Genomic DNA, 144,179 nt, shown 5'->3' with positions numbered 1-144,179 from the left:
TGTGTACTCTTTAAAAAGTAAGGCATTATTTAAAAAAAAATTGTTTTTAAATATGTCTTTATTGATTTCAGAGACAGGAAGGGAAAGGGAGAGAGAAACATAGAAAGGCCAGTGATGAGAGAGTCACTGATCTGCTGCCTCCTGCATGTCCCATTCTGGGAATTGAGCCGACAACCTTGGCATGTGCCCCGACAGGGAATTGAACCATGGTCTTCTAGATCATATGTTGATGCTCAACCCCTGGGCTATGCCACCTGGGCAAGGCAACATTTTATTTCCATCTAGATCCATTCTGATAGCACACTATTCAGTTTGTGCACAAAAGACTGCAGATGTTTTCATCCTAACATAGTTCTTCTTTTTTAAAAAAAAATTTCAGAGAGAGGAAGGGAGAGGGAGAGAGAGAGATAGAAAAAAAACATCAATGATGAGAGAGAGTCATTGGTCAGTCGTCTTCCTCCTGCATGCCCCTCACTGGGGATCGAGCCCACAACCCGAGCATGTGCCCTGACAGAGAATCAAACCACCATCTCCTGGGTTGAAGGTTGATGCTCAACTGCTGATCCATGCCGGCTGGGCCTAACATAATTCTTGATGATCAACTACCTTTTCTGTAGTCAAACATGAGAGTAAACAGTGACTTTAAAAACAGCACAACATGCTGAGCTTGTTTCCATGTGATGTTTTGATTGCATTATTTAAAATTTACTTTATCAATGTCACCATACATGCAGAATTATTAGTTTTTGATCAGTAGATTAGAAGTGAAAAGAATTCTTCATTTCTGTGCAGTTCAGTTCTTCCCAACATATCCAGGGCTTGCTCTAGGTGCTGGGACATAAGACTGAGGAAATCCTGTTTCTTTCATTCAAAGGTCTTGAATCTATCATAGCTCAATGTTCTCGCAACACAATCATTTTGTCAAAAAAAATGAGGAATGTGGAGGGTGAGGAAACTTTAACTTTTGCATAAAAATAAATGCTTATTAATTCAAGAGAAATACTCCAAAGAGTAATGTAGACATAAGCTATCAAAAACTATTTCAGTATCAGCATTCTATCATATATGCTTGAGTGCTTATGTAGTTCATGGAAATAAATGGGAGACCATACGACACCTGGGATTGTCCATCAGGGACGATAGCTCCCTAGAATGGACCATAGCGCTCTCCTATAGTATCACCAGGTTACAACAATGTGCTGAATTTGTTTTGGTTTTAAATGTCTTACACTCACTGTGAATTCTGATAACCAATGCTCTGCTTTACCTTAGAAAGGAAAAGAGTCAATGACACAATCTGGCAGGAATCCAGCCAGCCTGAGAATGATTCCCACATCAGAAGACTCTGTCAGCTAAAAGGTAATTGCTAAATTTAGTTCTGCTGACTTTGCATTTTCCCAAAGTAGTTTAAAGGACAGGTAAGAAAAATTTACATCTTTCTCCATTAAAATAAGCAGGACATTGTGGTCTACATAAAATGAAAGACAAAGAGACAGAATATATATATTTATATTATTTAATAGAATATGTACGTGTATGTATACATACACAGAGACATACAGAAAGTGGAATCTAATTAAGGTGCCTGTTGAAGAAAAAAATCAAATGCAAATAATATTTGAAAGACTTTAATGTCTAAAATATTTAAAATGTATTAAAAATCAGCACATAGAAAAAAACCCTCTAAAAATAACATCAATATATTAACAGTTGTTATATTAAATTTCCTTTGAAAGTTTAAGAGAAATTATATTGATTACCAAGGCAAAATTATGCCATTTTATGATTTAAAAATTCCCCAAATCAAATTAGCAGCCAGGTATTTCAAAAATTATCAGTAATAAGTGACTTCAAAATTAAAATTACTTAACTTTAAGAAGGTAATGAAGAAAAAAAAAAGTCTTAAGAGTTCACAATGATGAGCAACAGAATAAAAAGTTGATTTAATTGGCATTCTCTCTCCAATATTACTTGCATAAGAAATATTTGATTTATTAGTTATTGATTATGTAAGAGTTTTCGATTTTTACTAAAAAAGATTTTTAAGGGAATGATAGTGTTAATATTTATCTATTCATATTTTGCCTCTTGTGTTTTTTTAACAGACCCCTTAGCTTTACAGAGTAATTATTTATGAAGATAATAATTTTCCCTTGAAATATTTCTATTTTATCCAAGATTATATAGCATTTTGGTGAATAATTTTAACTGTATTTTAAAATAGTTTCTATATTCTCTGTTATAAATAAATGAGCAAAACCCTTGGGGATTGTTTTAAATATGTTCTTTTGGTTACAATATAGACAATGTTTTAATAATGTCATGTTTTGATTTTACTGTGTTCACCCCATGGATGCCAGCTATCTTCATGCACACTCTCAGTAGGTTAGTCCATCAGTCCATTCCTTTAATAAACATGTTATATTTACATTATTGTATATTGATCTATGGATAAAGAAGGCATACCTTATTATATATTATTTTTAGTTATAAGTTTGACTATAAATCTCTTTAAGTACCCTGATTTCTAAACTGCTTTTCTTTGAACTTTTTTTTACATTTACAAGTAATAGGCAGGTAATTCTCTTACAGCTACTTTGACAAAGTAGCACAAAATCTTGGAATTTAGGCAAGGGGTTTAGGATTACTGGTCTCTGTTTTGTCAGGGAAGGAAGCCAGCCTTTACAGAAACCTTCTCAGCTTTGCTATTTCTCAGATTCTCAGGTGACTGTGTGTTTGGGGTGTGTGTGTGTGTGTGTGTGTGTGTGTGTGTGTGTGTGTGTATAAGAAGTTTAGCTGACATTTCAGCAATAGCAGCTGAGTCACAGGACATTTCCTAGGGATTAATGCTCTGCTAGGAAGAGTTGATGGCCTGAAACCAAGGCTGTTGATGCCACTGTAAATTGAAAGGAGAAATTCAAAGGGTGGGGGCAGGGAAGGCCACAAGTAGTAGACTTGATATTATGGGTGTAGTGGCTTCATTGGGAAGGCTCAGAGTATTTCTAAGCAATTAGTGCCCTACATATCAACCCATAATATTTCTTTCTCATTTTAAACACTACCTTTTAACTGTTAATTGCATAATTACTTAAGAATGGTTTACTATGCCTGAGGATAGGCAGTCTGTGAAGTTCAGTGAGATGAAAATCTGAAGGTGTAATATTACTGTCATCCAGAGCCCATGATTTTATTGAACACTGATAATGAAATTTTAAAGACAACCTCGATAAAACAGAAGAAAATATATAGGGAAATAAGTGGTGGGAGTGACATTAACTCCTAACAAATCTGTTGCAAACTCCAAGGCAAAAAAAAGCCATTTCATTCTATTTCAATTTCAATTTCAAAATTGCATTTCTACATGACACGTGTTATATTAACATCATTGCTGTTTAAAGAATATTGGGGCCTGATGAAAGAACCCTCCACAGGCTATATTTAGCCAATAATTTGTGCTGGTGTTTTAATTTATGAATGAATTCACATAGTTTGGTATAATGACTATGTTCTATTAGTTAAGACAAAATTTATCAGAACAAGTCGAGTCACAGAAGCATAACATTTTTAGTTTATCTAGTCCATTTCCTTTTTCTAGAAAGGATCTTATCTAAAACTGTATCTGTGCTATTAAAGGAAACTACATCTGTACAATAAATGTAAGATAAATCGTGTGCTCAGGACTTTATAACTGAAAAATTGACATAGTTTAGGTATCAAGGGAAACTAATCTGTAATTCATATTAATTGTCCTATTTTCAGCATCATAAGCAGGAAAAATATTCACAATATTCATTTTAGTAAGTTAAAATCAATTTTAAAATCTTTACACTTATCTTAGCCTTAGTTTTATGGGGGGGGAAGGAAGCCTGAAAAAAAAAAAATCTTTGAAATCTATAAATTGGATTTATAAATTCACCTAAGATCAAGTTATGATTTAAGAAAAGATAGTTTAAAAACAGGGTTTTCATGTTTTATACCAGAAAGTACAAGGAATAGAAACAAAGCAAAATTTTAAAAATTTTTAAAAGAAAAACAGAACATGTTTGGAGATTTAGAGATTTTTCAAACAATGTGACTACAAGAAACCATTCCATAAAACAGAAAATATGTAAAAAAATGCCGTTAGTAAAGGAAGTAGGGTCTGATTAAAGTCAGGAAACATGTTAGTAATGGAAGGAGTATTAACTCCACTCATACTGCTGAAATTTATTTTAAAAATAAATCTTATTTACAGATGATTTTGATGAAATTCATTATAATATACTGGTAGAGGAGAGACGTTAGGACCTTCCAATAAAACATTTGAATTGACATTGGTTCAAAACCTTCTTTCTTGAATTCTAGTTAATATTGTTATTTGGCCAACTTCTTCAGAGTAGATATATAGCTATTTTTACTTAATTTTTGTAAACATTATTAATTCTTTTTTTTATTGGATTGATAACCTCCTTTTCAAGATGGCAAATGTATAAAGTCACAAATTCATTTATTATTTTGTTTAATTTTCAGGAACCACAGTTTAATTTAAAAATTGTTTCCCAAGAGCATGTGACTTGTCTGGTTAGATTGAACTACATGAGTAATGACAGCGAGAAGTCCTATTTCACACCTGAGGGTCTGCTTATGATGTGGGAATAAACTCTCTGAGCAAAGGCTGTCTGCTGAGCGGGCCTCTTTTTTTTTTCTAAGGAAGGCTTTCTGAGTTGAAAGAACACTCAGAGTTCTAGTGTTTCACACAAATGAATTTTGGGATTAATACATTGGGGCAGTCCTTACCAGGAATATAGTTACCTGAGTATGGTCAGAAGTATCTCTGTTAGAATAACCTAGAAGCCGAATAGAAATATTGTTTTTGTTTTGTTTTGCTTACTTAATCCCATTATCCCCACATCTGTTTTGAGGGGCAGTTGGAATTAGAATGTTTCTGTAAGATGGTGCATTTTTATGTACACTTTTATTTGTGATCCCCTTATGTAGTTTATGCATGTTCTGACAATCTGTTGCTGCAAGCAAACCACCCAAAATTTAATGACATCAAACAACATTTTATTAGTCTCATGGATATTAGGGCTCAGGAATTCAGGCAGGGCAGTGCTTCTTGGTGGCCGAGGCTTCCTCTGGGAAGACTTGAATAGCTAGGAGGATTTAAATGTGTGGTGGCTGAATATGTGGTATGGAACATCTTTGAAAAATATAGCTCCATGTTGTTTAAATCAACTATTTTAACTTTGTTGCCACTTAGGACCAAATTGCTTCTTTCTTTATAAATGTTCTCTTGCAAAGTCATATTTGGGAGACCACAAATAAATAAAAACATATAAAACCACAATACAATGGCTAATCTTTATAAAATGCCATTTTCATGGTTGCCCTTCCTTAGTCCAAAACCCTCAAAGTTTCTTCGTTTCCTGTAGAAAATGCTTCAAGCTGGTAGCTCTACAACTGAATTTATTCTGAGAAAAAGCTTATTTAGGCCATTCATATTTTAAATTCAGGAACTTTTACATTAAAAAAATATATTACACTCTTTTGAAAAACAGGAGGGACATGGACAATCCTGGCCTCAAAGTCTGAGGTGATTTCCACTGGGAGAGCTGAGAACTGTGGTTGTCCGTCAACAGCGATGGCCCTTCAGCTCACCACAGACCTCCCATCATCTCCCAGACAAAAGTCTCTTCATTTAAGTTACCAGTTTAACTTCTGTATTTGTAATGTTGGCTTAGTGGGTTATGTCCAAATTTCTCCACCTGGCATTCAAGGCCCATCAAAATTTGGCCTGCCTTACTCTTCTAGCCCTACCTCGTATGCTATGTTCTGATGGGCCTCTTGCAGGCCCATCTCAACCACTACAGTTGATTAAACATGTTCTTCTTATTCCACACCATAGGCCAGTGTTCAAAGCATTTGCACTATATATGTAACTTTTCTTTTTCTTGTACCGTTCCAAACTATATCCATCTTTCAAGCTTCCATTGACTGGGCCCTGCCTCTTCCCCGAGCCCTCTGGGTCATAGTGACCTCTCCCCATAAGATCTGAATCACCCATTTCACTGCCCAGCATTGCTATGTCCATGATGTAAATGCATTGTGCCTGTTCCTCAGCTGCTTCCAGGCTCTAGAGTACAGGTCCACTTTACTGTCCTTTCCCTGTACCCAGAAGACTTATTAGAGAGGAATCTCTTTATAACTCATGTTAAAGGGATCAAAAAAGGGAAGAGATGGAAAGGAATAAAGGGGTGGAGAAAAGAATATTTTTTCTAAATACAGAAAATAATAATAATAATAATAAAGCTGCAAAATTCTGCTTCTACCGTCCTGGGCCTGTGATGGAAGTTATTGCTTCAAAGAGCCAGGTCACACACAACCAGCTCATTTTAAAATCTAAGTATTTTCTAGAATCTTGTAATGTGGTTATTGTGGTTTCAATATTAGTGATTGGTGTAAATAACTCTGAGACTGAGCTGTGGATTTAACATATCTTTTAACCATCAGCTATGACGGGGTTATGGAGAAAAGCCTGCACTTATTTCTTTACAGAGCATGAAGGGTAGATCTTACCTACCCCTTCCTCCCCGACAGGGTGTGAGAATAGGAATAGTGGAAAATTGAAGTAATAAGTGCAAGTAAAAAGGTGTCAGGGTGAAAGGAAAAGTCAGTGGCCTGGTGGGCGGTGGTTTTGTGGGTCCAGTATCTTCGTTTGTAAGCTGTGCCTCTTGGATGAAGTGATCTATCAAGTCCCGTCCTCTGGTAGCACACTGCATATTCCCGATTTAAACAGATGGAGCCCCTTTTACAGGGCTTGAAAGGGAAAGCTTTTGAAAGTTTTCATTAACTACAAGTAAGAAGATGCCCCATTCCAGAGCTTTTACTAAATCATGCACAGAACAACCTCAACTTAAACAATTCATGTTGAGAAGACATAAGCTAACGAAGCTCAAAACGCCAGGGGCTGAACGCGTCATTTAACAGGAGCAGGTGAGGGGATAACTTGGTGGAATCACAGCATTCTGGAGCTGGAAAGGGTTTTAGCATCTGTGTGCTACTCTTTCATTACCGACAGGGAAACTGAGGCCCAGAGAGATTCCATGGCTTGTGCAGCTACACAGCTGGTCAGTGGCTTCATTTTTACTTTGTTAAATTTCTATTATATATTTATCTGCTTCTAGTAAAGATAACATTTTTAAGAAAATAAACACTTATGATCTAGCCAATATAGTACCTTAATAGACTAAAGAAAAATGTGTGTTAAATTACACTCGAACTTCTAAAATCCTATAATTTCTTATAACCTATATATAATATTAACCTATTTTCACAGACCTAAATGAAGATGATTTTCTTTCAAGTAATAACGTGCAGACACTTCAAGGAAAACAACCACAAGCCGTTTCCTATCAGGTAACGTGAATTATCAACATTGACGCGGTATTTTGTGAAGATCATCTTTTTGAGCTGTGTAATGTGCTAGCAGAGTGCATGGTACTTATGTTGCAGGCAGAGAGGCCTGCACCGGCTGTTAGACCAGTGGGGTCGGATCAGACTTGGGCTCAGCAACCTTGGTGCTTGAGTTCTGGCTAGGAAAGAATTCCTATAAGAGAACATTTATTTATAAAATTATAGAGGTAGAAGAAGTAATTCCTAGAAGAAATGGGCTTAGGAAAGAAGTTTTATAGAGACAAAGGAAGGGCTCTTGGAGCTTCGGAGTGAGGGAGGTAATGGTAAACCGCCTGGGGGAGGGGGAGGGAAAGCCATGGGAGTGTTCCCCGAGGGAAGGGGCAGGGTCCTCCCTCCTAAGGGTTTTAAGGGTGGAGATTTTAGGGGAGGTCCCAGGGGAAGATCTTAATAGAGTATGCAGCAGCTTTTCAGGTATGCCCTTTCAGGTTTGTGGTCTCCACTGATGGATTGGTCGGGGCCAGGGCAGGGGATCATTATTCAATGCAGCTGGTTCTGAGGTCAGTCGTGGGGTCACTAGTCCAGTTTTCTTGTTTTTTGTTACTTTTGGGGCCTGGAGCTGAAATACAACTGAGGTCTAAATGTTATCTCTAGGGAGGAAAGGTCAGGGGGTCCAAAGCGCAGGACCAGTGATACCTAGGGGAGGAAAGGTCACCCCGGGGGCAAGGTCCTACCCTACAATTGTCTTTTGCTAGGCACCCGAGGCTTTCTGCCCTGGTGACCTTCTGTACCTGGCCCATTGTCCTTGCTCTGCTCCTGTCTGTCTAACTGCCTACCACACTTACACAGCCTTGTAGCTCCTTTGTATTTAGTTATTGTAGGTTGTTTTGTAATTGATATGCTTGTATCCCTGTGAACAGGAATCTGAATGAAAAAAAATCAGATGATGACTTGAGTTAATAACCATTTTGTTTATGCAAAACATCATGCACTATAGCCTTTTGCTAAGTAGCTCTGAGCCTTTTAAATTAATATACTGGGATTTTCACTGACAAGACCTATGATAAGTGCTTTAGAACTATCTGGCAGCCTTCGGTACGGGGTACGTGCCTTTTTTTTTTTTTCTTTTACTTTTGACATAAAAAGATACAGTGTGATTCCCTTTAAAAATTGCATTGCCCGGCCGGGTGTGGCTCAGCGGTTGAGCATCGACCTAGGATCCAGGCGATCAGGGTTCGATTCCCAGTCAGGGCACATGCCCGTGTTGCGGGCTGCGGCCGATCAATGACTCTCTCATCATTGATGTTTCTATCTCTCTGAAATCAATAAAGATATATTTAAAAAAATAAAAAATAAAAAATAAAATAAAAATTGCATTAATTAGCCCAGAAGTTCAAACAATTAAGAATGCCTGAAACTTGGGACCCAATAATAATAATAATAATAATAATAATAATAATAATAATAAAACAGTGAAATAGTTGCTATTCACCCTGTAATAAAATATAGTATATGTGTCAGTAGGGCCAACCCAGGCATTATACTGATTTTTGATATTTTTCTGACACCTATGGGGTTCTCTTCAATCATTCCAATAGTTTTATTAGAAAATTTAGAACTGACCTTCCTTGGTAGAGTAGATTGATCAATAGGCAGAGGGTATATAGCACATGAATTGTGAGGGGCTGATGTGGTGAGGAAAGGGAGCTTTAATTCCTAAGTCCAGCCTGATTTCTGAGGCTGTCAAAGGCCCTCCAATGAATTAAATGGTGGACCATAACTTTTGATCAACCACAGTTTCTGCTGGCTGTTCTGAAGCATCAGAGTGATAGAAGTGTGCTCCTGAGGCCGGCTGCACATGGCTGCACACGCTGCATACCCTACACACCCTGATCACCCTGCACGCACTGCACATCCTGTTCACCCTGCGCACCCTGTTCACCCTGCACACCCTGCACACCCTGCACACCCTGCTCACCCTGCACACCCTGCACACCTGCACACCTTGCTCACCCTGCACACCCTGTTCACCCTGCGCACCCTGTTCACCCTGCACACCCTGCACACCCTGCACACCCTGCTCACCCTGCACACCCTGCACACCTGCACACCTTGCTCACCCTGCACACCCTGCACACCTGCACACCTTGCTCACCCTGCACACCCTGCACACCCTGCTCACCCTGCACACCCTGCACACCTTGCTCACCCTGCACACCCTGCTCACCCTGCACGCCCTGCACACCCTGCACACCTGCACACCCTGCACACACTGCACACCATGCACACCCTGCTCACCCTGCACACCCTGCACACCCTGCACACACTGCACACCCTGCACACACTGCACAACCTGCACACACTGCACATTGCCTAGTCACATGCCAGCCAGGGGTTCTCTTGCAGTGCATGGTTGAGAGCTCTGAAAACAGACAGCTCTGTTTCAGTCTTAGTTTGGCCCTTAGTAGCTACATGACTTTGGGCAGTTTCCTTAATTTCTCGCTGCCTCGGTTTTCCTCATCTGTAAAATTAGTCTAGAAAGAACCAGTATCTCTTGGCTGCCACGAGAATTAAGGGAGGTCCTTCATTAAAACACTGAGCTTCATGGTTGGTATTGAGCAGATGCTTTAAAAACTTCAGTTGTTCTCATTGAAGCTCCTCTCTTCTCTTTCCCTCCCCTTCCCCCTTCTCTTATTCTCTGTAAGGGCTTTGTGACACTTTCACAAGCCCAGGTGGCAGGTTATCTCTGAAATATAGTCTCATTCCCCTAAATTTAGATGAGGCCTCAGATAGCATATTGAAGTGAAACTCTGTCTGATAGTCAGGAAAAGCTAACCACTGTTTACAGTAACAGCTCCCCAGACATAGGCTGTCCCAGGAGAAACCCTTCTGTAGACTTTTGTTAGAAACATAGAGTCATCTCTTAGAAATAAGAAACAAATGTAGCAAGTTCTTAGAAGAAAGGGGTTAAAGATCAATCTTCACGCTAACATCCATCTTTCTGGACATTTTAATTGGCCAAGAAATGATCCTTCTAGAATGGTAACCACTCTATTATGCTGTGTAGTTTGTTGCTGAAAGATTAGCTGACGAAGGTCAGACTCCGACCGACGAGGAGGAGCTCTCTACTCCAGAAGGCTATTAGGAAGCCGGTGCTGGTCTTATCCATCTTTAATCTCTCTCTACTCACAGCAGGCATCCAACTGAATTTACCTACTTAAGAAGCTTTTTTTCTGCATGCCAAAATTACTTGGTTGTAACAGTATTATTAAGTATTAGGAAGTGTTACACAATTATTAATTTATCGCCTCCTTGTGACTGAGGAAAAGTAGAGGCGGTGAACGCTTTCAGAGACGGGGCACAGGGGGAGTCATGTCCCAGAGAAGCAGCTCCGATGTGAACGGGAAGGTGGCCCGTGGAGGGCAGAAGAGTGGACCTTGGCACAGAAGGGGCCTCTCATCAGGACGGCAAATGACTTCTCCCAGCGCCGTTTCCCCAGGGGCGGCCTGGGCCCTTCTGCATGAGAATCGCTTGGCGTGTTTGTTAACAATGCAGGCTTCTGAGCCACATTTCTGTCCAGCTCCACTGTCTGGAGCCCAGGAATGGCGATTCTTGTAAAAACTCCGGAACATGTTAGTATATGAACCATGAGAATCTCAGGATGAGACCATTGGTGGACACTTTGTATGGACTTGCTGCCCCCTGTGTCTTCCCCTACAGCCTGAAATGGCTCAGGCCTCGTCTGGAAAGACGACAGCCTCCTGGAAAAATGGAAGTGGATTTTTGTTCCCTATTATGAGAATGATGTTCATTCATTATTGAACTTTTAAAAGCAATGTGAAGGTGGAAAGGATTAACATAATGAATACTATCGAAACGGTAAATATTTTCATATGGCTGACCATTTTATTGAATATCATTAACATAAAGTTCATAAGATGTAAAACAAATTAATAATTATAAAATGACCATACCTACAAAATACATTTTGAACAATAAAAACATTCAGAAGTTGAAAAATGTAATTATTAACTCAATTCCCAATCAGAAAAGACTCAGCCGTAGAAGAAGGTCCAGGGAACCAGCGGCAGGGGCGGCAGAAAACGTTTATGGACGCTTTCTCAAATTCCAAATTTGCGCCATGAATATTTCTGACTACTTGGCCTGGGATAAACCTGCTGGAAAACCAGGCTTGCAGGGGAAGTGCCGATGGGGGGAGTTTGAAGCAGAGCAGACTGCTGGTCCTGCGATCATTATACCAACCGTAAGGAACATCTCGGGGCAACTGGACTCCCAGCATTTATTTTTGTATTCTTGTTCTGATCTGTTCTTTTCTGGCAGCACTCAGCTGATAGCTCAAACCTTTTGTAGCATATTGAAAAGGGTATAAAATATGCAGTAATACAGACTTTGGACTAATATATTTTCAAAAATGGTTCATGCCTCATTTCTCACGTAAATTCTTAGGTTGCATTCAGCCTTCAGAGCGTCATTCATATTCATGATAGAGCAGAGGGATAACATTTATTACTTTCAGTGCTGGGATGTTAAGCACTGTGAAACACACACACCCAGAGCCGCCCAAACATCTCCCTGAGCTGCTTCCTCTCAGTGGCAGAAGTGCCACTTTTTTTTAAAAAAAAAAGTGCCACTTTTTTTTTTTAAAAAAAGCGCACACACACACACACACACACATGCATACATATAACACATACACATACATACATACATACAAAATATTTGTTTATTGTTTCTGTTGCTTGGTGAAGTCTTCAGGGTTTTCTATATGCAGAATCATGCCATCAGCAAAAAGTGACACTTTCAAAAAAATATGTTTTCATTGATTTTTAGAAAGAGAGGAAGGGAGAGGGAGAGAGAGAAAAACATTGGTGTGGGAGAGAAAGATTGATTGACTGCCTCCTGCATGCCCCTTACCGGGAATCGAGCCCACAACCTGGGCATGTGCCCTGGCCGGTGTGGCTCAGTAGGTTGAGTGTCCTCTCATGCACCAGAAGTGACACTGTTACTTCTTCCTTTTATTTTACTTTTACTTCTGCCTTTTATTTCTTTCTCTTGCCTGATTGCTCTGGGTGGGATTTCCAGAACTATGCTGAATAAGAGTGGTGAGGGTGGGCATCCTTGTCTTGTTCCTGATTTTAGAGGAAAACCTTTCAGTTTTTCACCATTGAGGATGATATTGGCTGAGGTTTCTCATATATGGTCTTTCTTATGTTGGGGTACTTTCCTTCTCTACCCATTTCATTGAATGTTTTAATCATAAATGGATGTTGTAGCTTATCAAATGCTTTTTCTGAATTTATTGATAAGATCGTATAATTCCTATCCTTTGTTTAGTTAATGTGGTGTATTACATTGATCGATTTGCGTATGTTGAACCATCCTTGTGCCCCTGCAATGAGCCCCACTTGATTGTGATGTATTATTTTTTTTATGTACTGTTGTATCAGATTTGCTAGTATTTTGTTGAGGATTTTGCACCTGTATTAATCAGAGATACTGGTCTATGGTTTTCTCTTTTTGTGTTACCCTTTTGGTATTAGGGTTATGTTGGCCTCATAAAATGTGTTAGGAAGTATTACCTCTTCATTTTTTTTTTTTTTTTGGAAGAGTTTGAGAAGGACAGGTATAAAATCTTTTTTGAATGTTTGGTAGAGTTTACTAGTGAAGCCATCTGATCCTGGACTTTTATTTTTTGGAAGGCTTTTGACGGTTGTTTCAATTTCTTCACTGTTTACTGGTCCATTTAGATTTTCCATTTCTGCATGATTCAGTCTAGGAAGGTGATATATATTTTAGGAACTTATCCATTCCTTCTAGGTTATTGAATTTGTGCCATATAGTCTTTCATAATATTCTGGTATGATCTTTTGTATATCTGTGATGTGTGCGGTGACTTCTCTTTCATATCTGATTTTGTTTATATGGGTCTTTTCTTTTATCCTTAGTGAATTTAGCCAGGGGGTTGTCAATATTACTAATCTTTTCAAAGAACTAGCTCTTTACAGCTTGTTGTATTAATTTTTTGTATAATCTTTCTGTTCTCTATTTCCTTTAATTCTGCTTTAATTTTTATCATTTCCTTTCTTCTGCTGACTTTGGGTTGCTTTTGTTCTTCTTTTTCCAGTTCTTTAAGAAGTAATGTTAGATTCCTTACTTGGGATTTCTCTCGTTTCTTGAGATAGGCCTATAATGATATAAACTTCCCTCTTATTACTGCTTTCGCTGCATCCCAGAGGTTTTGAAATGTCCTGTTGTCATTCTCATTTTTCTCTATATATCTTTTGATCTCAACTTTTATTTCTTCTTTGACTCAGTCATTTTTTAGTAGTATGTTGTTTAATCTCCACGTATTTATGGGGTTCTTTACTTCCTTTTTGCAGTTGATTTCTAATTTCAAATTGGTATAATTTCAATCTTCTTGAATGCGTTGAGGCTAGTTCTGTGACCCAACATATGGTCTGTCCTTGAAAATGTTCCATGTGCCCTGGAGAGGAATGTATAATCTGATGTTCTGGGATGGAAGGCCCTGTAAATGACAATTATTCCATTTGTTCTATTGTGTCATTTAAGGCTGAGGTTTCTTTATTGATTTAATGTTTGGCTGATCTATCTAGAGCTGTCAAAGGAATATAAAGATCCCCAACTATGATTTTGCTTATTTCTATTTCTCCCTTTAGTTTTGTTAGTAGTTGCTTTATAAGTTTCGATGCTCCCTGAGGGGGTGCATATATATTAAGGAGTCTTATGTCTCCTGGATGCAGTATCCCCTTTATCGTTATAAATTGTCAATCTTTGTCTCTTATTACCTTTGTTATCTTGAAATCTGTTTTTTCAGATATAAGGCTATACCTGCTTTTCTGTGGATGTTATTTGCTTGGAGAATTATTTTTGCACTTTCACTTTGAGTCTAACTTAGTCTTTGCAGCTTAGATTTGTCTCCTGAAGGCAGCACACAGTTGGTTTTGTTTTTGTTTGTTTGTTTTTTGATGTCTCTTTATTGGTGAGTTCAGTCTGTTTACATTTAAGGTAAATATTTATGTGTGAGGATTTCCTACAGCTATTTTATCTTTTGTTTTCTGGTAGCTCTGTGCTTCCATTGGTCATCTTCCCTTGTGTTTCTGTCTTGTTTTTCTTTGGTGGTGTTTCAAACTTCTTTCCTCTGTGCCCTTTTTAAACTACGTGTCTCAGCTTGTGTGTGTGATTAGTATTAGATTTATGAAAAAGAAAGTTTCATATATACAGTATTGGATTTTTCTTTTGAATGCACCTGATCTCCATCCTCTTTTGCAAATTCAACTTTTATTCCCGCTCCTCTTATGATTTGCTTATAAAAAAATTATCCTGTTTATGCTGTAAGTTTGTTGGTGATCTGACTCATACTGTTGTGATCTTTTGTTCTTTTTTTAGGTAGAACAAATTCCCTCAGCTTCTGTGTTTCTGGAAAAGTCTTTAGATCTCCTTCATATTTAAAGAATAACTTTTCTGGATATTTATTTATTTATTTAAGTTTCTTTATCTTTGTTGTTGAAAATATTACAGATGTCCCCTTTTTATCCCCACTGATCCCCTCCACCCCACATCCATCCCACCCCCAGGCCTTCCCCAGCAGGGTCTGTGTCCATGGGTTATGCTTATAAACATATAAGTTCTTTGATTAATCTCTCCCCACCCATCCCCCTCCCACCTTCCCTCTGAGATCCCTCAGTCTGTTCCATGCTTCTGTGTCTCTGGATCCATTTTGTTTATAAGTTAATTTTGTTTATTATATTCCACATCTAAGTGAGATAATGTGGTATTCGTCTTTCTCTGACTGGCTTATTTCACTTAGCATAATACTTTCTAGTTTCCTCCATGCTGTGCCAAAGGGTAAAAGATCCTTCTTTTTGACAGCTGCATAGTATTCCGTGGTGTGAATGTCTTACAACTTTTTTATCCACTCATCTACTGATGGGCACTTGGGCTGTTTCCAGGTCCTAGCTATTGTAAATTGTGCTGCTATGAACATAGGGGTGCATAAGTTCCTTGTGATTGGTGTTTTGGGTTTCTTAGGATATATTCCTAGAAGTGAGATCACTGGGTCAAATGGCAGGTCAATTTTTAATCTTTTGAGGAAACTCCATACTGCTTTCCATAGTGGCTGCACCAGTCTGCATTCCCACCAGCAGCACACTATGGTTTCCTCTTCTCCACATTCTCGCCAGCACTTGTAGTTCATTGACTTGTTGATGGAGCCATTCTGACAGGTGTGAAGTGATACCACGTTGTGGTTTTAATTTGCATCTCTCTGATGATTAGCGACGTTGAGCATTTTTTCATATGTGTCTGGCCATCTGTATGTCCTCTTTGGAGAAGTGTCTATTTAGGTCCTTTGCCCACTTTTTAATTGGATTGTTTGTCTCCCTTTTGTTAAGTTGTATAAGTTCCTTATATATTTTGGATATTAACCCTTTATCAGGTGTGTCCTTGGCAAATATGTTCTCCCATACAGTGGGCTCTCTTTTTGTTTTGTTGATGGTTCCTTTTGCTGTGCAGAAGCTTTTTATTTTGATGCAGTCCCATTTGTTTATTTTCTCCTTAGTTCCTCTTGCCCTAGGAGATGGATCAGCAAACATATTGCTATGAGAGATGTCTGAGATCTTGCTGCCTATGTTTTCCTCTAGGGTTTTTATGGTTTCATGTCTTACATTTAAGTCTTTTATCCATTTTGAATTTACTTTTGTGTATGGTGTAAGTTGGCGGTCTAGTTTCATTTTTTTGCATGTACCTGTTCAATTTTCCCAGCACCATTTATTGAAGAGACTGTCTTTACTCCCTTGTACATTCTTGCCTCCTATGTCAAATATTAATTGACCATAATGGCATGGGTCAATTTCTGGGTTCTCTGTTCTGTTCCACTGATTGATATGTCTGTTCTTGTGCCGGTACCAGGCTGTTTTGATTACAGTAGCTTTGTAGTATAACTTGATATCTGGTATTGTGATCCCTCCAACTTTGTTCTTTCCAAGATTGCTGTGGCTATTCGGGGTGTTTTTTGGTTCCATATAAATTTTCGAAGTGTGTGTTCTAGGTCTGTGAAATATGCTGTTGGTATTTTAATAGGGATTGCATTGAATTTATATCTTGCTTTGGGTAGTATGGACATTTTAATGATGTTAATTCTTCCAATCCATGAACATGCTATAGTTTCCCATTGGTTTATATCTTTCTCTATTTCTTTTCTCAGTGTTCCAAGTAAAGGTCTTTGACATTTTTGGTTAAGTTTATTCCTAGGTATCTTATTTTTTTAGTTGCAATAGTAAATGGGATTGTTTTTCTAGATTCTGTTTCTGAGAGTTCATTACTGATGTATAAAAATGCCATTGATTTCTGGGTGTTAATTTTGTATCTTGCTACCTTGCTGAATTCATTTATTAAATCTAGTAGTTTTTTGGTAGAGTCTTTAGGATTCTCTATGTGCAATATCATGTCATGTGCAAATAATGACAGTTTTGTTTCTTTCTTTCTCATTTGGATGCCTTTTATGTTTTCTTCTTGTCTGATCGCTGTGGCTAGGACTTTCAGTACTATGTTGAATAAGAGGTGGAGAAAGCGGACACCCTTGACTTGTTCCTGTTCTTAGGAGAAATGGTTATACTTTTTGCCCATTGAGTATGATGTTGGCTGTAGGTTTTTCATCTATGGCCTTTATTATGTTCAGGTATGATCCATCTATTCCCACTTTGCTGAGAGTTTTTATCAAAAATGGGTGGTGGATTTTAATGAATGCTTTTTCTCCACCTATTGATATGATCATGTGATTTTTGTCTTTCAACTTGTTTATGTGGTGTATCACGTTTATTGATTTGTGAATATTGTACCAGCCTTGCATCCATGGGATAAATTCCACTTGGTCATGGTGTATGATCTTTTTAATATATTGCTGGATCCAATTTGCTAATATTTTATTGAGGATTTTAGCATCTATGTTCATCAGGGATATTGGCCTGTAATTCTCTTTCTTTGTAGTATCTTTATCTGGTTTTGGAATTAGGCTAATGCTCACCTCGTAAAAAGAGTTTGAAAGTGTTTCTTCCTCTTGGATTTTTTGAAAAAGTTTAAGGAGGATAGGTGCTAGTTCTTCTTTGAATGTTTGGTAAACCTCCTCTGTGAAGCCATCAGGGCCAGGGCTTTTGTGTGTTTGGAGCCCTTTGATTATTGCTCCAACTTCATCAGCAGTTATTGGCCTATTCAGGTTTTCTGACTCTTCCTGATTGAGTTTTGGAAAGTTATATTTTTCTAGAAATTTGTCCATTTCATCCAGGTTGTCCAGCTTGGTGGCATATAGTTGTTCATAGTATGTCTCACAATCCTTTATATTTCTGTTGGGTGAGCTGTTATTTCACCTCTTTTGTCTCTGATTTTGTTTATTTGGGTCCTCTCTCTTTGTTTCTTGATGAGTCTGGCTAAAGGTTCATCAATCTTGTTTATCTTTTCAAAGAACCAGCTCTTGGTTTCATTGATGTTTTGTATTGTATTTTTTAGTCTCTATGTCATTTATTTCTGCTCTGATGTTTATTATTTCTTTCCTTCTACTTACTCTGGGCTTTTCTTGTTCTCTTTCTAAGTTTTTAAGTTGTAGGCTTAAAGGGTCTATTAGAAGTTTTTCTTATTTTTTGAGAGAGGATTGTAGTGCTATGAACTTCCCTCTCAGTATTGCTTTCATTGTCTCCCATTGATTTGGAGTTGTGGTGTGCTCATTTTCATTTGTGACCAGGAAGTTTTTAATTTTTTTCTTGATCTCTTTGTTAACCCATTCATTGTTTAAAAACATGCTTTTTAGCCTCCATGTGTTTGAATGTTTTTTAGTGTTTTATTGTAGTTGATTTCTAATTTCATGTCACTGTGGTCCGGGAAGATGCTTGATATGATTGCAGTCTTCTTGAACTTGTAGAGACTTGTTTTGTGTCCTAACATGTGGTCTATTTTAGAGAATGTCCTGTGAGCACTTGAGAAGAATGTATATATTCTGCAGCTTTGGGGTAAAATGTTCTGTAAATGTCAATTTAATCCATCTGATTTAGTGTGTCATTTAGGGTCACTGTTTCCTTGTTGATTTTTTTGTCTGGAAGACCTATCTAGTGAAGTCAGTAAAGTGTTAAATCCCCTAGTATGATAGTATTGTTGTCGATCTCTCCCTTAAAGTCCTCTAGAAGTTTTTTAATAAATTTAGGTGCTCCTATATTGGCTGCATATATGTTTATTAGTGTTATATCCTCTTGTTAGATTGACCTTTTAGTATTATGTAATGACCCTTCTTGTTCTTATTATGGTCTTCATTTTGAAGTCTATTTAGTCAGATAAGAGTATTGCTACCCCAGCTTTTTTTTTTTCATTTCCATTTGCCTGGAAAATTTTTTCCATCCCTTTACTCTCATCCTGAATGAGTCTTTTGTTCTGAGGTGGGTCTCTTGTAGACAGCATATATTTGGGTCATGTTTTCTTATCCATTTAGCCACCTTATATCTTTTTATTGGGGCATTTAATCCATTTACATTTATGGGTATTATTCAAAGATACTTATCTACTGCCATTTTATTTCTTTATGCTTATGTTTCTCATTCTTTTTGTTTTTATTTCTAATTATAGCAGTCCCTTTAACATTTCCTGCAATGCTGGTTTTGTGGTGATAAACTCCTTTAGCCTTTTTTTGTCTGGGAAGCTCTTTATTTCACCATCTATCTTGATTGATAATCTTGCTGGATAGAGTAGTCTTGGTTTCAGATCCTTGTTTAGCATTATTTTGAATACTTCATGCCATTCCCTCCTGGCCTGTGGAGTTTCTGATGAAAAGTCAGCTGACAGCCTTATGGGGGTGTCTTTGTAGCTAACAGATTGCTTTTCTCTAGCTTCCTTTAAGATTCTCTCTTTGTCTTGGAATTTTGGCATTTTAATTATGATGTGTCTGGGCATGGGCCTCTTTGGATTCCTCTTGCTTGGAACTCTCTGTGCCTCCTGAACTTATATGACTTTTTCCTTGTACAGGTTAGGGCAGTTCTCTGCCATTATTTCATCAAATAGGCTCTCTAACCCCTGCTTACTTTCAGCCTTCTCTGGCACTCCTATAATACGAATATTGTTACATTTCATGCTGTCCCACAGCTCCCTTAGACTGTCCTCCTGTTTTTTAATTGTTCTTTTGTTTTTGGGTCTTTGACTGAGTGATTTTTTTCTACCCTGTCTTCTAATTCACTTATCCAATCCTCAGCTTCCTCTACTCTGCTATTTATTCCTTCCAATGTATTCTTTATTTCTGCTATGTCATTCTTCATTTCTGACTGGTCACTTTTCATACTTTCCTTATCTTTTTTCATGCTATTGAGCATCCTTACAATCAATATTCTGAACTCGTTATCTAAGAGATTGCTTATCTCCATTTCATTTAGCTTTTTCTGGAGACTTCTCTTGTTCTTTCATTTAGAGCTTGTGTTTTGGTCTCCCCATTTTGGCTACTTTTGGGGGTTTGGTGCTAAGTATTAGGGAGATCTGCCAGGATGCTCAGTCTTTTTGGAGGGTCTCTGGTACAGGCCAATGTCAGACACAGTTTGTGACTGGCCCTGAGTTCCCTGTTTGGAGCTATCAACAACCCTATGCTTGAGGTCGTCTTTACTGGGGCTGAGTGTGTTTGGGCAGGACCAAGATGCACACCGAAGTCTACTTGTCCAATGCCTGGGTCCTGAAGCAAATCAGGCAAAGACTCAAAACACCCTGAGGTCTGCCTCTGCCTGCGGACTGATTAATCTGTTTCTCTTAATGAGCCTCAGGCTGTAGAATCTCCACAGGGTAGAGCAGCCAGTTGTTATCAGTCACTTAACAAGCCTCAAGCTGTATAAACTCCTCTGGGCAGGGCAAGAGGATCTGCAGCAGGGTGGGGCAATTGCTTCCCCCCCTCAGGCAAAAACCAAAAATTAACCACCTGTGAAAGATGTCCTCCATAGTCTGGGGGGAATGACTTTGCACAGGAATCCAGTCGGGAGTCCCCTGATATCACTCTCCAGGACCCACAACCCCAGACTCTCACTGCACAGTTCCAGTTCACTCCACTCCCCCTCTGCCAGAGCCTAAGATGAGTGGCTGCACATGAAACTTTGTGTGTTGGCTCTTTGAGAGGGTGCCTGCAGTTCCAGTTGCCTTTTCCTGGCAGACAGAAACCCAGCTGCTTTTCACAGCCAGATGTTATGTGGGCACCTTTCTCAGTTCTGGTGCTCTGGGCTGAGGAGCCCAGCCTGGGGTTTAGGCCCCAGAGTCCTCAGTGGGTACCCCCCACAGCTGAGATATCCCTCGGGACCTTCAGCTGCTGCCTACGGGATCTCAGCCAGCCTCCTTGCTTCTGCACTTCCTACCAGTCTCTCTGCAGTCTCCACTTTTCCTCCTTGGTTATGAAGGTGCTCTCCAGTTAATTTTCAGTCGTTTTTCAGGATGTTTTTTCTATTTTTTAGTTATAAATCCAGATTGGTACCAGGAGAATGTCAGTGTAGCTTCCATTCAGTCCACTGCCATCTTGGATCCTCCTGGATATATTATTCTTGGCTGGTAATTTCTCTCTTTCAGTAGTTTGAATAGTTGGTTCCACTGCCTTCTGGCCTGTAGAGTTTCTGCTAGAAAGTTCATTGATATTCTATAGGTTACTTTCTTTTTTCCCCTGGATGCCTTGAGAATTCTTTCTTTGTCATTAATTAAAAAATATATTGACTTTTTTAGAGAGAGAGAGAAACATCAATTTTCTGTTGTTCTACTTATTTATGCATTCCTTGGATGATTCTAGTATATTCTCTGACCAGGGATAGAGCCTGCAATTTTGGTGTATCAGGATGATGCTCTAACCAGCTGAGGTACTTGACTGGGGATGTCATTAATTTTTAACAGTTTTAATACAACGTGCCTTGGAGAAGCCCTCTTTGGATTGAGGTAACTAGGTGTTCTATTGCTTCTTGGATTCCAGGATATAGCTGTTTTCATAGGTTTCGGAAGTTCTCATCAACTCTTTGTTTGAATTGACTCTCTGTTCCTGTTTCCCTCTCTTCTACTTCTGGTATGCCTATTATTCTTATAATGCTGTTTCTGATGGAGTCAGATAGTTCTCATAGGGTTCCTTTATTTTCTTTTTTATGCTCAAGTCTCTCTCTTCTTCCCACTGCATCATTTCTAGATTTCTATCTTCAATATTACTGATCTTTTTCTCTATCTTGTCTGCTCTATTTCTTATGCTCTCTAGTTCATTCTTGATCTCTCCCTCTCTCTCTCTCCCTCCCCCTCTCTCTCTATGTGTGTGTGTGTAAATATGTATATATGGATTAAATACATATATGAATAAATATATATATATGGATATAAATATATATATATATATGGATTTTAGAGACAGGGAGGAAAGAAGAGACAGAGAGAGACATAGAAACATCTATCTGTTGTTTCACTTATTTATTCATTCATTGGTTGATTCCTGTATGTACCCTGACTGGGGATTGAACACGCAACCTTGGTGTATCGGGATGATAGTCCTACCAACTAAGCTACCCTGCCAGGGCCCATTCTTGATATCTTTTATTGATGCTTCATCTCCAGGATTTCTGTTTGGTTCTTTTATAAAGTTTCAATTTCTTTGGTAAAGTACTCATTTTGTTCATTGATTTGTTTTCTGAGTGCATTAAATTGCCTGTCTGTATTTTCTTGCAACTTGTTGAGTATTTTCAAAACTGCAATACCAAATTCTATGTCATTTATATCACATATTTACATATCTTTAAGTTTGTTTTCTGAAGATTTTCATGTTCTTTCTGAGCTGCCTCGCTACCTTGGTTATTAGCAGTATTTCATGAATTCCTTCCCTGTCTAGGCATCTACATGTAAGTGGCATTTCTCTAGTGGATGAATATGAAAAGGTCTTTCTCTTATTTTCCAGTAGGTGGTGCTTAATCACAATTTTTTAGCTCTGTGAAATCCCAGTGCTGTCTTCTACAGCCAGACACTGCTGTTAATGTAGCTGTAATGCATGGGGTGGTCTGAGCTGGAGGGACGGCCCACCTTTTTTGTTGTTTTGCCCTCCCAGTAATGCCAACTTGAATCTCCACTGGGTCCCCCTTGCTCCCTGACCCTGGGACTGGCCACAGCGTACACCCTTTGATCAGGGAAAAAAACAATTTTGTGGTACTAGTTCTTGGGTTTGCAGATAATTTGCTCCACAACCCAACACTAAGGGTGAAGGAATGTGAGCGCTGGGAGACTACATGGCCAGGCTCCATGGCTATGTCTCTCTACTGGGAATGCTGACTGCCTAACAACCACAGCCACACCCCCATGCTGTGTCTTTGCCCAGGTCTCTGGGCTCAGCTGCATCTCTTACTGCTCCCTCCTTCAGGAATGCCAGTGAATCTTTGCTCCTCCCAGCTGAGGGGAGTGTCAGCCACAAGCAGATTCTTCGCCTCTCTGGACTGAGCCCCACTATGAGCTGCCAGCTGCAGGGCTGCATTTGTGTTGCATCTCAGTACTTCTTCCTTCTCACTACCCCTTTAACTCCCACTTGCCCATCTTTAGATTTTTCAGTACATGGATTTTTCAGGCATGCTTGTGCTTTGAGCAGGGAATCCTTTGTTGAGTTATAGCTGTTCAAATTATTGAAACTTTAAAGGAAGACCAAGGGGATCTCTCATACCACCATTCCTCTGATGTCACTTGTATTAGGGACTTGAAGAAACTGTAAGCCCTCTTTAGTGTTCTTTTTCCACACTGGCTTTTGGGAACAGTGCAAGCTAAATTATACAACTTTATTGTATTATTATTTTTCAAAACATATTATAAATTTGTAGATTTTGTGACAAATAACTACTTCCAAAATATTGTGTTTCTTTCTGTAGGCATGAATATAATGGTTTCGAGATCCTCCACTCATGGTTCTCTCCTCCCAAAGATAATTAACATATTAACATCTAAGTTTATATAATAGTCTTCTTGACAGTAGTTTTTTTGTTTGTTTTGCCTAAGAGATAATATCTATGCTAGGTAGGAATCGGAGATGGAAAAGTACTATTTATGTGTTACTTCCGTTCCCTGAAAAATTGCTGCACTCTGCCCTTGCTGTCTCCCATGCACTCTCAGGTTTTAATAACTAGTTAAATATAAAAGAGTTGTGGGGCAAACAACTGAATCTCAATGAATGTCAAAGGAACTTCCAGTTGAAAATAAAGCTATGCATTTGGGACTACTAGCAAATAACTTAATTAGAGGTAGAATTAAGAGAAATAAATTGAGAGACCTGGAGCTACCATTGACTGTGCTCTTACACTACTAAATTTACATTCCTGTGCTTTGACTTCCTCATTTTTAAAGTAAGGTATTGGACAAAATGATTATAAAGACTTCTTCAAACTCTATTAGTCTATGATTAATAGTAGCTCACTCCCACTTTTTTCTTGATACTTGTCTGAGGTCCAGGAGTTTATATAAAGTAACAAAAGAAAATACTTAGTTAAATGGCCTTAAACTTAGTTAAGAAATAATGAACTCCTGCGCTCTGACTCCTCATTTCATGGGCATGTAGAGAAGTGAAATGGCTTGCTCTAGTTCACATGATGAGTAGTAAAGCAGAGCATCTCAGCAGAGCAGTCACTTATCTGTAGACTAGAGCTAGTTTATTAAACTAGGTTTTTCTGACATTTTTTGTTTATTTCTTGTGTATATTAAATTATAACTCCTAGATACAAGGGTTGCATTTTTTTTCTATGTAATTTTCTATACCCACAGCTCCTTGTATTGCTGGGAATCCAATAGGTACTTTTACAGACCCTTAAAGTTCTTATTGTCTACATTTTTTTTTTTTTTTTTGTCAGCTGGAAGTGTACCCAAAAAGAGAAATGTTACAAATGGTTCTAGAAATGTCTTCAAAATTTCAGAACAGAGGATCTTACACAAGAAGTAAGGAAGATGTTGCTTCTGTGACCTTTCCCCTTAAACCAACACAGTGCCATTTGCATCTCTGACTTGTGTAATCCTGGCAGCTTCCAGCTGGCTTGACAGTGTATCTACCTTAAAAGACTGACCCCAATCTATCAGGATCAATGAACAAAGAACGTTCTTGGCTCTCTATACAGAAACGGAGAGAGATGTTTATGAAGTTGCAGCTTCTTTGCGCCATAGAGAATAGATCCTGTGTGGCACATTATTTCAAGATCAAAATTATGGACTCCAAAATCTGCTCAAGAAAATGAAGAAAGAGCTAGAAACTTTGTATTAAGACTTAAGTGGGTGATTTGTATTTGTAAAATGGGATAAGACTGTTCCATAAAGGGCTTTGTTAGGCATGCTAAATTACACTGCACAGCTGTTCAAAAGCCTGCTTATCCCCTAGGCAGGTGCATTTTCCTTCCTCACCTTACCTGATGCAACCTTTCTCTCCTGTGAATAACATTTTATTTGTACTTCTTATTTGACACACATTAACCATTTCCTCCAGATGTATTTTTGACCAACTGTCTAGCTCACTTATATTTATTGAGCATATTAGAGACCAGGTTTAAGGTGTGCAAAACACTTCTGGTGCTCCAAAGAGCTCGCTTGCCTTCTGGTGGAAGTGATAGGTACAGAAATAGATGACTATATTTTTTAATCATTCATATTAAACAATATCAGATGGCAGATAAAATGTCTTACTCTCCTTTGCATCTCCCACAAACTAGGTGTTCAATAAATGGGTGTTGGAGGCATAAATAAATAGAATATATTCTATTTCATTCATTAATTCATTAAAAGACTGTTTTTATTGTGTCCAGCCCTATTTTAAGTGAAAGTCCAGTCTTAGTTTACTTTCAATTTCTATCATTGGAAAAATAAAATAAAATTTGTAATCATATAAAAAATATCTAACATCAACTTGGCAATTTTCTACCAATTACTTCTATAATCAATTTTTTGTTTTCATAAATGAATTATTTTCAAATTGTCCTTTTAGTTAGTTGTAGATCCTAGGAAACAGTAAAAGAAAATTCTAAAATAAAACTATTTCATTTTCATGTTTTTGCATTGACTGATTCTGGTTCATGATCCTCTTAGTTTTATTACTGTCTCTTGAGTTACTAAATGTTAATTGATCATTGTGACCTCCTAAATTATCTTCTCAGAGTACATTTTAAGTCGTAAATAGAGAGTAGTCACTTTTACATAGAAGATAATGGAGATACAGCTTTGGGATTTTAATAATCTCACCATTTAAAGCTAATTCTTGCCCTGTCTGTGTTGCTAAGTGGTTAGAGCATCAGCCCATGCATCAAAGGGTCATGGATTCTATTCCAGTCAAGGGCACTTTCTCAGGTTGCAGGTTTGTTCCCCGGCTGGTTGGGTCCAGGCATGTGTGGGAGGCAACCAATTGATGTGTCTCTCTCACATCAATGTTTCTCTTTCTCTCTCCCCTCCTTCCCTTCCTCCCTTCCAACCTCTCTAAAAATCAATGGAAAAAATATCCTTGGGTAAAGATTAACAACAACAACAACAAAAACAAATTCTTTATTTTTGTTTTAACCATGAAAATAACTTTCTCCATTTTATCCAGTACCTAGGAAACTTTGCATTCAGGTGGCTAGGAATAAATTCACAGTAGAAATATTGAGTACTTCTGTCCTGCTGGCAGAAATAGATTTGATTACAACCTGTATTCTGAAAACATTTCTTTTTTCATTATAGATTTCTCCTAATTATAGGAGTTATATATCTTTGTTGTAAAAAACTTGGGAAATACAGAGAAAATGTAGAGAAATCTAAGAAAACTTAGAGTGGTGTTTACACATTTTACAAACTTATGTTTTGACTTACACTTAAAAGTGTATTTTGAACATAAGATATATTTATAAAGCCCCAAGAATTGGTAAATCTCCAGTAACTAAGTGAAGAATCATAAAACTAGGAAGCTCAGAGAGAACTGTCAATGCAAAATACATGAAACTATCTGAAGTTTCCCTTAATGGTGTTTATTACAGCTTTCTTTAAAAATAAACCAAGGTATTAATTTTTAAAAAGTCCCTATTTCCTCTGTTGAAGAAATGATGTGAAATAGACATCAGGTGATCAAGCCTTTTCTATTTGAACACTCATTAAAAGGTTCCTAGAAAGGAAACTTTTCTAAATCAGAAATTAAGAACAAAACAAAAAAAGGGGAAATTATTTTACTTACTCTGTCAAGTTGCTTTCCAACTTTCTTTTCATTAGTAGGATAAAGAGAATACAATTCAGACAGTTAGGTGATCTGAATTTAGTTAGTTCCCATAGCCTAAGTTTTTCCTGTATTAAAGGAAAAGATAAAATTTAAAGACATTTAAATTCCCATGTAGTGAAATATGTACAAAAGAAGATATATGTATGTATATTATAAACATATTAAATATTACATATAAAGAAGATATATATAAATATATTTAACAGAAGATTTATATATAAAGCTATATACACATAGAGTGTCCCAAAAATGTATACATACTTTGAATAATTATAAATTCCAATGAGTTAAATCTGAAAAGAAAGAAACATCAATTGAGCTATCAGCTGTTAAGTGTGTAAACATTTTGGGGGGACACTATATACATATATATGCCTATGAATTGGAGCATGTCTACCTGAGGCTTATCTTCTATATTAAGAACCATGTTTAACTTACAAATCGAAACCTTGAATTTGATTGGTCTTAATTTGGAAGCTGATACAAGATAACTAGTGATTATTCTGGCTTTTAAAAATCTTATGGGAAAGAATATTAGATTGGATTAAAAGTCAGAAGATTCTCATCCTATCTCTATTATTAATTAATTTTTTTCCTTAAATAAGCCACTTAGCTTTTCTGGATTTTTTTCATTTTTTAAATAGGCTAGTAGAGTAGATGTCCAATAAGTTTCATCCTAGCTCATAAAATATGATTGTAGGGCTAATCCAGTTCAATAATTCATTGATGCTATTTTCCAAAAATTATTCTATCATCCTAATAGTCAAGCAAACTGTCAGAGCATGAAGTGTGTTTAATACAACATTTCTAACAAAATGTTTACATTATTTAAGGAATGTGAGCAATGAACTAAAAGATATATATATATAATATATAATAAATGCATATACTATATACATATTAAATATTTAATTTACGTTCACATATAAATATCATTTGATGGAGAAAAATAATAAGGAAACTAAACACTATAACTTTATCTCCTTTCATTTTTCAATTCCTAATCTCATATTTTGCATCATTACATTTCAAAGATTAGATGGATTTTACTAAATCAATTCCTCATCCATTTATTCATATAATCATTTCATATCATCATTTCAAGTAATTCATATGGAATACTAATATCAACAATGTTGAAGGTACTAAAGATACTGTACCTATATGATTCCTACCTTCCTTCATTTTAGAGTCTCTTAGAGAATGACACTAACCAATGATGACAGAGAAATAAAAACCTGAAATTATGGTGAAGGTCAGGAAAGTAAAAGAATTGGGACCAAATTTGAATTTGGGAGTCCGAATAAGTCTTTCTTTAAAAAAAATGACATTTAGGCGAAAGCTCCAGGAGTGAGTGGGAATTAACCAGGTCAGGAAAATGACAATAAGCGTTCCAGGCAGAGGGAGAAGCACTCGCAGAAACACTGAGAAAGAAACGAGTTCTGGGTGTTGGGGATCTGAAGGTCTGCACCTTATGTGCTTGAGGGGAGCCTTATAGACCCAGTTAAGTATTTTGGATTTTATTTAAAGAACATTGAGAAATTTTGCAGTAACTTAAGCAAGATAGCAACATCACCAGATTTACATCTTTTAACAATAACTCTGACAATATATCATGAATCAACTGAAGGTGGGCGAAAGTGGAAAGAAAACCAGTTAGAGACTTGGCAATATTTTCAAGAGAAAATTAAGGTGGTAATGATGAAAATGGTGAAAAAGAAACAAATTTGAAATACATTTTGGAGAATAGGCCAAACTCAGTAATGGGTTAGACCAAACTCAGTAATAGAATAAACACAAGTAAACGAAGGAGAAGTATGTGGCAAAGGTGGTAATCTGATTTGTGGGATGGGTAGTAGGGTGGATGAAGGTGACATTTGCTGACTTGAAGACTAGATGACAATCATCTTTGAGGGCCTGTAGTTCAGTCTTGATTGTGATTCTAAATAGACAGTTGAGTGTGTGAGTTTGAGGCTTTGAAGAGAGCCCTGGTTAAAGAAATTAGCAATCATCATCATATAAGTGGTGTTGAAGCCCTGTGTGTGAGTGTGTGCATGTGTGTGTAGATGAGAAGGTACTTGTGATATTAGGTGAGTGCCCAGAGCTAATTCCATAGGAATTTGAACATTCAACTTTGAGAGAAAAAGAGGTGTCAGCTTATTGGAGTTAGAAAAAGAACAGTCAAAAAAGGTGAAAGAAAAACCAGGAAACATGGTGTCACAGAAGCCAAGAAAAGAAAATGTGTCCTGAAGGTCATCACGGCCAATATTGCTGAATATCAAGCAGTGATGGAGTTTGAAAATGGTGCCTTGGATCACAAAAGCAATTTGAACGGAAGAGTAGAGACCAAAGCTGATCGATGAGCCCGCGAGGGGGGTTGAGATGATGAGAATGAAGGAAGTGTACACAGGCAACTTTTCAGAGAAGCATGCCCGGGAAAGGGGCTGGAGGGAATGCTGAATAAAACAGTGAGCTGTTGTCTGAGTGATATTGGGAAGAAGATAAAAATTCAATAGAGAAAGAAGACGAATAATAGTATAAAGCAAGTTGTGTCACTCACGTGATTGAAATGAAATTCTTCCTCAGCCTGCTCTACAAAAGCCTTCTTGGAAAGGCCCTAATCAAGCCTGTGGCCTCATTGCGTGACACTCCCCCCCCCCCCCCCCCCCCCCGCCTGCCTCTCGCTGGGCCATATGCCAAGAATTCTTCCATGGGTTCCAGCTTCAGGACTCCTGCACAAGCCGCGTCCACCCTCTGCTATTAGCCTGGCTGGCTCCTGTCATGCATGTCTCAGTTGGAATGTCCTTCCTGACCATCCTAAATCCAAAACCATTAAAACCATTTCCAAATTTTCATATGTCTGGTTCCTTCTTATCATTCAGGCTTCAGTGTCAGTATCCTCAGTGCAACCCCCTGATCACCCAAAGAAATCACCCACATTTCCACCCAGTCATCCTGCTAATTCTTACCATAGCACTTATGTCCCATTTCCTTATTTATGTACTTGTTTATATGTTTATGCTATGTTAATCCTCTCTAGAAAGAAGACTTTCTGAAAACAAGGATCTCATCCTGTTTATCGATGCCATATCCCCAGAATGTGTATAGGGATTGGCATATAATACTTGCTCAATAAAAGTTTGTAGACTGACCCATAAATTAAAAAGGAATTTAATGTCTAACTTCTGGACATTAAAAAGCACATTATTATAAATTTTAACCAAATTCAGTACAAATATACAGGTAACAAATTAGGTAATAGTGAATAAAATAATTATTTTGAAATATTCTAGAGGGTTTCTTGTTAATAGGTAATGATTCTATATCTCTTATAACAATATTAAACTCTAACTTTCATCCCTCAGGTATATACTTCCTAATAGCAAGAGAAGGCTTTCCAGAAACACCTTGCTAGTAGAAAGCAGGCAAACTAGTATAAAAAGTTAACTGTGGATAACCTACTTGGTAAATACAATATATGTATGAAATCAAGAGTGTGTTTACATTCAGAAAGCATTTACTAAGCCATGCAGTACCCTAGGCCGGTGATATTCAACTGGTGAGCCACAGCAGGTACACTGCTGTGCTGCAAGAGGCACACTGGTATACCTCAAACATCTTTAAAACATGCAATACCTGACTATTTAGTCAGGGCCACCGACCTCTTTTCCATTAGATTTTCCAATAAAAAATGACAACAGCCAGCACAACAATAGCCCTTCCACATGAATGAATCAAAATTATACCTATTTTTTTTTATCAGATCAGCAAAAAGTACAATATATATTTTGGTGACCTGCAGAATTTTAGTAATTAGTTTATGTGTGTCGTGAGATGAAAAATGTTGAAAATCACTGCCCTAGGCATATAGGATTCAAAAACTAATAAAGTACAGTAGACTAATCTCTATTAACTCAAAGATGAGAGAGCAACTAAAGATACAAAAGCTAACTATACTGTGCTTTTAAAAATATTTTAGAGCTTGAAAAAATAATGAGGGGTCAGTTTGTTTTAACACCTCTGGGACATGGTATCTCACTCATCTGAATTTAGAGAGTATACAAATGCTCCATTTCCCCAAGGGGCAAATCATTAATGTGAAGTTCAGTTACCTGGAATATAACCCCTTTCCTCAAATTAAGTGAGAGTCTTTTTTACAAAAAGGGAGAAAGAGAAGGCTATATTTGGTGCCAACGTTTCAATGAAGCAATTAAGCTTTGGCTGTAACAGGAGGAGGTTGCCATAAGAAAAGAGGAAAATCAAAGGAAAATACCATGCTCAAAAATTGTGCGATGTCAGCTTATTATTTCTGGAAGGTGCTAAAGACGAGAAAATGGCTCTTCTGTAGTTGCAAGAGATGTATGAAACGAAGTAACTTGGAAAGCAATATTGGAGAAAATAACACAAAAATAAACAGCAACAGAAATTGTTTTGAACTGAGTATGACCTTTGGAAAGGGAAGGAAAATTATGCATATCTAAGAATATCTTATCACAGCGCTCTACAAAAGATTAAAATGATCTCAATATTTTCTCATTTATTTAATGCAAACAGGCATGGCTTGCTCTGACAAAACATCACATTTCTAGGCTATGATGGAAAGATAGACCATCAAGTTTATATTGGTTGCTCAAAGTCGTTAATTTTCCTTTTTGTTTTAAACCTAATTCTATTTTTTTAATTTTTATTGAATTTATTGGGGTGACATTGGTCATTAATTTATGTAAGTTTCCACTGTACAATTCTATAATACATTATCTATAATTGTATTGTGTGTTCACCACCCTAAGTGAAGTCTCCCTGAATCGTCATTTACCTCCCCTTCTCCCTTCTCCCTTCCCCACTGGTGATCACCATTCTGTTGTCTGTGTCTGTGAGGGTTGTTTTTTCTTTCTTTTTTCTTAATACCTTCACATTTTTCACTGAACCCCCAAACCCCATTCCCTCTGACAATTGTCAGTCTGTTCTCTGTATCTATAAGTCCATTTCTATTTTGTTTGGTTGGTTCATTAGATTCCACATATAAGTGAAATCATATGCCACTTGTCTTTCTCTGACTGGCTTATTTCACTTAAAATAATTCTCTCCAGGTCCATCTATGCTGTCACAAGGGGTAAGGTTTCCTTCCTTTTTACAGCTGAGTAGTATTCCACCATGTAAATGTACCAACACTTTTTGTATCCACTCATCTACTGATGGGCACTTGGGCTGCTCCAAGGTCTTGGCTGCTGAAAATAACGCTGCAATGAACATAGGGGTGCATATATTCTTTTGAACCAGTGTTTTGGGTTTCTTTGGGTATATTCCCAAGAAGTGAAATCACTGGATCAAAAGGCAGTTCCATTTCTAATTTTTTTAGGTAACTCTGCACTGTTTTCCACAGTGGCGCCAGCCTGCATTCCCACCAACAGTGTATGAGGTTCCCCTTTCTCCACTCCCTCACCAACACTCCTTGTTTGTTGATTTGTTGATGATAGTCATTCTGACAGCTGTGAGGTGCTATCTCACTGTGGTCTTTGATGATTAGTCACATTGAGCATCTTTTCATGCCCCTTGGCCATCTGTACATCCTCTTTGGGGAAGTGTCTATTTAGTTCCTTTGTCCATTTTGAATTGGATTGTTTGTCTTCCTGATGTTGAGTTGTGTGAGTTCTTTATAAAATTTTAATATTGACCCCTTATCAGATGTATCATTCATGAATATGTTTGCCCTTTCAGTGGGTTGTCTTTTCATTTTTTTAATGGTTTCCTTGGCTGTGCAAAAACATTTTGGTTTGATGTAGTTTCATTTGTTTATATTTTATTTTGTTTCCCTTGCCCAAGGAGACATATCAGTAAAAAACATTGCTAGGAGAAATGTCTGATATTTTACTGCCTATGTTTCCTTCTATGAGTTTTATGGTTTTGAGTCTAACATTTAAGTCTTTAATCCATTTTCAGTTTATTCTCATGTGTGGTGTAAGAAGGTGGTCTATTTTCATTTTTTCAATGTATCTGTCAAATTTTCCTAACACCACTTATTAAATAAAGTATGTCTACCTTATTGTATGTTCTTTCCTCTTTTGTCAAATATTAGTTAACCATAGAGGTGCAAGTTTATTTCTGAGTTCTCTATTCTGATCCATTTATCTGTATGTCTGTTTTTATGCCAGTACCATGCTGTTTTGATTACTACAGCCTTGCAATATAGTTTGACATCAAGTAGCATGATTTCTTCATTTTCGTTTTTCTTTCTCAAGATTGCTGTTGCTATTCAGGGTCTTTTGTGGTTTCATGTAAATTTTTGGAATATTTGTTCTAGTTCTGTGAAATAGCCATTAATATCTTGATAGGAATCGTGTTTAAACTTTAGATTGCTTTGGGTAGTATGGACATTTTAATAAGGTTTATTCTTTCTTTCCATGAATACAGTATATGTTTCTCTTATTTGTATCTTTTTCAATTTCTTTCTTCAGTGTCTCATAATTTCCCCAGTATAGGTTTTTTATATGTTGGTTAAATTTATTCCTAGGTATTTTTTTAAATACAATTTTAAATGGGATTGTTTTCTTAGTTTTCCTTTCTGAATTCATTATTCATGTATTAAAATTCAACTGATTTGTGGATATTTATTTTGTATCCAGCTACTTTACCAAATTTGTTTATCAGTTCTAGTAGTTGTTTTGGTGGAATCTTTAGGGTTCTCTGTATACAGTATCATGCCATCTACAAATAATAATAGTTTTACTTGTTCCTTTCCAATTTGGATGCCTTTTATTTCTTCTTGTCTGATCACTGTGGCTAGGACTTCCAGCACTACATTGAGTAAGAGTGGTGAAAGTGGACATCCTCGTCATGTGCCTGATCTTAAGGGAAACACTTGTAGTTTTGCCCATTGAGTATGATGTTGGTTGTGGGTTTGTCATCTATGGCCTTTATTACATTGAGGCATGGTCCCTCTATTCCCACTTTGCTGAGAGATTTTACCATAAAAAGGTACTGGATTTTATCAAATGCTTTTTATGCATCTATTGATATGATCGTGTGATTTTTTAAAATATATTTTTATTGATTTTAGAGAGAAGGAAAATTTAGAGAGAGATAGAAACATTTATAAGACAGAAACATCAACATCTATTGGCTACCTCCTGCATGTCCCCTCTTGGGGATGGAACCCACAACCCAAGCATGTGCCCTGACCAGGAATGGAACCTGCGACCTCTTGGTGAACGGGCCAATGCTCAACCAATGAGCCACACTGGCCAGGCAATATAATCATGTGATTTTTATCCTTCATTTTGTTGTGGTTTATCACATTTATTGGTTTGCGGATATTGTACCAACATTGCATCACTGGAATAAAGTCCACATGATTATGGCATATGACCTTTTTAATGTATTGCTGAATCCAGTTTGCGAATATTTTGTTGAGGATTTTGACATCTATGTTCATCGGGGATTTGGCCTATAATTTTCTTTCTTTGTAGTGTCTTTATTTGGTTTTGGAATTAGGATAATGCTGGCCTCATAAAATGAGCTTGGGAATCTTCTCTCCTCTTGATTTTTCTGGAATAGTTTGAGAAGGGTATGTGCTAGTTCTTGTTTGTATGTTTGATGAAATTTACCTGTTAACCCATCTGGCCCAGGGTTTTGTTTTGAGGGGAGTTATTATTATTATTATTATTATTATTATTACTGCTTCAATTTCATTAGTTGTAATCACTCTATTCAGATTTTTCTGATTCTTTCTGATTTAGTTTTGGAAGATTGTATGTTTCCAGGAATTTATCCATGTCTTCCAGATTTTCTAATTTGTTGGCATATAGTTGTTCATAATATTTTATTACAGTCTTTTGTATTTCTTTGGTGTCAGTTGTTCCTTCTCTTCTTTCTTTTCTGATTTTACTTATGTGGGTCCTTTCTCTTTTTTTCTTGCTGAGTCTATTTAAAGGTTTGTCAATTTTGTTTAACTTTTCAAAGAACCAGCTCTTGGTTATATTGATCTTTGTATTGTTTTTTAGACTCTATTTTGTCTATTTCAGCTCTGATCTTTATTATTTCCTTTTTTCTACTCACTTTGGGCTTTGCTTGTTGTTCTTTGACTAGTTCATTTAAATGTGAATTTAGACTGTTCATTCGAGATTTCTCTTGTTCCTTGAGGTATCCCTGTAATACTATCAGTTTCCCTCTGAAGACTGTTATTGCTGTGCCACATAGATTTGGCTTCTTGTGTTCTCATTTTTTTTTTCTTCAAGGTATCTTCCTTGATCTCATTGTTAATCCACTCATTGTATAGCAACATGTTACTTAGCTTTCAAGTCTTTGTGTGTTTTTCAGTTCTTTTCTTGTGATTGATTTCTAGTTTCATACCATTATAGTCAGAGAAGATGCTTGATATAATTTCAGTCTTCTTAAATTTACTGAGACTTGTTTTGTGTTCTAACGTGGTTTATCATAGAAAATGTTTTATAGGCACTTGAAAAGTATGTACATTCTTTTGTTTTAGAATGAAATTCTCCAAAGATATCAATTAAATTCATCTGATTTTCTGTGTCATTGTAGGCTGCTGTTTCCTTGTTGATTTTTTGTCTGGAAGATCTACCCATTGATGTTAATGGGAATTTAAAATCCCCTCCTATTACTGTATTACTTTCAATCTCTTCCTTTATGTCCACCAAGATTTACTTTATATATTTAGGTGCTCCTATGTTGGGTGTGGAAATGTTTGCAAGGGTTATAGTCTCTTGTTGGATTGCTCCCTTTATCATTATGTAGTGTTCTTCTTGTCTCTCACTATAGTCTTTCTTTTAAAGTCTATTTTATCGGACATAAGTTTTGCTAGCCCAGCTTTTTTTTTTTTTCATTTCCCTTTGCATGAAATATCTTTTTTCATCCCTTCACTTTTAGTCCAAGTATTTTTGTCCTAAGGTGGGTCTCTTGTAGACAGCATATATATAGGTCTTGTTTGCTTAACCATTCAGCTACCCCTTGTCTTTTAATTGGAGCCAGAGCCCAGGGAATGGGGTTATTGCATTTACCCAGGCTGATGCCATAAAGAGGAAAGTGTTCCATCCAAGAAAGATGGTGTCTGCTGTGTGGGAGAGGGACTTAGCACAGAAGTCTCAGTGGCTGTCTCCTCAGCTCTCTCCCCAGAGACACAAACCCCAGTCTCTCCTCATACATTCCAGTCTGCTCTTCCCTTCTTCCTCCAGAGCCCAGGTGAGTGGCTGTGAATGAAATCTTTTTGCCTTCGTCCTTTAGGAGGGTACCTGTGTCTCTAGCAGACTCTTTTCTCTGCCTGGAATATAGAATCCCTGCCTATTTTCATAGCCAGATGTTATGTGGACATGTCTTTCCAGCTGAGGTGCTTTGGGATGGGGAGCCTGGCGTAGGGTTGAGACTCCTCCCTCTTAAGGGGGAACCTTTGCAGTACAGATATCCCTCCAGAATCTCATCCCACGCTTGTGGGAGCAGGGCCAGACATTTTCAAATCTCTACCCTTTCTACTAGTCTTGGTGTGGCTTCTTCTGTAAATCCTTGGTTATAATATTTCTATTCAGCTCTTCAGTTAGTTATTCAGGTTGATTACTCTATATCTTAGTGGTAAATGTAGTTTGGTCCTAGGAAGAGGTGAGTGTGACACCCACCTATCCCACCACCATCCTGGATCTCCCTCAAAGTCTTTCTTAAAGATCAAGAATAAGAGCTGAAAATGATGATTGGAAATGTTTGCATACCAGAGATCCTTTTCTTCCAAACATTTCTTTGGGCATATAGTCTGTCTCAAAGGATTGGAACACACTCTTATAAATACATTTCATTCAAACATTAATGTGGAAACATATCATTTGCCTTTTGAAAATTGCCATATTCATTTATATGGCATTTATCAGAGGTTTAGCAGAAAGAATGAGATAGAAGCGGGGGAAGAAATACTTGTGAGTCCAGAGTTTTCTGGATGAAAAAGAAGTATTCCTTTATGTATTACTTCTCATAGAGTTAATACAACAGAATACAACTATTTTTACCAATTAGTATAAAACTTGGCACATAAAGTATCAATTTCCAAAATATTTTGAAATCTTTAAGAGTAAGATATCTTTAAAAAATAACTAAAAGCAGTATAAATACAAATTTGCCAACATTAAACTAGTGAGAACTGTTTCTAAATCTTCCAATAAAACTTTTAGTCATTAATGCAATGCTAATTCTTTTATTAATATTTTGCCATAATAAACCAGTGACATTTATATACTAAAACGTAGTAAGCTGCTTTGCTCACTGTTTATTTTCTAGAGAGCAAGGTGCTACTTAAAAACATATATTTGAAAACAAAAGACCTTGTTGTTTTTTATGATTTCACATTGAGCAGGAGCAAATCATTTATAGATGGCTCTGGATTCAACCCATTTTGCTGCATTTTGAAGTATTAAAAAAAAAAAAAAAGGTAAAAAATACCCTGCTTTAGTATGCCTAGCCAGTTATAATATATTTTACAAGTTTTAATCCAAAAAATGTGGTATGCTTTCAAGTTATTGTTTAAATTGTGTGAGGGTACAGGTTTTAAGGAGACATATTATTAAATTTTCATATTTATGATCTCTACACATTTTATATTTAATCTTTTGTAAAGAAGAATTTGCCTTTACCTTTAGCTGTGTTTGTACTAGGCCGTGAAATCAAGCAGTGATCCAGTGGAATCAATGGGGACCTTAAAGAGACTCCAAAAACTGGTTTGGACCAAAAAAGCCAGGGTCCCGAGTCTAGATGAGATGAAACCTCCATTAATAAATCTCCGTAAGTAAGAATTCAGTGAGCTGCTAACAATCTTTGTGGAAGAATTGGAGTAGCATATATTAATGAATGCCATTTATATACAGCCTTAATCATTAAACGCTGAGTTTATTTTTAATTACCAAGTTATACGTGAAAGATATCCTCACCCTATTCCTGAATTTTACCTTATACCTCTGCCCCGCCCCATTTCTCCTTCCCTTCAGGACCAGGCGCAGGGATAGAGTGAGAGGAAGCTGTGGGCGATGATCAGTCAGCAAGGCAGTAAGGGTCAGCAGTGACCACTGTACTCATTCTTTGGCCATAGAAAACAGTATTTTTCAGTTTTGATGTGAGTGCCACAAATTGAAATGTCATAACATGCAATTTTGATTTTCATTTGTTAATTATGCCCTATCAATCATGATCTTTTTTTACACCAGTTGAACATAAAAAGTGTCCACAGCATAGTGCGATTTACTATGGGTGATATCTATTTCTATTTTCTGTAACTGTTTTACATATTATTAGAATTTTCATCAGACCTCTCACCATATGTAGGTCTCACTAATCAACTTTATAGTATTAAAGACATACCTTTTTCTTTTTTGTTTTCTCATTCTTGTTCTTACTTTTCCAAAATATTTCAATCTGCATGCATAAATCTCTTTGCAGATTGATATTAAAATAGAAAATTACAGAATACCAATAGGATTGCAGCCCATATCCACTGAGATTTCATTCTTTTAAATAAGCCAAAGATTTCATTTGCTTTTTATGTTGCTCTCTTACACATATGACCTCCAAAAATTAAATATATTCAAGGATAGACGCACACCATATTATGCTGAGAAGATGTGGGGAATTTTAGAAATTGCAATGTTTCTCAAATATCATCAGTATACCATTTTCATGCAACTTTCAGTCATTCCAATGAAAATAACTTTAATCATTAAATAAGGTTTAAAATTTTTTTTAGGTAAATAAATCTGATTTTACTGCAAAAAAATAATGTAATATACAAAAAATTTACTCTTTAAAGAAATGCTATTGTAAATTATTTTGTTAAATTAAATGAATTTCCAGTTTATCCGCTGGTCATTCATTTTTATTCTATAAGAGGAAGCATAATATTCACAATTCCTACATGTACAAAATTATTACCGATTTACTTTTTAAACTTTCTTCTTTATCACTCAGAAGATGAAGATACAACATTGATTTCCTGTATGAAATTAGCCAAGTCTCAAGAAAAGAAAGTTAATAATATTGGCACAAGGAAGGAGGACATGGAGATTAGATTGGATTCTCTTTCTTCATCACTGGTTAGATCCAACACTTCAACTGGATGCAACTTGGTGCAAATGTCATCTCACAATGGAGGTGAAGCTCAGATGTACAACAGTTGGACGCCTTTTCCAGAAAATAGGCTCTGGACATGTGTTGATTTGGAAATGGCCCAAGTTGGACCCTGGAACAACTCTTTTCGCTGTAATCGCCACCCACGTCTCAAGTCCTCTTGTGCAGATATGGATCTCCCACATTCGTGGGTAAGTCTGTAAACGACGGAAATGTGTCGTCTTATCTGGATGTTTGTACTGGCAGGAAAGAAAGAGATAACAAAACTGCTAATCAGTCAGATGTATCAGTGTCAGGAAAGTTATCAGAAAGCGAGTTGCCTTTCCAAATAGCAATGCAGCTCTTGTGACGTTTGTTATCACGTTACTGTTGCGTAGATGCCTTTGTGTTCAAAGAAACTACTGCATGATATTTTCCAAAGATGTTTTTAATTGATGGAAGGCTTGGGATGTTGATTCAGATTAAAAAACGTGCACTGAACTGTCTAAATTTTTGCTGTTGTCATGATGTTTCACTAGTAAGTAATAGCTAATTTAAATGAGCATTCCCTTTGGGCTGCCACTCTCCTAAGTACTTTACATCTATGATTTCATTTAAATCTCACACCAACCCTGTGAGGTACGGAGTGTTAGTCTAATGTTAATCCCCCCTGTTCTACAATTAAGAAGACATGAGGCACAAAAAAGTTAATAACGGGTACAAGTTCACAGAGCTTACATGAAGTGAAGCCAAGATCTAGAACCTACACGCTCTATACTAGAGACCCTGCTTTTGGTGAACGCATTGTGATGTTTCCCATTTACTAAGCTAGGCCCTAAGGTCATAATGGTGCAAGACAGAGTATGAACTCTGCAATTAGACAAATTTGGGTTCATATTCAAGCTGTGTTATTTGTGTAGCTTGAGAAAATTTTGGAAACCATTAATCTTAATATTCTAAATTTTAAAATGGTAATATTAAGCTCATGAGGTAATTGAGAAACTAAAATAAAAACTATTTTGGACCTTGAGTGGCTAATTTTTTTAGCCACTGTCAGTTACTTAAGGCATGTATTGTACCTTTATTCCTCTACAGTTCATAGTTGTTTGTAGTTAATAAATGGAACAATTTTGTGTATCTAAGAACCCTACTCTACCATTTTGCTTTAAGAATCAGTATCTCATTAGACAAAGGCTGTATTTCATGGTGCATTAAAGATTTCTGAAGAGGTTATTTTCTCTTGGAGTCCTTCTCATCTTCTAAGATTTGTGTATTAAGTTAGGTCTTTGCAGACTAGCGCTAAAGTGATCTGTGTTCAAATTGCCACATGAAATATTCCAGGTATCTAGTAGCAGCCTTGGAATTGATGAAACCTTCCAACATTAATTATTTTCAGAAATAGCTCTCCCACTTCCTGAGTCTGTTCTGGGGCTGCTGGACTTTGCAGCTTCTTGCAGCAGTTTCATAGAGAGCAGCTGGTGATATAATTAGGAACTACTTCTGAAGACTCTTCCTGACAGCCTCAGAATCAGGATCACGAATAATGACTGCTTGGTAGGTAACAAAGCTGGTGTATAAGAGTCTAAACACAAATACTCTGAGCTTACTTTGAGACTAAAACCTGGACTTCTTAACTGAGCATTTCTAGATTTCAGCAATCTGGCCTCAATCTAACTTTTTAGCTTTATTTCTTTTTTTAAAGTTGTTCTTTTTAATTTTTAGAGAGGGAGAGAGAGAAACAACCATGTGAGAGGGAACATCAATGGGCTGCCTCTTGTACAGCCCCTCCTGGGGATTGAGCCCACAACCCTCGCATGAGCCCTGACTGGGACTCAAAAGGGGAACCTTTTGGTGCATGAGACAATGCCCAACCAACTGAGCCACACCAGCCAGGGTTTTACTTCTTGTTTATAGATTCCCTATGCTAGATTGCCAAACTGAGTTATTTGCTATTCCTAATGACAGTGTTGCACTTTCCTGCCTCTCTGGCTTTGTGTTCATGTATTGGCTTCTGCCTGGTATGTTCTTCTCTCCTTTAAAGCCAACACCCTGTTCCTGGAGACTCAGATCAAATACTTTATCTTCTAGAAAGTCTTTCTGGGTCATGCCAGATAGAGGTAATATCTTCTTCCTTTGAACTTCTAGGTTACTTAAGGGCATTGTTCTTTCATTATCCATTCATCAAACACACTTTGGCATCTATTGTGCCAGTCACAATGTTAGACACTGGAGACAGAGTTAAACAATACATGCACTGTCTCTATCTTCATGGAGCTTAGCATACTTCACCCTGCAGTGGAATTAGTTGGGCATTTGTTTGTTTGCTGTAAGTATTTTATCTTTGTACCCTCTATAGTCCATAGAATGTTATGGACTTTTAATAAATATTTGAGTAACATTTGCTGAAAAAATGAATGGAATTTTATTTATTTAAAAAAATTTTTTTTAAATATATCTTTATTGATTTCAGAGAGAGGAAAGGAGAGGGAGAGAGAGATAGAAACATCAATGATGAGAGAGTCATTGATCAAGCCCACAACCCAGGCATGTGCCCTGACAGGGAATCGAACCCCAATCGCCTGGATCCTAGGTCGACCCTCAACCACTGAGCCACTCCCGGCCTGGTGATGAATGGAATTTTAGAGATCAATGGATTTTGTTTCTATATGTCTAGATAAAACATTTCTTCTTACCCTTCTAACTGTTCTTATATTAATCCAATTATACATAAACTCAGTTATTATGTATATGTGAGTGTTTGTGGATGTGTGTGTAGATTTAGAAGTATATATAATGGTAATGCTTTTCTTTTTTATTTAGGAGTTTTGTCTATTTTAACACATAACTCAATAATTGTGTTTTATGTGCAGAAGGTCAAACACATCTGCAGAATGCTCAGAGTTTCAGATGATAATGTTCAGCATTTGTGACAGGAAAACCTCAGTGGATTTGAAGAGAGGCTTCAAGAGCATGTTTGAGTTAAATTGGTTTGGTAAACGTAATGAAACTACTTACACTCAGGGATTTGAGACATTGAGTGAAAAAAGTTGGCTGAGTGCAAATTATTATTTTTATATTCTACACATATATCCTATAATAATAACAAGTGAAAAATATCCAGTTTCATTTAAGCATAGCTAGCATTTTTTTTTTTCTGTAGTAATTGCAGGGTTATTATTTGAGTTACTTTTACTTTCTTTCCATAGAAGGTGCAGAAAGCAAATAGTGTTGAAGGAAAAGATGTGCTTCTAAATGAATGCTACTTACTATCAATGACAGGTAGTCAGAGGTGACATTTTTGCAATTTGAAAAGGTAAAACTGTAACCAGATTTTTTAAAAATGTACCAACATATGCAGATATGTTGGAGCTGGTCTAACTCCCACATTTCAGGGGAAATCAAACCAATCCACAAATATTTTCATTTCTCTTTGACTTCAGGAATTTCAGCAATAGTAGATTCCAGATTCTTTGTACCCATTATCAAATCAGAGTTCTGAAACTGACTCATCTTCCAGAAAGTCCCCATTCAAGGCTGGTTCTGATGGAGCTCCGTCAGATGCCAACTCTGACATTACCAGCAGAATCAGCTTGAGCAATCTCTTCACCCTCTTTAACCCACTACTTCCAATTCTGCACTTTGGTTTCAGACTCTACCCATCTTTTTTCCTCTGAATGACTCTTTGCATACTGAAAACATCTCATATGTAAAAAAAAGTTATCAATATCTACCATGCAGGGCTGTTGGGGAAATTAAATAAAATGATGTGAGGACTCACTCAGTGGCAGGTAATATTTATACCAAATCAAAGAATCCAAAGGCTTGTTGTAGGCTTGGGAAGAAGCAACATTTGATTCAGTTAAGATGCCATGAATAAACTGAATCCAGACAGGGAAATGTATTATTTGTGAAGAGCCCTTCACAGAAGTCAACAGGAGGAGAACAAGACACACACAGATGTTGAATGTAGTTTAGCTGTTTGTAAGGTCTATGGGACCTAAAGAGTGGGGAAAGATATGTGACTGTGGAAATGATACAAATTGAAAAGGTAAAAGGTCAGATTTATGAAAGCAGATACTCCATAAGAGAAGCGTAAAAGGAAAAGCTACTTAAGGATGTGAGTCTTTTTTAATATCCGAATGAGTGGTGTTGAGAGGGGATTGCAGATGCATCTTAAGAAAGGTAAGAGAGGAGGTTACCAAAAATAATATTTGAAGCCAAGTGTTTAGAATCCATTTACAAGATGAGTGACTGAAGGGTACTTATGAAGTTCTGCACGCTAAGAGCTTGAAACATCTTAACCCAAAGAGGAAAGTGAACCTTAGGCTTGGTTGGGAATAAGGGTAAGAATGAATAAAGTTTGTGTTGCTGGAGAGACAAGATGGTGGAGTAGAAAACTGGGATACCCTCCACCTCCCACAACAACATCAAAATTACAACTAAAATACAGAACAACAATCATTCAGAAGCTCCTGATATCTGGCTGAACAGAAGTCCTACAACTAGGGAATTAAAGAAGAAGCATTGAGACTGGTAGGAGAGGTGGAGATGCGGGGTGGAATCGGGTAGAATCACGAAGATGATGCCGTGGTCCCACACTCAGGTGCTGAGGTTTAAAACAAGGAGAGTTATCTCTGTAGCAGTTTCCTGGAGGAGTGAGGGGTCCCAGCCCCACAACAGGCCCCCTAGCCCAGGGTTCCAGGGCTGGGAAGAGACGTCCCTACAACTTCGGGCTGTAAAAACCAGCAGGGATTGAGGCTGAGGGATGTGGAGGCTGCGGGAGTCTCAGGCAGCTCCTCTTAAAGGGAAGGAGCATGGACTCACTTAGACGTGCTCCCTCTGAGCTCCAGCGCTGTGGAGCAGCTTGAAAGGAACCTGGGACATTGGGGAAGGAACTAACTTGCCTGGAATCAGGATAAGAGCTGGATGGGCAGCTTTCTCGCTGACAGTAGGCTGAAAGAGGCCATTGCTCCTTGGATGAGCCCTTACCCCTCAGATCTGGCAGACAGGCAGCTTCTCTGAATTTCCATCAACCTAACACCTTTGGCCCTGCCCTGGTGATTCCCTGAGACCTGACCCCTCCCTACTTGCAAGCTCATCTAAGACACTTCCAGTGACTTTTCTATGCAAATGGCCTCTCTAGCCTCATGCTTAGGACTTTCCTAAAATCTCTCAAACAAGCAGCAGCTGGCCTCAGTATGCCCCATATTGCTCGATAAGTGGCCCCAGACCTGGCACAAGTGGCAGCCTGCATTGGTTCATAGCTTGGCCTCTCCTAGAAACCTCCAAGCTGAGCACAAGTAGCAGCCATCTATGGATTGCTGTGTAGTTTATGCTGGGTGGCCCTTGGCAGGGCACAGGCAGAGGCTGACTTTGCACCTCCCAGGAGGCCCCAGAGACAGTGCACCCAGGGGGCAGCTTCAACCATGCTGAATCACAACCCTACCACATCCACGAGTGACACACTCAAGGGGCAGACTTGAACTAAATCCTGCTCCATAAAGATGTCTCCAGCACAGCAGCTCTTCAGCTGTAGTTGCAACTGGTGCTCACAGCCATTTGGCCTGGGGTCAGTTCCTCCCAGTGATTACAGTAGCAACCAAGGCTAAACTACAACAGGATAGTGCACCCAGCCCACACAGGGCAGCACCTAGAAGGCCCAGCTCAGGTGACTGGGGAGACTGAGCCACTGGGCCCTGCAGGACACCTACTACACAAAGCCACTCTACCAATTCCAGGAGACATAGCAGCTCTTCTTAATACATAGAAACACCAGGAAGCAGCCAAAATGTGGAGGCAAACAAACATGTCACAAATGAAAGAACAGAAGAAATCTCCAGAAAAAGACCTAAATGCAATGAAGCCAAGCAAGATAATATATACAGAGTTCAAAACAATGATTACAAGGATGCTCAAGGATCTTAGTAAGACTATTAAGGAAACTAGTGAGATCATCAATGACATAATAAAGCACCAACCAGAAATGAAGGCTACACTAACTGAAAGGCAGAAAAATTTACAGGGAATCAACAGTAGAGTAGAGGATGCTGAGAATCAAATCAGCAATTTGGAATGTGAGGAAGCAAAAAACACCCAATCAGAACAAAAAGAAAAAAGAATCCAGAAATATAAAGATAGTATAAGGAGCATCTGGGACAACTTGAGAGGCCCAACATTCATATTATTGGGGTGCCAGAAGGAGAAGAAAGAGAGCAAGAAATTGAAAACCTATTTGAAAAAAATAATGACAGAAAACTTCCCCGACCTGGGGAAAGAAATAGACTTCCAAGTCCGAGAAGCACAGAGGGTCCCAAACAAGAGGAACCCAAAGAGAGAATCTTAAAAGCAGCAAGAGAAAAGCAGTTAGTTACTTACAAGGGAGCATCCATACAACTGTCAGCTGATTTCTCAACACAAACTTTGCAGGCCAGAAGGGAGTGGCAAGAAATACTCAAAGTGATGAAAAGCAAGCACCTGCAACCCAGATTACTGTACCCAGCAAAGCTATCATTTAGAATTGAAGGTCAGATAAAGAGCTTCTCAGACAAGGAAAAGCTAAAGGAGTTCATCACCACCAGACCAGCACTACATGAAATGCTGAATGGTCTTCCTTAAGAAGAAACTAATGAGCAAAAGAAATTGACAAACAAAATAGACCCAGAGACATTGAAGCATGCAACAGACTGTCGTATCTCAAAGGGAAGAAGGAAGGGAGGTTGGAGGTGGAAAGAGATTAACCAAAGTAGTTATATGCATATATGCATAACCCGTGGACACAGACACTAATGGGGTGAAGGCCTGGGGAGGGGGTGGGAGTGAGGTGGAGGGGTTCAATGGGGGGAAAATTGGGACACCTGTAATACTTTCTACAATAAATATTTTTTAAAAAGTTTGTGTGTTGCAAAGAACATGAGGCCTTTCTTTCATATAATATCATGATATAATATTATGATAGACATATTTTTCAAAATCTGGAACAATTTTTCAGATTTATAAGAAGGATAAATAAATTATTTTCATAATGTTAAGAAATAGAAGTAATGTTAGCATGCAAAAGGGGAGCAACTATCCATTTCTCCCTTCAAGTATCTAAAATACTTTGAAATCTATTTTATTAAAATCATGTGATATGTTGGAAAGTCAAAGTCCTAAAAGAACAAAACAGAGACCCAAGCATAGAAGAGTTCAATTGCAGTAGAGATAGAAAAATGATGATGAGAAACCAAATCACATAAAAATCAAAGAAAAACAAGTGACTCTCAAGGTGAGAAAATAAACAAAGCTTCACTGAAAGCAATTTAAAGTGCATAAGAAGAGGTTGATAAAATTGGAGATTGAAGGTCTTGTTGGAGTATTACATGGACCCGTCAAAGTTGTACCAAAAGAGAAAGTGTAGATAATGGAAAATTTCTTTATGGAACTGTTTCAGTGAGAGGATGAAGATATGGACGAACATCAACCAAGAAATAAAGGGACAAAGATTTTACAATTAATCTTCTAATTCAAATGGGGAGTAGTGGGTACTCTAACTATTGACATAGGAAAATACTCTTGGGACACAGAGCCCAAGACGACTACTATCTATGGGAGAGAGGTAACAAAACCAGGTAAGCTGTCTGTGTCCACTTTGTGCCTCAACCTTGGCCATCTCTCCCAGACTCTGGCCCTAGTCTACTTCCTTCAATCAACATGACACGTCGTTACCAGATTAATCTACCAGATTAATTTACTTGACTAATCTACCTGATTAATGCTACCTCATTAATGATTCTGAAGCTCCAGCCTAATAATGTTACTGCTCCCCTCACAAACCTTTAAATTTCTCTCCCACACCTGCAGCATTAAATGCAACTCATTCACCTAACCTGCCCTCTTACTACAGAGATGCCCCAAGTCTCTTTTGCACACACTCTGCTATAGGCAAAGTGATACCATCATTTTGCCAAACTCGATGATTTTTCCCCCCATCTTCACAGTTTTGTTTCACTGTTTCATAATTTTAGCTTTTCTTTCTTCTCTACCTATATAACAAATGGGACTTTAAATGTGTAGACGGATGAGTAAGAGTTCACGCTGTATACTTTGAAGAAATATGTGAATAGAAATAAGGATTGAGGGAACCAGTATAGAGTAAAAAGACACATGGTTTAGAAATAAGGGCAAAATTAATTTCATAGATTCTAGTATCATTTTCTTTGCACATCAGTGATGTTTTACTCCTTCCAAGAAGTGGTCCCTTTGATGAAGGTATTTCTTTCTGGCCCAGTGAATTAAGACAAGAAATAACAAGAAGATTGCTACATATCCACCCAAAGGAAGAAATGCTATGAACCGTCAATGAATAATTCCCCGTAGTTTAATGCCCTCGTGTTAAACTCAGACAGCAAAATCCATTTGTTAGAACAGCTTAAACTTTTATCTGCTTACATTGGAATTGTGGTGGGATGGAAAAAGAACAAATTTCAATGAATAGATTTGGACAACTTGTGAAAAGGAAGGCAGAGTGAATGATAATCTGGACTGAGAAATTCATAAGGAAAATGAAAATGTGATACAAAAATAGCATAAGATACCTCTCCTTCCTACACTCTGTACTGAAATTTGTGAACTTGAGAATCAAGATTCTAAAAATAATTTTAAGAGCCTAAATGAACAAGAATAATTAGTTATGAATATTTTACATGACAAGTTTTTAATTATAGCCAGTATGTTTGATGGAAGAAGAATTAACATTGACTCAAGAGAGGAAATTGAAAAATGGGAGATGCTGCAATAAATAGCTTATTCATTCATCCATTCATTCATTCATCCATTCAACCATCCATCCATTCATCCACTTATTAGCAAATTCATATCAAATTCTGCATGTGCCACTCAGTCTATGAATGTGGGAGCTTAGAGGTATGTGTGTGGGAGGGGATGGGCCATGTACTTTTCACATTTATAATGAGACTGTATGTGGCCTTATTAAAAGGAAAAGGTAAAAAGGGAGAACTAATAATCATAATTCTTAGTATAAAATTTTATTAGGATGTCAAACACATTGCAGTACTTGTATATAAAATAATCCTGGAAAAGATCTGGCCAGATGCACAAAAGTATTTTATATATTTTTTAAAAGAATTTGTAACAGAAACACTTAGTTTTGAGAGTTAATGGTGTAAAGTACCGGGTTTATGGAAATTATTTAGGTTGAACATGAGGAAAGTAAATTGTAAATGGATATAAAATGTATAAATGTATTTTCTTTTTTTTTCTTTTTTAAATATATTTTTATTGATTTCAGAGAGAGGAAGGGATAGGGAGAGAGAAAGATAGAAACATGAATGATGGGAGAGTCATCATTGATCGGCTGCCTCCTGCACGTCCCCCACTGGGGATCGAGCCCGCAACCCGGGCATGTGCCCTGACCGGGAATCGAACTGCGATCTCCTGGATCCTAGGTCGATGCTCAACTGGTGAGCCCCACCTGGCCAGGCTAAATGTATTTTCTAATGAAATCTTGTATAATAAAAATAAAGATAAAATGAGAAGATGTAATTGCTCTGTGTGTGGTAGTATTCTGAAAGTTCAGGATTAAAGGACATCACTAAATTAGACTTTTGATGCACAGCAATGTAGAATACAAACCAGTCTAATTATTTGGGTGGATGTTTGACTTTGCCTAATTATACAAACCTCATGCATATCAGTGAGAATAACAGACTGTGAGCTGGTTCTAGAACTGTCCCAGAAACCAAGAATCCCTCTCCATGAATTGCCCTATGCATTTTGCCTCTCTTCTCTCTTTGTGTTCTTGTTTGTTTTAAATCTGTACTTGTTCACTCAAGTGCATCAAATTAAGGAGAAGGTTGAATTGGTACTCTCCACAATAAAATCCTTCTAAAGTCCTCATAAATATTTGTCATTTAGAATAGTTCTTGTGATAATGAAATGAGACTCAGGAGAATCAATTATAATTACATTTTGGCTTCCATGAGAAAGTTGAAATTTGTTTCATTGGATCCTCAAATTGGGCCCCTTTCAGATTGACATTTATTGTCAATCTGAAAGGGCCCAATTATGCTCATTGATCATGGGAGTACTGAAGCTCCTACTTACTTAAAGCCTAAATCTTTGCATAGTTCAACAAAGTAAAGCAAACCACTAAGCTTGACATGGACCTTGGGAAGGAGAGAGGCTTGAATGTTAGACCATTTTATGTAAAGAGGCTTGGAGAATACGCCAAGTGTTGGTAGATTCTTGCGTGTCTGTGTATGTGTGTGTGTGTGGCGGAGAAATGGCTCATAATTCAAATAATGCTATGCACCCTAAAGACAAAGATATATTCTGACTGTGTGTCAGAGGCTGTGTTATACAACAAAGGAGCATAGGGCAGAACCAGGAAAGTCAGGTGCGAGCTCAACTGTCACTTCCTAGGATCTCTTTGGGTCAGGTTGGTTAATCTCCATGGTCTGCTGACACCTCATCTTTAGAATGAGGGAGAGCTATCAGTGATATTTAAGGTTATTTTTATTATTAATACTTTGAGCTGTAAGGACACACTGAGGAAGATAAATTTCATAAGCAAATAGAGATTAATACATAAAGATTTTCTTTCAGCTTTTTCAAAGCAGCTCTTTGATCACTCTTCAGACGACCATTACTGACCTTGTTTCTCATTATTTTCTTTACGTACGCTATTTTAGGTTTAGGGTATGCTTTTTTCCTGACCAACTGTACTTCCTCTATCCTGGCTACTTTCTTTCTCCCTCCTGCTCTGAAACAGCAACAATATATATGAATGCAGTTTACTCTTGGGATGCAGCCAAGTTCTCCGGGCCATAAAAAATTTCTCCATAAATCAAAATGTTTACATTTCCATTCTCAGGAGCTGAGAAGGTTCCTGCCACTCACGAAGAGCTACTTTGAATATTATTTTGAATACCATTTCAGAGGACTAAATTCTGCTTTTAAAAATGAGTGGATAAAGTTTAAGATGGTGGTGGGGGGGGGGCAAAGAACAGGGGCTAGGGAGGCTAGAGAGCCATCCTTTTTTACCACTATCATCCACTATACACATGCACTAGCTGCCGCCTTGAATGGTTTAGGCCTCTGAGATCTTGCTCTGATCATGCAGACAAAATGATATAATCATAATCATGGCCTTCTTTGACTTAGCACTTGACTATATTTCAGTTGCTTTTACGTATGCTATCTTTGTGCCATGATTCAGAAAGGTAGTATTATTTTCTCCATTTTAATGTTAAAAACCTGAAGCTCAAACAGGTCAAATAATGTATGCAATGTGAGTGGTGAGCTAGATTTTAAGTTCAAATATATGAGTCCAAAGTTTTCTTGTAAAAATCAAGGTTTTGTAACTTTTGAGACTGGGCTGGTAACTTACCTGTAGTTTTCTTACTTGTAAAAATGAAGACACTTAGTTTCTAACTTGAAATGCAAATGAAATGATGCATGTGAAAATGCCAGTTCAAGGTATAGGCTTAAGAGCTCAATAAATGGAGTCTTTGACTTCCAGGCGCAAGGTAACTTGTCTCACTTTTTAACTTATGCTAGCTCTATGAATTAGGCAAAATATTATTGTGATTTTAAAGACCGAGAAATGGAGGCATATGAAAATTAGTGGTATACAATACTACTTACTACCTGAGGTATCACCGCAGATGATGGCAGAAATGGTACTGAACATAAACCTTCTAACTCTTAGTCCAAACTTTTTTTTATCACTAAGTTATCTTTAAATTTTTCACCAAAAAATTAAACAAGCATGGTGGTAAAGAGAAGCAGGACATGGTAGAAACTCCATGAGTGCTGGAGCCAAATGAGCCTGGCCTTCAATTGTAGCCTCACTGCTTACTGCCTGTGTGACTGTTCAGTTACTTGATTTCTCTGAGTTTCAGTTTCTTCTCTATTAAATGGACACAATGCAGATTTTGTTGTGAAGTTCTTATAAGAATTGGATATAAAGTGTTTAAGTGGCACCCAGTTGGAACTTAATGCAGAAGAAGTACTGTTTTTAGTAGCAATTATTACTGTTTAATTACAATTTATAATTATATGTGTTTCTAATTACTTATCCCTCATTGAATGAATAACAGCATAGTGTCTATAATACATCAGGTGTCCTGGGCTGTGCGGCCAAAAGGTGGTCAACGACACAGGCTTGGCTGGCCTTAAGGTCTTACTGTCAACGATCCTCAGCATTTCTGTATCATATGAGATATTGTCATATTAAATGTACATCACTAACTTTCACAAATTTTTAAGGCTTTTAAAATATAGTTTGCCCAATTTTCTCTCTGGAGATAAAAAATAACAGAACTGCATAGTTCAAATGGTCACAGTGAGGGTAGGGTAAGATTCTGCTTTAGTTTCCTGGATGTGTACTGGTGGCCCCACACCTGTGCATCTCTGAGGCTTGCAGACAAAAAGAAGGCGGGGCTGGGGGTTCACCAGCTGAGCTCACCATTGCCCCTTTTATAACCTTCCAAATTATTGTAATTATCACTTCCCAAATTGGCAGTGTCTTACATATATAAAATAATTTTATCTCTTTAAAAATCCTTTCATATATTTTATCTAGACATATCAAATACTCATTTCATGATATTTTATTTCAGAGTTAGAATATAACTCTCAGGCATGAGACACCTTTTTTAGAAGAGAACAAAAAAGAAACAAATTCATGTTCCCTCTTTTTCCTGGGAAGATGTAAAGCAACTGGTTGAATTCACTCTAAAAGCACTTATGAATATTCAGGATAAGATCTTGACGCATCTTGCAGTTCCCAGCTATAAACAAAACCATACGGATGAATAACGGGGTTGGAAATACAGACTTATTGCAGCTCACCTCAAGCCCAACCCAAACTGAAGTCCAGGTCTCACCTACAGAAGATATTCTTAGTTTTAGTCAAGGCACAAATTGGATTAAACTCACACACTCATTTGTCCATCCACGGGATGATTTGTTTTGGAGTAGTTGCAGTGTTCCAGACAAGGAGAATAAAACGTTGGGAGGAAACAGACACTGCAAAACGCACAATCCAGTGAGGGACAAAAATAGAAATAATCACACAAGTAAACATGAAATGATGCTTTAACAAGAGCTATGGGAGCTACATGGTTCTGTAGGGGCCTATCACAGGCAGGTTTGATTTAGTAAGGAGTTTGGAAACACCATCAGGAGTAGTGAGTGAAATCAAGTCTGATGAAAGAGCTGGAGGAACAACCAGAACTCGGGAGAGTGAGAAGATGGTCAGAATGGCTGGGAGAGGAAGCAAGGAGATGTGGCCCCAAGTAAGCCTGAGGAAGGGGTCAGGCCCTTTATGGCTTTATAGGTTATGCCAAGTTGTGTTGTGTGTCTCTTCAAAGCAATGGGAAGCTAGGTAAGAAGTGTTTTCAGCCAATGGCTTGGTTTTTTTGTTGGCTGGTTTGTTTTCGTTTGTTGAGGGTATGAGATACATGCTTACATTTATATTTTGAAAAGATCACTCTCCACACAGTGATGAGAATAGGTTGGAGGGATAAAGAGATGCAAGGTGACTTGAACTAAGGTGGCAGAAAGAAGAAGAAAGTAACTGAAAGTTCTCAGGCTCGTAGACTTCTGTCCCCAACATACACACTTCTCCAAATGAGAGAAAGGTCAGCTCTGAAAGTCATCTTTTGTGATGCAAACCAAAATGTCACACTCACTTTAGGATACGTGGTCAGAGATGACAGCAGAGAAGTGACACAGTGACCTCGCTGCACATTCCCAATCTGTCCTTTAATTTTTAAAGCTTAGAAGTTCATAGCCACCACAATGGCTTAATGGGATCATTACCAATGGGTAAGGAAATGTCATCCATTTGCCTCCCCCGACTCCACTTGGACATAGGCCACTGTTTCTACAGAGTGGCTTGGAGCCATGCAAGGTTTCAAAGGAAATTGGCCTTTCAGAGGGGCATGCGAGTAGATAATGCATAATGCCACCATAAAATCTCTAATGAATATTAAGGGTGGCTTTCATTTGTGATGATTGAAGTGAACTCATAAATTCTCTCTCTAGGATGCGGGAATTTTTCCTCCCTGTGGAGAGATTTAATGGATTTGCGGCATTCTGAATGATTTGGCAAGAAATCAGAGGTACCTGCGCAGTCACCCGCAAAGGGCACTTAGTTTCTCGCATGTGATTGTCACCACCACAAAATATTTTCTGTAAGAACCCGGAATGATTGATGCAACCCACTGTAAGTCATGACAAGGTGTCAACTGAAAAACTGGCAAAAGAAGTGGTTAAAGACACCGCAGCTTTAAAAACAAATTTGACTTTCAGAGTAGGGTTATTTACTTTTAGAAAAAAATAGACCTACCACCTGCAAGAAATTTAGATCAGTTGTTTGTGGCAAGGGCCATCATAGTTTGAGGCCACTGAGAGCTCCTATGGCTCTCTGTATGGAGTAGATTAAACTGTTCCCACACAGTGATAAATATATCGCAAAGAGCCATAACAGGAATACAGCATGTTGTAGCAGTTAATGGTACAACTTCCAGTTAAAACAATATTCTTAGAGTTTCTTTGGCCAGTTCCCATTTTATGTGCACTATTTTTGATAAGTTAATTTTTCCCACTTGCTGAATCAATATCTTTCAAAGCTTTATAGGATTGAAGAGGAAAATTAGAGGCAAGAGTTCCAGGGGGGCTTTGCTAGCTGTGTAGGCCTGGTTAAAATTCTGAAAAGTGCAGAAATAATCTATGAACACAGCAGATGGGGGTTAAAGTGAAAAATATCATCACCTCTAAATGTTCTGGATACTTGGAAGGAAAATGAAGAAATAATCCAAAGCAACAATTACCCAAACTGCACTCAGATTTTACTATGGAATGCGGCAGAAAATCTCTTCAGACAGGGTAATTTTTAATGCTAGACTTTTAACATTTGAAGTAAAAAGAGTTGTAGGAAATTTTATTCTGTTGGAGGAGTGTATTCCTTTGTGGAATGAATCCATGATCCTGCTACTTATTTCATGAGTTAGGTACTCTGGAGGAAGTTAACCCAAATGTCCTGAACCCTTTTTTATATGAAGAAATTTTTACTATAATTTAAGAATTCCTCTTTGACACTGGGCAGCAGAGTTTGATTCATTGGGGAAATTTTTCTGAGTGTAGACTTGGGTCTCGATTGGACTTCCCTTGGATGGCAAACTTCTTCATTTGTGAGGATGCTGGGTTGGAGGTCAGGTCTGATGGTACAGTCTAGTTTCCTTAGCTGTAGAATAGATAAGCCTAGATGACCATAAGACCTTTTGGGGGATGAATATTTATGAATCAGCTTTGTGAAGGAATAAATAGCAGTTGTGGATTATATTAAGCCATCACCTGGGAGGGGAGGGGGTAAGAGGTCCTGATTCCCATGAAAATATTTCCAGACTCAGAGCCTTATATTTTAAGAGGTAAATTGGTGCATAGCCAGGCATGGCTCAGTGGTTGAGCGTTGACTTAGGATCCAGGCAATTGGGGTTTGATTCCCGATCAGGGCACATGCCCCGGTTTCGGGCTCGATCCCCAGTCGGGGGCGTGCAGGGGGCAGCTGATCAGTGACTCTCTCATCATTGATGTGTGTGTCTCTCTCTCCCTCTCCTTTCATCTCTCTGAAATCAATAAAGATATATATATATATTTTAAAAAGAGGTAAATTGGAGAAACTCCTTTCATTACCCACTTTTATAATAAGCAGACAAGAGGCAATATGTAGTGTTCTGACTTGGATGTCTTGCCATTGCACACTTACGAGACACAGCCCTGCTTGGATGTGAAAGGCGGGCATAGTTCTACTTCTGAGGGAGAACCGGGGAGCTCATTCTAGGTGAGGACCAAGACCTTTGAAAGCCTGGAAATTTGAAGGAAAGAAATGACATTGGAGGAAATAATGACAACACATCTGATGAACCCAAATAAAACAATCTCTGTTTCACAGTTTTGCTAGAATATTATGTTCTGAAACTGTACTTGTCAATGTGTGGTTCTATGAACCAACTCCAACAGAATCACCTAAGGCGCTTGTTTCTGAGGTCTGCCTACTCCAGACTGACTGAGTTGGAATTTCCAGAACAGAGAGTGTTTTGTAAGCTCCTTGGGTGATGTTTTTATGCTCATCAAAGTTTGAGAATCACCTCTGAATTGAAGAAAACAATTCATTATTCCCTGATTTTTCAATTTCATCTTCACCTATCCAGAAGTCTTCTTGAGAACCTCTCATATGTGTAACACTCCACAAGTTATTTAATCTAATAAATACAGCAACCCCATAAAGTAGATAATTCAATTTTCCAAATGAGGCCAAAAGGGCTCTGAGGATTGAGGAAGCTGCCCAAGCCCTGTTTTAGGGCCAAGCTGGGATTTTAGTCAAAGTCTTCTGAATTCCATTCTTATAGGATTGTCATCACCCTAGGGACTTCACACTGACCGCAATGCACAGGGACGCACTGGGCAGCCCTCGGGAATTCTCAGTACTCAAGGCCTTTATGATCAGCCTGTACAAAAGTGTACAGAGCCTCTAATGGGTGCAGTTGATAAATCCCCAGAGGTTGTTTTGTGCTTTCCAAACTGACTTGGTTAAAACTCCCATCACAGAGCATTTGGGGCTTTTGATAAATGAGGGAGTAGAAAAATCCCCAAGCCACCATGCCACTTACCATATATCTTCCAGACTTTATAAAATGCTTTTGAATATAAATAGCTCTTAGGATTATAAGAACATAATCATTATTTTCTTTAGTAACTGTAAAAATAGAATCTGATTTTCTTTAGTGAGTCATTATTGGGTTCTTTCAAGCTTAACATCCAAGCTGGATTAAAATCCATTCATCTGACTCATTTGTGCAACTTTCTCCAATTTATGAGAGCCTCATTTATTTTCTATGATGCCATTTTTCAACCCTCATTTCTGCTATCTCTTCCTTATTAGTAAGGACATTTTAGTGGATTGTCTTCCTGTAGCTCCAGTAACCTTGGAACTCTGACCACACTTCTGTGTGAGCTCAGGCCCCTAACAAAGCATTCCACCCCATCACTGAGAAGTTAAAGTCATTCCTGCTATCAGAGGGTCAATGAAAATAGTTTTGATAATTATGCAGCCCAATTACTTTAGTAAGAGTTCCCAATATCATTTGGTCACGAACATTAGATCCTAACATATTTGAACCAAGCTAATGTGTTTTGAAAGGGATCTCAAGGTAGGGGATATGTGTGTGTGTGTGTGTGTGTGTGTGTGTGTGTGTGTTTCTTTGCATCAGATAACATAACTTAAAAAAATGTGGAAAAGCTTTCATTTGATTTGCCATGGCCAAACCTCTGCCTTTATCTTTATTCTAAACCAGTAATTTTTAAGTGGCTTTATGTGGAGGTAGTACATTTTTAAAAATAATCTTTTAAATGTCAGAATAGATTGTGGGAAATGAAGATCATTGGTGCTAAATGGTAAAAAATTGATGATTTTGAAATATTTCTGCTAAAAGGCTGTTTGAAATTGAATGCTTACCTTCTGTGATGTGCTTTTCCTAACAATCTGTAGCCCTGGATGTCCTTAGTCATGACAATTAGCAAATTTGATGGCTATATTTAATGTGCATTAATTTAGTTCAGATGAAAGTGGAGGAAGTGTCTCCCTCAACTAAAGTACAACTGAATTTAACTTCAATTGTAGAAACTGCCCTTGTCAACCAAAGCAACAGCTCAGCCTTTGTATCTGGGCAAATTGTTAGAAAGGGAAGGTTAAGTCTTTACCAGTAACAAAACAGAACTAATTAGAAAGCCAGCCTTCGTATATGAAGTTGGAAGTGAATAAATTTTGATTCAGTAAAACCTCAATATAACAGACTAATTCGGGTGAGGGGGTGTCCATTAAAGCTGAAAGTCATCCCTGCTGTCAGAGGGCCAATGAAAATAGTTTTGATAATTATGCAGCCCAATTACTTTATATAATAAAGTAGGTTTTCCTAATATGTATGCTAAAAAATTGACAGATTGTTAGTTCACCTGTTTTTACTTATGTACACACGTTTGTGTAATTAAAATTAAGTATGTATGAAAAGTTTAACTTCACGGAAAAGTTTTCTATATGTATTACTGTAATTTTAAATTTATACTGAATAGGTCTAGAAAACGGTTGCATTCACCAGTCACTGCTAGTAAACAAATGGGCACATCTGGAGCATGGCTTATCACACGTGGGAACATCAGCCACATGTCTTCAAACTGCTTCAGGTAGTCTCACCAGCACAGTGGGATGTGATCATGTGCTAATCATTCACTGAGCATTGTTTACAAGTGGTGACTCTTGGATTTAAATATGTTGTAGTTATTTATTTATATCAGCAAAAATGCTACAGTGTTTTTTCCAACATATGACCTATTTGCTAAAATTTGTTAAAAATAGTAGTGAATTAATAACAAACTATAACCTGTTAATTTACTTATAAGCAAATCTTGGTTAAAAGCATTTTTAAATTAACAGGGTATTAATTTTCACATCTGACATAGTGACCAGAAATTTTGGCTGTTAAATCCAAAGTCCATTAAATCGAGGTCTGAAAAATCCAGGGTTTACTAAGTGTGTCTTTTCTTTCTGTTGTGTAGACATATCCCTCACTCCCCACCCCACTGCCTTGCCTTTTGAAATTATACATAATAGCCAGTTACCAATATACATAAACCACTGGTATTCACAGAACATTTTTGCGTTTTTAGTGTGGATAGCATTGTACTCACCATGATGTTTAGAAGGTTATGTAGCATGGCATAAGGGGAAAGCCTTTAGACTTTTAAAGAAGTCCTGAGTTAAAGTTTGGAATCCATGGCCTGTGTAGTCACACTACTGTCGGGGCCCCAGTTGCTCCTCTGTGGTAGTGAAAATAGAGCCTTTCTCCCGGACTCATAGTTAGGAGGGTAAGAGATCTTTTAGGAAAAGGTGCTTAACTCTGCCTGGCACAGACAGATGGTGGCCAAGAGCCCCAAGAACCAATGTTAAAAGAAAATAAATACACATATTTTAGAAGGCTGCATCTCAAAGCCAGTGTTGCACTTATAGATTCAGGTGTAAATGAAGCATTTTACTGAGCTCATTGGCTTGCTTTTGAACTCTACTACTGTCCCTAAACTTCTCAGAATAGCACCTGGTGTAAATATTAACGTTATCAATAGAGTAATGAATACAGATCTTTTCCATACGCCTTTGAGAAATTCTGTATGATACACATACGCAAATCTAAATGGTGTCTTCTCAGCCTCACACGCTCTCTGAAGTGTCCCTTCTGTTGGTGTCTCCCTCACCTCCACTCAATTTCAATTCCTTCTCCACTGGCTTTTCAAGTTTGCACACTATCTGGTAAGGGTGTGCTCGCTCCAGCTTCTCCAGGGTTGATTTTCAGTTACTCTGCTAAGCCTCCCATTTCCTTCTGACTGCTACTGAAAAATCCTCTTCAGGGGTCTCAGGAGGAAGTGACAGTGTAGTGAGGTCTTGGAAAAGAATTGCAAAATATATAGAAAGTGGGAAAAGAAAGAATCCAGAAGAAGGGGAGGAGGTGGCACATTCTCTAGTGATAAAACCAAAGTTTGTGTGTCCCCTGACTGCTGAGGCGATGAGTGGGGGTGCTTTTAGCTTGCAGCTTTCTCCCTCCTTCGCTTGTAAGTTTTATTCTGCACAAAGGAATTGACCGTGTGGTACAGCGGAGTCAGACAGGACTGGGTTCAAATCTTCACTACTTGTTAGCTTTTTCACGTTAGGCGACTTAGCTGTGTTGTTCCCCAGCCTCCTCTTTATAGAATAGGAGACAATCACATTTTATCCAGTTGTTGAGAGAATTGTATGCGAGCAGGGATCTACAGTGGGCTACCGATGAGTGTTTGTCATGCTCCTCTTCTGAGAAATCTCTCTTCTTGCCTCATTCTGTGCTTTCCTAATGAACTAGACCATATGTGAGTATGGGCAATGATGGCTTCTTATCTTATAACCTATATTCTCTGTACATCCACATAACTTCCTTTGAGTCAGTATTTTGGAAATATCTAAGTTCTGCTCTTCGGTTATCTGATTCGAAGTCACTTGCATGGCTTCAACGAGCCATCTTCTCCCTTCTAAAGTCCAGATAGTTTATGCAAATTAGACATGTTTTAAGTGGAGATATTTTTCAGTGCTAGGCACATGGTAAAGCTAAAACATGTGTTTGGAGGAAAGAGTGGCACCATGAATGCCAATGGCTAAGCAGACCTACCTCAGCCCCGCGTGTAGGCCTCTCGCATTTTTGTTCACTTCTGCTACTCTTCTTAATCATGCCCATATTCCTTGCTCAGTCTTTCCCTAGTTTGGAAATTCTACCGCTACTGATCCTTACACAATATCAGTTGCAGAGAGACAGGCACTCTGTGTCATAACCATATCCAGACCCCTCCCAAATATTTCATACCTGCTCTTCCCTGGAGAAAATGCATTTCACAGGGTAAAAGTCTATCATCCACTACTGATTAGGGCCTCTGACGTGTCCTAAGTGTCATTTTGTAGGCCTTGCTACGTGCAGAGGCCCTGTGGTTCGTGTAACCACAGCTTAACCGCTGCGGAGGAAGCTCGCCAGACGACCGTACAGGGCTGCATGCCTACCCCGGGAGACTCGGGCTCCAGATCCCTGCTGCCCCAGCTATCTCAGCTTCTGAAATCAAGCCTCTTCACGTCTTTGAGCCTTAATGTTCCCAAATTAATTTTATGATTTTTCATATCAGGGTCCAAGACATCTGAATACATCTGTGTACAAGTTTTTCATGTTTATTCAGGACTAATCTTAATTTAATAAAGTCATTGACTTTTGAGCATATCATACTGTATACTTAGGGGGTGGGGAGATGGGGGGTGAAGGGGGTCTTAATATATGGTGAAGGGAGAAGATATGACTTTGGGTTTTGGGCACACAGATCTTGTAACATAGAAACACACACCTGAAACCTGTATGTTCATATTGACCATTGTCCCCCTGATAACTTTAATAAAGTGTTAAAAAATAATAAAAAACAAAAACAAAGGGAAGTCATTTTAATTTCTCTTTCAATATAATACAATTAGAAACATATACTTTACACTTTTGATTATTTCATAAGATTAATATTTTTGTAACATTGTCAGCTCCAGTTCCAGTAAATTGGATGAAAGACATTGAGACATGTTTTACATGCATTAAATTATGTACTCGTTTGTGCCAGTACAGCATGCTGGGTCTCAGGAGGTTATGATGAAGTTGCGGGACGTGAAGCAGAATGCCTTAACCGCGTCTTCTCGCTCTCTCGTGAATCCTGTCACTTTAGTGAAGATACATCACTTGTAAAGTGTGTCCCTGCATTCATGTTGCTTGAAATACTGAAAGCATACTCATCTCCTGTATTTGTGATGGAATCTGTTTAAACTATTCAAGGTTAGAAACATCCAGAGAGTATGTAGCCTTAGAGCGTCAGAGGTTTGAATGCCGCCTGGAAAGAAGCCATTCGCTGGCATGAAAGCTGCCGATTATCCTCACAGTTCGTGACCTTTCTAGGAAATACACCTAACAGAAGTAGCAGCTGTCCTCCGGCATCCTTAGTATTGATCTAAGCGATAGTATGTTTCTTAACAGGTTTTTTACTTGCATAGGAATAGACATTTCAAGACACAGATATAAACCAGTTTTTCCAATGAAGATAAAGATTAAGGAGGGACTCAGGGGGCTTGCTACTGGAAAATTAATTTTATTTGTTTCATGGTTATGAGAGTTCCAATTTATTTTTAAAATTAATATCAGAATATCAATATCAAAGTCATTTTAATTGTCTTGTAGTATTAATACTGTCATTTTTCACTGTGGCATTCCCATCACTAAACAAGGTAGCTCGGCCGGAGTGGATTTACCTTTTCTTTATCCAGGTAACATTATGTAGACTGCAGAGCTCTGATACAAGGTTTTGGACCAAACTGAGAGGAGGACAAGGCGATCTTTTCTCCATCCTTTCTGTTTGCCTCATGGGCAAGGAGACACTGGGGAAGTAGAGTGGTCAAGAAGCTCTGGAAGTTTTGCAGATTTCCCCCATCCCCACCTCTAATCCATGCTCCACGTTCCAGCCAGACCTTTCATCTAACACGCAAATCTGGTCGTGTTGCTCCCTTGCTTTGGCTACGGTTCCTCCGCAGTGCCCAGCCCATACAAACGTATGCTCCCATTACATTTAAATCCCCACTATTTAGCAGGTGGAATAGTTTACTAGGGCAACCACAATAAAGTACGCAAACTGGGGGCTTAAAACAACAGGTACTTATTATCTCATAGCTCTGGAGGTTAGACGTCCAAAACCAAGGTGTTAGCAGGGCCATGCTATATCTAAGGCCTTTTGGGAAGGGTTCTTCCTTGCTTTTTCCAGTTTCTGGTAGCTCCAGGTTTCTCTTGGCTTGTGGAAGCATGACTCCAGTTTCTTCTGCCATCTTCACATGGCTATCCTCTCCCTCTGTGCATGTGTGTGTCCAAATTTTCTTCTTCTTTTAAGGACACCTGTCATATTGGATGAAGGGTTCACCCTGCTCCAGCATAACCTTATTTTAACTAATTACATCTGCAACAACCCTATTTCCAAATGAGGTCACATTCTGAGGTACTGGGGGTTAAAACTTTTAACCATTACACATGGCCTCCAAATCTTTTGTAGTCCGACCTTAACAGACTTGCCATCCCTGTCATCTGTCTTTCTAGTTGTTTACCAATCACACTTGCTGCAGGAAACTGCTCTTCACTTCCAGACCATAGCAAAAGCTCTCCTGTCTCTGGCCCTATTATATATTCTTCTCATCCAGGAATGTCCCTGTCTTCCCTTGTCTGCCTGACAAATTCCTATCTCAAGCATTGTCTCCTTTATATAATATTTCTCTATTTTTCCAGACAGATCAGCAATTTACCCTTTATGCCTTCCCTACTCACGTACCTTGGATTGATACAGAACATATTACATTGGATTCCTACTGTCTGTTGACTTGCTTGTCTTCCCACTAAACTATTAACTCTGGAAGGTACTATCGATGCCTTCTCTATCTTTGGCTACCTGGTAGAGTGACAGGCCTGTAATTGACATTTAATAAATATTTGTTAAACAAATAAGACAGGGTCCCTTCTGCATTGGAATATGGCAAGAATGATGGGAGGAGCCTAGAAGCAATATCTTGTGCCTGTGGGGCATCCAGGTCCCACTCAGTCTTCTCTGTGTGACTAACAGGGGCCTCCTGCCAAGTCCTCCTCACCAGTGCAAAGCAGTCAGTCACAGGAAAAGTCTGAAAGCACTTTAAGGTTTCCCAATCTGGTGGCCAGAGCTGTGATGACTTAAAAGACCAGCAACAGACTTCTACAGTTTCCAAATTGGTAGCTTCTCAAGATAATACTGAGTGGATTCTGTTTACCTACTAACTGCCAGCGGAGGAGGTGACCTTTGTCAGCTGAAATAGAGAAGTTGGCTTTGCATGAACCACATGGCATACTTACTGACTGTACCAAGAGCTAGAAAAAAATCCATGTTTTTCCCCTAAGTATTTACATTTTGTAAAAAAATTTCTTTTCTCTCTCAAAGGAGAAGTGTTAGTTTCCTAAAGCACCAGAATGAACTGGCAAGTTTAACTGAAGCTCTAATATTCAGAGACTAATAGGGCCAGGGGTTTAGTGGACATAGGAACAATGTAATTTTTTCCTCCATAGGTAAAGATATATTTCATTTCAATAAATGCTTTGCAGAAAAGCTCACAGGCTCAGACTTGGAAATCCTGGAATCAGGACCTGGGTTGGTTGAAGTGGAAATTCAAATAGTTTCCCATATGCATAAAATCACGATAAGTACTTCATAGGAAAGCTGTTAGAGTTAAATAATTTATGTTAAAAGGTGTTCAAGCCTTGAGAAAGAGTGTTATATAAATCAATAATAGATCATTATCATCATTAGGAAAGGATGTTGACATATATTATGGATTTCTCTATAAAGGAGAAAGCATTTTTTAAAGTGGTTTATGGTATCTCAAAATTTTTTAAAGATTTTTTTCTGATAATGTCTAGTTAAACATTCATTCTGCCTGCCTTTTCCCTTTTGGTTTTGTGGGGTATAAACTCTGAAATTCTGATTCTAATACTTGTTAATTCAAGAAGATGGTGTGGAAACCTATAGAGTTGAGCTTATTTTTCTGTTAAACAAACACTTTCCGAGTTTTCTCTGTGCCTTGTTCTATGCTAGTGCTAGCAATAGACCTGGCCTCTGCCTTCAAGGTAACCAAACCAGCCAACCGAACAAGAGCAGTAGAAGTTATCGAGCACCTATACGTATTTAGTCGGAGGAGGCCCTCTGTGCAGGTGGCATGGAGGCTGATTCCTTGGGGATAACAAGGAAGCATCCATGTGAAAAGTGAAGGGAAGAGTACCTCGAGCACAAGAGACAGCTTGGCCAAAAGCCCAAGGCAGACAAGAACTGAACGGTGTCCAAGCACAGAGGAAAGACCAGCATGATGGGGCAGAGAATTAAAGGAGGAGAGTGGCAAGACTGGCAAAGGCCAGAGATTCAGGCCTTCTTGTCATGGCAGAGAGTGTGGAGTTGGTTTTAAGAGCAATTGCAAATCCACAGTTAAATGCTTATCACCAAATCTAGGTGAAAGCAGAACTGAATTTCCCTGTAGAAATTTCCCCTAGCTTGTGGCTGGGAATAAACAGTGTATTCAAATATCATCGTAGCACATGACAGTGAGAGAACATAGATTAAACCAGAAACGGTATATGTACAGGCTTTGGAAGTCAGGCGGAGGACACGCTACCAGAAAGTTGGGGCACCCCATGACCACAACTAAATGAGACTGCGTCTTGCCTGAATCCGTAGGAACTTCATACTTTTCTACCTTTGTATTTGAAGGAGAGTGGATGAAACTAGCATTTGTTAAGACCTTCTCTGTGTTAGAAATTTTATACATATTGCCTTATTTAATCTCAACAACAATCTTACAAGGAAATACTATTTTCCCCTTTCACCAATCAGGAAACTGAAACTCAGAGATGCCAAATGTTGGGCCCAAGTTTACACAGCTTGACTGCACGCAAATGTATGTGAGTTCCCAAAGTCCAAGTGCTCTAATCCTACCACGGGGCCTCCAAGGATGGGTTATATGAAGAAAAGGAGACCCCAGCCAGGTTGCTCATCAGAGGATTAGTCACCAGGATGTGTTAACTGCTCTAGGTACCACTTTGGGTGGTTAGAATTCCATGCCCTTAAAAATAAAAGAGGGAATCTGATTTCTCTCCAGGTAGATATTAGTTTTCTGTTAATCCTTTAGTTTTCTTGAGCTTCCGGGAACAGATGTAAACTTGGCTATTTGGTCACCATACTATTTAATTTATAAAGGAAACCTGACTTTTCTTTCATTCTCTCCGTATAGCTGCAAAAGTTTTGGAATGTTTTCTTATTAGAGAAGAAAAGAGAATTGAGTTGCAGGTAGCATACTTATAAAATCCTGTAAATGATTGCCTGAGTTTTCCCTTCCCAGAAACGACAAATGCGAATGCTTTAAATTTAGAATGCCCGAGTGTTTTCGAGAAGCTGTGCCTCACTGTGGCTTCATGCTTTATGTGGAAACCTCACTTTGTGTGTATTGGGTTGGGGAGGGCAATGTGCACCTGTTTACAACATACTCGTTCTGGAAGAAGCTCTTCATTACTCTTTGCATGAAAAGGAAAAATGGAATTCTGTCTAAATAAACACAAACATATATACACATACACACATGTATATCTACATATACACATACATACATACCAATATGTATGTATATATATGTGATGTGTGTGTGTATACATGACATTATGAATTTGATTTTGCTGTGGTAAACATTTTTACATTAAAAATCAATCGACCTCAGTCTTATTCGATTCATTTATTTGGTTATTATTCTAGTCATTAAACTGATATGCAACTAAAATATTTCATTTTATAATTATATTGTAGTCAATGTTGAGGCGATTAAGATTGCATAGGGGTTTTGGTTGTTTAAATAATTAGGCTATTCAATTACCATCTCTTATAGGTTTTCAGCATTAATGTAGTTTCAAATGGTAAGTTCAAAAATAATCTGGTCACTCTTGAATCTGCTATAAATTTTTCTGATGCATGAGGTGGAAAAGAAAGAAATAATTTTGTTCTTCCTGTTTAATTATAGCTTTTCTGAGGAAAGGAAGTTCATATATATCTCTTCAGCAATATTTTATTAATTACATTTTTCTTCAGAAGGCAAAGGCAGGAATCATGGTCTATTGATCAGCTCAGTCTACCTTCCTCTTTTACCTCTGGGGAAAGAAGTATGAATTGAATAGGGCATTTCAATAGTACATGTGAGGGGTACTGTGTTCAGATAAAAGTTAATTGAAAAAACAGTTTTCTGCAAAGTTAGTTCAATTTGTTCTATCAGTATTGTGCTGTGGACAGAATTTTCTTTCAGCCTAATGAAGCAGGATTCATGCATGGTTCAGGGGGTACTGAATTGCATTCTTAATTTTAAAAATTACTTTAAAGATTTTTAATACAAATTTAAGTTTTTTATTACTTTATAATATCTATAAAAAAATGAAAAGACAAATAACTTCACAGGATACTGTATTTCTGAGCTTGTGAGAAAAATCTGGAAATGTGGAGAGAGCACAGCTACTTAAGTGTGAGAATGAGCTTCCCTGGAAATGCTTCACATGTGTGTCCTGCCTTCTCCCTATTGTGTCATGCCAGTGGCCGTGTCCTATGTCAATCTTAAAAAATTGTTCAGTAGGCATGGTGGTGACAGAGATCAGGTTTATGTAATTAACTATACCTTCCATATAATTAGAAGTTTAGCAAATAAGATGAAGAGATGCAAATACTTTAAAGGGCAGAGTGAAAGAAGAGGGTCAGAGGTGATAAAAATGTGAAGAAATATAGTTAGCCAAACTAGACTTCACTTAAATATACTATATTATCCACATATATTTACCAGACACAAACCCACAGAGACAAAGACATATGATGAAAGGACAGGAGAAAGGATGCCAACTAGTGTTTGGGATGATGGGAGGTGAATGGGGGACTGGAGCTAGTGGCAATCTCAGAGCCTGCAGAAAAGGAGTCTGCACTTCAGCAAGTCAGTGTGTACCACAGACTCCCTGAAAGCGTCAACATCTGAAGGCTGCAAGGAAGCTAATTCCTCCCTCCACACCCTCCCCAGGATGTGGGAGGATTATTACCTGAAGAACTTGAATAGTATTAGAGAATAGAGCTCTAGAAATTGCCATCTGAGGGTCTTCTGATGAAAAGGTTTCCTTTCCGCCACTCACCCAACAAGCCCAACCATTTACTCAGAGCTTCCCATCAGGATTTCCATACCATGCTCTAAGTGATGTAGCAACAGCCAAGGATTACTAGGCATTTGAAGAAAGCCTCAAAGATGAAAGACAGAGATCAAAGCACACAAAACAAAGAGATCAGAAAGAAGCAAAGGCAATGTAAAGACAGAAGTAAAATTACAAAAGTGATAACTAACAACCTCAGAAAGGAAACATATTTTATGTATTTATTTAGTTCTTAATGTTTAGTATATGGCATGCACTTTTTTATGAGCATTTTATTTAATAAAAATAGAATCCCTCATAGAAATCCCTTTAAGCTATTTAATAATATCTTAAAATACATCCCTGACATAAAAGCTAAAAACCTCAAAAATAACTTATAGCCATCCAATCCCCCTGACTCCTTCCACCCAAATAAATCATTATATTAAATGCTGTGTTCCTCACTCCCTTGCTTTATTTTTTTAAAAGCTGTAAATGTGGTTGTGTTTTTAAAAGAGCATCATGCTATATATAATTCTTATAGAAATTTCTTTTCACTTAAAATTTTGTTTCCAAGAGTGATCCATATTGCTGCATATAAACTGATTTCATTAAATATTTACTGCTTTACTTTGTAAAAAAAAAAAAATCTTTATGAAAAGAGAACAATCAGAAATAACTTTTACAAAATAAAATATTAATAAAATATTTTTAGAATTATTAGATAAAGCAATGGAATTTTGTAGAAAGTAAAAAGCAAAACAAAAGTAAGGCTTCCAGTCAAGATGGTGGCATAAGTAAACGTGGTACTCACATCCTACCACAACCACATCAAAATTATAGCTAAACTACAGGACATCCTGCATTCAGAACATCGGAAATCTAGCTGAAGAGAAGTTCTGTAACTAAGGGTTTAAAGAAAAAGCCACACTGAAACTGGTAAGAGAGGTGGCGATGCTGAACAGGCTAGCCCCACACCCATGTGTGGTGGGTAAAACTCAGGAGCAATATCTTGACTGCAGAGGTGCCCCCTGGGAAGCGAGGTATCCCAGCCCCACACCAGGACCCCCAGCCCAGGGTTCCAGTGCCAGGAAGAGAAGTCCTCATAACTGCTGGCTGTAAAAATCAGCAGAGATTGAGGCTGAGTGAGACAGAAAGCTGCTGGAGTCCCAGGTGTGCCTCTTAAAGGGCCTGTGCATGGACTTACTTGGACTCGCTTGCTCTGAGCTCCAGTGCTAAGGGAGCAGCCCAAAAGGCACCAAGGACCTACGGAGAGGAACTGAAGTGTCTGGCATGAGGATAAGACTGGAGGGGCAGCTTTCTTCCAGACAGAGGTGCTGGCAGAAGCCATTGTTCCTTTTCTGAGCCCTCCCCACACAGATCCAGCAAGTGGACACCATATCTGAGTCTCCATCAACCTGGCAAACACTGTTTTCCCCACCCTGGTGATTTCCTGAGACCCAGCCACATCCAACTTTCAGGTCCACCCAAGCTGTTTCCTGTGGCTTTTCCATACAAACAGCTTATCTTGTTTCATGCTTCAGACATTCCTAAAAATTTCTCAAATGAGCAGCACCTGGCTTTGCCTCGGCATTCCCTGTACCTCTCACCAAGTAGACCCAGGCCCAGCACTAGTGACAATTGTCCTTGGTTTGCAGCTGGCCTCTCCTGGACACCTAAAGCCCAAGACAAATAGTTGCTATCTGAAGATTGCTTTGTAGTTCATGACAGATGGCCCCTGGTAGAACTCAGGCAGTGCTTGACCTTGGCCTACACCTCCCAAGGGTCTCCAGAGCCAGCACTCCTGGTGGATAACTTCAGACCACATGGAAGCACCACCTCCACAAGCAACACACTCAAGGGGTGGACTCAATAGGCAACAAAGCCCTGTTGAAATAAGTCCTGCTCTGTGGGGTGGCCCCCTGAATAGCTGTTCCTCCACAGTGGTTGCAGTCAGTCTTTGCAGCCAATTGGCTGGGGGTAAATCCCTCCCATTGACATGCCAACAGCAATCAAGTCTCAACTAAAACAAGAGGATATAAACAGCCCACATAGGGGGGCCACCCCTGCAGTGACCAACATGAGTGATGGGGGAGGTTGTGCCACTGGACCCTACAGGACACCTATTACATTAGGCCACTTTACTAAGCCTGGGAGACATAGCAGCTCTACCTAATACATAGAGACAAACACAGGGAGGCCTCCAAAATGTGGAGACAAAGAAACATGTCCCAAATGAAAGAACAGAACAAAACTCCTGAAAAAGAAATAAACAAAGTGGAGACAGGCAATTGACAAGATGCAGAGTTCAAAACACTGGTTATAAGGGTACTCAATGAACTTAGTGAGAGCTTCAACTAAGAGATAGGAAACGTAAAGAAAAGAACCAGCCAAATACGAAGAATATATTAAGTGAAATGAGGAATACATTAGAGGGAATCAATAGTGGAGTAGATGAGGCAGAGAATCAAATCAGAAATTTGGAAGATAGGGAAGCAGAAAACACCCACTCATAATAGCAAAAGGGAAAAAAAGAATCCAAAAAAAATGATGATAGGATAAGCAATCTCTGGGACAACATCAAGGATACCAACATTCGCATTATGGGAGAGCCAGAAGGAGAAGAGAGAGGGCAAGAAATTGAAAACTTATTTTAAAAATACTGATGGAGAACTTCCCTAACTTGGTGAAGAAGATAGACATACAATTTCAGGAAGTGCAGAGAGTCCCAAACAAGATGAACCCAAAGAGGCCAACACCAAGACACATTGTAATTAAAATGCCAAAGATTAATGACAAAGAAAGAATCTTAAAAGCAGCAAGAGAGCCCAGCCCGGTGTGGCTCAGCAGTTGAGCGTCGACCTAGGATCCAGGTGATCGGGAGGGATTTGATTCCCAGTCAGGGCACATGTCCGGGTTGCAGGCTCGGTCCCCAGTCGAGGAGGCAGCCAATCAATGACTCTCTTATCATTGATGTTTCTATCTCTCTCTCTCTCCCTCTCCCTTCCTCTCTCTGAAATCAATAAAGATATATTTGAAAAAAAAAAAAAAAAAAGGCAGCAAGAGAAAAGCAGTTAGTTACCTACAAGGGAGCTCCCATGAGATTGTCAGTTGATTTGTCAATAGAAACTTTACAAGCCAAAATATACCGGCAAGAAATATTCAAAGTGATGAAAAGCAAGCACCTACAACCAAGATTACTCTACCCAGCAAAGCTGTCATTTAGAACTGAAGGTCAGATAAAGACCTTCACAGATAAGAAAAAGCTAAATGAGTTCATCACTACCAAGCCAGTATTACAAGAAATTTTAATGGGTCTTTTTTAAGAAGAAGAAAAATATAAAAAAATGTGAATAATAAAATAACAATAAATACATGTCTATCAACAATTGAATCTAAAAACAAATAAACACAAAATAAACAAATAAGGAGAACAGAAACAGGCTCATAGATATAGAGAATATTTTGATGGTTGCCAGATGGGAAGGTGTTTGGAAGGATGAGTGAAGAAGGTGAAGGGATTAAGAAGTAAAAATTGGTAGTTACAGAATAGAAAGTAGAGTCAACAATATTATAAGAACTATGTATGGTGTCAGATGGGTACTAGATTTATTGGGCTGATCATTTAGTAAGTTATATAATGTCTAATCATTGGGTTGTATACCTGAAACTAATATAATATTGTATGTCAACTGTAATTAAAATTTTTTTAAATTTTAAAATAAAATAAAATAAAGAACTTCCCAGTGGGAAATCATTGTCTCAAAGGATTGGCAGTAAGCCCCTGAAACAGTTAAAATATAGAATTGGTTTAATGATTGTTGTAAATACAATTATAAAGCTTTGCAGGTGACAAGAATAATTATTAGAGGAGATATTCTAAAACAAAAAGCAATGTAAGAGAATATATAGATATTTCAAAATGATCGGCTAATGAACAAAATCACTTATAAAAAACAAACCGAAAAAAGGTGGAAACTAAAGAAAAATGATAGAATGAGAGTATTAGTCAAGGTTGTCTAACATTGATTAAACTAATCATATTTCCAGAAAGACAGACAGAGAAAAAGAGATGAATTTATCAAAGAGACACACTCCTGAAGGTTATGTGTTTCCAGTTTGAAAGAGGCATTGAGTGAGCAGTACAGAGAATGAAAAAATAACCCATATCAATGATAGAAGGAAACTACAGAATGAGGGAGGGAGAAAAAGAGAAAGAGAGAAGTCCATATATAATAAACCAGGAATCACAATGACATTAGGTTTCTCAGCAATAACTCTGGAAGCTAGAAGGCCATGGAGAGGCCTTCTAAATTCTGAGGAAAAATGAGGCTAGAATTTTATTTCATGCCAAAATAACATTCAAATGTAAAGAATCTACAAGCAGCTAGAACATTTCCACTAGGGAGGTTTTGTTTCTGCAAGTGGAACAAAAGAGAGAATCCAAACCAAGAGAAGACTAAGAAATTCCATTTCGGCCTCAGGACTGCATACTTAGATAACAACCAAACCACACTGGGAGAAAAAAACTGAAATGTTTGAGCATTTGACATTATAAGTATAACGTGTGAACTTAAGTATTCAAAACAAATAAGTTGACAGATTTGTTGGGGCATTTATCTGGGATACATTACAACACATAGGGAACCAACTATAAAAAGGAAGGCAATTATAAACTCCAAAAATGAACAACAAAGGAAACATAAAGCACTAAGCACAGTTTGACTTATCTGTGAACATTATTTACCAAATAATAATGACTGTTTTAACTGAATAATTATAAGGGAGTTGGGGAATGAAAAGAAAGTAAAAGATACTCAAGGATTAAACAGGAATCATTAGTTAATAACTAATACATAAATCGAGAAAGTATAAGCCTATCACGTAGAAAAGTGATATTTAGAAGTGTAGAAGGGAAAAGTATTCTAGAAATGTAAAGACTATGACTATAATTTGAATGTGACATCAAAGCAAGAAAAAATGATAAAATTAATAATCAAAGGATAAGAGGATAATAAATACATTTAAGAAACATAAATTGGGGAGCTGTATAGCTCCGGATCAAGGAAGAAATAAACTATGCTTGTAGTAGTAACTTCACAAATATCAGTTCACACGGATACCTTATCAAAAAGCCATTGGCAGGGAACTTCAGAAGCTAGGGAATTTCATTGTGGACAAGTCTAATCTGTGATCCTGCCATGATTTATATAAGCATGAAATTAGAGAACATGATTATTTAAATTAGTATTGAGGAACTCCTGACTCTTCTTGGAATCACAAAAAGGCAGTTTGGGTTGCAGGAGGGAGATGAAATGATAGCAGATTTGTCCCTGTGGTACTGAGTCTTAATTAAAGAAGAGGGTTCTAAGTTGGTTACATACTTACTGGCTTCAAATTTTAATACACACGTAATAATTGAAACATCCTCTCCAACCAGTAGCTCAGCATTACCTTCTATCCAGCCCTTACCATTCCTGACTCCAATGCCCAAATAAATCACTCCCACTTTATGCCAGGACTTTAGGTATGCCAAAGCATAACTATGAGATAGAGTGATGGTGATGTTTATGAGCTGAGGCTTTGGAGTGTGTCCTGACTCTGCCACTTACCAGCTGTGCAAATTGGACACATTACCTCACCTCACCTGGAAGTTGAGAATGATAGTGTTAGCCACACGACGATTTTGTGAAGATATGTAATATGTATAAAGCACACAGCTCTATGACAGGCATATAATAAGCATTTAATGATGATAGTCACTATTATTATTACGTTTGAGAATAAGATTATTTCATAAATATTGTAACTTTTCATCATAAATGGGTGAAATTATATCATTACTTATTGTGGCAACCACTTAGACAGTATATATTTATAATTTCTTGAAGTAATCTGAGAATTGGTATACTTTGAATATATTCAGCTCTCTTAGTTGTTTTATCACTGTTGAAGAGGTGTTCCTCATTTTTTGTTTATAAAGTTTTCTCAAACGTTGTTTTCAGTCATCTCGCCATGCATGGATGTGACCTAAGAAGTTCTTTGTCTCTTCCTAGATAGTTTTTCCTGTATGATTCTTTAGGTTCACCATTCATCTTAGACCTTGGTCCTTCTTATTTATCTTGATTCTCTATTTCCTCTATAACTAAGATAGTGAGATAATGTACTGCATCATCTCTGTAGGAATTTAAAATAAGAAATGTGTTGCAGGGCCAGGCTCCCCGCCAAGAGTCATCCCAGGGTATATAGGGCCTGACCAGAAAGAGGAGACTGAAATATCATGTTTTTTGTTTTTGTTTTTAATATACCTTTATTGATTTCAGAGAGAGGAGAGGAGAGGGAGAGAGAGAGATAGAAACATCAATGATGAGAGAGTCATTGATTCGAGCCCACAACCTGGGCATGTGCCCTGACCAGGAATCGAACCCCGATCTCCTGGATCCTAGGCCAATGCTCAACCACTGAGCCATACCTGGCCTGGCTGAAACATCATGTTTTGAGCACACCCAGAGTGGATCCTTATTTGGGGACATATTCTACATTCTGTAGAGAGAAGCCTGCTCAGAGGGGCCAGAAAGAAGAGAGGAAATATCAGGTTAAGTTGCTTTTATGATTTACTTTGCTTTTTCTTTATCATAAGTGACTAAATTCTGTAGAACTGAATGGAATACAATCTATTCTTTTCCTATAAAATAATTACTCTATCTTACATTAAATGTTAATTTTAAAATTGTCATCTATGATAACAATATTGTTTCTCTTATTTTTCAAGTTCTTAGAAGATGTCTTTCTGTTTTCCTCCTTCAACAATGTATTTGAAGTGAGGTCAGAAGTATTTTAGGTTTATAATTACTAAAATAGCTTTTTCATCATGGCTGCCCCAGAAATACATGGAAGTACTAGATTTATTATGACCAAGTCCACTCGTTGGAGAAGGTGTAAAAATTAAGGCAGTGTGGAGATCCTGGTACCATCATTAAAGATTTGGTTTGAAAACCCTCTGTCCATTGAACAAATGAGTCTTGAAATAACATATAAATTAGGATTAACCCAAACTTTGCTATCTATTTTTGTTATTCAGCTTGATGGCAGGAAGCAGAGAGATAAAGATAGATGTCATCAGGTAGTCAAGATGTCAGAATCAAAGACATCAGAAGGCATGTTCTCTAATCTATACTTTTCCGATGCCTATGATTTGAATTTGATTATTTGTTTTAGCAATCTATCAATAGATAGTTGTTGCACTGCTGAAACAGCTCTTTCCTGTCTCACCTAACTTTCTCACGAGACATACCTCAATCGCTATCATTAATTGCAATTTCTTTAAAGTTTGACTCACCCTGTATGACGCAGAAATAGTAACCAGTGTGTGTGCCACAAAGTCCCAGGCTTGTTTCGGTCTGCCTAGGTAAGAAGACCACGACGGTAACGTGTAAAGCAGGCCACGGAGACTGCTCTTTTGCAATTTCCCTGTTTCAGAACGTCTTAAGCAACATGTGGCTTAGTGGTTGAATCATGATAGGGAGTGAGGTGTGCTCAGTACTGACGCTCTACCCAATTCCCATTCTGTCTACCTTAGACTTTGGAATTTGCTGGTTCGCTATGGGTCACACATTAAATAACTTGGTGGACCTAGAATTCCATAAAATAGATAATTGATAAAAAGAGTTTCTACTTTGTCACTTGAGATTTTTTTGAGGACCAAGAAGTTAAATACAGATTGTAATGGGATCTCAAATGTCATATGTTTTTAATCTCCAGGAAACATTACTCTTGAATAGAAGATTGGAAAATTGCTTCTCTCACCTGTAATTTTGAAGGAAAAGATTCCAGTTTTATTTATATTTTCAATATTCTTTATAGTGTTAATGATAAAGTGCCTAGAGATCATAAATTGAGATTTTATAAAAACTGCTTAAGTGTAATACTTTTTAAAATTGCATATAATCTGGTTATAGTCTCTGTTCTTTAGTCATCATTTTAGAAATATAATCTATAGCAAACAGCACCCCAAACATAGCTATTTGAAATTGCATGCCTCTTTAAGATCTACAAAAAATTTCATGACTTGAAACATTGCTTAAATGATTTCATATAATAAGTATGTTTTTTATTGGTATTTTCTTTTGTTCTCACCAAAACCCTCTCATGTAATAAGTGTAAAACTCACATTTGGATTAAATTGCTATTCACAGATGAAGAAATGGAGACACAGAGGGTGCAGATACTTCAGTTAAAACATATATTTCTTCATGACTTTCAATTTCTGAAGATGAAACAAAAAATTTACTTAGGCCACTGACTAACCTAAATCCAAACAGAAAGTTTGAAAGAAGGCATATTTCTAGGTAATTACCCAACCTCAAAGTCCTAAGATTTTTCAATGTTATCCTTTGTGTCATTAATTTGCAAATACAAGCCTGATAATTCTTGAAAATATAATCCTGCTCTTGGTATCTAGGAGAAGCATATTAACCATAATCTTGAAAAGTGTATTCCTTCAGTTCTATTATATAACAAAAACAATATTTAGCTAGTCAAGATGCTTGATATATTGTCAGACAGCACACAATTGATACTCAGTTCAATATTTGTTAAGCAGTTAGTAAAATTTGAACCCTAGAACTGGGCTGCAGGGAGAAGGGACATAGACATGTGAGGGAAGACTAAGAAATAGTCAGTTGGTTTGTTATCTAAAGAAGTTGCTCTTTAAGAGAATGTTTTTCGCCCAGCCGGGCGTGGCTCAGCGGTGGAGCATGACCTAGGATCCAGGAGATCACAGTTCAGATCTGGTCAGGGCACATGCCCAGGTTGCAGGCTCCATCCCCGGTAGGGGGCGTGCAAGAGGCAGCAGATCAATGACTCTCATCATTGATGTTTCTATCTCTCTCTCTCCCTCTCCCTTCCTCTCTCTGAAATCAATAAGATATATTTTAAAAAAAAAAAAAAAAAAGGAATATGCTTTTCAACCCAGGGGTTTCATAAACAGACATCTAGGTTGATTTCCATGACAAGCCTGTTTTAATAGCACTGGAGTTTCAGACATCCCACAAGCCTCCCTTTGGTAAATCTCTACCAAGAAAGTTGAACTTTTTGCTTTTATTTCCCAGGTATCCTGGTACTGACATTATAATAAAAATGTTAACCCCTTTAGTTTGATGAGGAAAGTCTTTCTAAGCCATGCTAGCTCTATTCCAAACCTATTAAATAAGGACTCTGGATGCTTCATTTGAAGGCACCATTGACCCATTGGATCATCCCTGGAACAGCAGTCATCAGTGTGTGGCACTGTAGTTTGCAGCAGAAAGGCATCTGGTTAATTGAGGGCTCCTCTTAACTGATTTCTGAAAGGTCAGTGTTGGTGGTGCACAGACAGGCTAAATAGCCACCTCAGATGGTGAATAAAGAAACATTAAATTTATTTAAGGAGAGGGGGTGGGGGGTGGGGATAGCCAAAGGGAAGGGCTCCACAGCACTGAGTCAAAGGGTGCTGGGTCCATAATGGCAGCAAAAATATACTTGGGACAGTGAAAGCAGGAAGAGCACAGAAGCAGCAACAGGAGAGCCCAGGCTGAGTGCTCTGGCTCACTGGGGAGTCAGAGAGAAGGGGCCTTGACCAGTGATATGCTGGGGAGGACAGGTTCCCCTGGGGACCAGGTTCTTGTTTTCTCAGTTTTGTTCCTTGCTAGGCATCTGGAGCTTCTTGCCCTGGTGAGTTTCTATACCAGAGTTTCTGTACCTGCCTATCTAACAATTTCCATATTAATTAGGGCTTTACAACATGGTAATATGTTAAAACAGTAACTATGCATAATCATTTACTCCTGGAGTCAGATTCCCATTTATATTTATATGAATTTCAGCCATACTCTATTTTTTAAATGCATGCATACATGCCTAATATAGGATTAGTATCGTATAAAGTCTAGTTTATTTCACCTTCTAACAAAGTTTATTTAGAAATGTAAAATTGACTACTCTGAGTATTCTCTTAACTTTTTTATACTAAAAAGCCCACACCTCAAGTTTTATTTATTGGCTCAGATATTTTCTTCCCCCTACCCATAGAATGTGCTATTGATTTTTATTTTCATATGAACTAAAAAAATGAGTTTTATTTTGAAATCCTTATGGTTATGATGTAACTGCAGGCATGTCAAAGAGTGGAATTTAGGGATTTACCTCATAGAACATAGAAGAAGCAGAACATTAAAGAGTTACCAAAGAATAACAGTAAAAAAAGCCAAAAAAATTACCAGATGTAAATGTCACGTCACATCCTGACCAAAGGAGGAAGTGGCAGGTTGCAGGGCTCAAACTTACTGCTGTCAGAGACAGCACAGTGCTGACTGTCTTCAGTTGTCTCTGTAACGACAGAAAGTGCACTCTCTTGGAGTAGACTGATTTCAAAATGCTGAAGAGAAAGCCATCCAATGCTTCAGAGAAAGAGAAACATCAAAAGCCAAAGGTAAGGCAATTTTATACATAGTCACACAAAACTAATCCATTTAATAGGTTACACACACACACACACACACACACACACACACATTCTTACCATCAGTCATAAATAAACTCAACCCTAGGGCTGAATGCCTCATGGCAAATGGAAAAAATCAAATTGCAAAGTTAGATGTTAAATAATCCCTGACAATTATTGTGTTTGTAATTTTATCTGATAGTGTATATTTGACCATTTACATCTGTAACTGAACTTTGAGCTCAGATGATCAAATTCCTGGAAATCAATTTGGTGATCTCTGTTCGAAAGGTTGATATTATAACACCTTCTTGCAGGTCTTTAATGACAATAAAGTCGTCAATGTCTACTTAAGAATTTACTGAGTGCATTTTAGCTCTTAAGTGCTCAGGTCTTCACAATATATTTAATTATGAGAAGGTTTGATATTTTGGTTAAATATTTCATGTTTTTCATTTTTTAATATAAAAATATGACAGCTTGTTGTACATATTATTTTTCTATTCTGTCTCTTGAACTAAGGAGAGAATTGGGTTGTATTTTGGGAAGGATCAAAACACCATAAATTAACAGGTTTGACAAACTGACTCTATTTGGCATGTTGTGCTGGTCTTTGTCTTGACAAAAATGATCAATTTAAAGAAAGCAGAGCATGAGGTAGCAAAGTGTAGATTCTATTGTAAAAACCTAAATTAGTTATTAATCTATGAAATACGCACGGAAAGACTTTTTCTAATATTTGTACATACCTTGAGTTTCTTATGTAAATGACATTTTAAATGTTTGTGAATAAACAATAGCTGAGTTCAGATGTCTTCTTGGAGGACTGATTTATTACTTATTAATGGTCTATATGTGCTTGGCACCTTTCTGAGAGAAAGGATTTGAGAATTGCGAATTTTGAATTGATGTGGCATTGAACAATAGTCGATACTTTAAAACTCCTTTCAAGTTACACACAACCTCTCTGAAAAAAACTAAAAATAAATGAACTCCAATCTTTGGGAACTAAGAATAAATGATTTTTAATATTAATTCTTTCTGACACAAAGATCTGATAAAGGATAGACAAGCCTCTTTACTGATAAGTACAGCTGGATAACATATCATGATTTCTGTCTTTCCCCTAATGTAATAAAAATTCAAGGTAAGATTTTCCAGAGTACAAAACAGTGTTTAAAAGCATCATTTACCTTTCTAGTTAAGATTAAAGTTATATAAAATTTACTTGATTAAATGCAATATTGAGTTTATAATAGTAGATTTAGGAAGATTACAAAAGTTAATATGAAGCGGTGGTTTTCCTCTAAGTATTTAAAATCTAAAGTCAGAATATCTCATGAAGACTGTGTTATGTAATGAGTTACTATGTCACTAAACTATTTCAAAGTGGTACTTAGGTCTATTATCATTTGCCTTAATTGCAGGAATTATTGTAATACGAATGGAGTATTATTCATCTTACTGACTTTTTTATTCATAAAAGCAAAGATATATTGATAAAATACATATCTAGGAACAAAATATATCACAGAATATAGTCACATTGGAAACATTAATTTTTGTTGTACATTAGTTCCCATTTTCTTGAAATAAATGATGTTATTCTATGTAAATTTAAAAAAATTATTTTCCAACTACAATTATTGTAGAATATTATGTTAGTTGCAGATGTACAACAGTGATTAGATACTTACAGATCTTACAAAATGATCACCCCAATAAGTCGAGTACCCATCTGACTCCAGACGTAGTTATTACAAATCATTTACCACATTCCCTGTGCTGTTCTCCACATCACCGCGACTAGTTTCATTACTGGCAATTTGTACTTCTTAATCCCTTTCATCTTTTTCATTCATCTCCCCAGCCCCCTCCCATCCATTTGTTCTCTGTATCTATGAGTTTGTTTCTGTTTGTTCATTTATTTTGTTTTTAGATTCTACATATAAGTGAAATCATATGGTATTTGTCTGACTTATTTCATCTAGCATTATACCCCCTAGGTCCACTCACATTGTCAAAAATGACAAGATTTCACTCTTTTCATGGCTGAGTAATATTCCACTGTATATACACATGACATCTTTTTCCATTCTATATGAACTTAAAGAGTTTTGTGAGTGCATACATATAAGTACGTTTTTCATACATTGCAGATTAACTAAATTCTTTCCTTTTAATATGGAAGTAATATTTTCCTAAATATTATAATTATGCCTTAGAAACATTTATTTTACTGGGTACTGTTTGAGTATTTTCTGGAAAAGACTAGAATCCCTAAAGATGACACAGATGGATGTCATGATAATCCCAACAAATACATGGGTAGTAAAATAAGGAGAGCAAATTCCTTCATCTACTCAAAGGGAACACAGGGCCTGTGTCTAGAAAGCTAAAACAGAATCATCAAAGGAACTGTCTGAAACATAGGAAATCACTGTCTATACTGACTAACCACAGACCAGACAAGTGTCCACATCTCCTGACTGGAAAACATACACACCTTGTGTTACATTGTTCCAGAATTTTTGTGAGAGAACTCCTTGTGTTTTATTGTGAATGCTAAAGTAGGTAATAAGCAACATTAAAAATTAGGGAAATATTTAATCATCTAGTTCATGTTAACTCCAGTGGGTTTTATTTCAGGTGACCTAGTACCCTAGTATTCATATGGTGAGTGCATATTACACCTAATGTAACCTCAAATAAAAATTATAAAACTGATCATTTGAATAGGAAATAAGTGGAGAAAGACTTTGTTATTAGTATTTTTAAATGTCTTATGGATCTGAGAATTCAAACCATTCATGGATATAAAATATAGCAATCAATTGTGTAAGTGTCCTATATCTAAAACAATTTATTATTTTCTTATGTTCACAAGACTTATTGATAAATATGCTCATGAATCAAAGATAATAGGTCAAAACACACATTAAAGTACAGTTTTATCATAAGTAATTTTATCATTAATGTGTCTTTTCCTCTCTTCTTTAAAAAATATGTTTTTATTGACTTCAGAGAGATGGAGAGGGAGAGAGAGATAGAAACATCAATGATGAGAGAGAAGGTTGAGCCCACAACCCAGGCATGTGCCCCTTTTGGGAATCGAACTGTAATCTCCTGGTTCATGGGCTGATGCTCAACCACTGAACCACACTAGCCAGGTCTCTTTTCCACTCTTTAGTCTTCTGTTTTCCACTTTTGGTATGGGTTCTTTCTTACAAATAGCTCATATATAAGATCAATAGTATTCATGTTTATTAGAAGATATTCATAGTGCAGGTTAAGAGGGAAAGACCAGAGATAAGAGAAACTAAAAAAGCCTTGGGAAATTATTACAAAAGAAACCCACTGCATCTACTGGAATGCTAATAACTTTCATCAAGTTCAATTTGTGTCTCATAACTCTCTATGGTGTATAGGTACATTCCAAATTAAGAACAAAAACTTGATAAATAGAGAAGTTGTTAAGTACTGTATTCTACATTTAGTTCATCAAAAATAGCCTTGGTTAACCTACAGGCAAGGTACTGTACTGTACTGTTCTTTCCTTCTTAGTTTTCTTTTTACCTTCTTAGCATGAGTGTCCGCTACTGGTATGATATTTTAAAAATTTAAGCATATCCAAGATTCATATTTGATATGATATCATTATACTCTATAAATGCTTACATGATAGAACATAATTTTCCTTGACCTCTCTTTTAACAAAAATGTTTTATTTTTAGTTTTCTATATTATTGTGAGTTTTTTACATACCAGTTTCTGAGTTCAGAGCTTTTTGCATACTAGTTGATTTAATATTTGTAACAACTCCCTGAGGGAATCACTTCTATTTAGCTTCATAGAAGGGAAGGCATAGAGAAGGTGAATTAACTTGAGCGAAGACACATAGGGAACAAATGAAGCTCTATAAAGTGAAATACATATGTCAATTTCCAGAACTGTTCTTAAATATTATGCTGCCAACTAAATTTTAAAGAAATGAGGCAGCACATATTTTTAAGAACCTCTGTAAGTTGGAAAGGAACTTAGAGATCCTCCAATTTTGTCTCTGATTAAATGCAATAATTCCACCCACAAAGTTCAACACACTGTAAAACAACAATAACAACTTCCTCAATACTCAAATATACAAATTGTCAAAGAAAAAATCATGATCTAATATTGAGGAACTTATAACTATATATCTCTCTCCTGCACCTAGCATAACACCTTCAATGTAGCAGGCTTTTGATAAATATTTGTAAACTGAATCAAATTTATTGAGTCTGCTGTATGTAGCCTGGTTCAAGTATGAATGCTCACTAGTGTTATATACTTTCATTATTCTTGGTAGCAAGTCTGGTAGAATGTACATAAAAACGTTTGTATTTATATATGTAAATATAACACTCATTTTAAAATTTTATTTTAAAAAAGAGCACCAATACCTCAATGCTGTGCAAAACCCCCACCAAAGAGGCCTGTCATTATATACAGTAGACCTTTGTTCCAGGTCAGAGAAAATGGTAGACACTTCAAAAATAGAAAAGAAATAGATCCCACAAATAAAACTGCAACTGAATCAGTTGGCCTGTATTTGGCCGGGATTAATGATCTGTGCTAATAAATTTTAACTGAGGTTTTTCTTCGAGTAAAAGAGATTCCAATACCACTGTTATTTTAAAGGAAAACACTGAAATGATGGCAGTTCTGGAAATAGATTTTTTTTTACCATTTTAAAAAATCTGAAGTGCATAGTAAATGAGACACCATTAGTGTCACAGATGCTAATTTTCCCCAGCTCTGACTGAGGTGGCATTCCTCCTATTTGCATTTGATCCCAGCGATGATGAGAGGTGATGAGTTGATTATGAGCTGTTCCCACTGCACTGCCCGCTGTGCAAATTTATGCTCCTAGACAAGGATGACACATAGTTGTGGCATTAAAGACCTTTCTTCATTGCCTTTCCTATCAAGACTGTGAAGATATATTTTAACTCTTATCTAACCAAGTATAGAAAAGAGACACATCCATGCACTGGCGCTTACTTTAGGGAAGGCATTTGCACAGGGCTGGGTGGCATTATCTTTCTCCTCTCCTCTAATTTACAGAGAGGAAGCAGGCCTGTAGATGTGAGATATTTTGCCCAAGGCATCACAGCTAGTAAAAAAGAAATTGATCTGGGATTATATGGGGCTGTTTTTCTTCCTCTAAACCTGTGGACTTCCACCCTACTACTTCTTTAGGCTTCTTCACCTGGGGTATCATTTTCAGACTTCAATTGATATGAACTCAGTTGAATGTTTTGTTTTTTGTAAACAAAGTTATCTCAAATAAGATATGTGATATACAATATAAGTAATATTTTAAATTCACTTTTCCCATTTTAAAATGGTGGATGTAAATAAATAAATGTATATTTTTACTTTTATTTATGAACCCCCCTCTGCAGCCAAGTATCTCTCAAGAGGTTCTCTTCATTTATGAATTTAGTCAGTATTTATGTCATATTTGTTTTCTAAGAAATATTTAAAGTAACTTATAATGCAAACCTAAAATGAAATAAGACAAGTGAGGAGAAAACAAAGTGCAGACCATACTAAATGATGTCACAGGGCCATCAACATTAACTGTGGGTGAAGGTCCTTGCTCCTCAGTGTGGCCCTATAGACTAGCAGCACCACCATCCCATGAGTTTGTTAGAGATGCAGATTCTCTGGTCTACCCCAGGCCTATTAAATCAGAACACAGGTTGTAACAAGACACCCAGGAGTTCTGTGAGCACTTTAAAGTTTGGAAACGATGTTCATACTGATGGTTCTCAGCCTAGGTTGCACATGTGAATCACTGAAGAGCTGTAAGAAACACTGATGACTGGGTTCCATCTTCAAATATTCTGACCCACCTCATACAGAATACCTGAGCATCTAGAAATTTTAAAACTTCCCAATCTGGAACCATTTTTTTTTTCCTTACTAATCTTTTCAAGAGATTTAGAAGTTAATTCATTAATGCACTTGTCCATCCATTCATTCATTCTTCAAAGTAACAAATATCTACTGAGGGCTTCCTATGAACATCACAGACCGTAGGCTGGGCATACAATCTTGAATAATAACACTAAGATCCCTGCCCCGATAGGATTTACATTCCCTGGGGATGGCAGATAACAGACAAGGTAAAGATGCTAGATCTGTAGCATGCTAGGTAATGATAAATGCTAAGAGGGAAGAAGGGATATGAAGTACAAAGGACAAGGGGAGACTTGGTGAGAATAGTACATTTGAAAAAGGACCTGAAGGAAATGGAAGAGCTGGCTGAGGAAACCCTATTCCAGGTAGAGAGAAGAGCAGGTCGAAAAGCCCTGAGGTGGGAGTGTCCCTGGAGTGCTGAGAAACAGAGCACATAAGGGAAAGAGCAGTCAGTCACAAAGAGCCAGATCATAGAGGGCCTTCTATGCTTAGTAGTGAAAGATTTTGAGAAGAGAAGGATCTGGCTTACCTTTTGGAGGGTTCATTCTGTCTTTTGTGTTTCAAATACACTGAAGGGAGTGAGGGAGGAAGCAGGGAGGAAGCAGGGAGGCTATTACGGAAACTAAGAAAGAGCTGGTGTTGGCTCAGACGAGGGAAGTGGCAGGGTGGATGCTGAGATGTTGGATTGGGGGTGCATTTGTACATACTGTATACATTTGAAAATGTATAAGAAACTTACCACGTGTGCTTGGAGGATGATACACAGAAAGGCTGCCAGTGCCCTGCACTGGTCTTGCTTCCAGCTGGTGCCCACATTCCAAGGAGAAAATAACCTCATTCCTCTGCTCAGAGCCAGCAGAAGTTCACGGCCAACATGACGTGCCACTTCCTAAAGATTCCTGCTTCTTTCTTCAAAACACAGTTTTTATTGGATTTAATTTTATTTCTAGGACACCTCAAATCAGAAGAGGGGAACTAATAGTTTCTTCATTTCACCATATTTATTTGGAAGTAAAATAATTTTAGCCTTGAAAACTCTCCAAAAAAATCACGAATTCATTTTAGCCTTCCCATTGTACAGAATATAAATCTATAACCAAGTATTTTTGCAAGCAAGTAGCAAAGGCTCTGAGGCTAAGTAGATTGGCTATACTTGAAAAATATACAGTGCCCAGACAATATACAGAAAGTTCAGGAGACAAATGGTTGAGAGAAATGACGGAACTGTAGTCTCCCCTTTGGGAATTTGAATATTATATCCTGGACAAAAAGTACAAAGTCACTACTTTGACTACCAATGCCCCGGATTTGTTAAAAATCAATTTAATGAGACACTTATCTCTTTAATCTTCTCTTGCCTTGCTTTCGAGATAAGTGGCCTCATTATCCCTGCAGATTGTTTTTGTTTTGTTTTTTTTTTAATAATGGGATTAAGTCCATACTCTACATATCTAAGTTTCCAAATTTAGCATTACCAAACTGATCCATTTCTCTTCCTTTCCAGTGTTGAGGATTGAGGTGAACTTCTAGAAACAAGACATTTCATAATTAGCTTCTTAGTAGAGAACGAAAGTATCTTCCATTAAGAACTGATTAATAAGGACAGAAGAGGGTTTTAAGCTGTTTCTGGTGGTAGATGAAGTGATTATTTCGTAGACAGAGCCATTTGTCAACCCAGCTGGCTATATTCCCTTCTTTCCCTCAGATCAAGAGCTTTGGAATTTTTCACCTAGTCAGTGTTAGGTTTTAGGGCATCCATAACAAAACACCACAGACTAGGTGGCTTGAAGAACAGAACTTGATCGTCTCACAGGTCTGGAGGGTGGAAGTGCTGGCAGGGTTGGCCTCCTCTGAGGGCCAGGAGGGACGGGTCTGTTCCCGGCTCCTCCCCTGGGCTTGCAGACGGCCACCACCTGCTGCCTTTCCGCTGGGCTGACCCTCTGTGCGTGAGGACTCCTGAGGCCTGTCTTTGTGTGTCCAGATCTCATCTTCGAGTGGCTCTGACCACTCTCACGCTTTCCTGTCTGCGTTTCCCTTAGCCTAGAATGACTTTGCCCATTTTTTCCAACTTGTGAACTCATATCTACCTTTTAATACCTCTCTTGACTCTCTCTCCCTCAAGAAAGCCTTCACTAGTTAGCCAAGGTGGCGCTTAGAGGGCAGAGCAGCAGGGAACATGAGCTAAAGTCCTATAGATATGGGTTTGAGGCCCTGTCCCAAGAAGTCCTAACGAGGGGGTGCTGGACATCTTACGAAACCTCTTTTGAGGTTTGTTGTGCTTGTCCAAAGAAGGGAAGGTGTTAAAACATGTCACATAGTCTGTGAGAATTGTTAGTTACCACATGTAAATTTCCTAGCACATAGTACATGTTTGATTAATAATCTCTCTCTCCTCTCTATTTTAATAGCACTTGTTCCACACCTGCGTTGTTTCTCTTGCCATAGTTTATTTCAATAGGTCCTTCCAGCTAGAGTAATCATCAAGAACAGGGACTGTATCTTAATCATATTTGTATCCCTGCAGTTTTTGTTGGGAAACAAGGGGAACTGAGGTCTATCTGACATTCAGACTCCGTGTGCTTTCTATTGCACTTTGATTACCATCAAAGCATTTGTAATATGGAACGTAGAGTCATCACTCCTCAATGTATGTACGGTAAGTGTGGCATGATTAATGGATAATATTAGTCATCTAAAAAAGTAATCTACTTATTTCAAAACACAGTTTTTAAATAGGTCATTGATAAAGATCTGAGAAACACCCACATAAAACAAAGTAACCATTCTTAGAATCAGAATGAAGTGAAACAAAATAATAACCAAAAAATGTAATGTAACCTGTCTGAAGGGGGAGAAAAAAGCATTTGCAAAGGGTATTACTTTGCAGGAAGCCTGAAAGGAGCAGGAGAGTATAAATTAGCCACTGTGTATGAAGAACAATCTGCATGATCAGCCCAAGCAAATATTCCACTTGGCTCAGCAGACTCGCTCACTTAGGTGAGATAGGTATTGGGCTATTATAAATTTGTCTCTGTAGCCTTCAAAATCATCTAATTCACAACACTTTGACTTTACTATAACAAACACAACAAACTCCCAACCACGATATTGTGTCCCATGGAGTATTTCTTCCAGGGAGACAATTCTTTTGTCAGCCAACAAGAATACACACCTCCTTGGCCGCTGAATTTCTCATACCTCATCAATATTTGCTATTGCCAGTTTTTCTATCTTATCAGGCTAGTTTATGAGTCAGTTTCCCACCCTCAAAGTTGTTTCTTTTTACAAACTTAAAAAAGAAAGTTTCTATACTTCTCAAAATGAGAGCCTGATATTGGACGTGGAGACCTGGCCAAAGAACTAGTTTCCCAGAAGGAATGGCCTGAGTTGCCAATTGGCCCCACCTTTGCTTTATATACATAAAATAAAGGCAAAAAATAACGAACTTTCTTTTCTACATTTTATTCATGATTTTAATAAGTTAAGTTCTTAGACTAAGGTTCAAAGCCGATATACCTTGTATCAAATTCTACTTTATAATCCATAGTGATATGATAGTCTGGATACTTGGTTAAATTTTTTTCTGAATATTTCACATGGTAATAGCCATGCAACTTGGGTTTTTTAAAATAAGCAAAAGGAATAAATAAATAATTAAACCTGCAAATTTTGTAATTCTCACAGGTATGTATTCTTTATATTGTTAGTTATTATCCAGTCACCATCATCTTCGGCCATTGACAAATTTCAAATTAAGATTATGAATATCTCACTATAATTATTTATCAATTTTAAAGTGGCCATTATCAATGAAACAAATGTTTATCATTTTAAAAATAAAATTCCGTCAGAGATAAATGTTCTACAATTACCGGACATTATGTCGCTGGCTTAGGAATTATTATAAACTGAGTTCATTTCCACCACCACTATGACATTTCAATACGGCCGTTAACCCTTCAGTGGACTGAAATATTCAAATAGCCAAATCCAACTCTGCTGAATGGAATGAGTGCAACAGGCGACGGGGAAGTTAGAGAGCCCAAAGTCTGTTCCAAACAGCCCAGCTTGAATTTACCGGTTTCCCCCCGCCCCATGTGTGTAGCTGCCCCCCATAAACGTGTCGGTTCCCACCAAGAGAAAAACGTTTAAACTCCTAAGCGCAGAGGCAGGGGGGCTGCCTGAGCCGGGAGTGTTTATAAGCTTTATGATATTAACTGCGGCACTCAACCTCAGGTGGCATAAAGCATGCAAAAAAGAACTTTCTGTCAGTTTTATTATTTCTAAAAAGGTTCCCCTTGAAGCAGCAGAGTGACCTTGCTCTGCGGAGCTGACATGTGCGGCTGGATTAATGGTCGAGCGCCGGGGGGAGCTCAGGGAGGCATTACAGCTGCAGGGCCCGGCGGCCCTGGCCATTAATCAGGGCACCCCAACCAAGCACCAAACGCACCCGTTTAAAAGGAGTACAAATGACTTAGAAAACTTTCTGAGAATTAGCTTATTGTTTGTCGTCACTTGTGTTCAAGGAGATTACCGCAGGACTGAAATATCCCTCGGGGGAGGCCTTTAGAAAGGTTATTAGTACCCAGAGGCCAAGGAAACCCAGAGGACGTTTGACACTCATGGAGGTAACTGAGGTGTTTTTGTTCCAGGGAATTTGATTGGAAAGTTTATTAAATGGATGCAATGTTTCCTACTTCATTTTTACTCCCTTATTTAACCATGATTTCAAAGCAGTGGGTACTATAAATGTTTACCTCCTTGTCATAATTTCATTTTTTTATTTTAAAACCAGAGCAAATGGATTTAGTGGTATAAACATTTGGCCGGTGAACCGGTTAGGATATTTTCAGGAACATGAGTTTTAGTCAACACATTCTACTATTAAATATGTTAAAAAGTATATTAAGGAACTTAAAAGTACTGTACGTTCTTCCACCATGCATTAGCTAATGAAAATTTTCAGGACTTTTTCTCTCTTTAATTACTGAGAAGAAAAAAAGGTCTAAGCCTAAGATCCTTGAAGAGAATGCTCAGATAATTTATCTGAGAATAAGTCTTCCTGCTCTTTAAAAATCCCTTTGATAAAATTGAATAGACCTAATTTCTTTTATATTTTTAATAGTTTATCTTTTAGATTAATGATATTATATATAATACACATGTAATTTCATTATTAGTTAGAACAAAGAGTAGAATCAGGCCTTTATTAAAAAAACAACAGAATATTCGATACTTAAGACTATATGGTTAGTGTAGTAAGGCCTGTTGCAATTAGTACTTCAAAGTTATTCTTCTAAATAATTTGCTTTTTTTTTTTTACCATAATATTCAATATTATCTTCTTGTATTAATTATTTATGAAGAATTATTTATTGTTTTTGAAGTTTCATTATAGGATTAATGTGACCACAGTTGAAAATTATTTAATATTTGGTTACAAATAGAAAAAATTTAACATGCACACAATAAAGGGTTAATTTATAAATTTAGGGGAAGATAATACATATTTCTTGTACCTAGAAATTCGAATTATTCTCTCTCAAGGTACCTAGAAAATAAAATTAGTAATGGAAATTTGCTCAGGGAAATAACTTGTCTTAGAGTAGGGATGCTAAGTGCTTGAAATACGTTGCCTGCAACTGCTCCTTCCTCTCCCCACTGTCTTCCCTGAAACACACACTATCCTCTGTAACCATGATGGACACAGTTAATAATGGCCCCATTATTCAGAACACTTTCAACCCAGCTCTCCTCGAAGGTCTTAACAAACTATCCATGCGGTGCAGGAATTGAAAACTTCTTTCCAGTTTTGGTTTCCAGAGCTAGGCCACCCAGACACTGGGTCATCCTTGTGAAATATTCTTGTACCAGATACAAACATAAAATGACTATGTTCACTGGAGACAACCTTTCTGGCTCTCCCTTGAAGAGTTCAGGAGAAATTCTATTAGACACAGTTTTGTAACCCAGGTCTCCCTTTGATACGCAGTGTGTGGCTCATCGCCTTTTTGTTACTTTACTATTATTTTAGCAATCAGCATCACTGGATTTAGTAACTTCTAAAGAGTCCCTCAGTCAATAAGTTTACAACCTCTTAGAGTAAATAATTTCTGAAGATGATTAAGCAAACTGAAATTGTATCGATTTCGGGTAATTTCACTTCCAGAATCTGTGATCATTTTAATGGGCCTTTCTTTGATCGACTATAAATTACGTAGGTATAGACATGTAAACACAAAATGCCTTTCATGTATTAAGTAGTCAATACAAATTAGTACTTGTAAATGGGAGAATATAAATTTCCCAGTTGACATCTATTGTATATAACTAACTTCATTTTTTGTGCATAAATATAATCTGCTTTTAGCAATTGCTTCTATATTTATATACTATTCATTTGATAGGGCTCTTTTTAGCTCTTATCTATTAAAGTTATTTGGTTGATGGCACCAATAAAATGTAAATTACTTCAGGATAGATTCCCTCCTGATCATATTCCCATTTTAAAAAAACTTCATTTCCTTTATAGGATTTTGTAAGAATCCGTGCTATTAAGTAACTGAACTTTTGCCATATTATGTTTTTACCTGAAAAAAAGATATTTAAGATGTATCAGTACTACTTATTTTAAAAACTCTTTTCAGCTAAAAGAGACTATCTTAATTTCTATTTCCTTCCTAAAAGTACAGCATGACTTACAGTCTGTGGATGGAGCGAGTACAGTGGTAAATCACGCAGGCACGCAGTTGAATTTTAAATATCTGAGTCTGTTTAACTCAAGAAATTTGTTTTGTTACATTAAATAAGCTGATCTGAATAAACACTTTTACAGGTTAGGGACCATTCTGCTTTTTTTTTTTTTTTTTTTTTAGTTCTAGTTTCCTTTGGGTAATTTTCTCTGAGATAGTTTCAATTTTCAGAAAACGTCTCCTGACACATCATCATCTGAAAGTAAAGCTTTAACATGGAAATTTTGAGGCAGTTTAAAAATACTATGGTGGAGTGAGAATCTGCACTTCCTTTAGATATTTTGCAGCTGATGGAAAAGATACTGAACCAGACAGATCAAGTAGACTAACTTGTTCTGTGTCCAGAAGTACGTTAAAAATACTTAGAGCGCTGGTATATATTTGAGCATTGGGTTGCCTTTCCCCAAGGTGACCCACTTCGCACCCTTGCTGCCCCTCACCAGAGTTTTTTTGAATTAAGTGTGAAGGCCCACGGTTCACAGCTCTGGTCGTCTTTTGGCCTTCAGCCCCCGACGCCCCACACAACCACCTTCCATTGGCACCGCCTGACAGTAATTATTTAGTGCCGAGGCAATCCTAACAGATTATTTTAAGTGAGTTAAATTTGTTTCACACTTCAAAACATCTCTCTGCGGCTGAGTTTGTTAGAACAATGAAATCCTCTAACGTCTCTGGCTGAAGGCTGACAAGCCTGTCGAGACTTAGCGCACTATCATGGTAGGATATTCATACTGAGGCCGCTGTGGAAAGCTGGTTATTATTTACAGGAAAGGAGGAAAGGGAAGACTATAGATGTCACATTTACACAGCTTCCCCAAGAGCTGCATTTAGCATCCCCCAAGTCCGGTCCTTGCTAACTGACGGGGGAAGGGACTGGAAAAGGCTTGCTGGCAGTCACACCTGGGAACAGGTGAGTGGCCAGGACAGGCGTGGCCACTGCAAGGGCCGAAATCTAGGGATATAAACTTCCAAACAAAGGAGGCTCGAGCTCTAGGCTCGCTCTTTCTTGGCTCGCTCTTGGCTCGCTCTAGGCTCGCTCTAGGCTCGCTCTTGGCTCTGGGCTGCTGGCCTTCTTGGGACTCCTGCTGCAGGGGGCTGTGCTCCCTGTGAGCACAGGGCGCAGGGCCCTGTTGGGCTCCAAGCGTGGAATGAGGGGCTTTAATCTGCCTGGGTGCTGAGCCCCCCCTGGGCTGCAGCAAGGACCAGAGGCTCTGGACACTGGCCTGACTTCTGGTCACTGAACTCCCAGTGCACCTTTTCCAAGACTGGCCTAAGGGGCAGGGGACTTTGGGACCCGAGAAATGTAACTTTATGCAACTAAAGCCTTTTACCACACCCCATCCTCCCGTGGGGGCTGCTGAGAATTCTTCTTTCAGCGGTGCCCCAAAACCTCGCTCCCCCAAACATCAGGGGAGTTTCACCCATCGGCAACACGCCGAGCACACCCCAAAACGGGATTTCTGTCTTTCAGGGCATGTTGCTAACCAACGCCCTGGGTGCAGCACTGAGATGACGTGAGGACTCACTGGCAGAGCGTGTGTCATTTTTAGTTTGCCAGTATTTTCAAAATACTGTGGATGTCTGACTCACATAAACAAATTTTGTGTTTAAACAGACTGAAACTTTTCCACCAGCGCCTTACCCAAATACTAGGTCATGCGGTAGGCAAGATATTACGTGAAGGCCCCAAAGTTGGGGGGTGGTTAAGAAATAAAAATGAAGGTCAAGTGTGTTTTTTTTGGTTTTGGTCAAAAAGATGATTTTCATTTCCAAAACGAGACTTCCCCATTCTCCTTCATGTTGATAAATTTAGGCTGGCCATTGTTCTAAGAAACCTATTCAGTTCCAGGCTTCCCATCAAGCTACAGTTCCACACTTTGCATCCTGCCCAGACAGCAGGTTTCTTTGAAAACAGAAGAGAAGATGAAACCTCTGTAATGGAATGACACCGGGAGCACTTCAGGGAGGGGAACTGGAAAAGAAAGAAAGGATTTTTTTTTTTGCAAGTTCTGGTTCCTGTAAGTTTTCTCTTTGAGAAGGGCTAGATGATTTCTAAGAACTCTGCCAGCTTTATATCATCTGTAATAATTAGAATTGTTGCAAAACTAAAGAAGAAATGTGATTAATGAAAAAATGAATCCTCTTAAGCTCTTTTCATTATAAGTTGCACTGTGTTGGGACACGCGAGTGCACACACACACACGCACACACACGTGTTCAAACACCCTGAATGACTTGTTCAGCCCTAGTTCTGTGGAAACCAAGTAGACTCTATGGAAAAAGGTAATCTTCACCAGGTAAACTCAGATTTGTCTTCTAAAGGTAATCCAGTAACATGCACACATTTCAGAAAGTTAGTTATACGAAAACAAATTTAGAAAGCAACACTTTATTTTCTTTTTAAATATGTCTGGACTTCTAAACAACTGTGACCTAAGCAATACTAATGATATTTTTATTAACTGGTTCCTTAGAAACATATGTTACCATTGACTTTTTGGAAGAGGCTCCTGGATTAACTCTTTTATCTTAAGACTGTTTTTTAAAACAGCAGAACAGGTTTAGGTTCACAGCAAAATTGAGAGGAAAGCACAGAGTTTTCCCGTATACCCTATGCCCATACATTATTAACTCTTTGTAAATTAATTTTAGCTATTATACAGGTACATTTCTTGTTGTCAAGCCCAACATTTTATTATGGAAAATTTCAAACTTATGTAAAATTAGAGAGTACTACAATCTACCCCATATATCCATCACCCAGTCATTCAATAACAGCCAGTCATGTTTCTTCTCTAGGCCCACACACTTCACACATTTGCTGCCCCTCAGTAGATTTTTTGAATTACAAATATAAACTAACAGCACTTCCTTAATATTATCAAACAGCTAGTTATTTAAAAAATTTCCTCAGTTGTTTCATGAATGTTTTAGTTGCAGTTTGTTTGACCTTTATCTAAACCACTCTTAAAGGTTCTTAATCTGTACTTTCCTTTTTTTCTTTTATTTCTTTCTATTGATTAGTTTAAAAGTCAGGCTATTTACACCATAAATTTTCTCTTTGTCTAGATTTTTATGATAGACTAGTTTCTCTCTGTGTCATATAGCATGCTCCCTGGCTCTGTGTTTAATCTGGTAATGAGATGCAGAAGAAGTTTGGTGTGACTGATTTTTTTTAAGAATATTTCATTGATGGAATTAGGTGTTTCTATTATCAAGTATATATTCTGATGCTCTCTTTTGGTGATTTTAGTAGCCATTGATAATCGTTTTCTGAATCCATTATTGCATTAGGGGTTTATAAAATGGTAATTGGGTAATTTCATCATTCTTAATTGATTACCTAGAATATACACATATATATAGAAAAATATTTTTCTTCATTACTTATGTATTTACTCTGAAATATATTTCATGCAAGAAGGACAGATGAAATGTTTAACTCTTTCCCTTTACTTGCCAGTTCTAATAATATAACTGTAACATTTCCAAAGGTAGCTACTGGGTTTTCTCTTTTTAGTATCATTATGAACTCATGATTTTGATGTATGTATAGTCCAGGTATTATTTATATTGATAATAAAATTATCCCATCTTTGGATACAGTCTGCTCCAGTGAAAATATTTTCAATATGGTCACTGTGTTGTTTTGGCCCCAGCAGGCTCTGAAAGCTTACTTGATTTTATGGTACGACAAGGTGAAAATTGTGAGAGTTCTGACTGAGAACCTCGACTCCAAATGTCGTGGATATCATTACTTGTTTGCACTGCCCCTCAACCTTTTTTTTTATATATACCAATATTATTAAAAACAATGTGATTACTAAAAACAGGTTAAATTGTCACTTTTTGTGTCCTTTCACAAAAAATGATGAACAATTACTGTTTTTTACAATCACTTAAAATAATTCCTCTCTCTAAGCCACCACTTAACTATGGAGTTAGGTTCATTCATTTCGTTTTTATCTGGAATTTTGAAGGATAATTTTTATTTAATTTTGTTTACAAATATGTAAAATATAATACGTGAAACAGTTACATGGTTTTAAAGTCAAATCTATAAAACAAGTTATATTTAGAGAAGTCTATTTTCTTTCATGTCCCTTTTACTTTGTTTATTTTGTCCCATTTCTCTAAGAAGGAAAATACCTATGTGCCTGTGTTAAACACACTCATACATTTGCACTCTGAGAAAAATTGCAGCCTATTATACACGTCTTTCTTCAGTGGGCTTTCTTTCCACTTACGCTAGGCCCTGGAGATCATTCCACAGCAGTATAGGGAGATATATTTCAATGTCTTACAGCAGCACACAATTCCTTTGTTTGACCATAAATTATTCAATCAGCCCCTTTTTGATGAACAGTGAGGTTACAGCTTTTTACAAAAGTTTTACAATGCGCGTGGATGTGTAAGTTAATTTATATCCAAGGGTGCCTCTGATATAGATGTCTGGAAGTGGAATTGCTGGGTCAAAGGGCAAGTGCAAAGGTAATTTTGCTAATTTTGCCAAATCACCCTCCTTCGGTGTTGTGACATTTTACAAACACATTTAATTGGACAACGAAAGACTATAGATTTATATAGAGCCAACTTAAAGACTAAACATGATCTGATGTCAACAGAAGCATAGAATCATCCAGAATCTGCATTGCATGTTTATTTGTTGCTTTTCTGTCGGTAGCTATTTATATATGAGTTCTGTCTCGATGGGAGCTTCTATCACAGGATAATATTTGCTAAATCTAACTCATGGCAACTATGCCATCAAAATTATCAATATTCCAATACATTCTCAGCCAACTGCTTCCACATGGTTCACCTTTTCATCAGACACTTAACAGGAATAGAAATTACAAATTCGTTCGTTGTCCATACCTCATAGTAGGTATTAACCCTTTCATCATAAACAGTAACGTATACATTAGGAAACCATCTCAGAAACTCACTAATTTTTAGACGTGGAGAATAATGAAATTTTTAAAATATCATTTTAAATACGTAGATTTCCTTCTTCAGGGTGTCTTAGCATGGATTGCCGTTACACTCCGCTGCTGTAAACTGTTAAACCATCCATAATGAGATGACTGACAGAGTCAAATAGTCCCGGAGCCTCCTTAACCCACTGCTCCTAAACCTGCTGCTCCTTATGGATATAATGAGGGGGAATTCATTTTAAAAGGCGGTGACTATTGATTCCTTAATGGCAGAAGATATGTGGAGAAACGCCGCAGGGAGCCTATTCTGCACCCTTGCGGACAGCACCCCCCCACTCCCACGGCGGAGACACGCGGGGGCCTCATGGACATTTGCTAGGCCGGATGAGCTGCATGCAGGCTGCAAAGGCGCCCTAGGCACAGGCCCCCCTCGTCCACAGGAAGGCTCCAGGCACCTGTGTACACGAGCCCAGCTTTCCCTGGCTTCAGATGGTTCGTGTGCAGAACCTCATGGCATTCAATTCCCTTTTGCGATCTCTGGAAACACCTGCTAGGCAAGCCGGGGTGACCGGTGCTCTGGGAAGTCACTCTAGGTTGCCAAGCTCCGCACGAGAAGCTTTGTATTTTCCAGCGCAGCTCTCAGTTTCAGCCGTTTTCTGTCTCTCCTTTTGCCATAAGCTGACGGGCTGGTTCAGCAGGGTGGTAAGTCAGCAAAAGCAGCTGATTGTCTTACACGGCCATCGTCCTTAGGTGTATCCTGCACCACACTGTCTGTCAGGCTAAGCCCTTGTCACATGTCAGGAGCTTTTAATTTCAGCTCATTTAAAAGGGAAACAGGGCTTTAAAGACAGCTGTTGGGGAGAGATGACTATGAGAGTCTTTGACGCTCACTTGAACTAAAATCGTCTGTGACACCTGAAAGGAGAGCGTTTATAGGTGACTGGCTCCCATTATTAACTTTCTAATCAGCAGATTATTTTTTCAGTACCACCAACTTATTTTGAAAATATAAGCTTGAAATGAGATGGAGTTATTAAGATAGAACATACTCTTGGGATTTGTGGGTTAAAGGACATAAGAATAAATATCCACCTTTTTAAACAATGTATAAAATTAAGCAGAGTGAGGAAATAATCAATTTTTTGACTCAATGACTAAAGATTTTTGAAATGTGTTTAGGAGAATCATTTACTTTATGGAATATCAGAAACTGTTTATAATTACCGGCCTAGAATGAGTTGCATAAGCATAAACGTTTACCTTTGCCGGACAAAGAGTAACCAAGGGAACAAGTCTTCTATTAACATATTGAGTTTTTTTCTCAAAACAGCGAATGAAATTCACCTGAGGTCTCATTGTAATTCCATGTTAAATGTGGAAAAATTCAGTTTTACTTTAAACCTTAGGCTGTGCACGACTAAATGCTGTTTTGGATTTATCAATAATAGGTCTCTGTGTATGCCTTCTCTTTCTGACATCAAGTAGAGAATTTCAAATTAGCAAGAGTTAGCAATAGAAAATGTATTTGGGCTTATTTTTGGGTTTTTGACAGATATGATCTTTATGAAGCAAAATGTTTACCTACACAGATGCTTTTTCTGTTTGTTTTGTTGTTTATTGGTTGGTTGGTGGGTTAGTAACATGCCATTCATATGAGCAAAAGCAACATTATAACATAAAAAATTAATAGATTATCTCCAAGGTGTCTAACACTATAACATAAAACATATGAAGATGCTTTATCAACTGTAAAATTACAATGTTAATAATAGTTACATCTTCAGTGTCTTTAGCTATTCTAGAGAGAACTCTTTTCCTTTTTATTGAATTTGTTGGGGTGACTGGTTAACAAAATCATGCAGGTTTCAGGTGCACCACAGATAACTTTTTAGCACTGTATTTGGATCACTGATGCTTATTGAACCGTAATCTATTTTGCACTTTATCTGTGACAGTCACAAATCCTAAACTTCCTTCCCTTTCCCTTCCTTTCCTGTGTTACAGCGCAGCAGCAGCTTTGGGAATTTCGATCGTTTTCGAAATAATTCCGTATCAAAACCAGAAGATTCAACTGAGGTGAGTACTTACTGTGTTTTTATGAATATTATGCAAACACATGAAAATTTATACAGCCAATATCACTTTTGTAAAGCATAGTAAAAAAATATATCTGTTTAAAAATTATAGCTTGCTTATATTTTTGTGATAAATGAACAAAATTCCTTAGTACCTAGTGCCATGCTGGGAGGAAAGAGAAGCCTAACAGACATTTGGGGAGGCAGAACATGAATTTAAGAAGACAGTTACAGCTTCGTGTAACGCAGACAGTCCCAAACTTTCTGAGCATTTCCTCCAAAAAACAATCTGCATGCTAAATTTTATTTGAGTAGTAATTCCTTTAATTTAGGAAATGATTAGATTAATAGTAAATTTCTTAAGGAAAGCCTATGGCCACTCAGTTACACTCTCACACTTCTGCCATCTGCACTGAAATGTCTCAGTGGTGAGCATTCCATACACATTTGCAAACAATGAGCCCTTGAAATGTAGCTTAAGAAAGCTTCCTAGGTGTACTGCACATGATACATTTGTTTTAGAGCAATAGGTTTCAGATTTTATTCACTTCTTAATCATTTTAATTAGTGTGCCTTTATTCTTTCTTTTTAAAAAAGAATTTTTCCCTTTATTGGATCTACTTTCTCAAAATACTTTTCAGATTCTTATATGCATCTATCTATGGTATTTTAAAATATGTTAATTTCAGTAATGGATATTCTAGACAAAAAAGTAAAAATAAAATGACATCTATTATTACCTTATAAATACCTCTATTAGTACTATATATGCATGTGTGTATAACATATCACCTTTTATACATATATTATATGTATTCCCTTTTATCCATCTATATATTTATATACATATGCTTATTGATAAACTTGTATATAGCTATATGGCCTATCAACATTTACACTAGTGTAAATAATACAATGTAATATATATATATGTATAGTGAGAAACCCTGCACAATTTTATTTTTATTTAACGCATTGTATAAACGTTTAACTTTCCATAATCATACATAGGTACATTCTATTGTTATTAAGTTTATAATTGTAGAGTTAACCTAAAAAGTTTCTCAGGCGCATTCAAGTTCATTGATTAGTAATAGTGACATAGTATTTGTGAAACTTTAATGAGCCTGATAAAGTAGCTTGTACATCTTTCAGCAATCTAGCATTCATTCATTTAACAAATATTTATTTTATAACAGGATTTCCATTAGGCATTCAGAAAGTACTGTTATGGTAACAGATGAAAATCCTTACTTCTTGAAGCCTGAATTCTAGGGGGAGATAGGTTAAAACAGAAACAAAAAAAATAAAATTTTAAATGAAATCTTGATCAGGCTATGAGGGAAAAATAACATAGAAAAATCTGAAATTAAAAATATTTGGGGCAGTTTTAGAAGTTTAGGCAATGGTAAATTAACACAGGTAGTGATAAAATAACACACTTTCTTATTTATTTTAATTTGTAATTTTACATGAAGATTAAGTTTAAATAGGGAAAAGAGAAGAAAAAGGCTAACTCTAAAATTTTAAACTGTTTCCAAGTTATATTTTATTCAGAGCTTTTTGAATTAAGCAAAGAACCTTTGTCTTTATAACTTTGAATGTAGAAATTAATAAAGTGCAATGAGGGCTTAAATTGGCTGTCCATTCATATTTATCATAGGCAATTTAGGGTAAGACATGAAGCAAAACATAGTATTGATTAATAATGATGTTAACTATGTAGTTAAACCTTCATATTAAAATATTCAAGTTCACTCAGGAGAAGTTTCCCATGATCTTTTCTATTCAGGGAAGCACTAGCTGCCCACCTATTTGGAATGGTGGGCATGGCTAGACTAGCTCACCTGCAAGGGCCCTCTCTCACAAAACTGAGATATTCAGGACGTGACCCAAAAACATCTTCCAACATAAAAAATCACTCCAAAGTTCTACTTGGGAAGTTTTGCTTATTCAAAATGTATTGCGGTTCAGTTATGTTCCTGGAAGTGTCCTAAGCACCCACAATGAATAAAGCAGGTGAAGCCTCTAGTCTCATGGGGCACACGTCATAGCGGGGGGCGCAGGCAGGGAGCAAACAGACAAACCAATGTGACCAGGTTTTTAGAAGAAGAGTGAATCGGGTAAACAGGCAGTGAGTAAGGACAAGTGCGAGCTATTTTAAACAGGTGGTCAATCAGAAAATGTCCCTTGTGTTATAAGGCACTCGATTAGAAACCCGGAGGAAGGAAGGATGGACAGGCTCCAGGGAAGCCAGTGGCAAAAGCAAGTGCAAACCTCGTCGAGACCACGAAGAGAAGCGGCGGGGGGGCCAGTGCGGATGGCAACACTTGATTATTTCCAAACTTTAGCCTGCATCAGAATCACTTGAAGAGTTTGTTAAAAATGCAAATTGTCCCCAAGGGCTGCTGCTGCTGCTGGTGGTGGGACCAGGTTTTGAGGCGCAGAGCTGTAGGAGCAGGGGGAGCGTGAGAGGCGCGGGAGGTGGGCCGGGCGCCTGTTCTGTCTCATACACACTGTGCAGTGTAGTGCCTGCCACGTTACACGGTGTATTAGTTACGTTGCCACATCAGCTTGTGGCACAGAGCACTGTCCAGATGAAGGCTTTTTGTTGCTTTATTGTCTAATCTTTTGTAAACAACTCCAACTAGGTGCACGAGGGGGAACCTATAAATGAAAATGGAGACAAAAATAAAAACTCGAATCACGGAGGCTTAAGTAAAAAAAAATTGTCCATTTCCTGGACAATGAAGAAAAAAGTGGGTAAAAAGTACATCAAAGCCCTTTCTGAGGAGAAGGTAAGTGTGCTTTGTTAACCATCTGTATCTTTCTATTAAACTTTTCTTAAAATAGTTAATATGTTCTTCTAGATGTAGACATGCTTGTGCTTTGAAAGGACTTCGGCATCTACTTCTCGCTCAGTCATGGGCCCAGAACCTGGGTGGAAGGAAGTACTGTGACTCCCGTTTTCACAGAGGAAGCTGGGGTTCAAAAAGATCACACATGTAGTATGTGAAGAACACGTGCAATTTATGTTGTAGAAAACAGCGTTGCATTCCTTTTTATTGACAGATAATATTCCATTTTAGAGATAAGTCACATTTTATTTATCTTTTCATCAGTTGATAGACATCTGGGTTGCAATCACATTTTGGCTATTATAAATAATGCTGATATAGATACTTTTGTGCAAATTTTTGCGTGGAAACATTTTTTCATTCCCTTAGATATATGGTAACTCTGGTATTCTGAGAAACTGGCAACCTGTTTCCCAAAGCAGTTGCACCATTTTACAGTCCCACTGGCAGTGTACAAGGTTTCCAATTTCTTTGCACACTTGTCAACACCGGTCATTATCTATCTTTTTGATGCTAGCCACCCCAGGGGGTGTGCAGTAGAACCTCCATGTGATTCTGATGTGCTCTTCCTTGAAGACTGATGCTGCTGAAAATCTTCATGTGCTTATCAGCCATGTGTGTATCTTCTTTGGACACAGGTTTATCCAAATATTTTCCCCACTTTTTAGTGGGCTTATCTTTTTATTGTTGACTTTTAAGCATTTTTAAAATATATTCTGGGTACAGATCCTTTATCAGATATATGTTTTGCAACTTTACACATACACACACACACTCTCACACAGCCTAACACACTAAAATACGCCTCATTAGCAAGAACCCTGTTACCTTGCTCACCAGGGTATCCCGAGTTCCCAAAATAGTGCCGGGTACTTGGAAAGCGTTCTACAAACTTGGGCTGCATGGTGAACATGTGGATAAAGGGATGGATAAAAACAGAGAATCAAACGCAGTGTAAACCAAATGTATACTCTGAAGTTTTATTAATGTTTAGAAGTGCTCAAAAATGAGGAATATTCAATTACATTTTGATGAATATTAAGAAATTCATAGGTTTTGTCTGAATTTCTAAATATGGAAAGCTTTTGAGATGTTTTCAAGCCGATGTAATTTGTTATGAAATTGTCTGTCTTTCTAATTTTATGCAGAATTTGCTTTTCACTTGACTGGGTGGCAAGCATGGTATGAGATTCGTAAAGCTCTTTAGATAAGCTTTGCTTTAGAATTGCAAAATGCGCATGTTTTATTCATATCTAGTGACCTGGTGGGGTGCAAATAACTGACATGAAACAACGATGCAGAGTTAGAACTCGTAATATCAGATCTCGAAGGAGTTAATGGTGGTAAATGGTGATAAAAAGAGAACATAAAGAAATAAAAGTGCTTTAACAGAAAGAGCATACATGTCAATAAGTCTAACATTTCTCATTAAATAGTCTTCATACGATATTTATCCTAATTTACAAAATGCATCATTATAACTTTGGTTGAATTTCATAACGTGGAATGTTCTAGGTAAAGACTTTTCCCAAGTATACTATAAAATGTTTTGCTAGAAATTGAATTCAAGATTAATGACTCTCGTATTTCATATTGATGTATGCTAAGTACTCTATTGCTAAACTATATCTTGCTTGTTAAATCGATGCGCACAGTGAACATCTCCATGGGAATCAGGGATCTAATCTTAGCCTCTGGTATGTTTTCCTGAAGGGTGAGGAAGAGGGGGAGGATGCCCTCCCATATCGGAACAGCGACCCCACGATAGGGGCCCGCACGGAGGTCTCCCTGAAAGCCAGTGACTCCCTGGACAGTCTCTACAGCAGGCGGAGCTCGTCAAGTAAGGGCCGGAGGGGGGGCGCGGGCCCGAGGGAGGCCTGCGGCCTGGGCGGGTCGGGGGGACAGCAGATGTGCTGCTAGGGCTGGTCCCTCAAGTCAGCAGCAAGGTCCCAGCTACTTGATAAGACAGAGTGAAAATGCAGGATGTGTCGAGTCTGAGGCGTTACTATTGTTTAAAATGGTACTTAATGTATTAGATAGAACTATGCATCATTTTGAAACTTTGAACCCTGTGGTCGGCAGGGCTCTTGGAGGTATTCCTCAAAAGATCATGTTGGGTGATTAAATCTGCATATCCCTAAAATAAAACTGTGTGCTGGGGAGGATGGCCATTATCTTTAGTCAATATTTTTTAAATGATTTACAGTATTCAGATAAATAAAATCCTGTTCTGTCTCCTTCCCTCCCTCCCTCCCTCCCTCCCTCCCTCCCTCCCTCCCTCCCTCCCTCCCTCCCTCCCTCCCTCCCTCCCTCCCTTCCTTCCTTCCTTCCTTCCTTCCTTCCTTCCTTCCTTCCTTTCTTTTCCTCAGTTCTTTCCCCCTTCCTCTCTCCTCTCTTCTCTTGTCTTCTCTCATATTTTCCTTCCTTTCCTTTCTTTTCCTTAATAACATTCTGGAAAAAAGGAGGATATTTACATCAACTCTGACATTTACTTTTTAGGTTTCCATCAGCATTAGTGAGTAAAGAGTGAAATAATATGTAAATATTAAAAAGTAAGAATATAACCAATTACGTGACAAAAAGAATGAGCACATGCTCAACAGGATCCTCTAAAAATACTGATATCTTTCTAAGAAGATCACTCAGGGTTCAGTCACATATCCTGCTACAATATTTGGATGAAACTACGGCTATTGCCGGGTGCCGTATAACTTTCTATACGCGCACTGTTTCACATCCCTCTAATCTCTTAAGGGCTTTTAAATATGTTTTTGCAGTTTATTTTTCATTTCATTTTAAATCAGCTGCTTCTGTTAGTTGAATTTGGATAGCAAAGACCAGATGTTTCAAATATCCTGAGTTTTATTCCTATTTTCCTATTGGCTGTAGAACAGTTATTTTGTTAAAAAAGCAACTGCAGAAACATTTGAAGGCTTTATTTTTGCATGTGTGAAATTCAGATATCATTAGTATTCATTTGTGCTGGAAGCTTTAAAATTCTAAACTGTGATACTGAATGTGGGAAGAATTTTATTAACTAGAATGTACCGAGAAAGGCAGGGCTGGGGTGGCATGGAAGGGAGGGTGTGAGGAGGTGGTGGCCCTCTTAGCCGTTACATACAACGTCCCTTCTGCAGTTGGAAGGAACTCCTCGCCTTTCTTTTACACACCAGCTCAGATACAATGTGGAGCATTCCTAGGAACCTTTCTTTACTTCGTTTGCACAATTATTGTTATGTATGGGAGAGAAACCGAGGCTGTCCGTCATCGAACTGAGCACCAAAAGGCACCCTGAAGGAGAAAGTGAAGTGACGGAAACTGAGAGTGACTTCCACTGGGGACAGTCCTTGCCCCCGGACAGACAAACAGCCAAATAGAATCACACACCTCGTAATCCCCTGAGGTTCAAAGTCAGAAAAGAAGTCCAAAGAACAAGAATTTAAAGCAGCTTACAGTTTAGAACATTTTTGAAGGACACGTGTACAAAATTAATTGTACATGTGCAGGGAGCTAAGTTTATACTGTCTGCTTCTTTAACTAGTATCCAATACTCCAAACACCGTACTACAGGGTCGGATCACAGGCCACAGAGACCAAAGTGAGAGGGCATTTGGGTTAAGGGTTGAGGAAAGGGGGGTCAGGGTGGCTGGAGGAGGGTCGAAAGTAGCTCAGTGGACAGAGGCAGCTGGCGGAGAGTGACTGGGGCAGAAACAGGATGGGCCCTGGGAGCCTCCGCAGGGCACGGCCCCCAGTGTGGCAGCCTTGGCCCCGCTTGGTCGTGCCCCGGTGACGGTTCAGACTGTTACGAACGGTTACCCTCTGCTTTGCCTTCTTCAGGTGGAATAACAAGCTGCTCAGATGGTACAAGTAACCGGGACAGCTTTCGGCTTGACGATGAGGCCCCCTACTCAGGACCGTTCTGTGGCCGGGCCAGGGTGCACACCGACTTCACGCCAAGCCCCTACGACACGGACTCCCTCAAAATCAAGGTGTGTGCACGCGTGTCTGCATTGTGATGGTGTCGGTGCTGGCTGGGTGACCTGTTTCAGAAGGTCAAGCAGGGAGAACCGGGGCAGGGGTTTTGTCCCCACAGTGGAACTGGGGACCGGTTTGCGGTGGCAAGAATCTGAGCATCACATGCCAGGCGGGGCAGGGGCTGGGCCTGCTGAGGTGTCAGCATAGATTGCTATTGTGTAGATGATGCTGAATCAAAGCCTATCAGGGAAGGAGGAACTGTCTCCATTTCCCTGGAAGCAGGTGCCCAGGCCTGCCTGATCTTTCCTGAAGTGAAAATAATAAAGCAAAGGAGAGAGAGGAAGGTGGAGAGATCAGGCAAAAGTCCAGCAGAGCACAGGCCTTGGGAACCAGACTTGGTCCGAGGAACTGCAGCACTCAGACTGGTTGCCCTGAGCTACCAATCATCTTTCTGCCGATGATATTCCCTCCCAAATTCCCTCTTCTTACTCTCCTGTCCTCTGTGTTCACTTTCTATTACCGTGCAACAGATTACCACAACCCTGGGGCCTCACACCACACGAATGTGTTATTAATTATCTCACAGTTCTGTAGGTCATAATTTGGGCTCATCGGCTGAAGGTCTCACTGGGCAGAAATCAAGGTGTCAGCTGGAACTGTGGTCTCCCCTAAGGCTCCGCTGGTCTTCCAAGCTCAGTGGCTGTTGGCAGAATTCAGTTCCTTGTGGCTGTAGGAGCGAGGCTCATGCTCTCCTGCTGGGTGTCAGCTGGGGGCCGCCCTCAGCCCCTGGAGGCAGCCAGCGTGGCCCTCTCTACGACACGGCAGTTCACTCCTTCAAGGGCCCGCAGGGAAAGGCTCACACATGCTTCAAACCTCTTTATTCTTAAGAGCTCCTACCTGATTAAGTCAGAAACACCCAGATCATTACAAAATTAACTAACCTGGGACATTAATTTCATCTGCATAGTCCCTTCTGTCATATAACACAACACAATCAAGGGCGAGAAATCCATCATTTTCGTTGTACTTAAGGGGAGGAGCTGGTTACAACAGCGCAAACGGAAGAAGGCTGAGTGCGAAAATATTTGAGAGATGTTAAATTATTCCTTTTAGCAATACAAACTGCTATGTAGCTAAAAGGACAGAATTTATGAATTTTCTATACTGTCAACACCAAGCCAATGTTAACCAACATGTATAATAAGTTAGAGGCATTGACGTGATTATTTAACATTCAAGGCTCTCGGCTCTGCCCTTTGCCCATTCTGTGGTACCAGACCTGAGTAAGGGGGAGCATTATTACTCACAATTAGCCCCGAGTCGTTCCTCAGTCTCTGTCTTGGGGAAAGGAGGGCTCAGGAGGGAATATGCTGGGCACATTTGGATTCAGGATAGCTTTCCACCTTCCCTACGGTACTGTGCCAGTTCACCACCTCTGGTGCTGCCTAAGGGGATGTTTGCAGAGCTCTTGTAAGACACAGTGAGAATCCCAGAGTTACAACTGAAAATTGAATACTAAAGGTATCCAAAACGACACTGAGTCTTTGCTTGGTGACCTTTCTGGAATGCACAATTTTTACAAGTTTAAAAGATAATAGGAAGGATGCTGCAGAGGGCTGCCAAGCTTAGGAACTTCCTTTAGAGCTTCTGGGGATTTTCTGGGTCTACTTAGCTGATCCCATCGAGCCTAGAATTTGATGCCCTAGTGAAAGGCTGGAAAGAGCAAGGCGAAAGCGCGTGGGCAGATAGTTACAAATCAGAAAGACTAAATCTTTTAATCGTATTGAATTCTACTTTACAAGTACAATTTGTGTTTCAGATGTTAGAATATACACTCACAGAGCAGCAGGAAATAATATTTTTAGTAGCCAACTTAATGGTTTGTTTGTTTGAGGGTAGACCCCTAATATGGCAAAACAATCAGAAACTATGATGTCTTCTCTGGGGTAGAAAGTTGTAAGTCTCAAGGGAGTGACTATGTCTCCTAAATGTAGGTACTCTATTTCCATAGATATCAATTTTCTTTACAAATAATTACCCCTGAGCAGTTTTCTACTTGTGCCAATAACTGGCAGCCTGTGGCCAAGTAATCTCATATGTGAATAAAGAAAAAGACCAATTGGTTTGTCTATCCCAATGTGCTTCATTCATACTACAACCCAAACTTTGTTGGGCAGCCCAATCTAAGGATTGTCTTCTCTAGAATAATTAACATAATTTATCCTTAGTGCACACATGCTTTTATTACGTATTTGGCATATACAAAGTTCTGAACGCTTTCATTATGTTAGATGAATGCAGTAATTTAGATGTGTTTATTTTATACTGTAGATGGATTTTTCAGTTGAACTTGAAGCACCAAGAGTCACAGACTTTTCTTTCTCCCTTCTCCCTAATACGGGAGCCCCTCCAGGAATGATGGGTTGAGTTTTGCTTTGACAGGGTGAATGAAAAGAGCATCACTTTTGAGTTCAGACAACTTAGTCTTGAGTTCTGGTTCTGCCATTAACTTCCTATGAGCTCCTGGGAAGTTATTTAATATTTGTGTTTCTTTTTCTGCAATATTTAGAGTAATGATGACACCTCATCTATGTGCCTAAGAGGTGTGTTGTGGGCATAAAACGACTTTATGTGTGCAAAAGTGTTGTGTAAATTACACTGTGCTCAACAAATAAAAGTTGATAAATTGATATGATACCAAACACAAAAACACGCCATCAAATACATGCAGGATCTTTCCTTCAAGCATGTTGCCTTCTTCATTATCACTAGTACATAATTTCCTCAGACTTTTAAATTTTCTCTTAGATATATTTCTGTTATCTTGAAATCATCTTAGCATAATTCTCTTTTCTATGGTTCCATTCTTTCTGCCAGTTGTCACAGCACCAAAGTTCTCTGAAATATGATTTGCATATTTCTTTTTCCTTAGAAAGGAGACATCATCGACATTATCTGCAAAACACCAATGGGGATGTGGACAGGAATGTTAAACAATAAAATGGGAAACTTTAAATTTATTTATGTGGATGTCATCTCGGAAGAGGAAGAGGCCCCCAAGAAGATAAAGGCACACCGAGGGAATGGAAGAGAAAAATCCAAGACGCTGCAGGAGTTCTTGGAGAGGGTTCAGCTGCAGGTTAGCAAACGTGTGGCCTGTTTGATTTTCGTGGCATATGGACAAATCATTAAGGAGAACTGATCAGTGTTTGTACAGAATTCTTAAAAAAATACATGACTTACAGCAAAGGAAAATCTGTTTTCCAAGAACGGTTCTTATTTCTCCTTTTTTACTTTTATTATGCAAGAACAGATCTTGCTATAGCATCCTTTGGACTAAACACTAATGGTACTCTGCAATGGCAGTGGAGATTAATGTGGAGAAAATGCAGTGAAAAATAAAAAATACCTAAGGATATAAAAGGCCCAGGGAAAACATGTAAATGAGGATAAAGAATGTAGAAGAGTGAAAATAAAAATCCAGATGTTATTCGGTGGAAAGATCCCCAAGTCTCCACCAGTGGCTAGTGGGAGTGGGCTTCTTGCGATATCTAGAGAAAAAGAATACAGAATTGAGATTTGCACAGGACGGTGAGGTAATGTAGAAAGCTTTATTTCTGAGGAATTCTACCCCTAAGTTTCCAAGGTCTCATTTCCCTTTTTCCCACCATAGAAGAAGCCCCATTTTGCTTTTAGCTCCATGTAGGGACACGGTCTAACCCAGCACCAGGCCAGCTTAGTTCGTGTCCCCACCTGCAGTCCATCGGTCGGTTGCATGTGGGGTCCGCACGGCCACATGGCTGTGGAGGGGACACAGCAAATGCAAGGAAGCGGGAACAAGAGAGCCGAGAAAGAGAGCGAGCTCCCTTTGTTTAGGGGATTCTGTATTCCTAAATTTCTGAGGGCTTGCAATGGCCCTGCCTACTACGCTAGCCAATCCATGGTTCCCCAGGCTTGACTGGCAGGCGGTTTCCCTGTGTCACCCCAACTCACTGCACATGCACCCATCTTCCCCTTTGTCCAGTCCCTTCTCCCAGCAATCTGCAAGGCAATGGGCCTGTGGTTCCTGGAAGCTGTGAAGATGCAGCCCAAAGGACAGGCCTATAATGTCTGGCTCCCTTTTGTTCCTTTCCTATTATTAATAACTAGCTAATTATAATGGTATCACAGAGACTTGAAAGAAAAAAATGAAAAGGATATTGTATTTTCTATAGAGCAGAGATAAAAAATAAGTCAAATGAAAATAAGTAAATATAACTGTTATAAAAGTAATTTGTTAGGAAACAGTGACCATTAAGCTTGCATAACAATTGTGTTAAGAAAACTGTGTTGTCTACATTTATAATGTAATTACTTTCTCATTATATTAACAAAATATCTACCTTGTTAAATGGTGTGTACATATAATGTATCTAACCTCACTCAATTTACTCTTTTGTAATCCATTTTAAAAATTAGCACAGTAGTACTTTGATAGTTTTCAAAATTCATTAAGCAATAGCCAATTAAGCTTTCCGTAATTGTTTGTCCTGAATTATCTAGTTACAGGCTTGTCTGCAGACACGCTATCTAGGTCTTCTTCCTACGTTACTACTGGTGCCCCCAAATGGGGCTCTCCTTGGAAGATGTACAAGTTTGAATCCCGCCTCTGTTACTTGTTTTTTTCCATGACCTATGAGAAAACCAAGATCTAAGGAAGTGAAATAACTTAGTCATGAACCCTTAGTTAGATGGTTATTCAGAATGGGAATTTTGGTTTTCTTTGTTCTAATTCAGTGTTCCTTCTAGGATGTTTTTAAAAGAATTGCTACTCTTTTTTTTGTGTGTGTACATAAAGGGCTGGTAATAAGCTCTTCCTGATTACTTAAAACTTTCATACTTCCTCTTACTCAGTTTTAATAACTAAAGTAAGGATATTGAAATAATCAAGTAAAATAGGAAGAATCTTTGAGGAAGTTGAAAAGCATTCAACTTTGCTTTGAATTTTTATGCTGTTAAAGAGAACAGAGGTTACATAAATAAAATGCAGACTTTGAAATGGGAAGCATATGAATTTTAAACTCATATATCTTGATGCAAACAATGGACAAGCAATGTGTGTTGAGAAAAGGAAATAATACTTTTTCCCCAACCACAGTGTTTTCATAAAACTTAATAAAAACTTTTAACTAAATAGAAAATCTTGGATTCCTTTGTTTTGTAACCAAAATCCTAAGTCCACTTTTTATGTAAATTGTTTCTGCTTCAAGTTCGTTTTTTAACCTGCCCCAAGAAATTGATGAGGGTAGCTGCTTTTACAATCAAGCAAACAGACGCAGATTAAAAAATATTGCTATAATATGCTTTAAGAGGCATTTTGTTGATAGACTTAAGGACACTCTAGCTTTGTTAATTGAGTGATTTGAGAAGTGAAAAAGTGCCAAACAGGATGAATGATCGAGCTACTTAATTGGTCCATTATTTAGCAATGTATAGCTTAAGGTAGTCATTTCTTCTTCATGTTTGTCCTTCCAGAAGTTCAGAATGATACCACCAGTCTTTGAAATGCCCTAGAGTTTATATGTGGAAAACTAGTAAAGTAAAATAGAGTTAAGCAAAAGTTTTATTGGCACCTTTGGTTTCCATGAGCATCTCTACACTTTCTATAAATCTACAGAGAACTAAAAATAAAGTATTTGAATCTGACTAGCTCATTTATACGTATTTTTTCTCCCACACAGGAATACACATCAACACTCTTGCTCAACGGTTATGAGACCCTAGAAGATTTAAAGGATATAAAAGAGAGTCATCTCATTGAATTAAACATTAAAAACCCAGAAGACAGGAGGAGGTTACTATCAGCTGCTGAAAATCTTGATGAAGAAAGTAAGTCTGTCCATCTTCTCCTCTCCCTGGCTGATAGTCACAGTCTAATGTAAATCTTGAAATCGTTAAAACAAAGTCCCCATTTAATTTGCTGAGAATCACATAAAGCATTCGTTCCCATCAAATAAGTATATTCTTATATATTTGGAAATAACAACTCTGGTCAAATATATAATTAGAAAGAGGATTTTTTTCCTTATTGGACTCAGAAAATGGAAGGTCTTTTCTGGGTCCCTCATTTAGATTCTGCCGAGCTACTAATTTACACGAAAGTGCATGTCTGCATTCCCAAAGACTGAGGGAGACAGAGACAAATATTTAGTGGCAGCAGGAGCCATTAGTGAGAAATGTCATATGCAGCTTCTGTAGAACAGCACAGAGCCTGGCGCTCAGCTAATGAGTCTTCGTGCCACACAAGGAAATTCATTTCATTACCATATAGTCACATCTTGTACGTGTTTATAACATTCTTTCAAAATGTTATAGTAGCTTGCAAAAATATTCAGCACTCAATTTTATTATCTGAGACGGCTCTGGGTGCTTGTAAGTATAAACCGAAGCTGGAGGCATCTGTGTGGATGTATCTGTGGCCGGACACCGGCTACACCGCTGGGTCCGTAAAGAGGGGACAGCTTTCGCTTTTCCAGTTGCCCAGTGTGAACCCTCCTCTTACTCAATCTGGTCAGGCTCCCAGGACCCCGAGTTCAGAACATGCCGAGCTCTGCAAGGAGTGTTATGTTAGAAAAAATGGGAGAAGTGTCTAATTTTAAAGATGAAAAAAACCTTAGATCATCTAATAAACAATCGTCTCTTTCAAAAATAATAATAATCATTAACTACTATTTTGAACATGATCTGAGTAAACGTTTAAGCCGGGCTCTTCACATGACCTTCTTTAATGCTCCTCATAACTCTGGGAGTCACAAGCACCATCCCCATTTTTGTAAAGAGAAGTCGAGAAGGTAAGTAACTTGTCCAAGCTCGTGCATCTAGGGAGCTGGAGAGCGAGGGCCTGTGTTGGCGGTGCTGTGCTGTGCTCCCGACACTGCAGATAGCAGCCCAGGCGGAGAGGAAGGAGGACCCAGGCCTCCTGACGGGCCCTTCCCGGGCTTCCCTGCATCCTTTCTCTTATGTCCCCCAAAATGGGCACAGTTGCACAACACATATTTATATACATTGGCCTTTTATCTAGCAGGAACTAATTTTATTTTTTTAGAACCCGTACCTTACTCTTTTATTTTTACTTGCTGTCTTGAGTTTGCATTGATCTCTACCCTTTTCAGAAGAGCTTTCATATGTATGACTAATTTGACACCTGCAGAATTGATTTCATCTTTAGGCCTAGTCGTTTATGTGCATTCTTTGAAGCTGTGGGAGCTAGTAGATGCAAAAGAGAGGGCATGGGGTCACAGGGGCAGACAGGGATCAAACTTAAGCAGCCAGTGCACTCACAGAGCAAGCCCAAACAAAGCGGATCAACTTAAATTGATGCAGCAATATCATTCAGGTAAATGAGGCAGGTGGTTTTTTCCCTCCACATCTTGTCATTTCAAAATATGTCTCCTCCCCAAGCAAGCAATGTTAAGCTAAGAAACAGATTCCGTAGATTTTTTGTCAATACTCTCCAAATAAATTGGCATTGAAGCAGAGGGAGGGAGAAGACCGAGTATTTTTTGAACACTTGTACATGCTTGCTTTTCTTCTACAATACCATCCATGTAGGTATTTTGCCCATTTTTGAGATATGAAAATATTTCAGAGATGAATTTCAAAGAAGTGGAACAGCTAGATAAGGGGTTTTAATCAAAGGCAGTCTGCTAGAAAAACCTACCTCTTTCCTTCCACACGTGCAAATTGGAAAATACGAAAACAACAATGAATATTTGAAAATTTAAAATGTCTACTACTTTTCTAGTTTTCTCAGCAGCTTAAGTTGTTTTTCATCTCAAAAAGTGGAAGTTAGTATTTAAGTGGGAAAGGAAACCTGACTCCCTGAAAGGTGGGAGGCTGCTGTGGTTGCATTGCAGCAGGATTTGTGAACAGAAGGGGCCTTAGAGCTGGATGAGCAGCGCCTCCAGTGCCAAAGGCTTGGGCCCCTAAAGGTGTCCGCTTAATGTTTTCTTTCCAACCCCTCATCACCCATCTACACTCTCTGCTAACAACAAAAATAGTAATTTATAGCTGATATCATATTAGAGCTAAGTACAATTTTTAAACATCATTTGGCCCAAATTCTTCCTCTGCAAGATGGGGACACTAAAATTACAGTAGGTAAGTGTCTTTCCCAAGGTCATGTATCTAGAACGCAGCCTCCTAAATCTAGATATTAGAAACACATACCGCAAAGCACAATATCTCCAAAGCATGATGTGAAATGCAATGTTTGCTAAAAAAAAAAAAAAAAAGTACAAATCCCCCAAAATTATTTCCCTTGTAAAACTTTAGAAAACGGTACTTGAAGGTCACTAGAAGTTGATCATTTAATAATACCCAGTAATATACAAACATAGATACACTGAGCCCAATTCTGGGAGATGAAAAATGGAAAAAATGCAGATTCAACTAGTGTTTGTTGTCAACACACAGCACGGGGATTTTTCTTATTTTAATCTTGCGGTCTAAAGTACTATTAGAATATACATGTCAAAAAGATGCATATTGCATGTTAGGCTATTTTGACTGAAAGCTATTTATCTTATATGTAACTGCTTCGCTCAAGAAATAAAGAATGACTTCTATTTGTTGATAAGATGTTGAGTTCTGATGATTCGGCACCATGCTGCTACATGCTTATTTTTATCTTTACCCTGTGAATCATATCTCCTACAACCATGCTAAAGATTAAATGCACAACCTTCATGTACCTTGAATGATAAAGACCTTGAATATATGGTTATATAAAACTAAGACAAATGCATGTCACAGTCATAGGTTAAAAATAGTTAGCTTTTGTGTGTGTGTGTGTAAGAATGGGCTATGCAAATTGGCCAGGATTTGACGTATACATTTTATTCTGGTCATTGAATAATATCAGTTTGGGAATGTCAATAAATTCCTAGTTTTGAGCTTCATTGCTTCTGAGGTTGGGAACTGGAATGTTTTTGCTTTGCTAATCGTTCAATATAAAAACTGAGCAGAGTGGGCACCTGTTTTAAGGACAAGAATTAAAACTTTGAGATAATGGAGAAAGACTACAGCCCCATGCGAGCTTTTAATACATCTGGAAAAGCCAAGAGGATGGGGGATGGGCCAGGGACAAAAGCAGAAATCTAAGATGTAGAGCAAGCAATTTTCCTCTTCTCTTAGGCCAAAAGAGATAGCACTGTTCCCCCTTTGACCTTGAAAATGCACACCAGATTAATCTTTCTAGGTTACTGCTTGACAGGAGGGAAAGACGCTTCGCCACCAGGCTGACAGAGGGCGGGCAGGCGGTGCTGGCGCTGATCACAGGGTTGCCTCTGGAGGAGATTGACTTGGGGGCCTGCAGTCCCGGCAGGACCGGCACAGGGATATTCTGATCTCGAGCCTGTGCTGCATTAGAGCCGAGCAGAATTAGGTCACTGGCTCTCAGCTGGGGACCCAGGTGAGGCTAGAGGGAGAAGAAAAATGGGGGTGAGACTCAGCTCTTGAAGGAGCAAAAGAGCAGAATCTGTTTGTTTTGTGCACATTAGGGTTTCTCTATTTATCATCTGAATTTTAAAGTGGCCTGTTTACTTAGGATAAACATTCCCAGCAAGTAAAAAGGAGGGTAGAGAGTGTGTGTGTGTGTGTGCACGCACACACGCGCGTTCTTCCATAAACAGAACCTTCAAGGCCCCTTTGCCTCACTGAGAAATGTGCTGTAGAATAAGTTAACTGCTGTTAATAGTAAATATTTTCTCTTTATTCTGAACTTGCTCTTCTTTTCTCACATTTAAAACACTTTGATGTGTCTGAAAAGTGTGTCTATGAGAATGTGCACTGCTGTCCTGGGGGAAATTGGGTGATGGAAATACCTTGTCTTCCCTTTAGCACAGGGATAATTAAAGTTTAAATAAAAAAAACAACAACTTAGTAAGTGAATAAACAAGCTGTACTAGAAGCCGTATATATTGTAGGTGCCCGCGACCTCTGTTTGCAGTGCTCAATGAGGAGGAAGGGGGACGGGGCGGGGGGGCTGTGTGCCAGGCTGTCGGCGCCAGCTGTGGTCACAGCAGCCCCTCATTGCTCAACTATCCCCAGTTGTGCCTTCTTGTCTGCCTACCTGCCCAAAACGATGCAGGGCAAATGGCAAGGCCCAGCCAGGAGCCTGGAACATGAGCTGCCAGCAGGGGAGATCTGTAGTTGTGCCAAGCAGCAGTCCAGCAGTTGGCCGGATAGCGTGCCAGGGTAGCTTGGTGCCCTAGCCCCTGACATGTGTACCTGGTGTTTCCAACCCTCTTGCCATATGATTTCAATCTAGATTCAAGAAGCGTACACACAGCTTTAAAAAGAAGATATGCTAACCATCCACATACACATAGTAGAGAAGGCACGTAGGCATTTTACTATTCTGTATTTATAAATATGCTTTAATATTTGTTTCTAGTCATAGCTATTTGGCCTTGTGCAATTTAATTTATAATAGATGCCATATTTTATGTAATACAGAAAAACCAGTAAAATGGAATATAAACGTTTTTACTCTTCTAACAGACAACAGTTCCCAGAGAAAGGAGTTCATAGCATTTCACGTGAGTCACCTAGGAAACCTGCACTACCTTACTGCAAGGCACTCCCCTACTTGTTATATTGCACCGTGATTGTGTCCTAGGCAGGCCTTTGTGATGCTTGCCCTGGCCAAACTAGACTGAATCCTCTGTTACCGTGTGCTTTCCCAATGCCCCCAGTTCTGTGCTTTGCATTAAGAGGATTGTTAACAATGCTTGTAGAATTAATAAATGTTGAGTGAGGAAGTAAAGAGATTTTCAAATAGTAAGCAAGACTTTTTTGGTTATAATACTTAGAGTCCCCTGTAACCCCACTGCGCTCATAGAAGTTTTTGTAACAGGCAGGTGAGGGTGGTTGTGCATTGTCAAAATTTGTTTTATGCATGTGTTACCCATGTGTGCATATGTCTGTGCTAGAATGTAAATGGATACTTTCTAGAGGGAAATAATGTAAAAACTATCAAAGTTTAAGAAGTACATACTTTTATTTTACATCCAGGAATTCCAGTTCTAGGAATTTGTTGATTAATTTAACTTCCACCTACAAATGCATAAAAATACTAACTAAACTACTAGTAGTTTTAGTTAAAAATTAGAACAAATTTAAACTTCCATAATTAATTCCTTTAAGTAAATTAAGATATATACAAACAGTAAAGAGGTATGAAGAAAGATGTTAAGAGAATGAAATGCGTACTGACATGAAAAGCTTTTCAAAACATTAAATGGTAAAAGTGAATTCTGGGTCAGTAATATGTAGGACAATCATGTTTTTGTCAAACAATAATTTTTAAAACAAAGAAATTTGTTTAATTTTTTACCATATCAAGTAAATAAGATTAATTGAACCTATAAGAAATATGAACTTCATTTCCCAAGGTCCCTAATGAAAGCAATATAAAATGACAGCTTTTAAAATGACTTGGTCATTACCAAAATAGCCAGTCCAATATGACAACTCAACTGAGGGTAAATACTTCCCAGGACCAAAGCCGTCAATGGGTGCGTGGCTGGGCCACGTGGCAGCCGAGTGGTGCTGCTGAGCCCGTGCCTTGTGATTGTGACCTGGAGTGAATGTTCCTCTAGGCCCCAGCTGGAGCCGTCAGTACAGCGCAGGTGGAGGCCACTGCGGGCGTGAGCGAGATTTCCTTCTCTGCACACATGTCGTTAGAGAGTAGACTATGACGCTGGGATAAAAAGAGATGTGCAAAGAAAGAGGGAGTCATTTCAACTCCATATCCTCTCACCGCTTCAGGAAAGCAACAGAAACTGGTTGGTTTTCCTTAAAGGGACTCCTGATTTTCATTCATTGTTGATTTTTCAAAGGATGTGTTAATATTCAAATGAAATTAATACCAAGTATTCATTATAATTAGAAAATTTAAGTGTTCAAATAATTTAAGGATGTACTTAAGAAATTGAAATAACTAAGAGTTGCGCCATATCGTCTACCGAATATTCCTCCCTGGACGACAATGCCTCTGGATAGATAAATACAGCCATGGTTACCTGAAGAATGACTGAGTCTGGGTTTGAATGACTTAAATGTGGCTGCTCCATGAGGCTGAGGTTTTGAGTCATCCTAAGATGCGTATCCCTGGTTTTTCCTCTATGGAGATGGCACCAGGCTAGAGAGAAAAAGAAATTTTGAGTTCAACAAAATTTCTTATTTGATCTTCTTTAGGTCATATTTCCTTTAATTAATCTAAACATCATGTTCTTTTTATTTAAAAAATTGTTTATTGGGCACCTTTGTTGGCCAAGCATCTTCCTATGCTCTCTAGATTACATTATTTTATAGTACTTGCCCCAAAGAAAGAGAGGCTTCATACCTAAGGAAAACAACACAGTAAAGTCAACATCTAGAATAGTTGGATAAGGAACCTGGGAAAGTCAAACAAAAACTAGTCGTTTACATTTTTAGTGAATCCTTAACTTTTTCATATGTGAACATTAGGAAGATTTCTCTCCTTAAAGGATGAGAATTTTGTACCAGAATTAGGATCTAGTTTGATTTCCTTAAAGCTTTCTTCACTTTTAATATAATTTAGATTGCCTATACTTAATTAATTAAATGTCACAACTCCAATATAATTATTTTATGAATAAGAATATTAGCTGCCTTTGTTTTAATCACCATGCCACTTTTTTTTCCCCACCATGACACTTTTTATCTCCATTGATGACTATCTTAAAATATTGAACCATAGGCTTTATTCAATTTCATTTAAAAATTGATAAGAATAAAATATTTAAATATTCAAATTAGTTCTTCATGACAAAATACTATCTAAATATTTTTGTCTTATAATTATTTCTTATTTTCATTACATGGAGTACAGGACAGTTTGGGGATGTTTCCTTGACTTTCTATTATATCTTCTGTTAGCTGGAAGCAAAAAGGACATCTTTTTCAAATTATTTAATAATCTCTAATATACTCAAATTTGAAAATGTATAGCCTTTAGAATGTTTGCAAACCATTCAGGGGCTTTATTGAAAAAAAATGTACCATTTTAATTTTTAACTTGTATTAAAATGGAATATAAAACATTGTAGATGATCTGAGGAAGGTAGAGAAAACTTATCTAAAATTTTAATATTTTCATCTGTGAATTATATGCATATGTGTCTGTCTATGTTTTTACATAATTCTTATAATAGAATATATAAATTAAATATATTGATTTTTTAAATTCATCTTTATTGTTCAAAGTACTACATATATCCCCCTTTTCCCCCCTCCACCCTACCCCCTCCACCACCCAGATAGATTGACCGCACTATTGTCTGTGACCATGGGTTATGCATACTGATTTTTAAACTTAACATATCACAAAGATTTTCGTATAAAAAAGATGCACTCAGACATCCTATGGCAAGTGTGTAATTTTGGAAGCAAACTGTTTCTTATTCCAGTGCTACTTGCCTGGTTAGCTCAGATGATTGGACCAAGGGACAAAACTGATGAAGGTTATAGTTTCAATTTCTAGGTAGGTCAGTTAGCTTGACTCTGTTTCATGGTCACATGGAGAGACTAAATGACTTAGAAAGAGAATGTGGGTGCATTACTGTGAATCCATCCCCTCTGCTGGGAAAACCACCCGCAGCACAAATATTAGGTTTGTGCCAATCCAGAAGTCATTAGTGTCAGGGTGAAAAAACAAAACAAAACAAAAAACCTAAAGGGAAAAATCCTGACCCTCACAATACAAAAATTTAATGCTATGTAGCTTTCATTTCCACAATATAGCGTAATGACCTGCCTTTTCTTTTTATAGATATAACTGAGGGGCTCCAGCTGATCACCTGTCTGAAATTATTGAGAGCCTGGTGGGAAGCATTTGAGGAGGCCTAGTCATGTTTTAATTTCATTAGGAAGTCATTTAGCAAATTACTGCTGTTCTGTAAATTACTGTGCTGCGTAACTCTCATACTGGGAAACTATTTCCTTTTTCCATAAAAGTGGCAGATAAAAGATTTCTACAATAAATAACCTGTATTTAAAATAAACCAATTCCTAGAATTTAGAGAACATGATATACTGTTTCTCAGATGGGAATATAAACAAATGTATTTTTATTACTAATATTAAAAAATGACATATTCTCTGTTAAAGTCATATTTTCACTTATTTTGTTTACTTTGTTACCCTTCAAAATGATGCACAAAGGCTTCTGAGGATAAAATAACAAGCTAAGTACTTGCATTTTGAAAGGATAATAGCTAATTTTGGAAATCGGGGTACTTTAAACCTAAGTTTCTATCTTGAAGAGAACCCAAAACCAATAATCAACCTAATAGAACACAGTATTTGGGGCAGCTTTTATTGGGCCAAGTCCTGTGTAGACATCAGTCTGAAGGGAAATGGCAGTAATTTTAATTTTGTGTGGAGGCGATAGGCTCAAATATAATCTAGGGAAACACGGCCTTGTCCCCACAGCCATTCCAAGAGGATCACACTCCAAGTACGGTGATCAGTGCTGATGTGGCAGAAAGCACACAGCAGGGCTAATTCCTCTGGTCTTTTCCAGAGACACTTGGATCATGGAGCCCAGACCTGGCTCTTTTCATTTCAGTGGCAATGATACAGGCAAGCAGAGGCAGGGGGGACAGCCCTTCCTCGGAGAATGAGGCCCTGCTTCAGAGATGCTTTCCACACACAAAAAAGGGGCTTGGAAACAAAAACGAAACAGATACTCATGAAGACTAATGAGTATTAAGTAGATTTCCCCAAACCTAAAGGTTGTTATGACTAATAAAGGGAAAATGCTCACGGTAGCTAAAGTTTTAACACCTACAATAGGTGCATATTAAAATTACACGGAGAACTAGCTATAGCATCACTAGATTTAAATATCTGATCATTGAATCCATAGTTAAAATTGTGGCAAACCTGGAGAAAATGCAGAAAATTGTGTCAATGGGGTTTCATTGTTGCAGATAAAAAGCTTTGAGGAAAAAGTTAAAAGGACTGTTATGATTCACTTTGACGATGAGTAAAGAAATGATGTTTATCATTTGTTTACAGCTTTTCTCAACCTGTGTTCCTCATCTAAACCATAGAATGCTGAAAGTAATTTAAGTGGCTCTTTTTTCAATTCCTCCACAGATGGCACATAACTAGTACTAGTACCATTCTAGATGCATTGACAAGAGGTTAACTCCTTACATATAAGGATGCTTTAGGGCACCAGGGCTTAATTCTCTCTTGTAAAAGAGGTTGAGACAAGTGGATACACAGTGGACCATAAACTAATGTTGGCAAGATATCTGGAGCCTAGAAAATGCATTTAAAAAGCAGATGTTAGATAAGATAAAGGGTGGCTTTCCTAAAGGTGAATTACTTAGCACTAAAAGAGTCTATTGAGGAAAATTACACAGTTTCCTTCTCCCAAGGATTTTGAAGGTGGGGCTTAATGTTCTTCTGGCAAGAATGGGATGAAGTACATAGCATCTGAAGGCAGAGGTCTTGTCCCACCTGAAATGTATGTTTGGTTCTTCAGTTTTGGCTATTCAAGTGCCAAAGTGGGGAAGGGGAGCCCCAAGTTAGAAGGGGAAAGCACAGAACATGCTGATGTGCCTAAGAAGTGGTGGGCTAAGGTCCATCGCCTCTCTGAAGAACCCCTATAACATGCAGAGGAACACCCATTTACTGGGGTCAGGGAAGGGAAACATAGAAACCTCATGTGCAGAAAGCATGCTGATGCTAAAGAATTCTTGAGAAAAGTAAAACTTTATAGGGCTACTTAGGTTCTTTAGAAATATCTATCTTTTGTTACATCTCTAATATTAACTTTTTCTAAAAAGATAATACTGGTTGAATCTAGAATTTTCTTTGATGACTCAATGGAAACGGTGGTCGTTTACTACCTAAAAGCAACCTGGTTTCTACATCTATTTTTCTGCCCACATAGGAAAATTCTGAATACTCTGATTTTTACTAGTATGTTCTTTCTTTTTTAAAATTAGTTTACATTCAATATTATTTTGTATAAGTTTCAGATGTACAGCATAGTGGTTAGATTAATCATATAGTTTACAAAATGTTCCCCCTGATATTTCCAGTACCCATTTGACACCATACATAGTTATTACAATATAAGGACTATATTTCCTATGCTGTAGTTTACATCCCCATGACTATTTTTGAATACTCTAAGTTTTATGAGTTAAATTCCAAGTAAATGAAATCCTGCTGTACATTGTTGCCCATAGTGATCTTTCATCAATTAATCCACATTATCATGATTCTAGAATTGCTCACAAAGATCGCTATTAATGTGGATTGTACATTTAAGCTACAAATGAATTTTTCTAATGTTACTTTAAGGAGTATTTGGACAAGGCACCAGTCACACTGTGGATACAACCTGCTTTTTTTGGCAACTTATCATTAATGTAAAATGTGAGTCCATATTGATCTTTGCTTATGCAAGCAGTTCACCTGAATTCCATGAAACTGCACGTGAGCCATGAAGGGCAAACTTTGTCTTCTGAGACAACAGTGACTTGAGTATTTGAGCATAAATACCTTTTTTATAATAAACAAATATATTGTTTACTTACAGAAGCTTCTACTGTAATGAAGTCAAGGTTGGAACAGTTAAAATGTCTCGAATGAGTACATGAATGAAACTTTTCTTGGCTTTGCCTAACTGCTGCCCTCTTTTCCATTTACAGCTACTCAAGAGCAAGAAAATGAATCTGTGCCCCTCTCCTTAAGCCCAGACATCTCCTTAAATAAGTCACAGCTAGATGACTGCCCAAGGGACTCTGGTTGTTATATCTCATCAGAAAATTCCGATAATGGCAGAGAAGATCTGGAGTCTGAAAATCTGTCTGACATGGTACAGAAGATTACTATCGCAGAAACAAGTGACTGAACACACATTCTCAACTCTCTATCTACAGCTGCATTCCATTTAACGCTTCCTGAGCTAAAAGATCAAATAGGAAAGGGAGAGAAGTATTTGCAGATACAACATAAAGTTAAGATGTTTTAATCTAAGTGATTGTACATAAACATTTATATCTCTAACATTTCCAATTATTGTAAATAATATGTATATTTATTATTTTAAATATTAATATTTCACGTGTGTGTATTAGAAAGGGTCTAATATAAATCTTTGGTATGTGTGACATAGCTTTATTTTGTAAGTGAAAAATGATAAATTCTGCAAAAACACACATCCTCATTTCTTCATTCTTGCCAGTTTTGAATGTGTGTCTGCTAGCAAGGAAATAGCAGTAAGCCTGTGTCTGTTGAACCAACTGTCCAAGCAGCATTTACACTCATTTTGATACTTACTGGAAAAGCGCAAGTTAACACTGGAGACATTTTACCCTGACTTGCAGTGACATTTTAGTAATTTTTTATTGATTCATTCATTGTTATTTGGTATAAAAGTAGAGATAATATATAGTCAATTCTCATATAGTAAAGCTAATTGTAATACTTGTACAGATATTTCACCTTTAAGTGTAAATACTTTTCATTTTGAATTGCCCTAATTTTAAAAATAAAAAGAACTATACGCATGTGGTGTTTTCCAGACTACTGTTACTTAAAGTACTTTCATATTATATATTTAGACAAAACATCTCCTACCAGACAAGGTTTTATAGTCAGTCCTCACTTTATATATATGATTCCCAAATCAATGACCTCAACTCAGTCTGTCTCCTGAACCCCAGCTGTGTTATCTAACTTCCTGATTACTTCTGTGTATTAGTTAACCTGTTGCCATAATAAAATACCATAAACTGGATGGCTTAAACAGCAGAAATTTATTTTCTCAGTTCTAGACGCTAGAAGTCCAAGATCAGGCAGCCAGCATGGTTGGGTTCTGGTGAGGGCTCTCTTCCTGGCTTGCAGAGAGCCACCTTCTTACTACGTCCTCACATGGCAGAAAGAGAGCAAGCTTTCTGGTGTTTCTTCCTCTAACAACACTAATCCCACCATGACGGCCCGGCCTTCACTGTATGTCAGGTTCCCTGCAGCTCTAGCCTCACCTTTCTTAGGCTTTTCTTTTGACTATGGAGAGCTGGATAAAGAGGAGTGGGAAGGTAGAAACTAGTTCAGCCAACATTGTAAAGTAGTTGAGAGACTTAGATTTTCTACTGCTTTTAGCTGAGAGAGAGAGACATGAGTCCGGGCCTTTTAAGAGTGAATGTGAAGGTAGGCAGGATGTGAGAAGGCTGACACTTCAAGGTTTAAAGATGCTTACACTCACTGGGTGTTTCAAGGTTGTAACATGGTGAGAGTCCTAGTCTCATTCCTTTATTTATTCACTCAACAACATTTATACAGGGAACATATGTGCTGCCCAAGACTATGCCAACAAAGGCCCTCTGGATCTGATAATCTGCATTAGAATTTCCCTATATCCTCTCCATTGAAACCAGTTGAGTCTTCCAGTCTAGGAAGGTTCCAAAACCATTCTGGGATGCAATGATTATTCTGATCCTGGGGATATCCTATATTTACAAATTCAGGTTTGTTGTGATGGTATGCATGGTTAGAGAAATTCTATTCCAGGTAAACAGATAAAATCCTCATAATACTTTTTGGATAAAAGCAAAAATCAGATCATTTAAATTCTAGTTCCTCCCCCATTCTATTATTAATATAAATGTAAACATATCTTCACCCTGAAATATTTTATCAGTAGTTTTCTTAATCAAATTGCCAAGAGAATTAGTTAAGAAATAAAACACATTTTAAAACTTCAAAAATGATAGGCAGGAAAAGGGTATAGGGGGATAAATGGTGGTGGGGAAAATGATAGGCAGCTAAAGATTATCATGTTTTAGAGAACACCCAGTTCATTCAGGTTACAGTCAAGAGCCTTGCAACTTCCTGAGCGAGGCCAAATTGATGACATTTCATATTGAGACACTTCCGTTACAAGCATAAGTTCTGAGAAAAATAATATGAAGAAATTTTAGATACTCCATCATCCCACACAGGCAAAGAAAAGTGCTCAACTAATCAGCATGCAGACCTCAAGCACTCCTTCAGAAAGTGGGAAGTCATGCTCAAGTTATGTAAAAGTTGAGAACAAAATGAACAGGTACTAAATATAGGCAAAAGAAGAACAGTTGGTAACTTTGACCAGTTTTTTGGGCTATGGAAATAAGATTGAAGTAAGCCTCCGTTTATGCTGCCTCCTGTCTTACCACGAAATTCATCTGATTACAGACACCCAATTTTGACCTACATACATAGATTGGAGGTCCTGGTTTGAGGACTGTGTGACTTTGGGCAGGTCACTTATGCTCTGAGCTTATTTTTTCCCCTCTACAAAATGCAAATAATTATAGTACTATTATTTTGTATGATTGTGTTGATTAAATGAGATAATATGTGCAAAGCACTGAGTACACCCATGCAATATGTGCATAAAAACTGATATCTGAACATAAATGCAAGCAGCACATATGCTACCACAACAAGGCCATGGGCTTGCAGTAATTCTAAATTTTTCACACACAAATTGTCTGAGGGCTTGCATAACTGTAATGAGAATCAACTGAATTAACAGAACTTTGCAGATAAATGACCATTTTGTAAGGAAAGAGTATCTCTTTGTTTACTCCTGATAGTTTAGGGAGAGGCTATATTGTATTTAGCTTTGATTCCTCACCCTTGGCGTGGGATAGGAATAATCATTTTTGAAGACCGAATGACTGGATGAATAAATAAATGCCTATATGAATGAATGAATGAATAAATAAAAGATTTGGGTTTATTATTGCTCCTACTACACCTTGGGTCCTGGCCTTTACAATATAGAGTCACAGCTGATAGTGCTATTGCCAACAGAGAAACCCTGAGGAAGACGCCCTAAATGTAGAGACTTACAAATTTGTAAAGCTTAAGGGCATTTAGGCAAATGATCTGCCTTGGGAAATCAAAGTTCAGAGAGAGGCCACCAGGGAAATGTGAATTTTTCATTACTTCCGCTTTTCTTCATCATGCAAACTCTCACATCTGAATTAGCAACAGTGTCTGCGTGGTGTATATTATAAATGAAGAAGCCATGCTTGAAGAATCTAAAATGTGACATTAGGAGATTCAGAGGTTTCGTCTGACCTCTGGGGTCCCCGGTGGCCTGAGTGCAGAGCACCGTTTCCCCACAGGGACGGAGTGAATCCTGACGTGCACGCTAACGGGACGGCTTCCCAATCTGAGTTCTTGGGCATGAGGCCAAGTGAATGGGCAGGAATCATTTTATTTGCAGAATAAAGTGGGGTGAAAAGCACTTCTGGCACACTTTGTCCATATAAATTATACTTGTTTGCAATTCATCAACTCCTCCTCTCCTTTATATCCATATGTAATGCAAATGATCATCTTTTTCTGAAGCTCCATAATGATGCACAGCTCACAAATGTGATAGAATCAGCTAAATAGAGCAGATGGAAGTTTTGCCCCCAATATGCATATTCATAAAAAAATAAAGAACTCAACAAAAGGAGATGCATAAGTACTTGTACCCGGGGGTTGCATGAACTGGTACAACAGCAAGTTGGTTTTTTGCGGCCATTCACTCTCGAAAACTTGACTCATTGATTTCTGCAGCAATCGTGAAAAATGCTCTGGAAATAGCCTGTCCTTCTGTATAACAACAAATATATTTCCCACTGGGTTTGCATTGCACCTTAAAGCCCTTGATTCAGGAAGTAATAGTTAAATATTTTACTAGAGAAATATAATTAGAAGACTTCAGTGTTCCTTTAGCAATGCAGACTACAAACATTTAAAAGCACACTGTTATACTGGAAAAACCTATACAGGGAAAATAATGAACTATCTGGATGGCAGTTAGCTATGTATTTTTTTTTTTAAATATCTGATCACTCAGAGGCTTCCCCTGCTGGGGAAGGAATGTTGCTACTAAAAATCTTGTTAAGATAATGAATACAGGATCAGGAGATATTGTGAAAGAAACTGAACATAAGAAAAAGTATAAGAAACTTTTTTTAAAAAAGGGAAAAAATCATTCAAAAGGTGGCTATGAATTTGGGGTTCTGACACCCCATGTTTCCCTCCAGATTCACTCTCCACATGTGAAGCCTGGGATCCCCTCGGGAGGCTGACCTGTATGCGCTATGTCCTTGATCTGTGCCCCTGGGTTCCTCTTGGACTCAATGAATGGGAAGCTCCATCAGCAACCTGAAGGGAAAGAGGGGCGTGAGGTCAGGGCATTTGTTCGTCCCATGGGATCACCTTGTGCAGGCTGTCTCCCATGATCAAGTCACTAGTCCCCTAAAGGTGACTTTTTGTACACAATTCTCTTTCCTACAGATTCTGATAATTGCTCCTTTCTCTCACCTCTTCAGGCCTAGATTTAATAACAGCTCTGTGGCTGTTAGTGCTCACTACCTGCTCAGCCCTTAATGGTTCCCCTACCTTCCGACCTACCCACGCCTTTGTAATTAATCCCTTTATAAATCAGCATTCCTTGAATTATCCTCATTTGACTGTGCCATCTGCTTCCTGTTGGGAACTGGACTGGTGCACTGACCCACCATCACACATGACTTCCAGTTACTTGGGTCATGTTCTTGAGTCCAATGAGCACTGCTCTGTGACTCCAATATAACTACATTTGCATGGTCTCAGGTCACTTCTATCCATTTCACTGCCAGCCTCCATCCCTACTCATCATCAAATGGCTTCAGGGTAAAGCACTGCCATTAGAACTACCAAAGCTCCTACCCTTTACCCCTTTCAGTTCCTAATCCATTTCATGGGGCCCACCCACAGATTTCTCATTTTTCCAAGCAGTAAAGATTTCCTGGAACTGGGGTGACTGGCAGCATATAAATGGAGGTTTTCATGGTGCAGTTCAGACCAACCTAACTGCAAGAAACACATGTTCTATCTCTTACTAACAACCAAGCCCACAGTCCGCTCTGTTATAAAACATAGGGCCATTTCTATGGAGACAATACACCATCTATTGGCATTAATATACATCCACCAACTGTGTAATAAAATAGCTACTTTCTACCTAATCAGAAGTATCTGACATTAATATCATTCTGGTATTTTTATAAATGTGATAGCACATAGATACTAGGATTTTACTAGCACTTTTTAATTTCTAAAATTCTTTAACTCTAAGTTACATTTCATCTACAATATCAGTCACTAACAGGGTTTCTCAAACACAAAACCTTAGGCCTCTTAATCTCAAAAGAGGTTATTGTAAAATATGGGTGCTGAGATATTTGCATGATTAATGAAAATATGTTTTAGAATATTAAACATTTAAGATGTTAGCATTTAGTAGGCTTTCTGACAGAAGTTAAAAGACTATTAGGATGACTGATGAATTGCTACAGTACATTAGCCCTCTGAACAGGGAATGTGCTAGAGAACATTTATGTAACTTCTCAGTTTTCTTGGTATTTTTCCTCCTATTTTTTTCACTTCCACATAAACTGTCCTTTTGTGACCTTGGTTCAGTTGTAAATGGCCAAGAACAGGACTTTGCAAAGTTTTGAGGAACTTAAAAATTACATGCAAAACTATAGACAGAAAGAAAGGAAGCAATTGTATTAGCCAGGGCTTCACACACAATAACTGGCACATAGTAGGAGATGAATAAAAATGTGTTGAAGGAATAAAACCATGATTCAGATGGTCTTAGCTCAACACAGTGAAAAAAGTAAAATACAAAATTCCTTCCTAGTTAGTTACAAGGTCACTGACAATTTAGCTGTTCATAACTGGGGGATAGAGACTCTAGGCTTTCCAATTTTAGGAACTGTGTTTCAAAATGAAGCTCCACCTACTGAGTACTTTCTAAAGCTTTCTGTCTTTTATTCTGCAGAGCTTATCAGGGCCTATTTGGTCATTTATTTTCTCCTGTTGTTATACTTACAGATGAAATATACCAGAAAGGACTGTCAGGGAGGTGTTTATATCCCCACTGGGTAAAAAGTAAAATACCATTGAAAAGGGAGAACCACAAGAAATGCCAAAATAAATTAAGGTAGGAGCAATAAGCTGCTTAATGGCCATGCTTTGGGGAAGACAATTAACATTACTCTAATTTATGTCAGGTATTATCATGAAGTTATGAGCTCCCTCTCTGAGCCCTACTTGCCAAAGCCTGCTTCTTAAGGCAGAATTCCCTTTAAGTGTTATTTAGTTTATAGTTCTCCAACACACACTTATTATACAGCACCCTTATTCCTGTGTCAGTGAGCATCTAGGAGAGTATACTATTATACATCATCTGATCACATTGCTTAGTCTTTAATGGCAAAGAGGTCCATGTGAATGTAGCAGGTTGAATAATTGCCCCCCAAAACAGGAGATCCTAATCTGTCTAACCTCATGAATGTTTCCATTTGAGAAAAGGGTCTTTTCAGATGTGGTTAAATTAAGAATCTTGTGATAGGGAGATTATCTGGGTGGGTCCTAGATGCAATCACAAGTGTCCCTGTAAGAGAGTTAGAGAGAATCATTGCAAAGAAGAGAAGGCAATGGGAAGGCAGAGCAAGGAGAGATTTGAAGATGCTGGCTGGCTTTGATGATGGGGCGACATGTCCATAAACCAAGGAATGCTGGCAGCTACCAGAAGCTGGAAGAGGAGAGAAATGGATTCTCCTCTAGAGCCTCTAGAGAAAGTGTGGCCCTGCAGATAGGCTTTGGGTTTGGGCCCAGTGATATTGGTTCTGAACTTCTGGCCTCCAGAACTAGGAAGAATACATTTCTGTTGTTTCAAGCCACCAAGCTTGTGATAATTTGTTAAAACAGCCATGGGAAACTAATACAGTAAATAAACCATTTCCTATCTTAAACAAAGTATAATGACCTCTACTCATGGCAATTACTAGCAGACCAGAGAAAAAATATATATTATTAACAGCAAATTTAATACAAAAGTATATCAACGTATCTATCCTTTGAAACCTACATATATTGCTCTTCATTACTTGTATATGTTGTGTGACTGTATTCAAGGAACTCAATTTTTTTTAACAAGACAAAAGCTCCTTCAATAAATTAATGTATTTCTGAATATGACAGTTAGGTATATACTACTTTTAATCCTTCAGTTGTTTTAAATTTCACTTAATAAGAGTATGCTTTCTTTCATCCTCACTTTGAACATAGCTGTTATGAGCTAACGAACATCATGCAAGTTTAAAATGTTCTTGCAAAACAAAAACATCCTGACCATGGCATTAGTAAGAGCCAAAGTTTCCTTTAAGGCTCAGGAATACCTATTTAGTGGAAAGAAAAATGGTATTTTTATTATGACACTTACTCCTTCATTCCTTCATCAAAAATTTATTGAACATGTTCTTGGTACCTGTAAACTCTACTGGTCTGTGGCAATATCAAGATGAATGGCAATAACACCTGTTCTGAAGGAGTTAAGAGTTTATGTGCTCCTTTGGCAAATACGCAAATAAATAAATCCCTATGAAATGTGTTATGTTAGAGTAGTGATACGGGCAAGTGGTGTGGAAGCAAGATTTAAAAATAAATCATTCATTTCAGAATCAAATGATTCTATGAGCTTAAGAAGAGGTGAATTGTGCCTAGGTATTTGCAGTAGAAATAGAATTTAACACATTACATTGGAAATGTTTCTTATTCCTTATTTTGGTTACCAAATATTTGGGACATTCACAGCCAAAATTATATTCAAGGTTAGACAAGATTAAACATCTTCAAATTCTGGATAATAAAATTAGCAAATTATAGTAGTTTTCTTATAGTTTCAAAAGCAACTACTTGTATAATATAGGTTGCTTAGTTTAAACTTACCCAACTAAAGCACCCCTTTATGGGAAACAAATGTTGGTGCTATCAAAATCAACCAATTCTTCACAGGAGGAGCTAACAATAAACAATGGAATGATGCTCAATACATGTCAGTTAAAAAAATTGCTCCCAATGATCTTTGTCCTTAAAAATATATACCTACATGGGCACATTTTAATGTGTGCACGCATGTGCGTGCACACGAACACACACATACCCAACCTTCCTATTGTAATCTAACTTCTTCAGGTCAATTCGAAGTTACTGCATCTTAAAGACTGTATCTTCTTTTGTCACGGAGCCCAGTTTTAGTCTCTGATAAGGCATGAGTTTCAGGTAGGCCTAGCAACATAATGGGAAATGGCCAGAGTCTCAGAATACTGGCCCAGTGCAAAATAAAAATGCAGAGCCCATTGTTCAAAACTAAGAATTTTAAAACAGCAATGAAGTGTAGAGCTTTGTTAAGAACAGAGTTCTGTGCAACAACATAGGGACATGCCCATAAAGCCAGCCCTGGTTTCAGATATTCCTCATCAATAGTTCACATTTGGATTTGCCCAAGGACCATGCTATAAATTATGAAAATGAAAATAACCTGCCCAAAAGTTACATTATGGTCACATGTTCTTTGCACAGGCCTATATTAACAAAGGTATTGTTAGACATCTATTAAAATTCTCAAAGGATCAGCGTCTTTCACTGACTGGATTTTGCCTTTCTCTGCTCTATCCAGCCTTACTTACGTAACCGAGAAAATGCTCTGTGTTCACCAAACTGTGTCTGCTGGACCCCTTATCATCCCTCTTGCATTATGTTGGGTCCATGTGACCAGTTCTGTCCAAAGTTGAGGCCTGGCCAATAAGACCTCCTTTGAGGTTCATGTCCTCCCCTCATAGGTTTTCCTTACTCTTTCCTGTACTTTCCCACCTTTTGCCCATTAAGATGGAAGCAAAGATCTCTGAATTGTGGAGCCCACTCTAGGAAAAGCCTGAATTCCTGAGTCATTTTTGGAGGAGAGTCATTCAGGAATTAAACTGCGTTGTCTTAAGCCATTTATATGACCCCAATACTCTATGTCTGAGAGTACGATACTCTGAGGCAGGGAGCATTAAGCCCAGCTCGGCATCAAGCTTATGGAGTGATTCTGATATACCTTTTGAGAAACATTGCGAAAATCGTCTTTTCAATGGGCTATCAGCCTACGGTATTATCTCATGGGGTTGCTTACGTTCTCCTATCAGCATGCATTTACAATTTTGGAAGCACTCTTTCCTGTGTGTTTTTAGAGAATTCTGGAACATTAGAAAGACTTCAAAAGCCATAGCAACAAATTAACAAGGAAAGAATGACCAATGGGAAAAGTGACACTTTTCTAAGCATCCTCTCAAATCTCAGAAATCTTCAACTGTCTACTTGTAAGACTGACATAACTGAAACATTCAAATTATCCAAGTTAAGAACTGGATATAAGCCTTGGAATTCAGGCTGAGTCTAAGAATCTGGGAACATTGTTCTCAGGAAACTGAGGGCCTGGTATTATTGGGAGGGACAAGGGGAGATGGCCAGAGTGCTTAGAATAATGGCAAGTGTTCTTTTCCCTTTGGCTGCAGAATGTCAGCATTTATGGGAAAAAGTCGATCAAGTACTTACTGGATCTGCTTAATCAAGCATAATTGTCACCATGTGACTGTCAGTTATTGGAAGCTCCCGCCTGAACAGTGCCAGAACCAGTATGCAAAGAACTACCTACACTTCAGATAGCAAAGGAAAAACAACTTCCCTGCACAGGAAATCAACAAGATGCAACTTCAGAGTATGGGTTTTTTGGGATGTGAGAGATTTGGGATCAGATTTAGTTTCAACACTTATTTGCTTCAACTTCTTAAGCACCTAAGCTTTAGTTTACTCCAATGTAAAGATGTTAATGCCTACATTGCAGAGTTGTAGCTTAAACAAGTAAGGACCCAGCCTGATTTCTGCAGCCTCTGTTGGGTTCATTACTTGTATTAGTGACAATAATAATAATAACGATGCTTTAAGATTTAAGAATAAAGAAGCACTCCCATCAGGCACTTTGAAATATACATATAGAATCCCACTAAACATCCTTCCTGCCCTCTCGAAAACTTAGAAGTTATTTTTCCCAGACTTTCTCAAGACACACAGTGTCAAGCATTTATAATCATCCATTTCCCCACACAGCCAAACATATACTCATAATATTCCAAACAAAGCATCAATTGTCCAAACACTCATAAGTTGTAGGAAATAATAATTTATTAAATATTTATGAATTATTGAACTAGCATATTCACACCAAGGGAGTTTAATGAGAGAAATTATTTCCTTCTCCTGAATCTCAACAAGGACTTCAGGGACCCTAATTTATATCACCTTTCCTAGAATATCCCTTTTATAATACCTTTATAAATGTTTTATTTACTATGCTTTAAGAGGTCTAGGATAGTTTTCCCATGACAAAAGCCCCCAAATTCTTCCAAACCTAGGCAAAGGATATAAATGTAAGGATTATTTATATGTGCATTTATGAGATATGAATCAGACATCACATTCATTTCTATGAATAAAAATCTACTTTTTTCAATAATTAGAAAGTTGCCTCACATTTTAATGTGCACTGCAATGTTAATAAAGAGAAAATTCAGTTACCCAGCTAGTGTGTTGTTTCAGGTTCATTAAAGGCATTTTAAATCTTGAAATACTATGCACCTACATAAGTACCTAGACTAAACTCTATGGCAGGGTCTAGAAGAACTAAATATATCTTTTGATATAAGGAAAACAGAACAACAAAAGTTTTGAGTAGTTAATTTACCATTAAAAAACAGCTATTTTTGAATTAAGGTTGTTTCATGAATTAGACTTACATTTGCTGATTTTATCGTGAGCTTGCAAAGGGCAATGTGTCTATTGACCTACTTACAGGATTCCGACAAGTACTAATTGAGCACTTTCTAGGTAGGTAAAAGTCTGTTAGAAACTTGGGATACAGAATCATAAAACACATGGTTTTTTCTCTCAACAAGTTTCAATATAGTTGGGGAGGCAAGACAAATACCAAAGACTGTAATAGCAACACAATCCTGTGAAAAAAAAAGATGTGTCATAGTGCCAAACCAGAGAACAAAGGTATAGCTATAGAATTCAAAGAAGGAAGACATCCCTGAATATTATAAGGAACTTAGATATTCTGTTTCTCGATTTAGTTTTAAGAGGTGGGGTAGGAAGAATCAGACAGATACCTAGTATATAATCATCTACTAGGTAAGCTATTTGTGGAGTAGCAACTACTTAGCTATATAAAGTATGGCTTATGAGAGGTATTGCCAATTAAAAAATCAAATAAAACTTAATTACACCAGAGTACATTACAGTTTACCATAGTAAACCAAATTATTCATTTCTGTATTCCTTTTTCATTGAGTTTTGTGGAAAATTGTTTACATTTCAGAGATTAAGAAGGAAATCTTTAGCCTATAAGATTTTTCCCTAAGCTTTACTTACCAAAAAAAAGAGTCATGTCAAATAACAGATTAAGTCATTAGTTGTGATGCTAACTGATAAATGGTAGGTGCTAGGGATACATAGAGCCTCCAAATATACCCCCAGACCTCCAGGGACTTATTATCTAGCTGGAAATTCAAGACATAAATAATACAATAAGAGAAAGTGGGCCTATGCTAAAGGCTGGATAAATCTATTGGACTTAGGTGTTCCAGGGGTTATAATAGTCCCCAAAGCACAAGAAGCCATTCTCATTCTAATCATGAGTCTATGAATGTGGGAAGGATGCTGATGTGTCCTTTCATTTCAATTCCCAAAGTTTCCATCATCTGCAATAATACAAAGGGTAAAATCCTGGGAGAAAAGAGTTCCTAAATACTGATCACTTGAGTGTCATAAATAACTATTTCTATAAAATTATATACTAAATGCTTGGATGCTGATAGTTAAGTCATTAGAGGGACTCTTGTCTTCATGGAATCCTAGATGTCAAATATGGAGGAGACCTAGAAAGGGTATATTCCAACGCCACCATATTTTAGAAGAGATTTGAAGCCTAGGGGATGAAGAGATTTATCCATGTTCACACCTGTTCACAAATAAGAAGAGTTCAGATTTGCACTGAGATCTTATGGAATTAAGCTCGGGCCTCTTTCTTTCATACTATGCTGCTAAATTCAGCATAAGTGAAACAAAGCATTAGGCAAAGTTGGATATTCCACATAATAATATTGACTGAAAGTTATGGCTCATCAAGAAAAAGCAATTTCTCTTACCCTTACAAATCCTCTGAAATTTGTGTTTCCTCAATAACATATGGTCCCTAAGTAGGAAAAAAGTAGAATCACTAGTCTAGATATCATTGGTTTTAAGTAAAAGCAAAATAAAAAATATCAACAATATAATGGTTCCCTTTAGAATCCTTGTGAGAGTGCTTTCCCAGAGTAAGAGAACTTATAAGAGAGGCTTTGCCAACCTTTCCCACTGCTTCATGTGAAATATGAGATCTACACCAGCCAACTCAGAGAAAGATCATCCCTCTATAAGGTGTCTTGAACGCCATCAGAGCCTTGTGAAACAACATTTTGATTAGCAAAGTGGAAATGAATCATAATTACTGGCAAGGAGATGTGCTACAGTTTTATTCAAACCAAGAACAATTGGTTGAAAAGAGGTGAAACATCAAGAAGAAAGATTCGTTCTACGTGCTGTGTTTTGATTAGGCTCCTGGATTCTCACACATGAGACCCATACTTTTCCCAGGATTCATTATTGCTTGATGATAATTACAAAGATATGGTAATCCTGGGTCTTAAATCAAATGTGCATGGTAGATCTGCTGTCACGGCAAGAACCAGCTCCCTGCAAGCTGGCAGAGCAGGGTGTGCTTGCCTTTCGACTGGCAGAGCAGGCCTCTTGGCTGGCCCAGCAGCTAGCTCTGCCTTAAATCTTCCTGAGCTGTGCGCTGTTAGGGTAATTTGGTTAATTGAAAATGTCTGTCTTTGGAGAAATCTTTCATAATGTTAGTATCGTTTGCAGGTTGCCGAGGAAGATCCCTAGGGCTGCAGAGCTGCCTGACTGCCTACAAATCCCCCGCTGATCAACGGTCCCATCCAAAGGGCCCACTTAGACAAGCAGACATCCAATGACCTACCAGTCACCTTTTCTTGCCAAAAGTTATATGTGTCAAAAGTTTTGCCAAAAGTTAAAATGTCTTGAACGAATATGAAGTCTCCAGTGAAGTAGATGGGGAGTTCCCCAGGACACCCTGGACAGTTCCCGTTATCTCAAGAAGTAGTGTGGAGTTGGATTACCCCCAAAGGAAAATTTGCCAACCATCTTTCATTTTAAAAATAAAGTTATGTTATAAGCCACATGGGAAGAATAATCAGATGAGGGGAAACAAGAAAGTAGAAATTCTTTCATAATTCAGGCAGACACTGTAGCTGAGACACCATGTTAAAAGTTCTGTGGAAAGTGGGTTTTAATAAAGTCATAATAAATACAATATTGCCTTTTAGTTCTCTTATTTCCTAGTCATTTCATCCCCTTTTAAATCATAGAACATATTTTCCTTAACCTTTAAAGCACTACTCTGCTAACAGAAAAAGAGCAAGTTTTCCACCCTTGGCTGAAATGAGAGGTTAAATTTCATATGTCTACCCAAAGAAAATTCTCTCAGGGAACACAGTGAATTAAAACAAGTGAGAGCACTGATGAGGACAAGTCTGTGAGGGGGCAAGTTATTTTCTTTTGTTCCTCTTGTTCTAGCCTAGCTCAGCCTTACTTGGCCTCCAGTTCCCCCTTTTTCTGTGTCTCTGTGTCCCTTATCTGACCCTGGTCTTGTTTGCTCTGTTGGTCTCACCCGTCCTCCTACACCCATTGACTCACTCTTGTTTCGCCCCTTCTTCTCTAAACACTATCTGCTGGGTTCCAATTCTGCTCTCCTTCATGTGGCTTATTGCTTCAAAGGCTCCTCAGCCACCCAAAACCAGCAGTTATAAACATTCATAAACACAAATATTATAGGTAGAACAGTCAATCCAGGGGCCCCAAAACACAGACCTAATATCATGTCAGATGTGTCTCTCTTCAAAGCTCATTTCCAAAGGACCTAGAATATGCCTTGGTGAGTGCTCTCTCTATGCCCTGGATGAGCTCGTCTGTTTAAAAGGACACCCAAGCTCAGCAGATCTTTCCATTTTATTTGTAAGTCAATCTTTAAGAATTCTGAATGCCTTTTCTAATGGAAACTATACTGCACAGAGTGGTTTATATCCTAGACCAATTCCAAATATCCATCTAGTCCATGAAAAATAGTCCTGAACAAAAAGATATTGGAGGCCCATTTGGTTAGAACTAGAAGGGAGTGTGGAGATTATATAATTCAATTCCATTATATTATAGATGAAAACACTGAGATTAAAAGACTAACTTTTCCACCCTCATATGGCACCCTCCTCTTTACCAGAAAGCCTATGCATTCTCTCAATTAATCAACCCAAGAATCTTCTTTCACATATGAGGGAAGAAAAGTCACCCTTCTCATCCCCAAAGCTAAGCCACTAGTGATGGCCCTATGGTCCTGGGTAGAGGCCAAAAGGGAAATTGATGAGAATGAGTAAAGCAGTTAAACAGGCATCTGGGAGAAAGCAAGTGCCTGGCTCCACTCCCTGTAATAGCTACCGGCCTGTATCATCTCTTTCTCTTCATAGTCTGGTGTCTGCAGAGTCAAACCGGTTCCTCTTTCTTACCTCCCCTTTGTCACAACTCACTGCAGTCAGGATTCGGTCCCACCACTCCACCGCAATTGCTCTAACAAGGACCGCAGTGACCCCTTAGTGTGTCGTTTCAGTGGCCATTTTCAGTCCACTTTCTGAATTCTGTAGGCAGCAGGCCTGTCATCAGGATTCTACCGAATCTCCATAACGCCATCCTGTATCTCTCCACTCCATTCCCCAGGCTGCATTCTAGAGTGCAAACCTGATTACACCACTCCCCAGCTGAAAACCTTCCCTGGCTTTCAAGTACTTTCCGAATGAAACTCAAACATTTAGACTAATTTTTAATTATCTGCTCCTGCCTAGTTCTCTGCTTTAGCGTTCATCACTTCACCACTCCTACCTCATTACCTTATCCTTTGGCGATAGGAGGCTGCTTTTGACTTTTCCAGTGGGTTTTGCTCTCATACCTTTTGAACTGGTCCACACTCCCTCCCCATATCTACACCCTCTCCTTTTACTAAGACTACTCAGCCTTCGAGGCTTAACTCAGATGTTAACCTTTTCCAAAAGGACATCCTAGACAAACCTTCAGCATGAATCAAACTCCCTGCTGTAGGAGTTTTAATCCTGGGCATTTCCTCTATGACAGAATTTATCACTCTCACAAAATTGTCTGTTTGCTCCCTCTATTAAGCTGATTGCCCTCTGAGGCAAAAGCTGTATCCTCAGCACTGAGTAGAGAACCCACATATAGTAAATGCCTAATAGCCTAAACTATGCAACAAGAAATGGTTAGCTTATTATTTTTCCAGATTGTATATAACAGCATTGGGATATATCTGCCATTTCTTATTAATTTATTAAAATTATAAAACAAAATGTATAGTTGCATGAATGTATATTTATGTGTATATGTGTATATATAAAATACACATGTACAATAAATACACACTGTATGCATGTATATACAGAAAGAACTTACACATAAATTTTAAAAATATATATTAATAGTGGTTCTTTAGGACATGGGATTAAATATATTTCTTTTTTAGTCATTTCTGTGTTTTTCTATATGAATATGTATTATGTTTACAATAAAAATAATTTATAAAAGATAAGCTCATCTAAGTTTTTCTCATTTAGTCTATCTGCAACAGTTTCTGAGTCGAACAGAGCAGATTTCACTCTCTTATATTTTATCTGTTTTCTTGTCCTGAATTAGGCACAAAACCCACAGACTGGCCGGCGCTACCAAGGAGCTGCAGGCTGGGCAGAGGTTTTGGAGGCAGGTCATATGGCTTACGGGATTTCATCATTTCTCCTCCCCACTTTTGTAGTCTCTAAAGATGATACTAAAATAAAATTTATTTGTGATGAAATGGAAAATGAGTTGAGTAGTGTGAATTTCTTACATTTTAAATCATTATAATCACCATTTACAAATTTTAACTGCTTTCCTGTACCTTTATGAGGGAGAAAAAGAGTCCAGGAGGGGAAAAGTTCCACGGTTACTTCTTAATCTAGCACTAAATATGAGAAATTCACACTTAATCAGACTAAAATGGCAATGTTAACACTCAAATGTGTATTTGAGAATAAATATTGTACTTTGATTTAAACATTGTTTACTCAAAAAAATATAATGGCTTCTTTAGAGCAGCAAAGACTGGAAAAAAGCAGTTAAAATTATGCTGTGGATAACATAAGATTCAGGTGCTATTGTAGAGTGAGATACATCCTTAGTCTGTAGACTATTTGCCTGATTATGTCATTAATCTGACTCCATAACTCAATATGGGCATTGAGGCTGAATGTTACAAACTATCATATTTCCATCGAGAAGTCTTTCATGTTTACAAAATTTAGAAAGCGTTAGAAAGCTGTCAGTTCACTTTTCTTTTATAAAACTATGATTCCCAAACAATTTTAGATAAGGGATAGAACAACTAAGCAAAGCGAACCAGTGACTGCTTGCTCATCTCTGTTTTTGTCGTCTTAAGCCATTGCCTAGTTGTCTTCAAGCCCCTCTCTAGAGATTTCCTAGATCAGAAATACAATTAAATTCAGGTGTCTCTCAAAGAGTCTGGAGCTAATCCAGCCAGAGCAGGGGTATATCCACATGAGGACAGTGGACTAGAGGAGTCAAGGAAAGCCTTAAAGGGGAAAATAAGACACAACAAGCAGCCTGGAGCTTGAGAAAAGAGGGACTTGGAACAGAAAGAAAAAGGCAATGGGCCTTGCCTTCTGGGTTGCTGTTTTTGTTTTTGAAAGGAACTTTAAATTTTATTATTCAATTACAATTTATATTCAATATTATTTTGTATTAGTTTCAGGTGTATATAGCAGAGTGGTTAGACAATCATATACTTTTCCAAGTGTTCCCCCGATATTCCCAGAACCCCCTGTCACCATACATAGTTATTACAATATTATTGACTCTGTTCCCTATGCAGTACTTTACATCTCCTTAGGCCTTGCCTTCTGATATTTTTCTGAGTTATTTATCTGAGTATAAACCTCAGATCTTTGAAAGTGTCATGTGGTCTCCCTGCCTCTCTCATCCCACTTTTTAAGCATTCCCAGCCTCATCCCAAAGTAAGGCATATAATCTCTATGCTTTCCCTGGTACCATCTTCTGTCAGGTACTTGAACTTAAATGTAAATTAGAAATGGCCTTTTAAATTTTTATTTATTGACTGATTTTAGACAAAGAGAGAAAACAAGGGAGGGTGGGAGAGAGAAAGAGAAACATCAATTTGTTCCACTTGTTTATGCATTCATTGTGTGCAAACCCCGCGGCCTTGGGTATGGGGATGGTGCTCTAACTGACTGATCTACAAGGCCAGGGCCAGAAGATGTTTTAAAATCCAAGGATACCTGTGGCAGCATGACTAGAGCTTCAGGCCTCTATATTTGACCTCTTTCCACTTCTTTCACCCTATATTTTGTGCTTTTGATGTGGGAGAGGTCAGGAAATTCTAGATTCATAAGTGCATTCATTTGTAGGTGATTGGTTCCCTTCACACAAACATGAGTCTACACATAAGTGTATTTATTAGCTATTAAAACATAGAATGTAACATAGCAAAAAAAAAAGGAAATATTCCTCACAATTGTGATCAAACTGCCATGCACCTGATCTCACTGTGGGCAAGAAAATTTCTCTAAGAAGGCTCCTTTTAAAACATAGTTAACTCAAACATTCACTAACAAAGTGTCTAGATTAGTTCCTTAGGATGGCTATGTGACAGAAAGACTCATTAGGGAATAAAGCATGAGGAGAAAAACCTGTCCAAGGTTCCGAGGTTACAGGTTGGAGTCCAGTAAGCGCAGCGATAGAAAGCTGCGAGGAGTCACTAGCCTTGGGTCCCAGTCCCAGCTCTGCTACTTGCCACAAATTGCAAAGGACAACTCTCTGACTTATTTTACTTTTTCAACAAGTTTAAAATTATTTGAAGAATATTTCACTATGATAACATAAAGCTAAATAAGATCATTTACTTGACAGGTCTTTGAAAATTACTGAGTACCATGAAAATAAAGAATAGCAATATCCTTACAGAAATATAATTTAGAGATTAGGTTGATTATGAATAAGGGACATGTGGAATTTACTTGTTTCAAGCAGGTCTGTTTCTTCTGAAACTTTTTAACTGAACTATTATATGTATTCAGAAAAGTGCACAAATCAGTCTACAACTAGATAAACTGTCAAAAAGTGAACCCATCCGTGAAGTCCCCACCCAGGTAAGTAATAGAACACTGTCAGCACCTGAAGTCCCTCTCTGGACCTGTTCCAATTACCCACTTTCCTGCCTCCTCCCCATGGGTTAGTTGTGACTCTTTTTAACCATCTCCAAAAGGAATCATACAATATATGCTCTTTCCTAATTGACTTCCTTTGTTCACAGTAACCTTTGTGAGATTGATCTCTGTTGTATATAGCAACATTTTGCCATTTTCATCGCTCTATAGTAGTCATATGCTGTATATACTAACATGCGAGTATTTACAAAATATTTATACATTTTTCTGATGGACATTATGTTGTTTACAGTTTGGAGCTACTGAAAATACTATTAGTATGAACATTCTTTCAAATATCTCTTGGTGTACTGTGCATGCATCTCTATTGGATATGCACCTAAGAGTGAATGTTCCAGGTCATAGGGCCTGTGTTCTCAAATTCAGTACGTAATGCCAGTTTCCCCAATGGTTTTGCCAGTTGTTACTCCCCCCACCTCGTAGAGCAGTTCCAGCTATTCTGCATCTTTGCCAACCCTTGATAATATCAGTCTTTTCGTTTTAGCCATCTGGTAAACTTGTAGTGGCAATTCACTACTATTTTTATTTGCATTTCCCTGAATCACATCAGTTTTCTGTCATGCCAGGAGTAGAACACTAGTTTCTAGTAGAATTGCTCCTCACAATCACAGATAATTAAACTCATCTCTGTGGAAGACACTTGTCTTTCCCCTTGGGGGAGGGATTTAAGCAGCTATGGATTAGGTCTGATTATGTACATCTGTTGCCACAGTCAGTAGATTTTCCACTGGAAAATTACCTCTGCAAATTTTTTTAAAAGTATGTTTGAAAAAGTAGGAAAAAACAGGAAAGTATTTCAAGAAGTCTGTAATAAGAAGTAAAATAGGCCTACAGGTTCTCATTCAAGATGGCTTACCAAACACTCTTGAATTTAACTTCCCTGCTTCCTGAAATCCCTTTTCTAAAGATAAAGAAATAAAACGATAAAAATAAATCCGTAACAGCACTTGAAAGCTGGGTGGTATGCTACCACAAACCAGAAAAGCAAAGAATTCCTGGAAGACATAAAGCAAGTGGGAAGAGATTGACAATGAAACCTAACAAAGCTGAGGAACTATAAATCCCATACAGCCAAAAAGGAGCTCAAAATAGATGAGCTTTTCAAGCACCAAATCAGGGCCTGGAGATGGTGCTGGCCACGAGGAGCTGGCCACGTAATAGATCCAAGAATGCTAAAACAGTTATGCTAGGAGTCCTCTCCAACCCCAAATAATTGAGTTTCACATTTGCCCCCAGGTGCAGGATGGAGAATGAGAATTCCATGCCCAGGTGAAACTTAGGGGCTGGAAAAGTTGATCGATACCTTGGAGAACAAGCTGCAGGCATTGTAGAGGGAAATCTCCTTGCTGTGCAATCCTTCAATCAAATCTGGAGGAAAACCAGCAGAGTGACCCTTCTGAGCCCGTTTTTTAACAAGTAAAGCCTTTTGAGGATCTTAGATTTGTAGGGAAAATAACCCTAAAGTATTGCAATTCCTTACAGATTCCTCCCTTGGTGGTAGGACCTGTCTCCATACCTAGGTGATGACATAATTTATTGTCCAAACCAGGACACTCATGAGCATAACTGAGGGTACTGTCGATAAGTTTGCCTGTATAAAAGGCTAAACCAAGGCTGTCTACAGTGATCGTGACTATGTGGTATGACTACCTGTGCCACTCCTCCACAGAAATGGGCAGAAATAATGCAGTCGTATTTCCTCATGCTTGGCAATTGGGCCAACTATGCTGCTTGCTGCTCAACCAGACAGTCTAAAGATTCTGATCAAAAGAAAAATAAGAGTAAAGTAGAAGGACAACTTTTTGCTATAATCAGAGAGAGTTTAACATAGATTTGGGCATTACATTATATTGAGTAATTACTGTTAATTTGATTCGTTGTAATAATTGTTTTAAAATTATTTTTAAGTTCTCATCTGTTAGATTAACATGAGAAGTATTTGTAAATAAAATTATATAAATCCAGGATTTGTTTTAATACATTAGTGAGAGAAGGGAGCAAAGAATAGCTGAAATGAAATTGGCAATATATTAGTATTTGTTGAAGCTGATGATTAGTAAATGGGTGTTTATTTTTTGTACTATTATATCTACTTTTGCACATGTTTGAAAATTACAGAATAAAATTTTTAAGTGTCGAACAAGGATTTGTAAGCTTAAACTCACAAGAAAAATTGTACATGAAAAAATGTACAGCCATAAAATTTGGGAAAGTAGTAGGATGAGAAAGAAATTACTTACAGACCCGAGGAAACTAAATCCTGAGGCAGCATTGAGCAAACGTGAAAAACAATGTGATTTGCTCCGCCCTCTCTCAGAAACATGTAAGCTGGGAGACCATCACATCTACGGCATGTGAAGAATAGGCGGGTTGGCTGAAGGTCTGTCTGAGATGCAATTAGACCTCAAGGCTCCCTCTTCCATGATGCTGAGCCAGAGATCTGCCACCTTCACCCGTCCAGAATCCCCGAGATTTCACTGAGGGCTCCATCCCCAGGCACCTGAATATGGCAGTCTGCACTAACAACCAAGACACTAAGTAATAGACATTTATATCGAAATCCTCACTTCTTTCCCCCTCTTATCTCTGAGGATGCTGGCAGCCAGTTTTCTACCATCCAGACAGGAGAAGGTTTTTATCTGGAGAATTCTGAACTAATCACAATAAAGAAGACCTAAACGTACTGATTTGAGATCCCCAAGGGGAAAGCCTAATAAAAACACTTTACTATTGAACCTACAATCAATAAGTCACAAACACATGCACATACATGTACAAACGTTCCATTCAGCTTTATTATATACCCAATCTTTATAGGTGAACATACACCCCAAAATCACCAGGTGTCTGAGGAAAGGCTCTAACATTAAAGAGAACCCAACATTAAACAGCAGCTTACACCCTGAGCGGTTTGCTCAGTGGTTAGAGCGTCAGCCTGTGGAACAAAGAGTGGCGGGTTTGATCCCTTGTCAAGGGCACGTAACCTCAGTTCCAGGTCCCATCCCCGGCCCAGCTGGAGCCTGTGCAGGAGGCAACCAGTCGATGTGTCTCTCTCACATCGATATTTCTCTCTCTTTCTCTCTCTTTCCCCCACCTCCCTCCCTTCGACTCTCTCTGAAAATCAATGGAAAAAATATCCTTCGGTGAGGATTTAAAAAAAAAAGCAACTTAAAGGAAACAGAAAGGGGAAAAGATTATTAATATTTTCAGAGAAGGAAAGAGGAGCCATTTCATTCTTGAAATAAGAACTGCCAGCTCTGCAAAAGAAATAATCAGAGAACAAGAGCGGCCTTTGAAATTTAAAATATTACAGCATAAATTAAAAATAAAATAAACATTTAAAGGATAATATTTTAAAACTAAACATAACATAGAAAAGATAAGAAAATTATAGGACCAGAATAGGAGGTACACCAAATAAGAGATACCAAAAGCTGAACAGAGATCAAAGAAAAATTAAATTAAATTTTTTTTCAATAAAATTTCCTGAATTGAAAGATCTAAGATTCTTCTCGAAGGGACCCACTGAGTGGCCAGCACAATGGATAAACACATTACACATCACCATGAGCTCTCAGAATACTGGGAGCAAAGAGAAGACTCTGCAAGAATTCCAAAAGAAAAGAAGATGACATTTAAAAAAATAGAATAAAAATGCTTTTTCCTTCCCCTCAGAAGCACTAGATACAAGAAGGTAAAAGACCATTTAGCATTCTGTGAAAAAAATTATTTTCAAGCTAGGTTTGCATATCTAACCAAACTCTCAATAAAATGAAGTAAAATAGACATTTTTAGGCATGTTAACTTATTAAACAATTTACTCCAACGCACCTTCCTAAGGTAATCACTGGATAACATGTTCCACTAGACTAGACTAGAATGACATAAACAAACCCCAAAATAATAATAATAATAATAATAATAATAATAACAATAATAATAAATATCTGGGATCGCCTTAAGTGAGAGTTAGAAAGAATTCCAAGAAAATAAATAAAAACTGTAAAACTGATATCCAGAAAACCAGTACAGATGGGAGCTGGTCAAAATGTTAAAGAAGAGATATCATCAGTATGAAACTGGCATATCCTATATAAGCACACAAAATAACAAAATAAATATAAATTTCAGGAAATTTTTAAAAAAACTTTTAAAAAGTAATCGCATATGTAATAGACATCCTCTATATCCCACTCTCTCATTTTATTTCCTTTCTTGAGAAGTCTGCATCCCAATACCCCTGCCGTTAGACAAAGCCGTGTGACTAGTGTGGGCCAGTGAAGTGTGAGCAAGAATGGGGGATAACCAACCATTTCTGGTTTGGAGCAATGAGAAGCCCCTGGGTTTTCCACCACATTCTCTGTCTTTGTCTTAGAGATTGTTAGTGAGCTGGTACAGCCACAAGATGAGAACACTCTGGACTGTTGGGTGAATTCATGAAGGACAACTGCCCAGGAGAGTGACTTGACCCTGGAATGAACTTTGTATAAGCAAAAGCCACTGGGATTCCGGCGTTGCTCATTACTGTGATATGGGTTAGCCTCTTCGGCTGACACAATATTTTGTATGGTTCTGTTGTCAATAACATTTACATGTTTGTAATAATAAAAACAGTAATTATTGTTCTAGCCCAAATTATGCTATAACTATAAGGTGGGCATAGGAAATGTGTTTTGTGAGAGTGCTGTGTGGGGTGGGGGAGCTAAGCATGTATGTTGGTGTGCTGATGTTGTGTGTCAAAGAGAGCAAAACCCTCCTCTTCCTAAGTAAAGTCAATAAAGAGTGCCAAAAATTCAAAGAAATGGTAATAAAAGTGTGTTATCCTTAGCTTTGGGCCTTACTTCCTATTTTGGTACAAAGGAAAGGCCTTCTTGGCAAGCACATAAAAGGCAGATCAATTGAGAACATACATTGGGTTTTACTTTCATAGGTGTGACTGAAATTTCAGGTCCTTGACAATGGCCAAAGTCTTTAGGTAATTGTACCTGACTGGCTTCCCTGGTTCAGAGTGGTGGAGGGGCCGAAGAGGTGGTGGGAAGAACTTCCCAGCACCAGGTATGCTTTCTTACCAAACCCCCTTGCCACAGTTAATTCAAGAAAGAGTGCTCCTCTGACACGAGATGAGACAAACCTCTCTCCTTAATTTGGAGTTGGGACTAAAGGCCTTCAGCTTAGTATGGTCCGTTTTTTGAAATAAAACTGTGTGATCTTAGGGGCTGAAAGGAGTCTATCTTCCCTACGGCAATGACTAGATAACAAAAACCAATGTGCAAAAGGAGAAGACAGATGCCCAGAGAGATAATGCCTGGGTCCTTACATGTCAGCTCCTGTCCTGTGAAGCGCCTCTTCTCTGTGTAAACTAACTCAGTCCTTTCCCTTGGAGCCAGAGTTCTGATTGCTGAAAGTATGCTTATCAACTGGGACCTACAAAGGCAGCTAGGTTCTCTCCTTTGCACCAAAAAGCACACATCACTTAAGTAGTAAGACAAGACCTCATGTGGATTCATTCCCTCCTTTACCGAGACTCTTCTGTTACTCTGACAGCTGCGCTCATCTTAGACTTGGCCTCTGGTCCCTCAAAGGGCCCAGAAAGCTTTGTCTGGGGAGCGGTACTGA

At 38.0% G+C, this 144,179-nt stretch overlaps 1 protein-coding gene across 2 annotated transcripts; it reads left to right on the top strand.

Annotated features, from left to right (window-relative positions):
- Window positions 1–37,311: 37,311 nt before the first annotated feature.
- On the top strand, window positions 37,312–120,733 carry SAMSN1 (SAM domain, SH3 domain and nuclear localization signals 1). Of its 2 annotated transcripts, XM_081138466.1 has the most exons (9): window positions 37,312–37,426; window positions 38,603–38,952; window positions 96,231–96,302; window positions 98,953–99,099; window positions 100,873–100,999; window positions 102,997–103,148; window positions 106,067–106,273; window positions 108,855–109,002; window positions 119,874–120,733. In XM_081138466.1, exons 1-9 carry the CDS (start codon window positions 37,333–37,335, stop codon window positions 120,074–120,076), a joined length of 1,500 nt encoding a protein of 499 aa, XP_080994592.1. In that variant the 5' UTR covers window positions 37,312–37,332; the 3' UTR covers window positions 120,077–120,733. The 2 variants fall into 2 exon arrangements, with proteins under 2 accessions (XP_080994592.1, XP_080994591.1); XM_081138465.1 differs by lacking the exons at window positions 37,312–37,426; window positions 38,603–38,952 and adding an exon at window positions 76,386–76,561.
- The last annotated feature ends 23,446 nt before the right edge of the window (window positions 120,734–144,179 follow it).

This window comes from Miniopterus schreibersii (genome assembly GCF_964146895.1).
Source record: "Miniopterus schreibersii genome assembly, chromosome: 5".
Lineage (NCBI taxonomy): Eukaryota > Metazoa > Chordata > Mammalia > Chiroptera > Miniopteridae > Miniopterus > Miniopterus schreibersii.
This window is presented reverse-complemented; position numbering and strand designations above follow the sequence as displayed.

Bases quoted from the DNA above. Each gene is read 5' to 3' on its own strand.
- SAMSN1 (XM_081138466.1), top strand. From the start codon at position 37,333: ATGGGGACCTTAAAGAGACTCCAAAAACTGGTTTGGACCAAAAAAGCC. The intron at 38,953-96,230 runs GTAAGTCTGTAA...CCTGTGTTACAG, and splicing joins TGGATCTCCCACATTCGTGG to CGCAGCAGCAGCTTTGGGAA. The intron at 99,100-100,872 runs GTAAGTGTGCTT...GTTTTCCTGAAG, and splicing joins AAGCCCTTTCTGAGGAGAAG to GGTGAGGAAGAGGGGGAGGA.